Raw genomic sequence first — 117,526 nt, 5'->3', positions numbered from 1 at the left:
ATATGCATTATTAGCAAAATGGTTAATACAAACCTGCCAAATAAAAAATAAATCAATATTTAGAAATGTTTTATAAAATAATATTATCTAATATTATTACACACTACAATGGATATGAAAAACAGCTGCTGTAGGGAGCCATGTTTGTTGACGGTCCCTAGACTGCTGCTAGCTGTCCAATCAGCTGCAGGGGGAGGGGCCGGGGATTCTCCTGCTATCATTACATTTGACAGCTGCTGCAGCAGCTCACATGACCAAACAATTACCTCATACATGTAGTACTCCAACTAGAGGTGTTTCATTGCTCTCTGTCCTGTCATGGTGTGGAGATGACCCCGGTCAGCATCCTGGATCTGGTCATTGGAAAATGGACAACAAAACTACTTAAATTAAATATAAGTACATTGAATATAAATGAGACGTTCAATCAGCATTTTTCCAGTCGTAAACCCAACCACTCACAATGTGTTCGAAGCCACAAGAACACATAGAACGTCATCATATATGTCAAACGTTGTATAGGGATGTTTTTAGAGAGTATGTTCTTTTGACTCAGCTCACTATTTAGATTAATTTATTTCAATCCTCAATTCAATGAACAGCAACATAATATAATAATATAAAATACTAAATACCCATCCCATTAGTCAAGATCAAATCTCTGCATGCAAATTTCAAACTATCCACAACCAAACAGCACATTAACAAAATACCACACAACAAACCACAAATTAAAATGTGCAACACTAAACAAAAAAAGCAAAAATCAGGTAATAGTTTTGTCTTTACTGAAGACTGGCATTCAAAAATGATGTGACACAATGAAATGATGTCCATCACGTGTTCTGACACGCTAACAGAGAAAGTGTGTATAATAATGTGCATTACATCAAGAGCCTCAGCCCGACTACATTTAAGCAAGATGGTAGCATATATAGCATATATATACACAATATATAGATCATCATTTTCATAACACTTGCACTTAAGCTGTTCACAATTACGTCCATTCCAATCAACTTTTAACAGATATTTATTTTAAAGCCTTGTGGACAGTCTCTATGCTTTCTAATCAGCTGTGCTACGTATATCGTTACATGAATATGTATTAACAGTGTGCAGGTCGTCTCCATGGTGTAGCTTACAAGTGGCATGGACCTGCTGCCTACGAGTCCATTAGCGAGCTGCTGAGCTGCTGACCTTCCTGTTTCTCAAGTGAATGACATTTAAATATCAACCGTCTATTTCTGTATCAGGCTATTGGTTCGCTGCAGTATGCCTCTCGGCAAATACAACTTGAAAATAAAGACATTTCCACGTGGCACGGATGTATTATCAGCAGACTTATTGACATAATTAATGCACATCGGACATATAGAATAAAGCTATTTGCTAGTAACACCAGTCTATGACCCGTCTGCTCAGCAAGAGGTTTAGTGTTCTATTTTTAGACAGACAAACAAACGCACCCCATCATACCTCCATATCCAGTTTCAGGCACCGTTATATAAGCTGCGGCCTATAAATAACATATGTGGCTACATGCATGTTGACACAAACTTCCTACATTAATCACGGTCTGGACACGCAGACTGAGAGGATGAGGCAGCAGATAAGCAAGAGTGGAGCAGTGCAATCACAAAGAGCCCAGATGAGCTCCTAAATTAGAGTGTGCGGCCAGTCTCACCTCCCGGGGAGGGTTTCCTTGAATTACAGCTTTTATTTTTAGCAATGCTAACTTTCATCGCCTGGAACTGCAAACAGCTGAGGACCATTACTCATATTGTTTGTCTAGTCCCAGTTAGCCCAACATTGAAGCATTTGTTGATTGTAATAGTGTATTTACAATAACAGTATGGTTGTTGTAATATGGTTGAAATACCAAACACAGAAATGATAATGAAACACTGCCGATCATCAGATAATTGGGCTAATTGGGGCTAAAGCAAAGTATGTGCTGCCACGATCAGTGCATTTCATGTTGATATTTTTGCTGAAAAAATCTCAGCACCAAGGACGATTCGATACACATCTCTATGCACTGCCAGCGATACGATACTTTAACGATACATGGAATTTTCTGGGATAATCATTTAGCTCAAATCAATGCAATCCGATATGATATGGCGTAATTTCTTGTGATATGATGCAATTCAACATGATGCAAATAAGAAAAAAATGGAATTCAGGTACTACAAAAAGGGATTTGGCGTTATTCCTTTTAGACACTTGGCAGTGAATTCAACTAAAGTGCTGTTTGTCTTTTTTATACTATGCACCACTTCTTGATCATTTTTTTTGCCATCTTAAAACAGCAACAACTTATCAAAAACAACTTTCCTCCCACTTTCACACCGGCTATGCAATTACAATAGCAGTGGTTCAGTGGTGGAGTAAAACAGTTAAATAATAATTACTGGTGTAAAAAAATACAGTACAGCAACAACAAAGTTACTGTGACACTTTCAACAGTGGAATCAATGTTTGTTTATATTCCTGTCTGCTAAACATTACTGCTAATATGAATGAGCTAGCAGCAAGGCTAATACAGTAGTGGGGAACAGAAAGTGGAAAAACAACTTATACCCTTGGGGGGGACACTTGTTGCAGGGACGGACAAATAGCTCCTGGACAATTTTGAAAGCAGTTGAAGATCCACTGACCTGTTTTGTTTGTTTTTTTCCCCGGTGTCCCCTTTTTAAGGGGGTCTCCATGTTTGTAGTTCTGCCGTAGTACGGCTTCTTAACGCGGCATTCTTTGCAAATGGCGGACGTTTTGTCGAGTTTTCCGCCGTTCTTTGAGAATCCGTATTGTTTCCAAACATAGCATTTAAACGTTGCGGGGGGGTTAAAAATAGAAACTTCTTCGCTGCTTCTTGCGTGCGAACGTCCATGATGTTTTACTAGTAGTTGTATGTGCCACACGGCTTCCGTCTTTATTCAATACAAAACACCAAATAATGATGGTGCATTCACTGCGCCTTGGTAACAGCAATCACACTCACATTCACACCTATGGACAATTTGGAGTCGCCAATTAACCTAGCATGTTTTTGAAATATGGGAGAAAACCGGAAAACGTGAAGAAACCCACGCATGCGCAGGGGAGAACATGCAAACTCCACATAGACACGCTAAGTGAAACCCAACAATACAAATAGTTTTATACACAAAAATAATAAACTCAATGAGTACATTAAAGAAAAAATAGTTATATTTTTGATACAATTTATCAATGTCAAGGTTTGCATTCTTTTTCATACGTGCCAATAATCTGAAATAGTTTTCTGAAAAGAGGTCAGTAGAGCAATGCGGTCATTTGAACTTTGACCTCAGCTGTCTCTGCCATCTCGTGTCAGAGGTCATTCCAAATCGATGGAGGTCAGTCATGAGTAAAACAGTTTGTCAAAGGTTAAAGGTCGCATGGGGACTGTTACTGTGTTCTGGACTTACTTTGTCTTTGAGCGTCTTCCCAGTGTCCCGTCATTTGCACACCTGTGTATTGTCCTGATCCTTGTGTCTCCTCCAATCAGCTCCTTCCACTTGTGTTGTGTTCAGGTGTACCTGATTGTCTAATCAGTCTCTGCGTATTTAGTTTAGTCTTGTCGAGTCGGGTCTTTTTTTTTGGACACTTGCAGAGGTTACTTTGTTGATTTTGTATTTTTGATCTGTACAGAAGTACCAATTATGGGTATTGGATAAAATGCAAAAGATAACCAACATGTAGGAGGGCAAAGGGGTTTTTCAACCTTGGAGCAATGGAGTTCAACCTTCTTAGTTCCTCTCATGTGCCTTGAATTTGAAACAATAATAATACAGTGCAATAAATAATAATGTTATTATTATTATTGACTTATTATTATTGACTTTTATTATTGACTTTGACTTTACCAACTCAGGGTTGGTAAACTAATATTAATAATAATTATTATTATTGTTAATAATGATAATAATTATTATTATTGACTTTACCAACTCAGGGTTGGTAAAGTAACAATAATAATAATGATGATGATGATGATGATAATAATAAAAAAAAGGGATAAAGGGAGCCCAAACTTTTAATCTGTGGTGAACACATTAATTAATAATAACAATAATAATAATAATAATAATAATAATAAAAGCAGGGGGAGCCTGTGTGGTGTACACACAAGACAGAATTAATTATCATACTTTTCATAACTGCATTCAAGACTGGCATGATGATCAGAGAGCGACGTTCCAATCCTAAACTGTTCCTAAAGGTTCCTAAAATATTGTGACAGATCAATAACACTCAATAGGTTATTACTTAGCCCTATAAATATATATATTTTTTAATCGTGCAATAAATATTTTATAATAAAAATATTTTTTTAAATCATATTTGCAAAAATGAATCATATTTTTAATGACCTCTCATGGCCCACCTGCAGTACCACCACGGCCCACCAGGGGGCCGCGCCCCACACTTTGGGCATCACTGTACTACAGTGTTTTTCAGGAGAACAACGAGGAAGCATTGAGCTTGTTTCTTACTCACAAGCACCATCTAGTGGTCATGTGGGCTATTTTCTCCGCAAGGCTTCAAACTAGAAAAGAACAAACATATCGCATTTTAAAAATGGACAATAAAGACATTTTAAACTGATTTATTTGTAGAAAAGTGCAGAAAACCATAAATACAAGATATAAATAGAAGCCAAATGTATAAATACATTAAACAGTGTTGATACAGAATGAAAATGTCTGAGGTTGGAATTTGTATCTTCATCACATTTCTAATACTTCAGCATTTTTTCATCTCTGAAGCAATTCATAAATCACAATTTTACATTCCATTTGGGATTGTCCTCCATAGCGACTTACAAAGTCATTTTCTCCTGAACATGGCCGTCAAGTCCCCCCCCCCCCCAGCCAGTCCTCCTCCAGCTCACCCAGGATCTCCTGCAGGGACAGCTCAGGCAAGGGAGTATGTTGTGGCAGGGATGCGTAGCCGGACTCCCTGCAGCCTTCCAGAAAACTCCATGAATCCTCCAGTTGGGAGTAGCCAACCTCCATCGGGGGGCTGTTTTCAAGGCCGGCATCCCAGTATCCGGAATCTGGGGTGTCTGGGGTGGAAGAGTGGGAGCCGGAGGAGGGCATGTAGACGCGTTGCTCCGTGGCTCCTGGGTACAAGAAGGCTGCAGCTTGGTTGGAATTTGAGGTGTAGTTCCGCCCTTTAAGGGGAGAACGGCACCATAATGGAGTCATAGGGGACGTTTGGGTGCCGAGCTGGGACCAGTAGCCCCTCAGGGGCGGACTGGAGTGTTTCCCAATGGGTGTACCCTGATGCAACCCATACATGGATCCGTATTGTCCATGTTCCTCATTGGCGGGGTACATCGGAGGAGGACATTGTCCATAAAAACAGGCTTCCTCTATCTCCTCCTTCACTTGAGCAGGGTAGGACGGCGGGGGGCCCGGGGGCACCGTGGTTCCAGTCTGAGGCCCTCTGGGTACACTGTGATGAGGAGCGGAAGCGTCCTGAACCGGACTGTCTGTCAGCCACAGCGTCTTCTTGGCCCCCTTGCACTTTAGGGTACGAGCTCTTCGGTTCTGAAACCACACCTGGGCGGGAAGAAGGAAAAAGAGGTCAGATGTGACGACGGACCGATAATCAAAACGCTTTGTTAATCATTTTCCTATGGACCGAGTGGAATCGGGGAGGGGTTCAAATCAAGTTGCTCTGCTGTCTGCACCGCAAACAAAAATCCTGATAAAAAGCGCTTGTGTCATCTTTCCAGATAAAGACATGGAATGACAGGGTGATAGTGGTATCAACAACTCCATGCCATTTGAAAACACACACCTTCAACGTAAAAAAAAACCCAAAAAACGACATATGTTTTTTTTTTCAATACTCTGGAAATGGTACATTTTGTCACAATTCGGGAAAAAAAATTCTAAATATGTGATAATACTTAATAGCACTTGAATGAAGCATTTTGAAGCATTAAATAAGCATTAAAATACATAAAACTACTAAAATCCAAATGTAAGGCATCCGCAAGATTCAAAGATGGCGGGATGATACGTAGTATTCTATTCTAGGCTAGTCGCTCCGTGAGACACACAAGCACCAGATGTGATTTTTTTTTTTCCATACTCTGGAAATGGTAAATTTTGTCACAATTCAGGAAAAAAATCTAAATATGTGATAATACTTAATAGTACTTGAATTAAGCAATTTGGAGCATTAAAAGAAGCATTAAAATACATAAAACTACTAAAATCCAAATATAAGGCATCCGCAAGATTCAAAGATGGCGGGATGATACGTAGTATTCTATTCAAGGCTAGTCGCGAGGTGAGACACACAAGCACCAGACGTGATTTTTTTTTTTTTGCAAGTTTAAATGATTTCACAACAGGAACAATAACCCCTAACACGGGCTACTGTTGCTATGGTAACTCACGCCAAGCTGGAACTCAACCACTGACCCTACTTAACACACGCAAGCATGCCTATTTATGTCTTAAATGGCTTATTTTCTGTTACTATGTCCGCTGTATTGGTTAATATGAGGGTAAAGGTGACTATAGGGGTGCTATTTAATGTCTACAGGGCTCTGATAATGTTAAAAACCATATTCAACAATATTCACTTTACAAATAATAAATCCTGCTTTCTAACTACAACAATAGGGCTTAAACCTGTATTGTGTCAGGAGTAAGCAACGGCAATTGAAAAGAGAAGGGGAGGATTTTGGAGCTGAATCTAATCTAATAATGACCTCCACCAAGTACAGCGTAAGAACAATGTGCAGTTTTCTGCCAGTGATTATCAGTTTGTTTGTTTGTGTTCAAAACAACTTAGTTCTGAATGGATTTGGATGAAATTTCCAGGAATTGGTGGAAAAACGGATATGGAAGAACTGATTAATTAATGTGGATCCCCGTCTGGATTGCAGAATTTCTTAAAGGACTCTTAAACATTGCAAGACTGCAAGACAAACAAGTTTGCAACAAGCTCTACAAACAATCAAAAATGATCCAAAAGAATTGAGGATTATTATTTTCTCTAGTTACAGTCACTTTTATTGCAAATGCTGATATGAAACCGAGAAGAACATCAATGTCAAACAAGCAGGAGGGTGTAGAGGCAAGGTAGCGAGCTGTGACACTTTTGTGGACCATTTTTAAGTAAGTTTTTTAATGTGGTAAAATGCATTAAGCGGGCAGACTATATACTATAAGTATATATGAGTACTATAATAGTACACATTGGGATGGTGGGATGTTGAAAGTTGAAATAGTTGGAAAATAATAAAAAAAAAAACAACCACAGAAATGAAAAAAAAACAGTAGTAATTTTAAGAGAATAATGTCAAAATATGACAAAGTCGTATTCGAATGAGAAAAAACGCTGGAGTTTGAGAATTAGCTCATTATGTTATGAGGTAATATTAAGGAAAAATATTAATATTTTGACAAACAAAATAAAGTCAGAATTTTTGGAAAATTAGGTTGGTGAAAAAGTTGGAATACTATGAGAATAAAGTCAAAATATCATGAGAATAAAGTCATAAAAATGACTTAATGTCATAAAAAAGTCATAAAAAAATAATTAAAAATTAAAAATTAAAAAAATTAAAAAGTCATAAAATCCCAAGAAAAAATTTCTGAAGATTATTTCAGAAGAAAGAAGTTGATACTAATAATATGCTTTTGCAGCTACAGTATATCACAGAGCTGGGATGCTGTTATTGCACATCTTAGCATATAGCATCTCCATTTGTTATGTAACAAAAAGCTAAAGCGGCCTGCATCCTTTCCATCCAAAAGTCTGCATCTAACCCCACAGGCCGACTAAGTCCTTTGCCACCGTGATACGTACGTATGTTCCGACTCCATTGAAGTGATTTATTCCTTACCTGGATGCGGGACTCTGGTAGGCCGGTGGCCTGGGACAGGCTTTCTCTGAGGCTGATGCCAGGGTAGGGGTCTGTCTCGAAGGTGGCTCTAAGGAGCTCCACGTGCTCTTTGGAGAAGCTTGTCCTCTTCCTGCGGCTGGCGCTGCGAGAGGAGGCGCCGCTGGAAGCCGCAGATCTGGCATCATCTGATAAAAACAACAGGTTGTATGTCAGGAATAATAATAATAATAATAACTCTAACATTACCAACTATACCAGAACAATTTTGGAGAACAATTTTAATTACTTTGGCAATTTTTGCAGTTACATTCAAGCTAGAAAAAGTATCTTTATGACATGAAAGGAAACACTAGTAGTTCTTACCGTTACTAGACTCCTTCCACATGGCAGCTCCTAAACGTCTGAAGATCTGAACGCAAATGTATTTGTGATGGACCTCTGCTGTGGTGGTGTGTTCCTTCCTCCTTCCCTGAGAGTGTCTTGAGTGTCCCTTGCTTGTGTCAGGATACCTTATATATTGATCACCGAGGCCTCGGTGAAGCAGCAACACAATGTCGGGGTGGGGGTTATTCTTGAAGGATCCGCTGGTCAGCAGAAGAAGTGTGACCTAAACTTCGGCCAGTTATCACCTCATCTTTATCAAAGCGCTGCCAGGGGCAATCGCCATAATAGCGCATATAGCACATATAGCACATGGCACGTCATTTGAGGGATTGACGGCCTCGTCGATACCACTTAACAAAAGCCATGTTGAGTACTCATGATGCTGTTGTTTTGGTTGCTTTGTGTGGGAAAAAAAAGCTTAGAAAGTGATCAAGCAAATTTAGAGAAAAGAATGGAAATTACAAGTAAAAAGGAATTCTAAATATAATTACAATTTTAAGTCCTATGACTAAGAAGTATCATATAAAATATACTATACGTTAATGTATAATAACACCTAAAATACAGTATATTATAATAATAAAAAATACAACATAGAAATAAATACGAACGTCTACAAATAGTAGTGGCAGCTGTATTTTTAATTAAATTAAATTAAATTAAATTAAATTAAATTAAATTAAATTAAATTAAATTAAATTAAATTAAATTAAATTAAATTAAATTTTATTTTATTTTATTTTATTTTATTTTATTTTATTTTATTTTATTTTATTTTATTTTATTTTATTTTATTTTATTTTATTTTATTTTATTTTATTTTATTTTATTTTATTTTATTTTATTTTATTTTATTTATTTTTATTTATTTTATTTTTATTTATTTTTGTAATGTACTGCCAAATTCAATGAAAGTTGACTGTTTGCAATAATTACAATACTTTGCAAACCATAAATTATGGGTCACCATTCATGCACAATAAGTTATATCACAATAATAATAATTCAAGAAATATGAAAATCAATGTGGTTATGATGATGATTATTATAAATTGTGTTTATAATATAATATACTGTATGGCTTCGGCCATATGTCACACATATTGCAGTAATTGCATGCTAGTTTTGCACACATTTTGTTATATAGCAATAGCAATATAGAGCATACTGTATTTATATTTTTAGGGGTGCAACAACACATGATGCTTATTGATTTCCCACATGGTGCAGATTTCGAGTGATTGACAGGAAGTGTACATCCAGTGTTGCAATGCACCCCCACCAAAAGGCAAGTATGGCTAGTGATAGTGCCAAGGACACATTAACATTATTAGAGCCTTCTATATATGAATAACACCCCTATATTCACCTTTACACTCATATTACCCAACGTAGTCGACATAATGAGAAAAAATAAGACCTGAATTTGATTCATACGTCAATGTAAATGTGCTTCGGTGGTAGCGGAGCCGAGTGAAGGGCGGACAGGAAGTGGCATTGGGGGTTCAGAGTGGAGTTTTAGCTTGACCGTGGTTACAACCAGTAATCAGTAGCTTCGTGTTAGGCATTATTGTACCTGTTTTGAGATCAATCAAACCTGCAATAAAAGCAATGTTGTTTTAGCAATCGAGTCTGGTGCTTGTGTGTCTCACTAGTGACCAGTCTTTGAATGCGTCTTCTGAATGACTTATATTTGTATTTTAGTTCTTTTAGCCATTTTAATGCTTGAAAATACTTAATTTAAGTATGTAAAATTTGCTGAAATATGTATGTTTTGGCTAATAAAACAACATAATTCATTAATTAATATATATTAGAATATTAGAATGATCTTGTGCCGCTACACTGCTGCACTGTATGCATCCAAGCTGCCGCGACAGATCCTCTGACAGTCATGTGATTATTCTTAAGTACATACTGTATTAGTAGATTTGCGAAATGTTGAACATTAATCAACAACAACAATAAAAGCACGCTACAATCAGCAGCACGCTACTCTTTTCTTTTCACATGCAAACCGGCTGCCTTGCTATCACAAGAGGAAAGACAAAGGTGGGTCATTATTCAGTGATGAATTGGATGGTTGGCTGGTTGGATGGTTGGTTGGTGGCGCCGTGGCCCCATTACACTGCAAGCTTGTCAGGTGCTTTGACATGTCCAGGCCTCCGCCAGCTTGTATGCAGATGCTGTGACCTTTGACCACCTTGTCTCGACAAACCTGCCCAAATGTGACAAATTTTGCATTTGACATTTATTGCTGCGCTCTGTCACAGTTTATGTCAAATATCATAAAATATGTAAAATATGGCCTATGAGTCGTCAAAAGATAAACAAATGGTATATACTTTTGGTCTAATTAAAGCCTAACAATATCTAAATGATGTAAAATAGCGTTCAAAGACACTGTGGTGATATGGAATGGTCACTAGATGGCGGTAATGTTACTGTTTGGGGAGACACACAAGCACCAGAGGTGATTGCCGGAAACAGGCATGATTTTGCAACAAGCTAAAACTCACTTCCTGGCGCCACCGGAACACATTTACAGCAGCACACACAAGTACGAGTCTTATTTTCTGTCATTATGTTGGGTAAGGGTGACTATAGGGGTGTTATATAATGCCTAGAGGGCTCTAATAATACTTGAAATGAATTTTGAAGGTTGTGAACAGGCTTTTTTTTAATGCTTTAACTATGAAAATATTCCATTTATAAATAAGGAATCCTGCTTATTCACTGATCACAGTCAGGTCTTGAACCAACTAATTACATTTTCAAACCTGACTAATATTTTCTATGTACATTCACTGTTATTATGTCCATATGTTGGGTAATAGTAATGTAAGGGTGACTATAGGGGTGTTATATAATGCCTAGAGGGCTCTAATAATGCTTGAAATGAATTTTGAAGGTTGTGAACAGGCTTTTTTTTAATGCTTTAACTATGAAAATATTCCATTTATAAATAAGGAATCCTGCTTATTCACTGATCACAGTCAGGTCTTGAACCAACTAATTACTTTTTCAAACCTGACTAATATTTTCTATGTACATTCACTGTTATTATGTCCATATGTTGGGTAATAGTAGTGAAAGGGAGACTATAGGGGTGTTATATAATGCCTAGAGGGCTCTAATAATGCTTGAAATGAATTTAGAAGGTTGTGAACAGGCTTTTTTTTAATGTATTTAAGGAATCATGTTTATTCACTGATTACAGTCAGGTCTGGAACCAACTCAATACTTTTCAAACCTTGATTAATATTTTCTATGTACATTCACAGCATGATGCTGAATGAAGGGAAAATGAAGAGGGGTGGTGGAGTGGAAGACAAAGAAAAGGCACACATTGCTAAAGGGCAAAGTGCAGGGCCAAACGGGTACAGTGGTGGTATTAGAAAACAGTGCAGCGTGAAGGTCACTTAACAAACTAAAGACCCTTTCATCTTTATCTCAGCAACTATCACAATCAGTGTCTCAATGTGGAGACGGCTCCTCAAAGTCCCGACAACTCTCCCCACTCTTTATCCAAATCCTGTCAGACGTCATACACAATATTTTGCCCATTGCAGTATCGAAAAAATATTTTTATTCAATACTGTTAAATATTTATGAGTATTTTATTAAATATTTAAGAGCATTTTATTGATTTTTTTTTGCTGAAATTATGCATTTTCAAGAATAAATTTCTTGTGCTATTTCATGTCTAGAGGGCTCTAATAATGTTATAAAAAATATATTTAAAAAGTTGTAAACAGATTTTCTGTGCTCTAACTCCAAAAATATTCAATTTATTAATAAGGGATCCTATTTTATGGAAATTTACATATCACATTTCGTTCTGGAACCAATTAACAAAATTTGGGATTACTGCACACTGACTTTTGTATCAATTTTACTTCATTTTTATATGCTAAAACATATGCAAGCTAACTAGTATTATGTGGTGTAATTGCATGCAATATCAGATAAACTAAGGTTGCCGACTTAATTCCTCATCCCAACGGCACACTGTGCATCAATCAAGGCCAACATAGAATAAACAGTGGGATAATCAATAACACAGAAAGTAATATCGTAGTAAAATGGATAAAAATAATTATTTCTCTAATTCTAACTCTTTAACAATGAATGATGCATTTACTAACACTATTATAATGCGCTGTATTTGTTTTAAAATTAAAAAAGTCGAGATTTGTGCTGGTACACATCATCACTTGTAAACATTTATATTTCATAATTACAATTTAATTAAATATGTGTTTTTTCATCAAGAAGACGGAGCATTTTGTTTTTTTGTTGTTGTAATTTTCCAATATTGATGACGTTGGTATCCAACTCTGTCATACAGGCTTTTATTAAGGTACCATAAAAGGTTAATACAGCACATCAACCACAAGAGAGCGCTGTTTCCACTAGTACGTACATACATAAACAATACATCTCGTCATCTGCATTAAAAAATATCATATGTGTCACTCCATAAACAATAGATAAACAAAATTCAGCTTGGAATGCCGGTTTTCGTCTGTATGATAAATAAATACAAATATAAGCGTCAGGACCTTGCTGATACCCGTCCAGGCCCCCCTGTAGCGCTGTCGGCACTGCTGTTGTTACACGGACACATTTGACAGTCGGACCAGCGAACAACAAGCAGCGATGGCTAAAAGTGATGGAAGTGATTATTTTAAAAGAACCAGCCTTTTTTGGATCGTCTCCATACTGTTTGGTCTGGGGTATTTCACTGTAAGTAAAATTAAATGCTAAATGCTAAATTCACTGTAGTCGAAAACTGTTTCCGTTTAGCTTATTATGTTGCGTTAAAAGTCCCCCGGATCACATACAACTTCTGAAAAGAAATGTAATTTTGCATTTTGGCTGCATCTCGTATGTGGGTATATCAATTTTCTGTTAGATATTTTAGCTTCCGAGGCCATTGTCATTATTTGTTGATGGCTAACTTTTTATCTAATCGGATTCTTTGTGCCATGCTAAAAGAAAACAGATGACAGTGTTGCGTAAAGCCCAAAGTGCAAGTGAACATATCTTCCCATCTCGGCTAGTCATAGCCAATATGCTAAATTCAATTGAAAATACTATTTTGATGTTGTGCATACGTCTTTAAAAACAATACTAACCTTTATTTCTTTTGTGTTTACCACAAAAGTGACAACATTCCGCGTCTGTTGAGCATTGTTTGTTTGTCCCTGTTGCTTTGCCACGTATGCGGATGCAGATGTTAACGTTAATTACAGTCGTCTCACATGAATTTAAACGACTAGCCGAATAAAGCTCATTTAATGTAGACGACAGATGAATTGAATGAGTTCTGGACGAAGGGGCCCAACCTACAATGGCCTTTTGTACGTACTTTGAATGCAACACTATGAACTCTGACATGCCACAGGTGAACAACAGACACAGCATTACATGCACTATCGCATCTAATGCACACAAACTATGTTTTCACTATTAATATGCTTGATTTTTTTTAATTATTATTTTACCTTTTGAAATATTGATTATTGTAAATAGCTTTGTCGTTGCTCATTTTCACATGACTAAAGCCGCCAACCAGTAAGAAGCCAACTGGTACAGAGATCATTTCCCTCCGGAAGCGCATCAAATTCCTCAAACAAGGCTTCCCTTTGCACTGCGGTCCATGCCGAGGTTGCAGAGTCGGTCGATAGAACGCCATCACATGCTCTGTGGGTTTTACAGAAACTTTTTTAAAAAAGATCCCAACTTCCCATGGGGAAACTATTCATACAAGATTGAGTTGAAAATATGATTGTGTTTTAATTTGATTTTAAATACCAAAATGTCATATTAGGATTAAAATATAAATATAATTTGACAATCCTTACCAAGGACAGGGATTGCATATACGTGCACATACATATATTAATTATTTATATAATATATAAAATTATGCTCATGAAATGTTTTTGTTATGAATTTTTTTTATTTATTAACTTTATTCTAATATTTCCACTCTATTCTTGTCAAATTACTGCTATTCTTCCATGTTTTTTTTTATTGTTTTCTTTTTAATTATATTTTAAAAATGTGTTAAAGGCCAATAAAAAAAATCTCCCACGGGCCCCAAATTACCCCGGGGGCACACTTTGGACACCCCTACGTTCCACTAATAAGGATTATTAGAATTTAAAAAATATGTATATAATATATATGCAATCTATGTAATCCAATATGTGAGGTGTACACATACCGTGTACTTTTTTTCATTGCCCCTGACCAATACTGATTTTGTTTCTTTTCTTCAGTGCATTGTGTTTGCTCCGGAAAAAATCCCATACCATCACCTCGGCCCGTTTGGGACCTTCTGCAAATACCTTGTGAACAACCATGCTAGCATTATGTACAAAGGGTAAGCGCTAATCTCAAGCTTTTGTTTGCATGTCTTGTGTAAATATTTACCCACAGTGAGTAAGAGATTTTTCTGAATGAAGTGATCGTAGCCTAATTTAAACGTGCCACGTTAAATCACTAAATATATTTTAGTATTTTTATTTGAATACCAGGAGCACTGGCTGCATTGCTCTTCATTTCCACATCAAACGTCTTGAAATAAAACAGTTTCATCAGTGCTGTTTCCATAAATCACATGATAGCCCAATCTAACCCTCACGTGACGTACTAAACAGTGTGTGGAAGCAAGTTGTCATGTGATTACTGAATGGGCGGCATTTCACACCGTACCTCATGAATGGATCATGTAAATCAGGGCTGTCCATGCAGAAACATAGAAGGATGTTGGGGGTCATTTGATGCCATTGTATGTACATATTCAGCATATGTATGAATATCAATACAGCTCATTAGGGGCCTATGGTACGATCAAAAATTTTATTTATATTTATATTTATATAAATATTTATATTTAAATATTTATATTTATATAATTTTATTTTAAATTTTATTTTATTTATTTTATTCATGAAAGCTAGAAAAAACAATAATAATTTTACAAGAATAAAGTCAAAATATTCTGTACTAAAGCTGTCATAGTAGGAGAAACACACATAACTTGGAATAAAAAATAGGTTGAGGAAAATGTAATATTTCAAGAATGATGTTAAAATATTACAGCAAGAAATTTCATAAAAGAAAAGTTTAAATATATGATTTTTTTTTCAAAAGCAACAGCAAAACAGCAGAAATGTTATGATGATCAAGTCCAAATTTATATTAAATTATTTTATTGTGACCAAATTTATTATTACCAAATTATTATATTAATTTATATTTATATTATATTAATTATATTTATGCATTTATTAGGCAATTTATATTAAGTGGTATTCTAAAGACAAAACCTTATAATATTATATGGAAAAGCTATGACATTTTTGTAGCTTAGAGTAGAAATATTAAACGAAAAATACTTCATTAAAAAAATTATGTAATATTATGAGAAACAAAAAAACATACAATAAAGTAATTTTTAAAAATTACTTGGGAATAAAGTCAAACCATTACGAGAAGAAAAGTACAAAAATAAATTTGTAATATTTTGAGGAATTTTAGGTTATTTTAGGTTATTTTAGTAGCATAGAACTTTTAAAGGAAAAAATGTGTTTTTATTGAAACATGCAATAGCATGAGAAACAAGAAACACAATAAAATTGTAATTTCAGAAAAATTAGGTTTGGAAGACATAAAATTGCAAGAATAAAGTCTATAATGAGAATAGAGCCATCATTACAAGAAGAAATTGTTGTAAAATATACAAGGAAAAGTCGTAATTTCTATGAGAATAAACTAGAAAATAATGAATAATGAATAGCATTTCAGCTACAGTATATCGTAAAGCTGAAATGCATTTTTTTTCTTGGAAAAAAAATATTATGTGACTCTTTTTGGAAAAAGTTAGGACATCCCATAATTATAAAAAAACAAACAGACTCCTTAACTGCCCCGGACATCCCTAATTGAAAGCCCTTTTTGTGTTGTTTTCCCACAGGTGGTGGGCTACAGTGGCTATCCATGTTATTGAAGCCCTGGTCGCCTTAAAACTCTGCAGGTAAGGATGCAGTTGACGCTGATGTCCACTAGATGGTGCTATTGCCCACCTTTTTAAAATGGCCTAAACGTGAGTGAACTAACTGCTGACTCTAATGAGTTGTTTGGGTTTGACACCCATCCTTGCAGCAATAAAGGCATCAACATGTCTACCAGCTGCTGCTGGTTCTTGCAGACCTTTGTATTCGGCTTCGCTTCTCTCGGTCTACTGATCAAATATAACCCGGAGCGCCCCAAACTGCACTGAAGACGACGTCAAGAGCAACCGATAACAATGCGTTTAAAATAGTGCTTTTACTTTATTAATGAAGCGTTGATGCTGTGATGACTTGGAGTTTAGACTTTATCTTTACATCGTTAGATCGACTATCCTATACTGTATGATTAAATAATTAGTCATCTTTACATCAGGGAGATAAATATTGTGCTGAAAATGTTCTTCGTGTTTTCATACTTTCATAATATTTACATGCTATTTGGATGGAAGGGTCATAACACTTAAAAATAAAACTTACAGCAAGTAACGCTGAGTGTTTTTCATTCTTAATGTATTACTCTGAAACATTTTAGTACAAGGACAATGATGGATTATATATATATGTGATATATATATATATATCCCATATATATACATATGTATACATACATATATGCACTTACATACATATATACATATATCCATATATATATACATACATACATATATATAGATATATATATAGATACAAACATATATATACTTATATCCATATATATATACATATATATATATACATATATACACATACATTTATATATATATATACACATATATATATATACACAGGCAGGGCATACCAAAAACCATCTCCCTATGGTTATTCGTGTAATCCAGCCGGCATGTACACGCATGTAGTGTATGTACTGTATATGTGTGTACAGTGTGTACATCAATGCTTCTGTAGCATCAGCACTACATGACCTTTATCTACCCTCACTGGTCCACCGTGGTAGCAAACAATAATAGCAGCATAAACAATGGATACATTATGAAGAATAGTTTCTCTACAATCGTGTTGCTTTTCTCCATCCGTCGAGCGAATGTGACTTCAGTCTATGGAAAATATACAATATGTTAGATTCCTTGGCGGCCATGACATCATCGCTCCAGCCAACATAGAGATGGGTAGCGTTCGCTCAGCGTCTTCCTCAGTTGGGTGCTTTGGGTCTTGTCTCTGGTTTCCACCACACACTCCACCTGACACACACACACACACACACACACACACACACACACACACACACACACATACACACATTTAGTTACAAGCTTCAAGTCACTCAATAATGTGTCTGTCATCACTTATGTCTACTATATTGGGGTAATACAGGTGCAAAGATGACTATAGGGGTGCTATTTCATGTTTAGAGGGCTCTAATAATGTAAAAAAAAAAAAAATGTATTTAGAAAGTCGAAAACGGGTTTTCTCTAACTTCAAAAATATTCCATTTATTAATAAGGGATCCTATTTCTTGGAAATTGACATATCACATTTGCACACTGACTTTCGTATCCATTTTTTCTTATTTGTAAATTGAATATTTTCATAGTTAAAGTATATAAAACCTTTACTTCCCTCCTTCTAAACACAGTTTTTAACATTATTAGAGCCCTCTAGACATGAAATAACACCCCTATAGTCACCTTTACACTCATATTATCCAATAAAGTTGACATAATCATCCAGAAATGAACACTCAGCAGCAGTCTGGTTGGTTAATATGCATATTATCACATTATCACATTATATTTCAATGCAGAGTTCCAAAAATATATATTTATTATAGACATAAATAAGACTTACGTGTGTGTGTTCTTGTAAATGTGTTAGGGTAGCTTTTTACTCACAATGACGTTATATATTATATATAAAATAATGTATTATTAATATAATATATTATTAATATATCATATGTAATATATATATATATAATATATTCCAGTCAAGAAGCACCACTAATCAGTTTGAGGTGAAAAAGCAGTCGATCACCTTCGCATTGAAGAGGTTTGACTTGTCACTATGCCTCCGATGACTGACGTCCAACAACCTGGGAATGGCGATGGCAGAATGAGAGCCGCGTAGAAATGATACAAAACGTCCTACAATTATTGTCCGCATCGCCCGCGTCTGCCGCCTCACCTGACGTCCTCTCTGGACAAGACGTCCAGCAGCTTGGCCATGTCTCCCGGCCATTCTCCCAGCTGCACTGAGAACTTGCTGACGCGGTCATCCAGCACCAGAGCTCGGTCCACGCACTGCCTCACCAGATCCAGCTCCATGTTAGCGCTGCTCACCACCACCGCGACTCTACCAGAAACAGTAGAAACACAGTAGAAACATTTTAGCTGATGACATTCTATTCATGTGTTGTGTATAAAGTCAAGAAAAGCACAATGGAACTGAAGGAACTCGGGGTCACCCAACAAAAACATCCCGTCTCGTACATTTTAGAGGATTTTGACTTATCTTAATAGAAATAGAATATAGAAAATACCGTAAGAAAGACTAGTCTCTTGTCTTTCATCAGAAAAAAAGTAGTAATTCTCAGTAGAACATAGGTAAGTTTCAGCAACATACCAGTACCAAAAGGAGAAAAACAGCTTTTTGTGAAAAAATACATTGCAAGCATAACTTTCACTTTGACACATATACATATTTAGCCAGAATAACTATGCCATAGCATAGCATAGCATAGCATAGCATAGCATAGCATAGCATAGCATAGCATAGCATAGCATAGCATAGCATAACATAACATAACATAACATAACATAACATAACATAACATAACATAACATAACATAACATTCATTCATTCATTTTCTACCGCTTTTTCCTCACGAGGGTCGCGGGGGTTGCTGGAGCCTATCCCAGCTGTCTTCGGGCGAGAGGCGGGGTACACCCTGGACTGGTCGCCAGCCAATCACAGGGCAACAACATAACATAACATAATATAACATAACAGCATAGCATAGCATAGCATAGCATAGCATAGCATAGCATAGCATAGCATAGCATAGCATAGCATAGCATAACATAACATAACATAACATAACATAACATAACATAACATAACATAACATAACAACACAGCACAGAATAGCATAGCATAGCATAGCATAGCATAGCATAGCATAGCATAGCATAGCATAGCATAGCATAGCATAGCATAGCATAACATAACAGTATAACATAGCATAGCACAGCACAGCACAGAATAGCATAGCATAGCATAGCATAGCATAGCATAGCATAGCATAGCATAACATAACATAACATAGCATAGCATAGCATAGCATAGCATAGCATAGCATAGCATAGCATAACATAACATAACATAACAGTATAGCACAGCATAACAGCATAGCATAACATAGCATAGAATAGCATAGAATAGCATAGCATAGCATAGCATAGCATAGCATAGCATAGCATAGCATAGCATAGCATAGCATAGCATAGCATAGCATAGCATAGCATAGCATAGCATAGCATAACATAACATAACATAACATAACATAACATAAATAACACAGAAAAATGGTTGTTTTAGACCTAAACAACTATTTATTTACAAATATAACACTATGAACTATTTCCAATTTTCACATTTTCAACTAAACTGTGTGTGTGTGTACACGTGTGTGCACAGGTACATGCGTTAAAATGTCCCTTGCACGTGCTACACTCCTGCTTTTCCACTTCCTACTTCCTGTGGAGCACTTTAATGGTAATGGTAATGGTAATGGTAATGGTAATGGTAATGGTAATGGTAATGGTAATGGTAATGGTAATGGTAATGGTAATGGTTTTATTTCATTTGAACATGCATCAGATTACAATTGAGTGCATCCCATAATCAGTTCCCAGTTCCACATGTCCAAAAGGAGTAGGAAGAAGCAAAGCTTATTAAATCCTACCCCTCCATCTGGTACTTTTACAATTAGTAACTGTTACATTTGTTCACTTCCTGCTTTCCTAAAATAGTTTAATTTTTTTTATTTAAAATTATTATTATTTTTTTTCATTAAATGTAAATATTTTTTAATAAAATTTTTGTTGTGTTGTGTTGTTTATAATTGATCCCGCATCGTGACAGGAAGTATCTCCTCCAGCCCAACTATTGTGTGTCACCTGCATACAATGTTGCAAAACCATGATTGTGTTTGTATGCAAATGAGCCTTACACACACGCTGCTATAAATATATATCATAGATATATATAGATATTTTTACCAACCTTTTGCCTCTCAGTTCTGGCAGCTGTCCTGCCAGGATGGCAGCCAATCCCATCGCTCCCTCCGTGTCCACCGTGGAGCGCTCAAACTCCTGAAACCGCAACATCGCCACCAAAGAATCCTCCTCGCTGTGATGAGATAGATGGATAGATGGATGGATGGATGGGTGGGTGGGTGGGTGGATGGATGGATAAAATTAAAATATTATTAGTAATATTAATATTATTAATTAAATATTAATAATATTAATATTAATTAATATTTTATATATTAATAAATAACTACTATTAAATATGAACAATGTAATATTAATAATAATAATGTGGTGAATAGATAAATAGATTATTAATATATTATTAAATAATAATATTATATAATTAAAATATTTTTAATAATATATAATTAAAACATTGATATTATTAATATTGTTAATTAAATATTAATAATATTAATAATAATAATGTGGTGAATAAATAGATGACATAAAATATGAACAACAATGCACAGCGTAAACAGTAAATTGCACAAATAATTTCAATAATTAATAATTGTAATTGTATTCTTGTAATGTAATTGTATTGTATTGCAATAATTGTACTCAAACACACAATAAGACTAATAAGTCTATAATGACTTATTAGTCAATGTTACATCTTCGGTTAGAATTGTAAATATCATTATGAATAGCGTTTTCATTTGAGATTTGAACCGACCTTTTAGGAACCTGATTTTGGTTGAATATGTAATCTAATACACCTTTTTTATTGCAAATGTTGATCCAAAATCAGATATGTATCTCAACATCCAGTAGAGCAGTAGAGTTTAGAGGAAAGTACATACTGTATCATATGATATGTTCGCTGTGGTCTACCTGACAGAGACGACCTTATCTACCAGCTTCTTTGCCAGGTGGAAGGTGTTGATGCCGAGCGAGCGCTCCATAAGATCTGCCAACACGCAGAATAGCAACGTATGTTGCACCAAAGACGAAAACAAAAAACAGAACCAGTTATTTAAGCTTGCTTTGATAGATCTTAGCTCCGTATCTAATATGACATCCATTCGTTTGACTGTTTACCTCCATACAGTTTGCTATTGGGGTTGCTGTGCAGGTCTTTGATGGGACCATCGATCTTCAGAGATTGCCGCAGCAAAGGGAAACCTTCAGGTTCTATTCCCTGTTGAGGAAAAACCACACACTAATTATCATGTGGTTGATTTGTTAGGACCATGAATGCATACAGCACAAAATATTTGAAAAAAATTGTAGATGTTTTCCACAAAGTCTTTAATTCTTCCATCACAGAAAACACAAGTATGCATGCCTGTAATTTCAAACATTCCCCATGTGATTGAAATGCAAGGTAAAGCCAAAAAACCCCCCAACATTTCCGTCTAATGTAAACAGGCGGAAGGCTGTGAGAGTTTCGGCACATTTATCTTGTTCCGGAAAACCAAGCCGAATGAAAAACATCTTTGGATCCACACCAGAGAAATGTGGGAGGCGAGTAACTTGTCCTTGCAACAGGAAGCAAGGGTTTATGGGAAATGTAACCTCATTTAGTTGGTGCACAATCGAAGCTGCAAATGAGCCAATTGACCACATTTTAACGAGCTTTATACATTCTTACGTTCTAGTTGGCCTCTAAAGCCTCCGACTATCAACTTACTATGACAAGAATGTGTGTGTTGAGATGCTTGATGGCCGCCGCCGTGCCCGCCAGGAGTCCATACTGTCCCGCTGCAGGCACCACCACTGCATCAAGTTTGGGCACTTGCTCGTAAATCTCCATGCCCACCGTGCCCAGTCCTGCCAGGTAGATGGCACTTTCATCTCTGAACAAGACAAAACAAAATTTTAAATTTTAAAATTTTAAATTTTAAATTTGGAATTTTTAATTTTTAATTTTTAATTTTTAATTTTTAATTTTAAATTTTAAATTTTAAATTTTAAATTTTAAATTTTAAATTTTAAATTTTAAATTTTAAATTTTAAATTTTAAATTTTAAATTTAATTTTAAATTTTTAATTTTTAATTTAATGTATTTAATTTTAATTTAATTTAAAACTTGAATTAGATTAAAAAGGCAGGAAGTGAACAAATGGATAAAATTTTAAATTTTAATTTGTAATTTGTAATTTGTAATTTGTAATTTTTAATTTTTAATTTTTAATTTTTAATTTTTAATTTTTAATTTTTAATTTTTAATTTTTAATTTTTAATTTTTAATTTTTAATTTTTAATTTTTAATTTTATTTATTTAATTTTAATTTAATTTAAAACTTGAATTAAATTAAAAAGGCAGGAAGTGAACAAATGGATAAAAATTTAAAATTTAAAATTTAAAATTTAAAATTTAAAATTTAAAATTTAAAATTTAAAATTTAAAATTTAAAATTTAAAATTTAAAATTTAAAATTTAAAATTTAAAATTTAAAATTTAAAATTTAAAAAATAATAATAATAAAAAACGAATTAGATTAAAATGCAGGAAGTGAACAAATAGACAGCAGGTCAAATACTTTCCTCACCCGAATTGCAAACCAGGATTGCACTTTATTTTACTGTGATTGTTAAATAAGGCTTTGGACTTAATTATCTTCTTCACAGCAACCATCAATACACAGTAATACCTCGTTTATGGCCGCTAATGCGTTCTACAGTCGGATTCCTGATTTATAAATATAATACTTTCATAGTCGGAGCATAGAAAACCTGTTTATGACCTTCTAAATGTGTTTTTCTTAACCTTATTAGAGACCTCAAGGCATGAAATAACACCCCTATAGTATAGCAACCATTACACTCATAATAAAGTAGACATTTGTATATGTTTATATATACATAGGTATTTTTATTTGTATTGATTTTGGTTGCTTTGTTGTGCTTTGGATGTTTTTCATGTTCGAAATAAAGAAGAAAAAAAACATTACAGCATTACAGAATACATTATGTTAGACTTCATTGGACGGTTAAAGCCATATTTAAAAAAAAAAAAAGCTGATCGCAGCATTCATAGCCTTTCAGATCAGACTCCTTTCATAAATTTTGATATATGGTGAAATGATGATGAAATGTGTTTCTACTGGTGTTGTAAATATTGCAGCGTAAAGCACACAATCAATTCCTGCAAACACAGCAATTGCTAATGAAGACATCAAGAAACCCCAGTGAAAAAATAACTGTTGAAAAACCACATGATAAACCATATAAGGCTTAATTGGTACCCAATAAACTTACATAATACTCCAAGCTACCACATGTACAGTAAAGTCAAGTAAAACGTGAACTCACTCTTCTAGGTAAAGGTATCCATTGTCTTTGGCCAAATGGCGCGCGTGGTTCTGAGAATCGTGACCGGTGCTGCCGTAGGAGATGACCATGGCCCCGTAATCTCTGTAGATCCGCAGACGAGGTGAGGAACAACATGACGGCATGATGGCAAACACGGGGATCTTCAGCTCCACAGCATGGTGGGCCACGGCCATAGAGAAGTTACAGTCGGTGGCAACAATCACACCCTTTCTCTGCTGCTCCTGGAAATACATCAAGTCACCCAAGGATGACGCTTTAGCAACTCTTTGAAAAGTTTTTCGGGTCTGGAAAAGTATGGAAAGTTGAAAAAATATGGAAAAACACATGTTTCCAAGACTGTCCTTCTTCTTCTTTGTCTTTCGGTTTTCCCTTCTGGGGTCGCCACGGCAAATCAATCTCCTCCATCCTCCTCACGACATCCATAAACCTCCTCTTTGGTCTTCCTCTACGCCCCCTACCTGCTCCAAACGCAGCATCCTTCTACCAATGTATTCACTATCTCTCCTCTGGACATGTCCCAACCATCTCAGTTTGGCCTAAAGGACTTTATCTCCTGTAATGTCCCTCTGATGTACTCCTTCCTGATCCTATCCATCCTGGTCACTCCCAATGTTTGTATACATTTCCTTTCATTTTAGCTGTGATAGAAGAGTTTCAGCTAAAATGAAAGGAAAGGTATACAAAACTGTCTGATGTACTCCTTCCTGATCTTATCCATCCTGGTCACTCCCAATGAGAACCTCAGCATCCTCATCTCTACTACCTGTGGCGAGACCAGCCATGTTGTTTGGTCTAGAGACGGTGCCACCGAGGAAAAGACAGGAAGCAAAACTGGAGGTAGCAGAGAAGAGGATGCTGAGGTTCTCATTGGGAGTGACCAGGATGGATAGGATCAGGGAGGAGTACATCAGACAGTTTTGTATATCTTTCCTTTCATTTTAGCTGTTTTAGCGTGAAGAGTTTCAGCTAAAATGAAAACCAGGAGTGACCAGGATGGATAGGATCAGGAAGGAGTACATCAGAAGAGTTTCAGCTAAAATGAAATGAACTCCTGGTTCATTTCATTTTAGCTGAAACTCTTCTAGCTAAAACAGCTAAAATGAAAGGAAAGGTATACAAAACTGTGTACGCCTTCCTGATCCTATCCATCCTGGTCACTCTTGGTTTAGCTGTTTTAGCTAAACAGCTAAACCAAGAATGAATGGATGGATGGATGGATGAATGGATGGATGGATGTCTTACTTGTGTTAGGGACGAGAGCAGGTACAACGCTCCTCTTTCCTTCACCGAGCCTGTGTAGTGCAGGTGCTCCTTCTTCAGGTAGATCTCCATACCGTACTGTTTGGACAGCCGGGAGTACTGAGAAACACAAAGAAGATGATCCAGATGTTCCAAACCTGCCCCGCTATATTCCTGCCACGTGTTGTGGGTTTACCGTGCAAGGTGTCTTCTGTATCCCTGATTGGATCGTGAAAGCAGCGGCGCTGATGTCCTCAAAGCGCAGGTACTGAGCAGGCGGTCTGGGGACAATCCTGAACTCACTGACTCTTCTGGTTTTGGGTGGGTCCTTTAGCGTGACGAAGGGTGCTTCTGCCGCCACTTTGGTGTCGCGGACCTTCACGTCTCCATTGACGAGTTCCTCCTCACCAAAGTCCTTCAGCCTCTCTGGTTCAATAAGGGTCGGTCTGCGGCCCACGGCCCCATTACTGACCAGACCTACTTTGTAAGGGTTACCTGGTTCTGCTGGACCCAGACGCAGCTCCTCTCTAGGTGAGATAAGACATTACATGGTAGAATCTATCATCCTCATAGCATCAAATGACCTTATATCAAATGTTATTTGTATTCGCCTTCAGTCAAGCACCCTAATCAATCAGTCAAGCACTCTTCCCAATGTAACCGAATCTCCTAACTGACTCCAGACATTGACTCTTCCCAATGTAACCGAATCTCCTAACTGACTCCAGGCATTGACTCTTCCCAATGTAACCGAATCTCCTAACTGAATCCAGACATTGACTCTTCCCAATGTAACCAAATCTCCTAACTGACTCCAGGCATTGACTCTTCCCAATGTAACCGAATCTTCTAACTGAATCCAGACATTGACTCTTCCCAATGTAACCGAATCTTCTAACTGACTCCAGACATTGACTCTTCCCAATGGAACCAAATCTTCTAACTGACTCCAGACATTGACTCTTCCCAATGAAACCAAATCTTCTGACTCCAGACATTGACTCTTCCCAATGTAACCAAATCTCCTAACTGACTCTAGACATTGACTCTTCCCAATGGAACCAAATCTTCTAACTGACTCCAGACATTGACTTTTCCCAATGTAACCGAATCTCCTAACTGACTCCAGACATTGACTCTTCCCAATGTAACCGAATCTTCTAATTGACTCCAGACATTGACTCTTCCCAATGGAACCAAATCTTCTAACTGACTCCAGACATTGACTCTTCCCAATGGAACCAAATCTTCTAACTGACTCCAGACATTGACTCTTCCCAATGGAACCGAATCTTCTAACTGACTCCAGACATTGACTCTTCCCAATGGAACCAAATCTTTTAACTGACACCAGACATTGACTCTTCCCAATGGAACCAAATCTTTTAACTGACTCCAGACATTGACTCTTCCCAATGGAACCAAATCTTCTAACTGACTCCGGACATTGACTCTTCCCAATGGAACCGAATCTTCTAACTGACTCCAGACATTGACTCTTCCCAATGTAACCGAATCTCTTAACTGACTCCAGACATTGACTCTTCCCAAAGTAACTGAATCTTCTAACTGACCCCAGACATTGACTCTTCCCAATGGAACCAAATCTTCCAACAGAAATTGCTGATGTCACGCATATACAGTAGTATCATCAGTGCCAGTTTTAGGGGAAAAAAAGTTACTCTGAACTCATCTAATTTGAAACCAATATGGCCTCATTCTTGGCATAAAATCGTTCTTCTGTCTAAGATGAATTGATTCACCTTTCACGCCAAGCCGGTTTCCACTCTGACGGATTACATATTTTCTCTCCCACATACGGTGAAAGTGGCAATTAAGGGGCCAAAGCCGCAGAGTTTGATTGATTGCAGTTCGATAAATTGAGTTCAAATATAATCGAAGGCTCCTTTAAACGGTCCAGCTTTAAAGAAAAGCTTTTGTAGCAAACCTTAGACATGCGGCTGCTTTTGCCACTGCTTCGTTAGTCACACAGAATAAACATAATAATTGGCTTACATTCTTTGGGGATTAACCCCGTCACCTAGACACTAAAGAAGATCACATTTGGTTAACAGTAAGGTTTGAATCTTTGAGTAAGGGTGTGTCTTGGCTTTCCAGGTCGCTTTGGTGACATTACATTTAGAATCCAGCAGGCGGAACGGGCTTCGGAAACTGGCAGGCTGTAGGCTATTCAGAGCTGCTGTTATTTGAACCACAACACTCCGACCTTTCACTTTGTCATCCGGCTCCGTTATCGCCCTCTGCCCTACTTATGGGAGAATAGCACTCCATTATTCCACAGCATCCTCGTAAACAACACTGTGTGGTTAGAAGTAACATATTCTTATATAGTAAGCCAATAGTGGTAGCATAAGTAAAGCTAAAATAATCCCGAGTTTATCGCGGTTAATTGGTTCCAGAATTTGAATTTTCACAATATAGGATTCCTTATTCATGAACAAAATATTTTTATTGTTAGGTTATCGAAAATGACCTTCTAAATATAATTGGTAGCATTCTTACTATTATTGTATTATTATGTACTTCCCCACCTAGGAAGTACATAGTAAGACTAAATAAATAGCATTTCAGACATAAATAAGATTCATGTGTTTTGCTATAATGTGTTCTGATGCTGGGGGAGCTGAATGGGAGGTGGACAGGAAGTGATGTGGAGGCTTCAGAGTTGAGTTTGGGATAATTCAAACCTGCCATAAAAGTTCCCAGCTATTAAGTCTGGCTTTTGTGGGTCACAGAAACATGATTGACACCTCATGACCAGTGTAGAATACGACATATCATCACGTCTTTGATTGCGTCTCCTGATTGCCCGATATTCGTAGTTTAGTTCATTTAGCCATTTTTAAGCTTGAAATTATTAATTTAGGCAAATAATACGCACAGATTTGTGGTCGAGGGATTATTGTCAGAAATTGCAAAAAACAATCTTCTAACTGACTCCAGACATTGACTCTTCCCAATGTAACCAAATCTTCTAACTGACTCCAGATATTGACTCTTCCCGATGTAACCGAATCTTCTAACTGACTCCAGACATTGACTCTTCCCAATGTAACCGAATCTTCCAACTGACTCCAGACATTGACTCTTCCCGATGTAACCGAATCTTCTAACTGACTCCAGATATTGACTCTTCCCAACGTAACCGAATCTTCTAACTGAGTCCAGACATTGACTCTTCCCAACGTAACCGAATCTTCTAACTGACTCCAGACATTGACTCTTCCCGATGTAACCGAATCTTCTAACTGACTCCAGACATTGACTCTTCCCGATGTAACCGAATCTTCTAACTGACTCCAGACATTGACTCTTCCCAATGTAACCGAATCTTCTAACTGACTCCAGACATTGACTCTTCCCAACGTAACCGAATCTTCTGACTCCAGACATTGACTCTTCCCAACGTAACCGAATCTTCTAACTGACTCCAGACATTGACTCTTCCCAATGTAACCGAATCTTCCAACTGACTCCAGACATTGACTCTTCCCGACGTAACCGAATCTTCCAACTGACTCCAGACATTGACTCTTCCCGACGTAACCGAATCTTCTAACTGACTCCAGACATTGACTCTTCCCAACGTAACCGAATCTTCTAACTGACTCCAGACATTGACTCTTCCCAATGTAACCGAATCTTCCAACTGACTCCAGACATTGACTCTTCCCAACGTAACCAAATCTTCTAACTGACTCCAGACATTGACTCTTCCCAACGTAACCGAATCTTCTAACTGAATCCAGACATTGACTCTTCCCAATGGAACCAAATCTTCTAACTGACTCCAGACATTGACTCTTCCCAATGGAACCAAATCTTCTGCTGATGTCATCCACATACAGTAGTATCATCTGGGCATGCCTGAAACCCTGGGGACAGGTACTACAAATTGTACCAGGCAATATCTTATTAGTGTCAATAGTGAGTAAAACCGAGAAGTATACCAGACGTCATATACAGTATTCCCCTTTCTATAATTATACCAAAAAACAGAAACATATTCAAATGTCAAATATGTATTGTTAACATGATGCATTACCTGGTGACTAGAAGGAGAATAAAGTAGAGGGCAGCACGAAGGAGAATGTCTACCAAGGAATGGAGGGAAGGAAGTAATTCGTTCCTACATGAAGTGGGGACTGAGGATGATGGGAGTTTTGGGGTGGACGTTGCTGTTCGTGACTTGAATGGATGGAGAGGAGTTTTCGGGGTGTACATCTGAGGGGAAAGAAACTTTTCAGAAGGAAGTTTGGACGTTCTTGGTGTGAAAACCACAGGAGCCAAATCAGGATTTGGAAGAGAAGATGATCCTGTTTTGCCATGAGGGGGGTTTCTTCGAGGGGGTTGTAAAAGCGGAGGAGAAACAGGAAGAGGGACCGAAGACGCCAATGAGCTTGGGAGTCTTCGGTCCTGGGAGTCACTGGGAGTCTTTCCTTTGTTTTGAAGTGAGGATTGGTTTTGGTCCCAAAGATGGGGTATCACTACTGGGTTGGTCTGGGTAGAGGAGAGCTCTGATGGGTCTGGGTCACTACTGGTTTCCCACCTCTGCCAGAAGGGGTCGTTCTCCTCGCTGTTTTTAAGCGCCGGCTTCGGTGAAAACAATCGTTCCAATCGCTCGCTCAGGTAGCTCGAGTAAAATAACTGGGCGGCAAAATTCATCCTGGTGGAATCGGGTTCCTCTTAGAATCCAAACTTCTTAGTATTTGAGTGTGACTCCTCCTCAGATCTTTGTGGTGTCGGATACTCCAAAGTGCTGCTCCCACGGTCTAATGTCCACAGACCAAGTCCAACCCCGACTCTTTCCTAGCTCAGAAGCTATTTAAGAAGGGATTATCCCGGGACACATGCACGGTGACTCTGGAGCGTCTCTCCGGTGGCTTGGCCCCTCCCAGGACTCTATTCCTGGCCCAGACCAGGATTACTTCCCCTTTTTGTGACGTAGAGCAAATCAGACGGTCTAAGGGGATAGATGCAGACTTAGGGTTTATCTAAGGAGCAGTGATCCACAGACTCAACCCAACAGGGGGGACAATTGTGAACTGGCGTGGATCAGAAATGAAGATCTACGTGGAAAGGGAAAGCAGAAGGTGAACCATCTGTAATACTTATACGTTTACTTCCCAAGCCTATAACGAAGGTAAAAGCTGCTCAGGATCATCTGTACACCGTGATTTATTCGGATCCACGCTTTGAAACGTCGGCGCTGGCGTCTGTACAACACTGAAACAGGATGTTGCTTAAGAACCGTTAAGCTTCCAAGTCTCAGCAAAGGTATCGACAACACGAGCCGATGTGCACAACCAGGGTGGGGCAACACACTCGGGTGGAGAAATTAACAAAAGTTGATTGGATTCTTCCAACTGTAACAATGCTAAGTTGCGATCGTAGGAAAGAACCAATTTTTTTCTTATGGAAATATTCGATTGCAGGAATATTCTGCCATTCTTTTATTCAGGACTTCCTTTCTGTACTAGTCTTGAAAGGAACAAGGACTGAAATGCTAGCCAATGACAGTCCAGGAAGGCTTGGTCTTAAAGGGGAACTGAATCAAAAAATTCAGTTCATCGATATCGGTATTGGTATCGGTACCCTGTTGTAAACTAAAATAGTGAATCTAAAGATGGAATCAACAATATTCATTCATTCATTTTCTACCGTTTATCCCCATGAGGGTCGCGGTTGTGCTGGAGCCTATCCCAGCTGTCTTCGGGGAATTGGTCGCCAGCCAATCCCAGGGCACATTTAGACAAACAACCATTCACACTCACAATCATACCTATGGACAATTTGGAGTCGCCAATTAACCTAGCATGTTTTTGGAATCTGAGAAAACCGGAGTGCCCGGAGAAAACCGGGTGGACCGGTAACTCAGGTCTCCTAGCTGTGTGGCCTGCGCGATAACCACTCAACCGCCGTGCAACCATGTAGGAAAACATTCATTCATTCATTTTCTACCGCTTATCCTCACGAGGGTCGTGGGGGGGGGGGTGCTGGAGCCTATCCCAGCTGTCTTCGGACGAGAGGCGATGTACACCCTGAACTGGTGGCCAGCCAATCCCAGGGCACATATAGACAAACAACCATTCACACTCACATTCATACCTATGGACAATTTGGAGTGGCTAATTAACCTAGCATGTTTTTGGAATGTGGGAGGAAACCGGAGTACCCGGGGAAAACCCACACAGAAATGTGGAGCCCGAGCATGGAATTGAACCCTAGTCTTTTTGCTGTGTGGCCTGCGCAGTAACCACTCATGCAGCCCTGAATTAAATCTAGTCACATTTATTGCAAATGTTGCTCTGAAATTTGAGGAGAATGTCAACATCAAAAGAGCAGCAGAGTTGTCTTTGGGGCGAGAGGCGGGGTCCACCCTGGACTGGTGGGCAGCCAATCACAGGGCACATATAGACAAACAACCATTCACACTCACATTCATACCTATGGACAATTTGGAGTCGCTAATTAACCTAGCATGTTTTTGGAATGTGGGAGGAAACCGGAGTAAAACCGGAGAAAACCGAGGGAGAACATGCAAACTCCACACAGAGATAGCCGAGGGTGGAATCAAACTCAGGTCTTCTACCTGTGTGGCTGGTGTGCTAACCACACGACCACCGTGCAGCCATGTAGGAAAACCATGTCAATAAAATGAAAGCTCAAATCTCCTATTTCCTGTTTTTAGCTTTCATATTTATTGATAAGTGCGCTCCGTGTACACATAAAGGAATTGAACCCACTCACAGTTGTCATGAGGAGGTTGTCCTACCTTAAACCCTAAATTAAACTTAACATGACCCCTAGTACGACCTACACCTACTGGTAATCCTTATCTTAATCCAACCCCAAACACAAACCTTGAACTGTCACCGTCTGTCCTTACTTGTTGGTATATTTGATATGGTGCCATGGTGACACACACAAGACACCGAACAGACCCTACAGGGCCAAGAAAGTGGACATTAATAGGCGGAGAAAGAGAAGGTGACCTTGCCTGGAGCAGTTTGTCACATGACACATCCGTGTGACCGGGTGCCAACATCTTCTCACTTTGGATTCATACGAGGGTCTTTGCACACGTAGCATAGATGTTAGCATCATTTCCTGACCTGTCATTGGTCAGGACGCCTGTCACGTCCACGGATGGAGACCATTGTCCCGACCCGTCTCACATGTCTCTCTCTCTATCTCTCTCGCTTCTGCCGCTTAACCCGTAGATCTGCTTAGCCGGCCAGACGAGGGAACAAAACATGAGGCAGGAAGACGGTCTGGCTTCAGGACGATAACCGTGCTTCCTGCGTGGGTGCGAGTCAGACGCAAAAAAGTCAATTCGGAGGGAATAAAAGGAACCAATCAATGCCACCACAGAGGGCATTCTTTGCTGCCCGATTGATTTCATTTCACAGACTTCCTGCTGGACACACGCAGATTTCCCTCAGCAGCAGACTTTTTCATTCTTTTGATTTTACCGACTAAAATGAACAAAAATGAATAAATTTTAATGTCAACTTTATTAAATGGCGCCTCTTGGTCATGGTTAGCTACATGGGGACGTTATAGCCATGGAAATTGCATTTTGTGCAGACCTGCCAACATGTACACGTTTTGTGTACTCAACATTGAGTTTGACTCTTTCTGAATATAATAATATAATAATAGCTGCTTCGCTAAAAACTTTTAAAATAACTTATCTGGAAATTATATATAATAATAATATAATAATATAATAATAGCTGCTTGGCTAAATTTTTTTTAAATAATTACTCTGGAAATTAAATATAATAATAGTAATCTAATAATATAATAATAGCTGCTTCAGTAAAAACTTTAAAAATAATTTCTCCGGAAATGTTATATAATAATGTAATAATGTAATAATGTAATAATGTAATAATGTAATAATGTAATAATATAATAATATAATAATATTATAATATTGTAATATTATAATATAATCATATAATAATATAATTATATAACAACATAATAATATAATAATATAATAATATAATAATATAATAATATAATAATATAATAATATAATAATATAATAATATAATAATATAATAATATAATAATATGATAATAGCTGCTTTGCTAAAAACGTTTAAAATAATTTCACTGGAAATTATATATAATAATAGTAATATAATAATATAATATAATATATATATATATTTCTATAATTTTCTATAATTTTCTATAATTTTCTATAGTAATATAATAATATAATAATTGCTGCTTTGCTAAAAACTTTTAAAATAATTTATCTGGAAATTACATGTAATATAATAATATAATAATATAATAATATAATAATATAATAATATAATAATATAATAATATAATAATATAATAATATAATAATATAATAATATAATAATATAATAATATAATAATATAATAATATAATAATATAATAACAGTCTCTGGAAGCACGGCAATACACGCCTCTGGATGACGTATAGGTCGGACGTATGCGACTTGACCGTTCATACTGCATTTGCATTGCATACATATTGGATTTATATCCACAAAAATCGGACTAATTAGCCGCCGCCTGACCAACGATCACATTGCGAGTCAGAAAAACAGACGCTGAACGGGTAGACCAAGGAAAACATGACGACAGAAACATTGTGAAGGTATCACTATCTACTCTACATAGAAAACTTCCCATCAGACGTACAATGGCGCCAATAGAAGATGTAAACAACTCATTACCAAAAATAATAAGAAGGCCGTAAAAAAAAAGTACAGAGATGAGCTTTAAAAAAAAGTCTGACAGAAAAGTACAAACTTTGGAGGGAACTCCATGTACGGCAGTAAAGCAAACAGGTCTAAGGAGACCAAGATTGGAGTCCCCTCCTCGGTATGAACCTCCCACCCCTTCCCAGAATCTGAGCTTGCTGCTCCGCATTTCATGTTTTCATTAGGAATTCTGGCCGCAACCACGTCGGGGGGGGGGACAGCTCGCAAAGCAAAGTCGGAGAAAGGAAGGATTTTTCACCGAATACCATGACCCGCCCTTCTACCGCCGCTGTCGGACTGCTCATCCTCTTGATTGGCTACACTGTGGCAGGTAAGGGATGCCATCGGATGGGGGGGGGGGGCTCAATCATTTAGGGTACATGTGTCGGAGGGTGTACAGCAGAACATATGGTCCACATTCATGGCAGCTCTAGTTACAGTTCATCTCATTTACTGCTAGCAGAAAACTTTCTTTCCTCTACTGTCTTCATTCCGAGCAGATGTTGTAGTTTTATGATACTTCACAATACTCCGTGTTGCAAAATGGTGACTACATACTGCAAGAAATGTCAGCTGAATAAATCATAACAAAACAAATCTTCTGGACAATGAAGAAGGCAAATAGACGGTGTAGACATTGAAAGGGTGAACAAAAATACATTTCTGGGTATCACAATCGATGAAAATATGAGCTGGAAACCTCATATTACAAATATACAACATAAGGTGGCCAGAAATATTTCAGTATTTAACAAAGCAAAATTTCACTCCACACTCTTTATTGCTCTCTGGTTCTACCATATCTTACTTATTGTGTGGAAATATGGGTTAATAACTATAAAAGCAATCTTCACTCGCTAAATGTACTGCAAAAAAGGCCAGTAAGGATAATTCATAATGCCGCCTACAGAGAACATACTAACTCCTTATTTCTAAAATCACAAATACTTCAACTTGCTGATATAGTTCATCTTCAAACAGCTAAAATAATGCATAAGGCTAAAAATAACCAATTAGCTAAAAATGTCATCTAATACTTCTCTACAAGAGAGGAGAAATATGATCTCAGGGAAGAAGTACATTTGAAACACTTCTATGCTAGGACTACGTTAAAAAGCCATAGCATTTCAGTATGTGGAATCAAACTATGGAACTATGGTGCATTATTAAAAAAAACAAAAAACACGAAAAAAAACCTTAAACTGTATTGTGGAAAGCAGGAAGTGAACAAATGTAACAGTTACTGATTGTAAAAGTACCAGATGGAGGGGTATAGTCATTTGGTATGTGACAAAAATGAAAATAAAAATAATATGACAAAAAAATAATAATTTAAAAATAATTTCAAAATAATTTAAAAATAATTTGAAAATAATTTAAAAATAATTTAACATTAATTTAAAAATAATTTAAAAATAATTAAAACATATTTTAAAAATAATTAAAAATTAAAAAAAAAAAAAACTATATTAGGAAAGCAGGAAGTGAACAAATGTAACACTTACTGATTGTAAAAGTACCAGATGGAGGGGTAGGATTTAATAAGCTTTGCTTCTTCCTACTCCTTTTGGACATGTGGAACTGGGAACTGATTATGGGATGCACTCAATTGTAATCTGATGCATGTTCAAATGAAATAAAACCATTACCATTACCATTACCATTACCATTACCATTACCATTACCATTACCATTACCATTACCATTACCATAACCATAACCATTACCATTACCATTACGTTTTAGGTCTGCAAGCATAGACAGAAGCCGGGTGGGGTACAGTACTTAAGTACATACAGTATGTACCTGTACATTATGATATGCGTGTACTCCATGCAGGGAAAACTAGCTGGCTGCAGATGACAGATTGACAGCCAGTTGTAAATGTCGTAGAAGTTGTGTTGCATAATTAAAACCGATGATGCATGTACAAAAAGTATCTGAAGTTGAAAGAGTGAATAAGTATCTATCAAGATTGGTATCGTTCATGATAACGAGGCAGCGACTAATTATATATCTCTGGAGACCAAATTGGATCCTCCAGAAGAAATGAAATCATATCTCAAGCCATCGTTCAAAGAATATCCTTCTATTTCTTTGTCTTATTCAAAGAGAAAAGTAGAGCGAGAATAAGAATGAAGAACTACAAATTGCACTTTCTTGGAATTTGCTCGTTTTACTTTTTCATTTCCATGTATAATAAAGTATTACTTTGTATTAGAGCTACTTCATATTCCTGATATACTACATATGTACATGCTGTAACATGTAATAGTTGCAGTAACTGGTTGTATTTTGATGATTTACCAGTGCTGATGAGTGGTTAGCGTGCAGGCCACACAGCTAAGAGACACAAGTTCGATTCCACCCTCAGCCATCTTTTTTTTTGCATGTTCTCCCCGTGCATGCGTGGGTTTTCTCCGGGTACTCCGGTTTCCTCCCACATTCCAAAAACATGCTAGGTTAATTGGTGACTCCAAATTGAGTGTGAATGGTTGTTTGTCTATATGTGCCCTGTGATTGGCTGGCGACCGTGAGGATAAGAAAGTAGAGAGTAGAAAATGAATGAATGAAAACACTACCAAAATGTATTTGATATTGATACAAATGCTTATGCTAGATTCCGCAATAACAACAACAACAACAGCAACACTTAGAATGTCCACTTTCCTTGGGATGGCTGTATCTTCCAGCAAACGACGTGTGCACCAGAAAAACGAAAAAATGCAAACGAGCATCTTGTTGAGTCTTTATAGCGAAATGGAGCGCTAACGATCCGATATTCCTATTAGCGATGTGTCACGTTGGTCTGCAAGATAAAAATAGTTTTTCATGTTAGGTGTAATAATAATAATAATACAGCTATAGCTTAGATAATATACAACTCAGATACAACTCAAATGCCCGTGGGCCACAAGTTTGAGTCCCCTGGTTGTGGTAAGATCAGGAAACCTCCCCATCTCTCATTGAGCGTTCTGGACATTCTTTACTTGGGACATAATCCAAGGCTAATATCGAAATATTCCTTATTAAACACATTTAAATGACAACTGTCTTAAGCTAATGATTCTGCAGTCAAGAAAACGTTTTTCCCGTCAGAAAAAAATTTACTCTTTTGAGAACAAATAAATACAAAAACAATGTATTTTTCTTCAATGAAACAGTGGAGCTTCAGTTTGTGCAGGGGCGTCAAACGGCAGATGACTGTGATGATTTTATATATATGACTATTTTATACTGTACATGTACACGAGTTGTCCAAACATTTTCCCTGCCGAGGGAAATAATTTGGGTTGAACGTTTGGGTGGTCGTCACATACACAAACATGCTAGCTTAGCAGCCATGTTACATCCACAGTCGCGCTCATTCACCTTTGTCCTCTGGTGGAGCCACAGAATTAGATCATCACGTCTCAGTTTGTTTTTCCCGTGGCTGCTAGCCTGGAAGTGTTGTGTTTGGGTCTCGGAAGAGCGCTGACGGCAAAAAAAAACAAATCTTCATCCTGCCGTGATGCAAGCAACAGGCAACATAAACAAGAATAAATGCACCCTCCCTGAGTGGAGACCCAGCCGGCTGAGGATGGAACAGCTATTGTACAACGACTGAGTACTCATAAGTACATTTTACTTTTCGCTCGGAATACTCAGTTGGTGAGAAGTTGATGGTGAATATCAGCATGTCGCCGTCTGGCCTTTTCATTCCATGTGTGCAGGGAAGCCGCAGACATGCGGATGTTGTGGTTTGGGGGGGCTTGGGGTAGCTTGGAGGCTCCCGCTACGAGCTAATTCGCCCATACGTAGGTTAGGGTAGAAATATTCATGGACTGGTCAATTCTGAGCTCTGAATTTGGGTTCAATTCCCACATCACAATAGTGGACCGATGCAGCATCCGCATCACTGTACACATGCCAGCAATCCGGAATGGAGATATCCCAGATAGCCTTAAGAGGAAACTCATTTTGGCCACTTGTGATCTTGTCCTCTCCATGACGACCGATGACTACAGTTGAGGGTCGGAAATCTTGGATTTTAAGACTATTCTATTTTTTGAGGAAAAACCTTGAGTCATTCCCTTCACAGTCTTCTCTCCAGCAATCTGGAATAGACTTTTCCAGGGATGTGGTTCCCCAATTGGTGGGACACACCCTTCTTGATAAGGGGAACAAAATGCTGAGGTTCTCAGGTTCTCGACTTCCTTGCAATGTTGGAGATACGCGTCAATCAAGTCAGTCCCTCGGCATCCATGAAGTAGGAATCTTTGGAAAATTCAGAGCTCTGCCTTTGGGTTCAGCCCTTGTCCTCTCCATGACGACCGATGACTACAGTTGAGGGTCGGAAATCTTGGATTTTAAGACTATTCTATTTTTTGAGGAAAAACCTTCAGTCATTCCCTTCACAGTCTTCTCTTCAGTAATCTGGAATAGACTTTTCCAAGGATGTGATTCCCCAATTGGTGGGACACACCCTTCTTGATAAGGGGAACAAAATGCTGAGGTTCTCAGGTTCCCGACTTCCTTGCAATGTTGGAGATACGCGTCAATCAAGTCAGTCCCTCGGCATCCATGAAGTAGGAATCTTTGGAAAATTCAGAGCTCTGCCTTTGGGTTCAGCCCTTGTCCTCTCCATGACGACCGATGACTACAGTTGAGGGTCGGAAATCTTGGATTTTAAGACTATTCTATTTTTTGAGGAAAAACCTTCAGTCATTCCCTTCACAGTCTTCTCTTCAGTAATCTGGAATAGACTTTTCCAAGGATGTGATTCCCCAATTGGTGGGACACACCCTTCTTGATAAGGGGAACAAAATGCTGAGGTTCTCAGGTTCCCGACTTCCTTGCAATGTTGGAGATACGCGTCAATCAAGTCAGTCCCTCGGCATCCATGAAGTAGGAATCTTTGGAAAATTCACAGCTCTGCCTTTGGGTTCAGCCCTTGTCCTCTCCATGAAGACCGATGACCATAGGTGAGGGTCGGAAATCTTGGATTTTAAGACTATTCTATTTTTTGAGGAAAAACCTTCAGTCATTCCCTTCACAGTCTTCTCTCCAGTAATCTGGAATAGACTTTTCCAGGGATGTGATTCCCCAATTGGTGGGACACACCTTTCTTGATAAGGGGAACAAAATGCTGAGGTTCTCAGGTTCTCGACTTCCTTGCAATGTTGGAGATACGCGTCAATCAAGTCAGTCCCTCGGCATCCATAAAGTAGGAATCTTTGGAAAATTCAGACCTCTGCCTTTGGGTTCAGCTACCACATAACCATGGTGGACCGATGCCAGCAATCCGCTCCATGTGGAGGAGCAGCGGTATTCCCAGTTCCTCTCAGGGAACAGAGATATCCCAGACAGCCTTGGGAGGAAACTCTTTTTGGCCACTTGTGATCTTGTCCTTCCCAAGATGACCGATGACCATAGGTGAGGGTCGGAAATCTTGGATTTTAAGACTATTCTATTTTTAGAGGAAAAACCAGTCATTCCCTTCACATGCTTCTCTCCAGTAATCTGGAATAGACTTTTCCAGGGATGTTGACGATGTGGTTCCCCAATTGGTGGTACACACCCTTCTTGATAAGGGGGACAAATGCTGAAGTTCTCAAGTTCCTGACTTCCTGGCAATGTTGGAGATATGCGTCAACCAAGTCCGTCCCTCGGAATCCATAAAGTAGGAATCTTTGGAACTTCCAGGGACATTGTAGGGTTGACCGGTTTGGAGTAAAGTTTCCATGGTGGAAAAACGCCTCGACTGTTTCCATCCACTCATATGTCCACTTTTTGTTAACCTTTCAGAATCCGAGCGGACACCTCGTTCGGTTTCTTCAAGTGCATGTCAGGAACATGCGAGTCTTCACAGTCGCCTGGATGTGGTGGAAAAGGTGGAGTAACAATTCCGTTGTTTAAGATGTCGTATAAAGCGTCTCTATTCTTCTTCAGAATCCAGTTTCCATACTTAGGTCACTAATTGGTGCCAGTGGGCTAAAATAAAAATATTCTTATACGTCATATGACCTTCCCTTACAAAATGCTTTGGGCAAGTCTATTATTCATACGGTAAAAAGATTGTATTATTCATGACTGATGACTCCATTATTCATACTGGAGCTTATTAATGTATTATTTAGTTCCTAAGTACACAAACATAGTCTCTGTATTTTGCAGGAAGTGGAGGACACTGTTGGCAAATTGGAAGCTGAGCTGGATGCGCTCCTGAAGGACATCCAAGACCCAAAGTGGCGCCCTCTGCTGGACAAGACAGGAACTCCCGTAGACATCCTGGAGGACCCAGCTAGTGTCCGGTCTTAAATCTTAAATAAAAATTCAGAAGCTTTTGACCTTAGAAGAGTTAAAAGTTTCACGCTTGTATACTCATCTGGCATTAAGGAGTTAAACGACTCAAACAACTTCAAGACTGAGTTTTATTCCTGTATGAAAGCATAAAAGCAGCATGTTTTGAACACACAAGCAGTTCCATAAAGTCTACAGTACGATGCTTTTCACTAAACCCTTCACGGTGGGATGGTATGGAAGAAAGGAGTCACGTGACTTGCATGTCTTCACCTCCATTTTAACAGGACAAAAACGACACTTTTGCATACTCGAAGGAAAGGGAATCGACCCGGAATAGAAGGCATGCTTTTGCTGGTCAAATACGAGCACACGGCCTTGGAGAAACACTTTAGAGCATCCCATACATGAACACATCAAATGGACAAGGTCAACAAGGTCATCAAGGTCAGCAAGCAATGTCAAATGAAGAGTTATCAAATAATAGCAAGCTACAAATTCAAATCTAAATCAGTTATTAGTTAGGCGTACGGTATACTGGTGCGCATGAACGTGGGCAATACTTTATTCCAGTAAGTCAATGAGCCTTGATACTTCAATAAAACAACAATATGTACTACGTATACTATAGTTAAATTACCATAACAGTGTTTCTCTAATAGCCAACATTAAGGCCATTATAATATCAGTGGAATATTTATGTTATTTATGTTGAAAAAGTTATATTAAGGCAGTGCTTCTCAAAAGGCAGGGAGTACTTTCAATGTTACAGCAGCCCTGCCAACGTGTACACATTTATTGTACTCGACATTGAGAACCCCCTCATTAAGGTCCAAAAATTACTGGAATAAAAGCATAATTTGTTACGAGAAGAAAATGAAAATGAAATGAAAGAAACAGCAGCAGTTTTATGAAAATAAAGTCAAAATATTAATAGAAAAAAATCATATTCTAACACAAAAATGTGAGTAATGTCATAATTTTATGTGGAAAAATAAATGTTTTAATTTTATATTTTAATTTTAATTTACATTTAAGTAGCATGAAGTTAAAATGTTAAAAAATATGTTTTTTAAAACTTGCAATATGAACAAAATAAAGTTTTATTTTTGGAAAAATTTGGTTGGGGAAAATATTGTGGGAATAAAGTCATAATGTTATGACAATTTACAAAATGGAAAAAATAAACAAGTCATATTCAAATGAGAAAACAGTTGCAATTTTGTGAGAACAATGTTTAAGTTGTAATATTATGAGAAACAAAATAAAATTGTGTTAGCACTAGCATCAATGTTAACATCGCAGCTTGGGCGACCTATATACTATGCTAATTTCTGGCAACCCGATTAGCAGTGTAACAACTTTTCAATGTTAGAGCAGCCCTGCCAACGTGTACACATTTATTGTACTCAACATTGAGAACCCCTGCATTAAGGAAGTAAGGTCCAAATATTACTGGAATAAAAGCATAATATATTACTAGAAGAAAATTGAAATGAAATGAAAGAAACAGCTACAGTTTTATGAGAATAAAGTCAAAATATTAATAGAAAAAAAGTCAAATTCTAACACGAAAATGTGAGTAATGTCATAATTTTATGTGAAAAAATAATATCATTTACGCAGCATAAAGTTAAAATAAAGTTAAAATATAAAATATATATATAAAATAGTTTTTTTTAACTAATATGAACAAAAGTTTTATTTTTGGAAAAATTAGGCTGGGTTGGGTTATGAGAAACAAATGAAAAAAATAAAATAAAAATTGTATTAGCACTAGCATTGATGTTAACATTGCAGCTTGGGCGACCTAATATGCTAATTTCTGGCACTTTTCCGGGAAACACTATTACCCGATTAGCATTATAACAACTTTTATAGGTCAGAAAAGTGTAAAAAGCATAATAGGTCTCCTTTATACTTAAATACTCGGTCATGTTTATACCAAAATATTATGCTATAATGTAGTTACATCTTCCTCCCTGGGCTCGTAGTGGGAGCCCCGCAGCAAACTATGCAAATATGAATGCTATATTAACATTAGAATGATCATAAACCACCTACAGGATGCCCGAAGGTAATTCATTTCATACAACAATATCATGCCGTTTACGTAATACCAGATTTATATAACGTTCATAGAGAATCCCACACTGCATGAACAGTGAAATATGATATCATCGGCAGCTTGTTCATGCACCAATCAAGCTTATACTGGAAATGTTACACATGCAAACAAAGAAGATGATTGAAACATGAAATGAAAGTGATTTGGAAGATGCTACCTTTTCAGGAATTCTTTCCATCCAAACATGTTAAATACATAATTCAACATTCCGGATAACATAACAACAGTTTATCGTATCTTTCAGTACGATAATTTGATTTGTTTTGCTGCAAGTTAAGGTTGACAAAAAACAAATAAAAGTACAGTGGTAAAAAAACATAAGTAAATACGTGTTTAACAATATTAGAGCCCTCCAGACATGAAATAACACCCCTATAGTCACTTTTACACTTGTATTACCCAATATAGTAGATATAAGAGAAAAAAAAGCCATTTAAGACACAAGTAAGACTTGTGCCTACACATGCTGTAAATGTGTTCCGGTGTTTGTAAACAGGAAGTGACGTTTGACGGTTCAGAGTGGACTTTTCGCTTGGTGTGGGTTACAGCCTCAACAGTAGGGTTAATCGTAGGGATTATTGTGGTCTGTTGTGAGATCAATCAAACCTGCAATAAAATCCTGTTGTTCCGGCAATCAATTCTGGTGCTTGTGTGTCTCACCCAACATTACAGTCACATTACTGACACCTAGTGACCAGTGTAGAACGTTACATGTCGTTACATTGTCTTTGAATGCGGATGTATTGAATTTGAATACGTTTGACTTATATTTACGCTTGAAAATGCTTCATTTAAGCAAAACAGGCAAATACATATTTCTTAAAAATAGGGCCATTCATATTTCGTTAAAATTATTTTCTTAGCTAAACACATTTTTGAAAAAACAAGGTCGAGGGGAGCCACAAAATCTGACGCGCAAAGTGGTATGTTTAGTAACTAAGGCGGTTAATGTTTACATAATTTTGAAAAAAAACCCTCATAATTTTGGTCCATAAACACAACACTTCCCCCTGGAACTATTTACTCTGTGCCCCTGGCAGGAGAATACACACACATACAGTACAAGAGTACTACATACAGTATGTGCCTGCACAGAGGAAGAATAACGGCATTGATTCGCTAACGTTAACTTCATCCGGTGAACCAAAGAAAAAGTCATCACCATGGTAACCAAGTGGAAATGAACATCTCAAAAAAACTCGAGAAACACCGCCACCAAGATCGGGCACTCTTTTGGTCCGGACTGTTCATCTGTTGCAACCGTAATAAAAATGATGGAGGGGTCATGGATTCGGTGCGCTGTTACAAAGAGATGTTAGAGGAGAAGACGGCTAGCCTGGGATAATATTTTAAGAAAGGCTTGCAAGACGACCACAGGGATAAAAGACAGGGATTCGTTTTCACGTTGTCGAATCTCTTCGGTTTCCACGTATCGGCAATCGTATTTAGACTATTGAATCTATGAGATACACAGAAGAAAATATACATTCACACTTAGAAATGGTTATGCAAATGGTAGAAAAGCTTTGGCATATTTTGCCTACAAGTTGTGCCTGCACACTTGGAGCGAAGAGCAGAATGAAGCCAAACCGAGGACTGACTTCAACTTCACACGCCTCCTCTTTTTTTTTTTTAATTTTTATTTTTTTTTTAGTTTAATGTCTAGTTTGCAGTCCCACATAAAACTGTGGTGAAGTTACGTTACTACAATGTATGCTATTTACATGGTTTTAATACTACCCTAGATATGATGGTGGACCTTTGCTACATGTTTAAAGTGGTACGTTCCACTATCACTAGGCAGGACTAACTCATAAAGACGCTTGAATTACCAACCCAGGAATGAACTCAACGGAATGATCTTGTAGAAGCACAATTATTCCTTCTGGGATTCTTCATGCATCTTAAAGGAAACAAATAGGCCATCTTCCACACTCCTTAAGTAAGACGTGGAGATGTCTTTTTTTCTGTGCATTCTAAAGATATAAAAGCAGATAAAAAAGGAATGTGACCTGCATAATAACCAATAACCAAGCACCCCGGAAAGAAGTTCTGGTGTGCGTAAAATGACCAAAATATGACAAAATACTGTAAGTATTATATTCAGCTGGAGCCTATCCCAGTTGTCATTCATACCTATGGACAATTTGGAGTCGCTAATTAACCTAGCATGTTTTTGGAATGTGGGAGGAAACCGGAGAACCCGGAGAAAACCCACGCATGCACGGGGAGAACATGCAAACTCCACACAGAGATGGCCGAGGGTGGAATTGAACTCGGGTCTCCTAGCTGTGAGGTCTGTGCGCTAACCAAACCACTCGTCCGCCGTGCAGCCCGTAAGTACTACATGGTTGCAGCATGGATCCAAAACCATAAAACCCATTACATGCATTAATGAGTTATCTGTTTTTATCCTTTTTATATCTTTAAAATGCACTGAAAAGAGAAAGAATTATGGATGACGGGCAAAAGTCCAAAAAAAAACTGCAGTTTTCCGAGGAGATACTGCATCTTGATCATTTTACACATACAATGACAGGCCCGGCTAATCTACATCTATTCAGAAACACATAGTGGGCTGGTCTAGTAGACCCGCTAACAAGCTAACAGGTCTTCCAATCAAACGCTTCCTTCACTCGTAGTGCAAACGAAAATAACACAAGTAAGATGAGGAACACACAAAGTAACCGCACTGCAGTGACTATGCAGGAATAGAAATACATGCAAAACAATACTACAGTAATCCCTCGTTTATCATGATCGTTTTACCAACCACGATAAGTAAATTCATGCAAAGTAAGAATCCTTACGTATGAATAGAATTTGTATCCTGGGTTGGGTTCGGGTTGTTGATGCGGGTTAGGACCGCAATAGTGATTATAACAATATTCATTATAACATCATGAATGTGTCTTCTGAAAGCCTTTTTGTTTTATTTTAGTTTTATTTAATTCATTTGTATGCTTGAAAATGCTCAATTTAATTTAGGGGAAAAATACATAACATGAGCTTAAATACGCATACATGTTCATAATAATAAGCTATATTCAACCACAAAACAACATGATTTAATCATTAATATATTGTTGCTAATATATATATTTATGTATATAAACAACAATATAATATTAATTAATATATTTATTTATTAATTAATATATTGTTGTTAATATATATATTAACAACAATATACTAATTAATAAATATATATATTAGCAACAATATATTAATTAATAATAATAATAAATAAAAATTTATTAATTATAATAATTATATTAATTAACAATTAACATATATTAATATATGAATATTAATAATTAATATATATATATATAAACAATATGTTAATTAATAATATTAATTAATAATATATTAATTAATTAATCATATATATTAACAACAATATATTAATAAATATATACAAATATTAATTAATAAATCATGTTGTTTTGTGGTTGAATATACCTTATTATTATGTATATATAGATATATATTAACAACAATATATTAATTAATAAATCATGTGTTTTTGTGGTTGAATATAGATTATTATATACATATATAATATATACATACATATATACATATATATACATATATACATATATACACACATATATATACATATATACATATATATATACAACAATATATTAATTAATAAATCATGTGTTTTGTGGTTGAATATAGATTATTATATACATATATAATATATACATACATATATACATGTATATACATATATACATATATATACACACATATATATACATATATATATATATACAACAATATATTAATTAATAAATCATGTTTTTGTGGTTGAATATAGCTTATTATTATGAACATGTACGCGTATTTAAGCTCATGTTATGTTTTTTTTTAATGAATATATTGTTATATAATATATGTAACATTCCCGCAAGGTATGCCGGGTAACATGCTGTGGAAGTGTGTGGTGGGCTTCCCAGCATGTCTTGCATGCCTTATATATACTGTATCCAGGCGACATGCGTAGTCAGAGTGGTGCAGGTACATCGTGTGTTCCAAATGTTGCGCATCGAGTGAGGCGGGAATTTGTGTTGATAAGATGTTGGTTTGTGATGCGTGAGTAAATATTAAATATGTAAATATTAACTGATTGCATGTAAAAAGCACATCCTAAAGCAAGCTAAAGTTAGCTTCCGAGTGCTTTATATGAAAGTCAAGCGTTTCCACTTTAGGGCAAATCAGATGTTTTTGGTTTTTTTTAGAGATACGGCCTAATTATGGCGATTATAAGCACAAAATGAATGTTAAATTGCAAATATGTAGTCGGAGTTGGTGTTGAGCTAATCATCAGTAAATACAACTTCCGCCATGTTTGCCGCTGTTGCATAAACAAAGACTTTTGTAAAGACGTTGCATTCGAGCACACACACGATTCCCCTGAATTGGGACGCATGACATAAGAGCGGCTGAGAAGGAGAGGGAAGTCGAGACGGGCAAAACCGTAAAACTGCCTGCGTGTGCTGAATAATTCAGTCATCCCAGGATGATTTTGAAGCGGAGGACTTAAGAAGCATTCTCCGCTAAAACCACCAAAGACCCCAAAATATCGTGAACGTTGCTCGGGATGTCATCATCCTGTGGCGGAGCATTCCACTTAACCTCAGAGCGGGTGATGCTTGCTTTGTCATGCTGGGATGCAAATTTGCATAGAAGTTAGAGCGTCATGAAGGGCGGACAAGGAGGTGGAGAATCCGCTTCATTTACGCCGGACCGGGAATGGTGCTACTCGAAGAAAACCCCCAAAACTAATTGGGTCCTGCGGTGCGTCAATCCCCCCCCGCTTTTGGCTACTGTCTACTGTCAGCTATGGCTACTAAGTACAGAGGGGAGAACGTGTCCACGGGCGAGGCAGATCGAGACCTTCGCCGTGCATCATGACCTGATGCGGCGCTAGCAGCTGCCCGGGGAGGAACACACCGAGCCGCACATGCTCAGTTTGGAAGAAGACTCGGGCTCGGGCGCCATCCCAGGCTCGGGGTCGGGTTCAGGCTCGGGCGCGTCGTCGTCCGTGCCTGTGGCCTCCGCGTCGCCGTCTCCGCTGGCATCATCACCCCCAGTCTCACAATGACCCTCCTCTTGGCGCTTTTTCAATCTGGGAACGGGGAAAAAACCCAAAGGGCATGCCTCAATGCGTTTGGGACTTATTCAGTGCTTTTCTGCTGCCATATTGTGTAGCTCAGTATAAATAGAACTAAACAATTACAGCATTAAGTCATTTCTGTGAAAGAAGCATTTCAGTAAAAAATGGTTGATAATAAATGAGGTAATCATTTAAAGAAGTACAGAGAGAGCGGGAACATAATCAATAATTAATGAACCTCAAAATCTGCATAACTGACTATACATATATCAATACAGCAGATCCCCGCTATTGGTGGGGTTGCATTCAGACCACCCCTGAAAGGTGAAAAACACAAAAACCGTATTTTCTGGACTATAAGTCACTCCGGAGTATACATCTAGCGCACAAGGCCAAAAATGCATAATTAGGTAAAAAAAAAAACATAGATAAGTCGCATTGGAGTATAAGTCGCATTTTTTGCCGTGTTTATTTACCGTATTTTCTGGACTATAAGTCGCTCCGGAGTATATGTCTAGCGCACAAGGCCAAAAATGCATATTAGGTAGAAAAAAACATACATAAGTCGCACTGGAGTATAAGTCGCATTTTTTGCGAGTTTATTTACTGTATTTTCTGTACTATAAGTCGCTCTGGAATATAAGTTGCACAAGGCCAAAAATGCATAATTAGGTAAAAAAAAACATACATAAGTCGCACTGGAGTATAAGTCGCATTTTTTGCGAGTTTATTTACCGTATTTTCTGGGCTATAAGTCGCTCCGCAATATAAGTTGCACAAGGCCAAAAATGCATAATTAGGTAAAAAAAAACATACATAAGTCGCACTGAAGTATAAGTCGCATTTTTTGCGAGTTTATTTACCGTATTTTCTGGACTATAAGTCGCTCCGGCGTATAAGTCGCACAAGGCCAAAAATTCATAATTAGGTAGAAAAAAAACATACATAAGTCGTACTGAAGTATAAGTCGCATTTTTTGCGAGTTTATTTACCGTATTTTCTGGACTATAAGTCGCTCCGGCGTATAAGTCGCACAAGGCCAAAAATTCATAATTAGGTAGAAAAAAACATACATAAGTCGCACTGGAGTATAAGTCGCATTTTTTGCGAGTTTATTTACCGTATTTTCTGTACTATAAGTCGCTCTGGAATATAAGTTGCACAAGGCCAAAAATGCATAATTAGGTAGAAAAAAAACCATACATAAGTCGCACTGAAGTATAAGTCGCATTTTTTGCGAGTTTATTTACCGTATTTTCTGTACTATAAGTCGCTCTGGAATATAAGTTGCACAAGGCCAAAAATGCATAATTAGGTAGAAAATAACATACATAAGTCGCACTGGAGTGTAAGTCGCATTTTTTGCGAGTTTATTTACCGTATTTTCTGGACTACAAGTCGCTCCGGAATATAACTTGCACAAGGCTAAAAATGCATATTTAGGTAGAAAAAAAACAGATACATAGAAATAATTAATTACAGCATTAAGTCATTTCTGTGAAAAATATCTGTAACTGAAAACAGCTGTGCGACCCACTTTTGGGTTGCGACCCACCAGTTGAGAATCCCCTGAATGAAACGTAACTCTTGGTGAAAGCATGGACTTACTTCTCACGGTTGAAGATCATGAACTCTTGCTGCACCGCTTCAAGGCACTCCTGTAGATAGTCGTTCTCCTGGAAGCAAACAACGTTTTTAAAAATGGCACGTCTTCATCATCTCACATGTCAACACCATCATCATCCTCATTAGCGTCAACATGAATCAAAAACCGCGCTCTCTGAGGTCGGGCTCATGAAATCACATCATGAATTGTTTGTGAGTCTTCCCCAAATTGGATGTTTTAGCCAAGACCAAAATAGAAGCTCGTAGGCTCTTGAGGCCATGACAACGGCACAGAAGGCTTTATGATTTAATAACCTTTGTAATAACACAGCGTGAGAACACACACAGACTCCATGTCTCATAACCCTGCTTGATGGTGGTAGAAACTCTAGGCCCACACTGGTGACATGAGACACACAGACAGGGCTGACGTTCATATCACTGATGCCATGACGACAGCCTGATGGGAAGAGAGGGTAGCTCAAAACACAAAGAGGCGGAATCTGTGATGACGAGCAGGATGACAAATGAGGAAAAGCAAAATGTCCTTAAAATAAAGACAGAGGAAATGAGGAAAGCATATCTTATTCTGGACAAGAATTACGATTAGGCAGAATAAATGTACACCCTTAGGATCCTGGGGATCCTAAGGATCCCAATGAGCCTGGGAGTATGGGGTCGAGTCACAGGAGCAGAGATCCTGGGATCCTTGGGATCCTGGGGATCCTTGGGATCCTGGGGATCCTTGGGATCCTGGGGATCCTTGGGATCCTTGGGATCCTGGGGATCCTTAGGATCCTGGGGATCCTTGGGATCCTTAGGATCCTGGGGATCCCAATGATCCAATGATCCCCAGGATCCTAAGGATCCCAATGATCCCCAGGATCCTAAGGATCCCAATGAGTCTGGGAGCCTGGGGTCGGGTCACAGGAGCAGAGATCCTGGGATATTTGGGATCATTGGGATCCTTGGGATTCTGGGGATCCTGGGGATCCTTAGGATCCTTGGGATCCTTAGGATCCTGGGGATCATTGGGATCCTTAGGATCCTTAGGATCCCAATGATCCCCAGGATTGGGATTGGGATCCTTAGGATCCTGGGGATCATTGGGATCCTAAGGATCCCAATGAGTCTGGGGTCGGGTCACAGGAGCAGAGATCCTGGGATCTTTGGGATCATTGGGATCCTGGGGATCCTTAGGATCCTTGGGATCCTTAGGATCTTTAGGATCCTGGGGATCATTGGGATCCTGGGGATCCTTAGGATCCTGGGGATCCTTAGGATCCTGGGGATCCCAATGATCCAATGATCCCCAGGATCCTAAGGATCCCAATGATCCCCAGGATCCTAAGGATCCCAATGAGTCTGGGAGCCTGGGGTCGGGTCACAGGAGCAGAGATCCTGGGATATTTGGGATCATTGGGATCCTTGGGATTCTGGGGATCCTGGGGATCCTTAGGATCCTTGGGATCCTTAGGATCCTGGGGATCATTGGGATCCTTAGGATCCTTAGGATCCCAATGATCCCCAGGATTGGGATTGGGATCCTTAGGATCCTGGGGATCATTGGGATCCTAAGGATCCCAATGAGTCTGGGGTCGGGTCACAGGAGCAGGATCCTTAGGATCCTTGGGATCCCGAGGATCCTAAGGATCCCCAGGATCCCAGGATCTCTGCTCCTGTGACCCGACCCCAGATAAGTGAAAGAGGATGGATAGAACGAAAGAGGAAGTGAGGTGAGACCTAACATATAAATAATAACTCAAATGTAATCTAAAACAAATGGTTGGCAGTTAAATAATACCTAACACAAATATGTATTTATCGATTAGGGGTTTTATTTTCAAAGACGCCATTGATCATGGAACCAATCGCACAATTCCAATGAACTGTTAAAACTGTTCAAATATAGTCAACCGTAACGTTACTCACAGACTGCGAATCCTTGCTGTTGTCCCGAGACCGGTTCTTGGCCAATCTTTTCTTCTTCTTGTGAAGGGGACGTGATTCCAGAATCATCTCCTCCAGCTCAAAGGTGGGGTCGCAGTGGAGGCGACCTTTCTACAGGAGGAGAGGTCCACAAGGAGATCATTTGATAGAAATCAGCCCACTCCTGCATGCCGGGCGTGTGATAAAGACCTCAACCAGCCATGAACGTGTGCAACACCAGCAAAAGGAGGCAATTAGTAATTCTTTACATTATTTATCTACTCCACTCCTGACATCTCCTAGTGCGCACTTTTAATTGTTTTTATGTGTTTGTATCCGACTGTTTGACACTCACATTCGGAACAAAGCCGGCGTCCATCTTCTTTTCGTAAACGGCGTCCCAGTTGATGTCAGCGAGGTAGGGCGAAGTCTGCATGTCAGACAGGCTGGAGAAACGATGCTCTGGGTTGACGGTTAGTAGCTAGTGGGCAGAAAACACAAACAAACACATAGTTCACGTTTTTATACCCAAAGTGCTGGTCCCTAATAAAGATGCCAAGAGTAATTATTATTATTATTATTATACAAGAGTACTTATTTGGATGTTGCAGACCCACAAATATCTTGTTATATTATTCTTCCCCACACGGCTAGGAGACCCTGGTTCAATTCCCCGCTCGGGCATTCCTGTGTGGAGTTTATTTGGCGACTCCAAATTTAATATGAGTGTGGATGGCGGCCATCTTGAGGATAAGCGGTACAGAAAACGGATGGATATTATTCTTCCTTTGAGTGTCAAATTTAAATCTCTTCATTTGATTTGGCTTGAGCAGACCCTGGACCACTGACCAATGGCAACCAAGGAGGTGTGGTCGGGGGAGCAGGATGCAGAATCTAGGGGTGTCGGCCAAGAGGAGAAAAATGCCAATTGGATTTAAGGAGTTGGATGGATGGATAGATGGATGGATGGATGGACGGACGGACTTCTTTTATTGTCATTGCACAATAACACAGCAGTGAAATGAAATGTTGTCTGGCTCCCATATAATAAATAATAATAATAATAACAACAACAACAACAACAACAATAATAATAATAATAATAATAATGCTAATGATAATAATCATAATAAAATAACAATAACAATAACAATAACAATAACAATAACAACAATAATAATAACAACAATAATAATAATAATAATAATAATAATGTGGAGAATAAAAGAAATTGACTATGGTACCCAAATGGGTTTCATTTATTTTTTAGTATTTTTTAACAATTATTTTCATTCATTTATTTGTATTTATTTATTATTTAAAAGCCCCTGAAATGAGCAGAATTGGGCGCCTTCCAGGGTGGTTACAGTATAATTTAACATACTAATATCCAAAGGAATCCAATGGATGACAGCAACTCCACATTTAAGAGCCAAGAATTTGGACATTTTGTGTTGATTTACACAATGAACGTTGTGTAGCCTGGAGCATAACTGGACTTTTACCATACCTCAAATAACATTAATTATAGTGTGTATTTATAACCCCATATTTCTGCACACACCAACAGAGGGCAGTGTTAAACTAATTATCCATTCATTTACTTGGAATTGAAACGTTGGGTGACCTTCTTGAAGATCCCGTTCACCATGTGACTAGAGGGGTAAAACACAGGGAACGATAGTGATGTGTCGCTTGGGCCGCCATTCTAATACTCCTTCTCTGCTTTTTAACCTCTTGTTTATTTCAGTACAGTGGAGTTGACTCCTGCAGGGCCACCAGATAGGTCTGTCTCGCCTGAGTCCAGACATGGAAATCAATCAGCAGCAGAGCGGAAGAGACCCCGACACTCCATCCGCAACATCCGCCCAGACACAGTGTGCACACACAAAACACCAAATGGCTGAATAATATCAGTAAGTATAACTCAAACAAGTAAGCATTGAAAATAATAAATTCCATTTGAGAAAAACTGGCAGCTTTTCACTTGTAAGCACATTTGGGGCTTCGTTAAGAAATTGAATGGCTGCTTTTGATCCAAATAATCAGCAACACACACACACACTGCGGAGTTTTATATGAAAGATTCCAGCCTGCTGTGTTTCCTCTTTTGCCCCGAGGGTCTCCACTCGTCCTTCCTTCAGCTGTAGCCTACCCCCCACCGTTCCTCCACTCCCACCCAACCCGCATCCCTATTTCTTCCATGTTTTTTCACCGCCATATGACCTCTGATGTGACCTTTTTTATTCATGCTGTTCTTCTGCTGAGCCTTTCGGTGTTGCCGTGACTCAACGTTTGGCTTTTACCAAACTCATTGAAGACTGTAAGGCTGCATACTAATTCAATTGGAACTGGGGCTAAAAAAACATTACAAGTTGAAATCAGATTAATCGAGATCACTGTGGATTAATTTAGATTAATCACGATTAGTACACAGTCATTGTTTATGGTGCTTGTAAAGCTGTGACCTCGATATCAATTAGTACGTGTCAGTTTGTTGATGTGGTACTTTAAGTTGGATGTGGTTTGGTGGAATGAAAACTGAATCAAGACCACTTGCCGACCGATGGTTCTGTCTGTCGTACGTCTGGATACAGTTGCTTCAGATCGGAATGGGATACGGGATTGAAGATTCATAGATTAACCAGTTAATCGACAATTGTTTTGGTATTTGATTCACGGCTTTTGGATTAAAAGTCGAATGTCAGCCTCCCATTTGTGAATTTTTGAATTTCCTTCATCATCCATGAAAGCAGACCTGTTATGTTTAAGTTTTAGGCAAAACAAAATATTCACACACATCAGGTTCATTGGTTAATCGAAACAAGATGCAGATTAATTAAGTCATTACCAGACACATTTGACCCAATTGAGTATAAAACCAGATAAAATTCTATTAAGGATCTACAGTTTGGATCAAGATCCTGAGGTCATGGATTGGGTCATGGGTTTGGATTTAACTGGGGAAGGGTGAACGGTGGGTTCAGTTTCCAACGCCCATATCTTAGGCACTGCTTCAGGAATTGAACATGGGAAAGGTCTCCAACTTACCTTCCTCAATAGAGAAACCAGATCTTTCGGCCAGGCTGGGCTGTACTGGACACTAACAGTACTAAAGAGCTGGATTAAAGACTCCAGTGAGTTACTGGCATGGATGTCATACGGCCTCTGGAGAGATTCAAAAAATGAAAGAAAAAAATAGTATGAAAGAAGCATCGATGAGGAAGAATTCAGCCTTTAAAAAAAAAAAGGACTTACCCATCCACGCAGAACTTCGAAGACCGTCACCCCTAATGACCACCAGTCTACCTCAAAGGCGTAGCCCATCCCTCCATTCATGAAGGACTGAAAGATCTCTGGAGCTGAGCGAGAACACAAAGAGATTCCATAAAACTCAGTCTTTCATGAATACTAGTCTCTGAGGAAATGATGAAATCTGACTGAGTATTTTAATACGTTGTTCATAGTTTATGTTTTTTAGGATTGTGACCCAAGATTTTTGTCCATTCGCTCAGAATCTTTAGACAACATGGTCTCCATTTTCAAGAGGTGTCTGATTGGGCTCTGTGTGGGTTGGTCCAGTTCTTCCTCCCTCGTTTTTTTTTTTTTTAACCTTTTGTACACGGAGTCATGCCAAAATAGAAAAGGTCATCTCCCAAATGATTCCATAAAGTTGGAAGCACATCAGCTCACCCATGTATGGCTTGGTTCCAGCCAAGGCTGTCGCTCGTTCTCCATCTTTTATTATTGTCGCGATGTTGAAGTCTGTCAGATGAGCGTGACCTGAGGGAAGGCAACAATCCGCATTCCGATTTGCAACAATTCCAAGAAAGGAAAACAAACCAGAGCACAGCAAAACTGCTAAATCTTTCATGTGTGATCCTGACTCCGTCGACTTTGTTACGGTTGGAACTCGTGAAGAGTCAGTAGGTTGGGGGTCCGACTCCTGCCTAAAATATCCAACAATATCTGAGGTCCTCCTGTGGCAACGTTTGTACTGCTGTGATAGAGCCGTGCAGACAAATGCCCAGTGGAATATTTGAAACGGGCCGCTTTGATATTTTTTGAAGCAATGCCAAGAAGTTATACACATTTCTTCAATATACTTTAGGTGACATGTAGGTGAAAAAGTGTACTATTGGTATAAACTTCTTTTTTTTTTCAACCTTCTTGAATTTTTGTACATTTGGAAATGTACAAAAATATTTGAATATTTTGACTTTATCCCCATAATATCAATAATATTACAACTTTTGACACATTTAGGCATGGTGTAATATGTGTATTTTTAGTAATTACTTTTGTTTTGTTTCTTTAACATTTCAACTCTATTCGACTAAAATGTCATTTTTCCACTTCTGATGAAATTTTTTTTTTTAATTTTTCAACTGTGTTCTTGTAAATTCTCTTTTTGCAATTATGATTTTATTGCCATGGTAATTTGGCTTTATTTTTATTGCATTATAATTTTTCATTTTACAAAAATAACCACTTCATTCATTGTTTTGTCTGTTTAATCATGAAAATGATTAAAGATGTCATCGGGCGAGAGGCGGGGTAAACCCTGTACACCCTGAGTGTGAATAGTACACCATTCACACTCATTCACACGCATGCACGGGAGAGAACATGCAAACTCCAAGCAGAGATGCCTGAGGGTGGAATTGAATTCGGGTCTCCTAGCTGTGTGGCATGCACGCTAACCACTTATATACCGTGCAGCCCCAAAGATTTTTTTACTTTCATAAAATTACGACTTTTTCCTCATTAGATTAAACTAATTACTAATTAATTAATTAGTATAGAACATGCAAACTCCACACAGAGATGCCTGAGGGTGGAATTGAAGTCAGGTCTCCTAGCTGCGTGGCATGCACGCTAACCACTTAAATACCGTGCAGCCCGAAAGATTTTTATACTGTCATAAAATTATGACTTTTTCTTGTTAGATTAAAACATTTTTCTATTAGTAATATTACTTTGTAAAATTACTGCTGATTTTTCAATTTTTGCTGGTGCTTGTGTTTATTATTTTTCTTGGTAAATAATATATATTTTTAAAAACACCTGTTGCACCCCTGTTTTAGATGGGAAATCCAACTTTCTGGTCTTGTTTGAAACATTCCCATGCACTTTTATTATTTTTTTTTTACAAAACGGGTATGGTCACTGCAACATACAGTACATATCCTACTAGAAGAATTTATGAAGATCACAAGAAATAGAGGCCTGCATTTACTGACACTGTTCATTATGAAAGCAAAAGTTGGTATCCTTACCTTGCTCATCCAAAAGAATATTGTCCGGCTTGACGTCTCTACAACAGACAAATACCAAATACTTTACAAAATATTCATACAGTAAACAATGTAAGTTCAATACCATGTTGGAAAGTAGAAACTATTGTAATAACGCACTGTTCTAAACATTGGAAATAGTCTTCTGGAGGGTATAAGGAAGCCAGAGATTAGATGTATAAAGCATTGCGTACACTTGAGGTTTGAAATTTTCTCAACTCTCCAGCAGGTCGAGGTTATACACACGGATCCACCATATGCAGTACTTACACCCACACGACTACTTTTCCTCAACGAGTCTCACCTCCAGGCGCTTTTTGGAGCCATCAACAAGTGGCCAGATGTTTGACCACTGGGTAGAACTTGCAGTTGGTTGGTTATAAATTCCCGGTACGGATCAGTCTTTCAGGCATAGGCCACAAACGTTCAATGCGGTTGAGGTCAGGGTTCTAGTAGCTTAATGCAAATCTGTTTTAACCATTCCAGATCCGGTTTTAATGTGGTTTTGGGATCTCTGTCCGTTTCAGCCGCCTATCGAATGATTTGTGGTTCACGTTGAAGAATTGTGGATACCCATAGCCTGTCCATCAATGGTCCATGTGCCCAAGAGTTGTGGTTATGTTTAAAATGACCAAAATACCGATACATATTTCATGTTATCATGAATGTGACTGTTATTACATGGTTACAACATGTGTATAAAACAATGTTTTAGGTTTTTCGATTTTTCTTTAGGGGGCTTCATAGGTGAATCCCAATTATCCAATACAATACAATCCACTTTATTTATAGCACATTTTATAAACAGAGTTTCCAAAGTGCTGCACAGACTAGTAAAATAAAAAGTAAGAATAAAATACAATAAATAAAAGGTACAAATTGAATTTAATCCAAAACTAAAAGATCATTTAAGAAATAAAATAGTAAAATAGATATTAAAATATTAAAAACAAGAAGCAAAGCAATAAAAGTATAAAAAAATAAAACCAATTAAAATAAAAAAGAAAGAACTAAAAGACACAGGACCGTACGACTCACTCCGAGTTAAAAGCCAGAGAATAAAAGTGGCTTTTAAGACGAGACTTAAAGCTTTCAATGTTGGGGGCCTTTTTTTTACTTGGGAGGGGAGAAAGTCCCATAGTTTGGGGGCCAACCACAGAAAAGGCTCGATCCCCCCTGGTCTTAAGTCTTGTCTTGGGCACAACAAGTTGGAGCTGGCCCTCGGACCTCAGTGACCGCGCTGGAGAGTAAATTTGGATGAGGTCCGAGATGTATTTGGGGGCCAGTCCATTCAGCGCCTTAAAAACAAACAATAAAATCTTAAAATCAATCGGACAGAAAAAAGAAAGATGTGTGTTCTTGGCTTAAAAACACGGATTAGGGTTGGGGAAAACCCAAAAAAGGGCACTTTTTCATCAAGCATGAATAATTATGACCTTGTGTAAATTATAGAAAATACTACATTCTAAATTGTGTACCCTCTAAATAACCGAAAAATGATTGAGGATGTAACGTGCATAATCATTCCATCTTGGAAAAGAATGCACCCAAATTACTTTCAAGCCCATAATGAGTGTATATAAACTTCTGACTATGTGCAAATAAAGAAAAACCCTGACGTGGGTGTTTGAAGGCCTATGCAGCGTATATGAACAAAATGTTGCTGCAATACGTTAATAAATGTGACCGTGAAAAATGTTCCATAGGAATGTCTCATTCCACTCAACTGAAAGAATCCCACGATGCACGAGACCATCCCCTGTAGGTTTACCACATGCTTAGTACAGTAAAGTCTTGTTATATCGATATCGGTTAAAACGAATTACTACTTATTACGATACTATTTTCATTTCCCGGCAAATTTCTAGTCTTTTATGATATAATTAGCTCCGTTAGTACGATATTCGGTTATTATGATAATCCGGTTACTACGATGCCCTTTTCATCTCCCGCCAGCCAATTTGGTCTGCTTATATCGATACAATAGCAGCTTAAATCAATCTTTGCTTAAGGATTTCAATACCAAAAAAGAACACGGCGAACGGCTGCTTCCAGTCAACTTTATTTTTCACACTTCCACCACCAGAGTGCAGCACACACAGCGGAAAACACCCGTCCCTTGCGCCTACCCCTCCGGGTGGCAACCCCTTCCCTATCGATAGTTCCGGGGTGAATTATGTCCCGGTAACCGGTAATCACTACAGCGTAAGTTTATTTTTATTTACTGTAGTACAAAATGTATTGTAGTACAAAAGCATGCTAGATACGCAATCCATGAACTCAAGGAGAAAATTACATGCCATATCAAAGATCCGCCCACTTTTAATGCAGTTCGGCGCAGGATCGGATATATGGATAGTCCGGTTATATCGGTATTTTTTCTGACTCCCGAGAATATCGATATAACGAGACTTTACTGTACTTCATCACGGGTTCACATTTTTAAGCTCACACAGCACCGAAAAACCAAACACAGGTGATTAACAGAAATGACGATGCAAGGCTAAGCTAATATTTTCTAGTCTGTCACTAGAAAAGAAAGGAGAGGGGCTGCAATGAGGCGAAGGAGGAAAAAAAACGGTTCCATTCATGTATGCTTTTTGCTTCATGAACAGAATCCCGTCAACGTTTCACATCGTTTGCAGTATTTTAACTTGGGCTAAGACAAGACGTCGATGTCGAAACAATTGCACAAAAGGACTCAGCCTTTTTTCTTCCCTCGCTAATAGAACTAATTTTACCTCCTTGGGCATAGTGGCGGCAGCTGACTGTTGCTAGGAGACCGGAGACCTTCAGCGAGTGCAACAAAATCATTGTATGGTTTTCCCCTGTCAAAAACTTGCAGGGTGGAACAGAATCGTGGCACGGAGGGCGGCCGTGGTTTGGATTATGGCTCCGAGAGGAGGCAGAACTGTGACAAAAACAGGGAAGACCAAGCCAAAGGAAAGTAAAGTGCTTTTTATTGCTTTTCTATTGGCAGGGTACGCACGGTCTTTGCCAGCTACATCCATCATAAGAGCCTCCAGTACGGCGCGGAATCAAGTAACAAAAGCGTATATCATACACTAAAATGGAAGGTGCTTCTTAAAGTAAACACTTCCCTTACAGGCACGCGGACGCATTTAGACATCATTTGGCTGCACGCTGATATTTGAAGGAAGAACTGTAGCCCAATTGAGTGTTTTGGATAAGGTTCAAACTCTTTTTCTGCCTCCTGTGGTTCTAAATCTGTGGTCTGCAGGGACCCGGCTCTTTCACTGGCTGGCAATTAATGGTGAGCTCAGCACATTCGAACAAAGGCTGCAGGCTGCGTTCCCGCCGTGGATGGAGATGACAAATGGTTAACCGTTAGAGGAACACATATGAGGCCCATCCGTGGGTATTTGGAGGAACACAAATACCGTACCAGTATTAGATAAGCATTACGCCATCGTATTGCAGTAATCTGTGCACAATACTAATGTCATTTAACTGTTTTTTTTAATCTAATTCATCAGTTTTCACGTGAATTAATCGGAATTAATCACTATTTGTCACTTTGTGTGAAATATACCAATTTTTGCTGTGTTTTATGCACAGAAAAATAAATGACCGAACACAATTATCGTATTTTCAGGACTATAAGACGCACTTTTTTTTAATTATGCATTTTTGGCCTTGTGCGACTTATACTCCGGAGCGACTTATAGTCTAGAGAATACATATTTTCTGGACTATAAGTCACACTTTTTTTCATAGGTTGGCTGTTCCTGCAACTTATACTCCAGAGTGACTTGTAGCGACTTGTATATACCATATTTTCTGGACTATAAGTGGCACTTTTTTTCATAGGTTGGCTGTTCCTGCGACTTATACTCCAGAGCTTATAAATGAAAAAAAGTGTTAATGTTCCATAAACACTGGACACCTTTTCTGTTCATGTTTATTTTTTGTGTAGCTGAGTAAGCATTGTGTTAGCATATCCTACACCTATTCAGCCTGTTCTCTATTCTTTTATTGTTGTGTTTTTTGTATGTTTTTTCTACCTAATTATGCATTTTTGGCCTTGTGCAACTTATACTCCGGAGCAACTTATAGTAAATACCGTATTTTCCAGACTATAAGTCGCACTTTTTTTCATTGGTTGGCTGTTCCTGCAACTTATACTCCAGAGTGACTTGTAGCGACTTGTAAATACCATATTTTCTGGACTATAAGTGGCACTTTTTGTCATAGGTTGGCTGTTCCTGCGACTTATACTCCAGAGTGACTTATAAATGAAAAAAGTGTTTATGTTACATAAACACTAGACACCTTTTCTGTTCATGTTTATTTTTTGTGTAGCTGAATAAGCATTAGCATTAGTGCTAGCATATCTTACACCTATTCAGCCTGTTCTCTATTCTTTTATTGTTATGTTTTTGTTTTTTCTACCTAATTATGCATTTTTGGCCTTGTGTGACTTATATTCCGGAGCGACTTATAGTCCAGAAAATACGGTATATACCGTATTTTCTGGACTATAAGTCACACTTTTTTTCATAGGTTGGCTGTTCCTGCGACTTATACTCCAGAGTGACTTATAAATGAAAAAAGTGTTTTCACCTTTTCTGTTTATGTTTATTTTTTGTGTAGCTGAATAAGCATTGTGTTAGCATATCTTACACCTATTCAGCCTGTTCTCTATTATTAACTGAACAATTAATCCATGATTAATCAATTGTCCAATGAATTGACCACAATTTTATTATTCAGTTAATCTTTAAAGTCAATAATCTCTGATTTCACACTCTAAAATGTGAATATTTGTTAAATATCCTTAGCATACTATATGAAGAACAAACACTTGAAGAACTACGGTGAGTGAGAACATCGGACAACACGATGTGTGTGACAGAAGGCTAAGCTAAGAACAAAAAAAATTAACTCATCGGACTCGATCAGGGATTCTCAAGTGGTGGCTTATTACCCAAAAGTGGGTTGCGAAGCTGTTTTCGGTGGGTAGTGGGTCTTTACCTGTGGAAAAAAATGTAATACCGTATTTTCCGGACTCATAATTCATCGGTTTTTGAATTAATCGTAATTAATCACCATTTGTCACTATGTGTGAAATATACCCATTTTTGCTGTGTTTTATGCACAGAAAGATAAATGACAGAACACAATTACCATATTTTCCGGACTATAAGTTGCACTTTTTTTCATAGGTTGGCTGTTCCTGCGACTTATACTCCAGAGCGACTTATAAATGAAAAAAGTGTTTATGTTCCATAAACACTGGACACCTTTTCTGTTCATGTTTCTGCAGTAAGAGTTATGTTATTGATCGATATAACAGTCGACATATTAGTATCCGATGCAAAAATCTACTGATATACAAAAATGTGTAATACAAAAATACTACTGATACAAAACTTCCTCAAATAACTTTAACCCTGACAATATTAAGATAACAAATATACATGTAGAAATGCATTAGTGCCTCCCTGGTGGCGTTATCGCTTGACAGTTCAGCTTAGGTTACCGAGATAGCGCGCTTATAAATGTCCCATTTTACTCATCTGTCCGTCACTTCTGTTCTCCACCTCCATTGGTAGCTCGAAGCCGGGATTTACTTGAACCCCGTGCCTGCCCGCCCCGCCGCATCCTCGGCAGTTATTTTGAGTGTTATCGCTCTTTTCATTCCGCTGACATTCCGTGCGCTCCCGTCGACACATTGTTCCTGGCTGCTATCTGCGGGGATGCAGCTTTGGCGTTGAGCTAGCTCATGAACAAAGAGCGGAGTCATGATTACGCTGAATATCGAGCTTACGCCGTGTTCCGATGGTCCCCAAAGAGTCCAAAAATCTAGTCCTTGTGGATGTAATGTAAGAATGTGCAAAGAACATGAAAATAAAGTTAAATGTTTACCTATGGATGATGTGCTGGCTCTGCAGGTAGTCCAACGCCAGCGTCATCTCACAGACGTAAAGTTTGACCGCATCCTCGCTGAACTGGACGCTCTGCTGCAGGTGGTAGCGAAGGTCTCCTCCAAGCAGGAGATCCACCACCATGAACATGTCCTCCTCGTCCTGGAACGAGTACCTGCCGGGTATTGGGTTGCAAATTTGCGGTAAGGACACGGACGGGTTTTCAGAAGAAACACACACAAGCAGTAAAGACGTACATCATGCATTTAAATGGTAGAAACCATGCATTACTGTGTGCAGAACCCACAAGCACCTTTCCATGAACCCACAACACAAAACATTCAATACAAAGCGTATTAAAACATGTAAGAATATGACAACATTTGTGGCATGCATACCACTTCAGAAAAGTAGATTAACATTCAGATTCATTATTGTGGTAAAAACACGACTGACGGTATTTCAGTAAATGCAAAAAAAAAAAAATGTTGTGGTCGTGAAATGAAAGCCGGAATGCAGCCTTTCCTTGCTTTGAAAGCTGCTTTTGGTCTGCAGTTGACACTTTTGTCAATCAGGCTTACTTAACCGTACACATTCAATTAAAACACAGGCTCTCAGTGGGGATTTAAAACGCCTCGTTTCACTATTTCTGCTCCATAAACTGACCGATCCACGCAGCATATGGGAAGAAACTGTATGCCAGGGGTCTCAAACACGCGGCCCGCGGGCCAAATGTGGCCCGCAGGAGACTAGTTTGAGGCCCCCGCCTTGATATGAAAGTTTAATGTTTTGATACGGATGCTGTATGGTATCATGTACCCAGAAAAAATTATTACGTTTGATTAATGTTCATGTTAAAGGTTAAATAACTGTTAATAGTTACCCTCCCTATCCGTGTGGAAGTGGTAAGTTTTTGGCTATTTAAGTTTAAAGGAAATAACTTGAAGGCTACCGTTTAGGTCGCTAGCTCTCTAGTTTGCGAGTTAGCATGTGTCTCAAGACCCTGCAGTTGCGCAATATGTTGTAAATAAAAAGAGTATAAATGTGACTATAGTCGTGTTTTGTCATGTCTACAGGGCTCTAATAATGCTTTGTTCATTTTAATCTGAAAAAAATCATTTGTCTACCCACCAACTATATGTGGTTTTTATTATTTGCCGTTTTATTATTATTATTATTATTATATTTATTTATTACTGATTGATTGATTTTCTTTATTCTTGATTTATTTATTTATTTTTCATCTTATTTTGTGTAGAAAAATAAAAATTAAGATATTTCAGAACAGTGGAATGTTTTATCAGAGCTTTTCTTGTAGAAAATTGGAACCAAAGCAAAGTTTATTCATTTTTCTATTTTTAATAAATGCGTTTTTTGGGGTTTTTTTTTTTTTGAAAACCTAATCCTAGCTCCAGTGGCCCCCGGGTAAATTGAGTTTGAGACCACTGCTGTATGCTATGCACTGTATATACACACACATTAACTGTGATTAATTAATTAATCTTATTTAGAATGTTATATTTTTCATCAAATTTTTAATCTCCAAATTTATACTTCCTGTATGCAAGAATGAGAATGTGTTTGTCCAGAAAGGAAAACTGCTATCAAATCACTAATGCAATTTTATGTATAATTTGACGCTTAAATAATGGGCGGCACGGTGGACGAGTGGTTAGCGCACAGACCTCACAGCTAGGAGGACCAGGGTTCAATTCCCACCCTCGGCCATCTCTGTGTGGAGTTTGCATGTTCTCCCCGTGCATGCGTGGGTTTTCTCCGGGTACTCCGGTTTCCTCCCACATTCCAAAAAAACATGCTAGGTTAATTAGCCACTCCAAATTGTCCATAGGTATGAATGTGAGTGTGAATGGTTGTTTGTCTATATGTGCCCTGTGATTGGCTGGTGCCTCTCGCCCAAAGACAGCTGGGATAGGCTCCAGCGACCCTCGTGAGGAAAAGCGGTAGAAAATGAATGAATGAATATGACAGTAGCCACGTTTACATGAGGAGTTTTTCTCTTTCCGAATGACCTTTCCGAAAACAATGGTATACATGGAAAGGAATATTCCAATGGCGTGTCTACATGTGCCGCTATAATCAACCAAATGGAATTGGAATATTTGGGTCCATGTATACGTGGTTACTTAAAAGCAAGGATAAGAGGGACGGAATGCCTGACAGTGGCTTGTTGTCTTCAAAAAAAAAAGCCAATTTGAAAGGTCAGAGCAGGACAGGGTTGCTCCAGTCCCAGCAACAACGAGAGGAAGGTTATCAGGAAGGAGTACAAGGAACACGCTGAAATAATCGGGCCACGGTGACAAATGAGCACGGGGAGGCAGCGAGGACGGAAAGTAGGAGACCAGTTTTGAAGAATTTGCAATCCTGTTGGCTGTGTTACGTCTGCAAAGTTTTTGGTGGCCTATATAAAGTTGGTGATTGGCTATCTGGAAGTGGCTGCATCTTGCAGGTACCTGAGAGAATTTCTCCGGCAACTGCGTGATGGAGCACCGTCCCTGCTGCCGGTGCCTGAAGACATGTCACCAACCTTCAATGTCCTGCTTTTACAAGGACTATGCTCTGTCCTACAAATGGTTCTTTAAAAGGAGCAGGCACAGTTTCATTTAAGTCAAGGGTGTCCAAAGTCCAAGAGCCACGTTGCATGAAGTCTATGAGACACTCGTCACCTTTGAGGCAAATGATTTAAGACTAACACGGGGCTTGTTATGAATGCTGAGTTGAGAGAGTCGAGGCTAATTTGTTCCACAATCTCCAAAGGCCGCGTTTCACCCAAGCCTGAAATCAATATTCCTAATGGAGGCTGAGCAGGACGCGGCACATCCAAACCCCTCCGCTCTTCTCTTCAATTCCATTCCGATGAAAGGATGAACAACAAGAGGGGATCAAACGAGAAAACATCCTCGGCTTCTTTACACGTTTCAGTTAAAAATGATCTTCCGGGACTTCCGCTAACGCTTTTTACCCTTGTTGCTCCATGAATGTTTTAACAAAGCAAAGGCTGCATCCATTTGCCGGCGATTCCACGGGGAGAACCGGTGATTGAATGATCTGCTCTCATGCTAATGGCAAAAGCTTGTATTCATAATGAGCAATCGTACGCTGAAGATCACAAACAAACTGCTTGTTCTCTGAAGCTGAAGAAGAAAAGGTGACCCTCGAACATGGAGGTTTGAAACACGAGTTAAAGCCTCCACATAAGTCCCGAGTCCTTGAACGGATTGGATGTGTGCAGTGCATCACATTCATCGTATTTACCCCTTCAGGGTAATAATCCCTTCAATGTTACCTCGACTCCTACACATCATCGGGATGTCGTGAGGGAATGGCCACGATAATTAAGTCAGTGTTGCAAACTTGAATTGGCTTAAGGCAGCCTCTACCGAGCTGACAGCGTGCACGCCGCCGCCTCGCTAGCAATTTGTGCTGCGGCTACAGATGGACCAATCAAAAGCCCCGCAGATTTCAAGATGTCTCAAGTAAAGTCGGTCTGATCTGGACTGGATGTGTTTGGCGGAAGCATGGACAAAAACCTGACAAATCCTATGTGGTTTGGATTAGACCTGCAACAACTGAACGATTAATCCATGATTAATCAATTGTCCAATTAATTGACAATGATTTTGTCATTCAGTTAATCTTTAAAAATGTCAATAATCTCTGATTTCACGCTCTAAAATGTGAATATTTGTTAAATATCCTTAACATAAATATTACCTTTGTGTTCACACACATGAGCGTTGACTACTGCGCAGGTGTGTGGCTCCCAACTAAAAAATGCCATTTGAGCCAGTGATGTAACGTTTGCATCCGACAGCATGGTAGCTTTGATTTAATATGGCATTTGAAGAACAAACACTTGAAGAACTACGGTGAGTTTTCAAGGCTCACGACGGCAGATAAACATCGGACAACACTATGTGTGTGACAGAAGGCTAAGCTAAGAACGCAAAAAGATTAACTCATCGGACTCGATCAGGGATTCTCAAGTGGTGGGTTATTACCCAAAAGTGGGTCGCAAAGCTGTTTTCAGTGGGTAGTGGGTCTTTACCTGTGGGAAAAAATTATTTTTTTAAATAATTCATCAGTTTTCACATGAATTAATCGTAATTAATCACCATTTGTCACTATGTGTGAAATTTTTGCTGTGTTTTATGCACAGAAAGATAAATGACAGAACACAATTACCGTATTTTCCGGACTATAAGTCGCACTTTTTTTCATAGGTTGGCTGTTCCTGCTACTTATACTCCAGAGTAACTTATAAACGAAAAAAAAACTTTATGTTCCATAAACACTGGACACCTTTTCTGTTCATGTTTATTTTTTGTGTAGCTGAATAAGCATTGTGTTAGCATATCTTACACCTATTCAGCCTGTTCTCTATTCTTTTATTATTATTTTTATTTGCCTTCCAAGATACGTAATGTCTGTTTTGGTTAAGTAGTTTGTAAAATAAATTACCCGCAAAAAATGTGACTTGTGTATGTTTTTTTCTACGTAATTGTGCATTTTTTGCCTTGTGCGACTTATACTCCGGAGCGACTTATAGTCCAGAAAATACGGTAATAATGTAATGACCGGATGTCTGTGCTTGAGCAGGAGGGGATAGACAATAATTAAAATAAATAAATAAATATTATTAAAAATTATTTATAAAATATTAAAAATTATTAAAAATTATTAAAAAATATTAAGAAATTATTAAGAAATTATTAAAAAAATATTACAAATTATTGAAAATTATTAAAAATAAAATAAAATAAAATAATAAAATGTGTTATGGAAAGCAGGAAGTGAACAAATGTAACAGTTACTGATTGTAAAAGTACCAGATGGAGGGGTAGGATTTAATAAGCTTTGCTTCTTCCTACTCCTTTCGGACATGTGGAACTGTGAACCGATGCACTCAATTGTAATCTGACGCATGTTCAAATGAAATAAAACCATTACCATTGCCAACCATTACCGGATCTAAAATATTTCCCGAGGACTGTCTTTAATAACCACCCTCTCTCCACTTCTCCCTTGCTACCGTCTAAATTATTCCTTCCAGTGACAGCTGTTTGGTGTGTTCCTGTCTTCATGTGACTACAGCTGACTGTGTCTTTGGATCCCTCCTGGCACGGTATCAAGAAAAGCACTTCAATGAAGGTTTATCAAAGCTGGTGATTCTCACGTATGTGCTTATGAGAACAGAAGAGATTCCCAATTCCCCGGCGGCTCCATTGCAGGCCCATTAACGATTACCGGCCGGCCCAACTGCCAAGCAACAGAAATGACAACACTTAAGGGATAAAAAAGAAGAAATGTGGAAAGTGTCAGATGTGTACGGCTTTCTTATTCACGCTTGGTGAATTCATGAAGTTTCCATCCATGATAACATAAAAGAGACGGCGGCCTCCTGTCTTATTACCGAACCTGCACGTGTGTGACGCTGCCAAGTCGTAACGACCTGAAGCAGAAATTAGAAACAACGCAGACTTGACAGCTTCGTCGTTCATAAAGCCTCCTAATAAAGTCTGGTAAATCTTACAAATAAAACGGTAATTTAATAGTTCGGAGTCGTTCATTAAAATGGAGTAACAGCTGTTTCGATTCCGACACACATCTGGATTTTGTCCCCGGCATTGACGCTCCTGTCCACTGCATCTCTTACTAAGATGCTTTGTTCGCCATGAACATTTGACGGCTCCCAGATGAGCAACGACGGTGGTTCGTGTTTGTTCAAGGTGCTATCCTTTTTTTCGCCGCCAACTTTTTGTTCACCCAAAAAAAACAGTAACGCTTCAGGAACAGATTGCACAAAAAATACGTAGCAAACCATCGTGCCTGATGTGTGAGAGACAAAATATTCCGACTGTGGGCTGCCTGAAAAAGATGTCCGCATGCAATATCATGCTACCAATTACAGGAGAGTTAAGTGCTTTGTGCAATACGCCATGAATGGCGTGCCAGGTCCCCAATTACATTTAGAAATGTGTCCTACTCCGAGATGAGCGTTGAATAATGAAAGCAGCCTCCACTCACCGACATATTCGACTCGTGGGAGAAGTGAGGTCATTATAGAGCACAGTAATTATCCAATAAGTATGCACGTTTCATGAGTCTAAATTAATATCCCAAAATATCTTGTGTAAATTATTTTCTATTTTAACACGTTGAACTTGCTAGCGTAAAACTTTTCAGTCCTCTCCGTGCCAAATGAAGTAGCGGGTGCATCATATCCACAAACAGCGTATCTATTTTAGGATTTTTTTTATATTTACATATATATATACAAAATAATAATACGAAATAACACAAAAATAATTGTAAATAATACAAAAATAATAATATACATATTAAAAATATTTTATTGATTTGTATTATATTATATATATAATATTTTATTTTATTATAAATATATAAAAATTATATATACATATATAAATAAATATATATATATATTTATATATAGGATTTATATTATTCTATTTTTATGGAACATGCATCCCTTGACCGTCTCATATATAAATATATATATATATAATAAATATTTTATTAATTTGTATTATATTATATATATATATTTATATTTGATTATAAATATAAAAAATGCATATATATATATATAGGATTTATATTATTCTATTTTTTATGGAACATGTATCCCTTGACAGTCTCATATATATATATAATATTATAAATATTTTATTATTTTTGTGTTATATATATTATACGTATATATAGAATTTATATTATTCTATTTTTATGGAACATGCATCCCTTGACCATCTCATATAATATAATAATAAATATTTTATTATTTTGTATTATATTATATATATATTATATTTATATTTTATTATAAATGTATAAATAAAAAATGTATATATATATATATATACATATATATATATATATATAGGATTTATATTATTCTATTTTTATGGAACATGCATCCCTTGAGAGTCTCATATATATATAATATTATAAATATTTTATTATTTTTGTGTTATATTATATTATATATATATATATATATATATATATATAATTGATATTATTGTATTTTTATGGAACATGCATCCCTTGAGAGTCTCATATATATATAATATTATAAATATTTTATTATTTTTGTGTTATATTATATATATATATATATATATATATATATATATATATATATATATATATATATATATATATATATATATATATATATATATATATATATATATATATATATATATATATATATATATAAAATTGATATTATTGTATTTTTATGGAACATGCATCCCTTGACAGCCTCGTATGTTTGGACGTACATGCAGACAAGAGACAAAGTATCGCATGCTACATTGAAAGTGGAAAAAAAAACAGAAGATAGTCACCAGAGGTTTACTAAAAAAACATGTTCAATTTCCTGTAGGATCTCAAGCTCTCTAAAGACGTTTCGGACCTCATCTCTCTCGATACATTGTTGTTTGTTCATGTACTTCATGGCGTACATCTTCTCCGTGTCCCTCTTTTGCACAATGCATACCTGCAGGAGAAAGAATGGGGAGGGAGACAGACAGAGTGATGGAGGATTAAGAAAAATCCTTGGTAAGTACAAAGAACAAAGAAAACAATCAACTTGGGCCCAAAAGCATAACAGATCAAATCAGGGTCTTTTAGCATGACCTCCAAGATTTGTGGTCTTAACGGCATCCTTACAGAAGGCGACATACGTCGTTGCAGGTCTACACTAGTGAGTTAATATGAGGCATTATAGAAATACGTCACTTAGAACTTAATATATTGCACTTAGAGCCTGAAGGTATTTGCTAATTTTTTAGCTAAAGATAAAAGCAAACACAAAAGAAAAGCAGAATGTCTTGATGCCCCTGCGAACCAACGAAAGGAGAAACACCATGAAAGCGGTTCAAGCAAGGGCAGTGGCGAAAGCTGATTGGTTCAGGATTCCAGCCCGAGGACTCCAGTCTTGAGTGTATAAAAGGCCGGGCAGGGAAAGGAAGAGTGCTTTTTTTTGCAGCTGCGCTGTAATAAGATCCGCTTACTTGTAGGCATACAGGGACAGCAGATAAGCCCGGACGTCTGTATTAGGTATTGTTGTCAGGAATAAACAATCTGGTTCTCATTCTATAATTTGGTTCTTTATCCTCTATTCGAAACCCACGTAGAGTCACGCTTACTTGTAGGCATACAGGGACTGCAGATAAACCCGGACGTCTGTATTAGGTATTGTTGTCAGGAATAAACAATCTGGTTCTCATTCTATGATTTGGTTCTTTATCCTCTATTCGAAACCCACGTAGAGTCACGCTTACTTGTAGGCATACAGGGACTGCAGATAAACCCGGACGTCTGTATTAGGTATTGTTGTCAGGAATAAACAATCTGGTTCTCATTCTATGATTTGGTTCTTTATCCTCTATTCGAAACCCACGTAGAGTCACGCTTACTTGTAGGCATACAGGGACCGCAGATAAGCCCGGACGTCTGTATTAGGTATTGTTGTCAGGAATAAACAATCTGGTTCTCATTCTATAATTTGGTTCTTTATCCTCTATTCGAAACCCACGTAGAGTCACGCTTACTTGTAGGCATACAGGGACTGCAGATAAACCCGGACGTCTGTATTAGGTATTGTTGTCAGGAATAAACAATCTGGTTCTCATTCTATGATTTGGTTCTTTATCCTCTATTCGAAACCCACGTAGAGTCACGCTTACTTGTAGGCATACAGGGACTGCAGATAAACCCGGACGTCTGTATTAGGTATTGTTGTCAGGAATAAACAATCTGGTTCTCATTCTATGATTTGGTTCTTTATCCTCTATTCGAAACCCACGTAGAGTCACGCTTACTTGTAGGCATACAGGGACCGCAGATAAACCCGGACGTCTGTATTAGGTATTGTTGTCAGGAATAAACAATCTGGTTCTCATTCTATGATTTGGTTCTTTATCCTTTATTCAAAACCCACGTAAAGTCCCGCTTACTTGTAGGCATACAGGGACCGCAGATAAACCCGGATGTCTGTATTAGGTATTGTTGTCAGGAATAAACAATCTGGTTCTCATTCTATAATTTGGTTCTTTATCCTCTATTCGAAACCCACGTAGAGTCCCGCTTACTTGTAGGCATACAGGGACTGCAGATAAACCCGGACGTCTGTATTAGGTATTGTTGTCAGGAATAAACAATCTGGTTCTCATTCTATGATTTGGTTCTTTATCCTCTATTCGAAACCCACGTAGAGTCCCGCTTACTTGTAGGCATACAGGGACTGCAGATAAACCCGGACGTCTGTATTAGGTATTGTTGTCAGGAATAAACAATCTGGTTCTCATTCTATAATTTGGTTCTTTATCCTCTATTCGAAACCCACGTAGAGTCCTCAGGGGGAGGATTTCTACAAGCCTTAATATTGCACGTGGAGCTTGATCAGATATTGCACAGTGAATGGAGTCCGGAGTAACTGTACTGAATATAAAAAAATAATAATTTCTGCTTTATAATGGTTCTATAAAAACTAAAAAAAAAATAAAAATAAAAAACTCCAGTACATTTCATAATCCTTGTCATGTTTAGACCTTTGTCATTTTCCCAACGCCAACTTCGACTCCCAAGCTCTCCCTGATTCCCTGCACTCATCAAAGACCCAGTTTTTCTTCGCTGTAAGCAAGGCCATCTGCAACGTGCTGGAGGGAAGTCTAAATAAACCCAACGGAATCCTGAAAACAACATTTGAAGGGTCCTTCCTCCTTCCCTGGCTGGGAAAATACAACCTCTTAACAAGACATACGTACACTGTAACACTTTTCATGTTAAAACCATTTCCCATGTCAGTGTTATGCACTTAATTGAACAGGATACAGGGTATTTTTTTAGGGACACTATGGCATTTCACTTCCACAGGACATATTTTACACATTTTCTTGAAAGCACTGGGGCTAAAGCAATAACCTTTCAGGCAAAGATTATATAACTACTATGAAAGCTATCCCTGCAGCGCATTTCTTTTTATAACCCTCTTTGCAGTGAAAGAGCTACACACGCGAAGCTAGAATATTTGAAACAATATATACAATGGCATAAATATAACATATACGTGTATCATATCAAAAACAACACATGACCTCACTGTTGAATTTATAAGGTCATGTGACTCGTAAATTATACACAACTGATGCTTATCAGTCTCTTTGTTCTCCTTTTTTCCCCCCAAGTGAAAATCAATAACAGAATTGACCAAGAACCAAATTGTTCAGCAGAGTCAAATTCCCGTCATTAATTGCAACTCAGCATCTTTGCAAACCATCTTCATCCGTTCATTCCTCGATAAAAACCACATGACGGCAAAAGTACACGTTGTGTGGGCTGCATAGAACTACAAGGTCTGGCAAGAGATTGAACAACAACTAACTCCAACCACTTGGACAAAGACGACAGCTCACTGCAGCCGGATTCATCGTCTCCAAGACCTTGAAAGAATTTCAAAACAAATACTGTTTCATGCCCGCCCCCTGTCCTTGTTTTAGGAGTTCTCTACTTCCAGCTGTTATGGAAATATGAGTGCAGCGTTTTGACTGAGATTGCACCGGGCATTGGATTTCGTCATTGTTCTTTACATAAATCGGGTATTGGGTAAAACTGCAGTTTAAATGGTCCTGATTTCTTCATCATGCGTCTTTGTGTGTGGCTGCACGGCGGATAAGTGGTTAGCACGCAGACCTCACAACTAGGAGACCCATGCATGCACTGAGATGACCCAATGGAGTTTCAGACAATATTAATTAATTAATATTATTATTACAATATTATTTCAGGGGTGTCCAATCTTTTTCCACCAAGGGAAAAATTTATATTTTGTGAAGCAAGACATGTAAATATGCTAAGAAGTTTGATACTGGATATTTCATAAAAATAAATTGGTAAAAAAAAACATTTTTGGGTGAACTTTGGTCTTTTCTTTAAATTAATAATAAATTAAAATTATGTTTGGAACAACAACAGCTTCATGTTGACAGTCAATGACATCATAATAAATATAAAGATACATAATAAAACAAAATAAAGCAATATTTACATTTTCTTCTTCAATTATATTTCTTCATTTACTTTTTGTGATATTATGACTTTATTCCCACGACATTTTAACTTCCCATTAAATAACAATATTTTTCCCAAAGCCAATTTTCCAAATTTTTTCTCATAATATTACAACTTCAAAAATGAAAAAATAAATTAATAAAAATAAATTTCTATAATATTTCAATTGTTATTGTTATTATTTTTCCTCATAACATTTCATTAACATAACATCATAACATTCAATAACATTTTGACAAATTTTGTCAAATTATAATATAGTTTTCCACAACCTCATTTTAAAATTTTCATTCACTGTCATTCATAGTATGTCATAATATTCCAACATTCAATAATATCATAATCATATTTCAACACTATTCTAGAAAAATCCTAAAGCCAATTTTCTAAATATTACACATTTTTTTCTCATAATATTACAACCTCAAAAATAAAAAAATTAAATGTTTTTAATATTTCAATTGTGTGCTACTAAAATGACATTATTTTTCGTCATAACATTTCCAGCTTATTTTTTTCTCATAATGTTTTCACCTAATTATCTTAAAATTTAATTTCTGCTGTTGTTGTTTTTGTTCTTCCCAACTATTTTATTGTGACTTTATTCCTATTTTATTTTAAAATTGATTTTCTCAAATTATAATGTTTTCCACAAACTCATTTTTAAATTTTCATTGACCGTCATTAATAGTACGTCATAATATTCCAACATTCAATAATATCATAATCATATGTCAACACTAGCCTAGAAAACCATATAATTTCCCCACTATATAATCACAATGTTATTCTCTGCTGCTTGATCCTGTTGTTCTGTTATAAGTTCCTATATTCTATTTTTAGATGTGCTGCAGATTGATAAAAAAATAAAAAAAAACAAAAAACACGGGTCCCTTACACTTTGCCCCCGGGCCGCACTTTGGCCACCCGGGTATTATTTAAGCACGATACATGACAGCACATTCAATGACATAGAATATTATATGTTTAAACAGAGTTAGTGTTATGCAAAGCATAAACCCAACCATCACTGCCATGTTTCAGCTGCTCTGCTTCATCTAGAATCCTTAAGATCCGGTCAGCGGAGTGAAATGATAAAGAGTTCAAAAGGATTTATTCATGTATTCATACAGAATATCGCAAATTGAGTGCGTTAGACGGGCTTTACAGTGGAGAAGGAAAAAGCAAGAAGTGTGAAGTAGAATTTCTCCAATGTCTTTCAAGCATATTTGCATATAAATTGAGACGCTCACCTAAACTGAAATCTGTACAGATGCAAAATTGAAGTCTCTGTGAAGTGCTGGTTTTAGGCTGAAGAACCACCAGAGACCAATAACGGTCAATGCAGTACCCGTAATACATTCAGGAAATATTACATACCCTCAACACAACACGAGTCCAATAGCTGCTACGCTGCCAGATAGCAATTTAGGAACAGATGCTTTTCAGACGGATAAATATTTGTTTTAGAGAAAAAAAATGGTAGGAAGGTAGAAGCTACCATCTGCTACCTCTAGAGAAAAAAAAATACAAATACAAACTCTGCCGAGCATGCTTGGCATTTTCAAATGAACACAAAACTGAGCTACTTTTGATGATCCTGCCATTGGAACTTATGGTGTGACTTTATGTTATCACTTTAACCTTCATTTCCATACCGGAGGACGTGTCGGAGGGAGAAGACTGGGAATGGCTCCGGAGCAGCTGTATTCACATCCTGTATCTGACTGGAAGTTACGGTCCAGGTCACAAGGAATTCAGCAACAGCAGCTGTCGCAGGAGTCACATTGAAGTGGGAATTTGATTAGCGCCGCTGTTACTGAAGCGGGTGTTTATACAGGCGAAGCCGACGGGTTCTATTTATCTCCATGGGTTTTTGATGAATACGGAGCTGGCTCGCTGTTTGACCACTTTTTAGAGGACACAAAATGTAGTCTCTGTCTCATCGGTATCCTCAAAGGCACCCAAATATACCCAATTTCCAATCACAACTACATTTGAAACACTTCTATGCTAGGACTACGTTATGCTAGCCATAGCATTTCAGTATGTGGAATCAAACTATGGAATGGATTGAGTAAGGAAATCAAACAATGCACAACGATGAGCCAATTCAAGAAACAATACAAGCAGTTGATGTTTGCTAAATACAAGGATGAAGAGTCTTGAACCAGTCATGATGTGCTATATATATCACTATATTGACACTTACTATGGTACCCATTATGGCATTGGATGCTCATATCATCTCGTACTTTGGGACAAAAATGTGACAAAATAAATTTAAAATTTAAAATTTAAAATTTAAAATTTAAAATTTAAAATTTAAAATTTAAAATTTAAAATTGTAAATTGTAAATTGTAAATTGTAAATTGTAAATTGTAAATTGTAAATTTTAAATTTTAAATTTTAAATTTTAAATTTTAAATTTTAAATTTTAAATTCATTCATTTTCTACCGCTTTTAAATTGAAATTTAAAAACTTAAACTATATTAGGAAAGCAGGAAGTGAACAAATGTAAGTTACTGTTACAGTAAAAAAAATAAAAAAATTAAAAATTAAAAATTAAAATTTTTTAAATTTTTTAAAAATTTTAAATTTTAAATTTTAAATGTTAAATTTTTAATTTTTAATTTTTAATTTTTAATTTTTAATTTTTAATTTTTAATTTTTAATTTTTAATTTTTAATTTTTAATTTTTAATTTTTAATTTTTAATTCATTTTCTACCGCTTTTAAATTGAAATTTAAAAACTTAAACTATATTAGGAAAGCAGGAAGTGAACAAATGTAAGTTACTGTTGCAGTTATAAATTTGAAAAAATTTGTACACCGCGTACTTTAGTACGTGACAATAGATAGATAGATAGATAGATAGATAGATAGATAGATAGATAGATAGATAGATAGATAGATAGATAGATAGATAGATAGATAGATAGATAGATAAATAAATAAGGAAAGCAGGAAGTGAACAAATGAACTAAACTGTGTGTGCACAGTTTAAAATGTCCCTCTAATGCTAACCTTCTGCACGCTACACTCTTCCATGCTTTTCCACTTCCTCCTTGCCTCCTTGCTGTACCTAGTGGCCATTACCGTGAGGAAGCAATGTTTCAACCATGACGTGGCAAGGGATGACTGTATAGGTATATCACAAGGCAGAGATGCAGTTTTACTTCAAATATGAGCATATCTATACAGTATATGTGTTGTTTTACCAATGATCAATGTGGCCCTTGCATTCCTTTCATTGTTCGGTATGTGGCCCTTAGTGGAAAAACTCTAGACACAACTGCTATAAATAAAAAGCAACATTTTAGCATCTTAATGACAGCAATGTAGCCTCAATCTATACATTTCAACAATTAAATTGGCCTCAAGAGTACGTATATGTATATATGACACGATACACTGTGACCTGTAGCCACTCACACATTTTTGGGATCTGTCGAGTCCCAATCCTCGTGTGTAACCAGGTGAATCTAAAAATAAGATAACAGAAATTCTATTTTCGTGGCTTTAAATCTTTAATTATCTCAGTCTGTGTCCCCAACTTCTTGTGTTTCTGCATCTACCCTGACCTGGGATGTAGTGTTATGCACGTTTTCCGATCCAAAATGAAGTCCTTTACGTCCTGCCTCAAAAGGCCTGAACGACACCGATCAGTCAGTCCTTGGACATTAGGACTTAGAGAGGAAAGAAACCATGAAGGCAGTCAGGAAGCAGTAGAGTCTATGTTTTCTAGGTCAGGTACGTTGGAGTCGTTAAGAGGGAAAAGATACTGAGCAGACAATACTAGCGGGGGAAGAAACCCAGCCTTCTCTTGACTTCCAGTCAACAAAAATATGAGCGATGACGTCCACCATTCTCAGATTAGGTTTGTGCTCCATGTTGGCACAATTGGTTTAGCACACAATGGCAATGTGCAGTGATTGGAAAAGACCGTGTAGGTAGGTAGGGAACTGCCTGTTGAAATTGAATTGTGGCAGATTAAACACTGGCTTGCTCAGGCTCACCCCCCACCACCCGCGTATGAACTCGCGACCACATGCACACACGCTCACCCAATGATCACAAATTTGGGCAAAAGGGCTTTGAGGGAGGCGTGGCAAACACCCATTTAGGGTTTGTTGACATTGCATCAGAGGCTATAGTAATATAGTATGGCTTTGTTTAGGGTTGCAACTAACCATTATTGTCTTAGTCCATTCATCTAAAGCAGGGGTCTCAAACATGTGGCCCGTAGGACTCGAGTTTGAGGCCCCCGTTTAATGTCAGTGCGGCCCGCGCAAGTTTGATACGGATGCTGTATGGTATCATGTACCCAGAAAAAATGATTACGTTTGATTCATGTTCATGTTAAAGGTTAAATAACCTTTAATAGTTATCCTCCCTATCCGTGTGGAAGTGGTAAGTTTTTGGCGATTTAAGTTTAAAGGAAATAACTTGAAGGCTACCGTTTAGGTCGCTAGCTCTCCAGTTTGCGAGTTAGCATGTGTCTCAAGACCCTGCAGTTGCGCAATATGTTGTAAATAAAAAGAGTATAAATGTGACTATAGTGGTGTTTTGTCATGTCTACAGGGCTCTAATAATGCTTTGTTCATTTTAATCTGAAAAAAATCATTTGTCTACCCACCAACTATATGTGGTTTATTAAGTTTTTATTATTTGCCGTTTTATTATTATTATATTTATTTATTACTGATTGATTGATTTTCTTTATTCTTGATTTGTTTATTTATTTTTCATCTTATTTTGTGTAGAAAAATAAAAAGTAAGATATTTGAGAACAGTGGAATGTTTTATCAGAGCTTTTATTGTAGAAAATCGGAACCAAAGCAAAGTTTATTAATTTTTCTGTTTTTAATAAATGCGTTTTTTGTTTTTTTTTTGTGGAAAAACTGACGACCCCTGATCTAAAGCTTGTTGTCTTACCATATGTGGATGAGATAGTTTATACTTGCATAATTCTTTTCTCACATATTCATAATTTTTTTTTAATTAATTCAATATTTTTTTTTTAAAATAGGGCTGTCAAATGATTAAAAATTTTGATCAAATTAATCAATCATAGTTTTCAAATTAATTCATCATGAAAAATCACTATTTGCCACTATGAGTGAAATATTTTCATTTAATGGCTGTATTTTTTTTCCCCACGCCATTAACGTGCGCACCTCCTGTTTGACCCTCGCCCCACCCCGTAGTTTGATTGAAGTGATATTGATGTGAAATGAAGAAAGAAAAGAGTATTTTGATTGGTAAAGTTAGCTTTTAGTAATGTATTTATTTATTTTTATTCTGTTTGTCATTTCATTAATGTCGCTACTGTGGTTTTAGTGTATTCTTGCTAAGTACTGAACTTTCTAATGTGCTTAAGAAAGGTAATAAAAACTCTTACAATGGACTGTCATTTTCAACCTCGATATACATTCAGAAAAAAAACTACCAATTTAATAAATAAATACCAATTTGAGATGCACATTTACCGCCTACACTACATGATGCTTCGCATAAAACATAGAGAAGCACCATCTATTTCAGAAGTCTGCTGGGAAAAGTAAAAGCAATTTAAAGTACTTTGCTTCGAGTGGGCGCCGACCTTCAATTTACATCAAACAAAGTGGCAATTTGAAGAAATTTATGTATGTATAAAAAAGAAATATATAGTAATCCCTTGTTTATTATGGTTAATTCTTTCCACACCCGGCCGTGATAAGTGAACTTAGGATTTATAAATTGAATAATTTGTAACTACAGCATAGAAAACTTATTTACACTCTGAACATGATTAAGAGCTCTCTAGACATGAAGTAGCACCCCTATAGTCGCCTTTAGACGTTTAACACTGCCAGCATCATCTGGAATAAATATGGTATCTTTGAACATGTGAAAGGGCTGCACGGTGGTCGAGTGGTTAGCGCGCAGACCTCACAGCTAGGAGACCCGAGTTCAATCCCACCCTCGGCCATCGCTGTGTGGAGTTTGCATGTTTTCCCCGTGCATGTGTGGGTTTTCTCCAGTTTCCTCCCACATTCCAAAAACATGCTAGGTTAATTAGCGACTCCAAATTGTCCATAGGTATGAATGTGAGTGTGAATGGTTGTTTGTCTATATGCGCACTGTGATTGGCTGGCGCCTCTCGCCTGAAGACAGCTGGGATAGCCTCCAGCACCCCCGCGACCCTCGTGACGATAAGCGGTAGAAAATGAATGAATGTTCCACATCATGGCCATGCTATATGATTAGAGCCCTCCGGACATGAAATAACACCCCTATAGTCACGTTTACACTTCTGTTACCCAATGTAGTAGACAAAACAGTAATAAAACATAATCAATCACATCGTGGCACCCCTAACTAATTTATCATTTCAGAGCTAACATTTCAACCTCCAGGCCACTGGTTAAGAGCTGGGATAGGCTCCAGCATGCACTGCGACCCCGGTGAGGATAAGCGGTAGAAAATGAATGAATGAATGAACATGCGAAAAGGATCTGCGTCTATGAAATGGACAGGGATAACTAAACTTCCAATTTACTGAAAAAAAAAAAAAACTCATGGCAAAACAGGAAGGTGGTGTTTGTGTGTAATTGGTGTATGTTTGTGGAGCATCATTTCTTTTCTTTTGTTTTCTTCTTTTACTTGCAGATAAACTGCCAAAGTCCCGCCAGGAGCCCCGCATGGCCACAAGACGAAAAAAAAAAAAAAAAAGCCAACAAAGGCTTAATCATCTTCTGACCTTTCCAAAGGAGCGAGTGTCTCCTGAAATGACGAGGCGGTGCAGCCTCTCCCTCGCTCTGTCTCCATCCAGGTCTCCTCTGCTCTTTCCTCAACCCCTTACTTTATATATTTATATTTATATTTCATTCTGGGTCCTAATGAGCACTTTCTGCAACTGGTGAGCGAGTGTTTGTGTGAGGGTGGAAGAGAGAAGGTTCGGAAATTTCCACCAGCTGAGCTCCTTTTCCTACTTCTGACCTACCTTGTCCTTGTCCATCAACCTCACAGTGTGTTGTTCTGCTGTGTAGATGTTTATTTTTCATCCGACTGTTGGTATTACGGAGGTGTAACTAAACTCCTGTCAGTGTCAATGACTGTCACGTCGACGAGAGTTTCTACCCCCCCCCCCCCCCCCCTACTGAGCTCTCCATTTGAAGGTCTTAATGAGCCCTGCGGTGGAAAAAGCTATCTCCTACACACCCGAGGACCGAGTACGAAGGGGGGGCTTCGACACAGAAGATGGCGGGGGCAGGCAATTATCCTTTCTGATGCACCGTGTGGCCATCCAGCCCTGCAGCAGCCATGTTACAAATGAGCTGCCATATTGGCGCCCGTCCTGTGGAGGTACAGTAACCACTCCAGCCTAGCATCGCTCCTCGGCTCGCTCCACAGAGAAAAGATGATCCAAAACATCGGGATGAGGACAGGGATTTGGAAAAAAAAAAAAAAAAAACGTTGTCTCCAGACAGAAGTTGGTTGTTTTATGTTTTTGTATTAACGTTAAAATAAGCTAACCTTCCACAATGTAAGACATTTTGGCCATTTCGTCATCATCGTACATTAAACCAGGGGTCTCAAACTCAATTTACTTGGGGGCCACTGGAGCTAGGGTCTGGTTTTCAAAAAAAAAATTAAAAAAAACACATTTATTAAAAACAGAAAAATTAATAAACTTTGCTTTGGTTCCGATTTTCTACAATAAAAGCTCTGATAAAACATTCCACTGTTCTCAAATATCTTAATTTTTATTTTTCTACACAAAATAAAATGAAAAATAAATAAAAAATCAAGAATAAAGAAAATCAATCAATCAGTAATAAATAAATAAATATAATAATAATAATAATAAAACAGCAAATAATAAAAACTTAAGAAACCACATATAGTTGGTGGGTAGACAAATGATTTTTTCAGATTAAAATGAACAAAGCATTATTAGAGCCCTGTAGACATGACAAAACACGACTATAGTCACATTTATACTCTTTTTATTTACAACATATTGCGCAACTGCAGGGTCTTGAGACACATGCTAACTCGCAAACTAGAGAGCTAGCGACCTAAACGGTAGCCTCCAAGTTATTTCCTTTCAACTTAAATAGCCAAAAACTTACCACTTCCACACGGATAGGGAGGATAACTATTAACAGTTATTTAACCTTTAACATGAACATGAATCAAACGTAATCATTTTTTCTGGGTACATGATACCATACAGCATCCATATCAAACTTGCGCTAACATTAAACTTTCATATCAAGGTGGGGGCCTCAAACTAGTGTCCTGCGGGCCGCATTTGGAATCCATGCAACCGTTGCAGTACCTGCACTGGCCCCAGCCCCACAGCATGATGGAACCACCACTAAATGTTACTGTGGGTCTCGGAATGCTGTGTTCTTCTTCTGCCATGACACATGTTATGTCCAAATAACACAATTTGAATGAAGCTGGCTCATGTTGTAGGTCTTTGGAACTGGTCTGTGGGTTGAGTTTGACTCTTCTCACCATCCTTGGCCTCTGCTTATAAGATTTTTCTTGGTCTACCACTCCGGGTCTTAACTAGAACTGAGTCTGTGGTCTTCCATTTCCTCACTATGTTCATCAGAGTGGAACCTGACAACTGAAATTTGTATCCTTCCCCTACACCATGATGTTGAACAATCTTTGCTTTCAGGTCAAATAACAGTTGTTTTGAGGCTACCATGTAGCTACTCATCAGAGAGTAGTAATTACCATTTCTCGTGATAGGCTTCACTTGTGTATGCAGGTCAAGGGTCAATGCGCCCAAATTTAGGCACCTGCCTACTTTTCTTTAAATAATTATTGCACACTTTCTGTAAATACTATAAACATAATTTTACTTTTCATACATCAGTGTGTTTGTCTACTATCTGATATATTTCAATGTAATTACTAATCCGAACAACAAGTTATTTATAATGGAAAATCTTTTAAATTACCAGAGGTGGCCAAACCACTGTACAGTATGTTTTCTTTTATTTGTTTTTTTTTAGGTAGAGCAGATTGTCCAAAAACCCGTCCCAGAATGTTTTGTAGGTCTGAACTGGCAGCCACGTTTCTTCCAGTCTACCCTTGAGCAGCTGAGGCTCCAGATGTAGATAACCACCAGTGTGTGAATGAATAATGGCTTCCGCTGTGAAGCACTTTCCAAAGGCGCTGTACGGTATAAATCCAATCCATTATTATTATTAAATGACAATAGCATTAGATTATGACACTGGATTACTGTAAAATCTACCAGTGAATGCCCTCTGATGTCGTAGAAGATCTCATTCTTAGAATTTTAGCTCACCGAAGTGTAAAATAGTACAAACAACATTTCGAACAAATATGCATATTCTCTCACTATCACATGAAAATAAAAATTATCTTGGCTTTACAGTCTGTGGAGACTTTGGGATAGTGGGCAAATGGGTGAAAAATGCCACTACAAGAGAAATAATTTTCATGTTAAAAGAACGTAAGAATAGGAGAAGAACAGTAAAAAAAAAAAAAAAAAAAAAAAAAAAGATGTCGGCAATGCCGAAGAAGAGAAAGAATACCCTCAGGACACCTCTCGGCTCCAACCTATTAAAAAACTATTTATTACAAGAATAAATGAATTTATTTTTTTTACATGACTAACTCATCGATCTGCCATCTCCATTGAGACATTCACGTGAAATGGTTACTGAATTCTCCATAAAGTTGAATTCTTTTTTATGAAGAAACCACACGTGGCATCACTTTGGGCAAAGTCTAATATGACCTCTATCAAGGACAAACTCAGGATGTTTCAGTGAGCATCTGTCTCACAGTGTGAGTGAATTTTGCCCATTGCGTGCACACGTGTCACCATTAAAGCTTGTTGTGCAGCATCTATGACGGATATGCCAAAAGGTGCCTGCTCCCAGATAAGAAATACACCCATTTCTCCGCCCTCGTGGGGGAATTGATTGTCAAAGGCGACCAGGCAGAACAATGCCAATGTAGACTGCAAATAAGTTGAGACTGAAGCAACAGTCCTTGTGCAGGATACAGCCAAGTAGCGCACGTAGAATTCTGAACGATAAATTATTCATTATGAAAAGTAAACAAAAGTAAACTTGCAACAGGTTCAACGCTACTGAATTCAAGAAATAATTCACAGAAAAACAATAAAAACATGTTATGTGAGAGTATTTGAGACTTGGCAAAGAACTGCAGATGAAGCTGACTTCGGCTTCAATGTATCAATCAAGCTAATAGGATGCTAACAAGAATGTTTTGTGGCCAAACTACATTAAAAACACAATTGGATTAGCGTATTAATAACAGAACATGACGTCTGCCATATTGTACGCTAACCAAAAAAATGTACGCAAACCAAGGCAAAGTTTTAACTCCAATGTATTTGTATCAACAGTATTTCTATTATGAAAATTGGATCAGTCAGTAATAACTGACTATCAGTAATAACTTGCAGGCGGCATTTAAGTCGCAAGTCACATCAAGAACATTTTCTTAGTCGATTAATCTGAAGTTTGTTGTTTCGATTAATCAAGTCATTGGTTCGGATCTACTATATGTACAAAATCATCTCTGTGGGGAGTTTGTATGTTTTCTCAGTATGCGCTTCCTCCCACATTCAAGAAACATGTACAGTATGCTAGGTTAATTAGCAAACATAAATTGTCCATAGGTATGAATTTGAGTGTGAATGGTTGTTTGTCTATATGTGCCCTGTGATTGGATGGGGGTGCACAACCAATTGGATGGGGGGAGCCTATCCCAGCTGCCTTCGGGCGAGCCAGCCAATCACAGGGCACATATAGACAAACAACCATTCACACTCACATTCATACTTATGGACAATTTGGAGTTGCTAATTAACCTAGCATGTTTTTGGAATGTGGGAGGAAACCGGCGTACCCGGAGAAAACCCACACATGCACGAGGAGAACATGCAAACTCCACACAGAGATGGCCGAGAGTGAAATTGAACCCTGGTCTCCTAGCTGTGAGGTCTGCGCGCTAACCACTCGACCACCGTGCAGCCCAGTATAGAACATGGATGGAATAAAATAATGACTTTTTCCAAACAGTGAGTATAATACGACTAGTTAAACAGTAACCTACCAAAAAAAAATATTTGTCAATTTCCTTAACCTCCTCCTGGGAATTAAAAGCCAATCCCCTCAGCCGGTCTCTCGCCTTCTAATGATATAGCCGCCGGCATCACAAATCAGCCCCTGAGCCCAAGCTGTCCTCCCCAGCATTCAGCAGTCCAGTCCCCCAAAACCCACCGGCGACACTGAATCTGCCGACACCGATTTGCCCCGATTTACCCAACCATTGGACCACATAAAAGACCCTGTATATGTGGTAAAACCATCTGTGAGTCTCTACACGGTTTATTCCCGTCTGCATCATAGGGAAAATGACAGCAGCTTGCTGCAACAAAGAAATATCACATTAACATAACTTCTCATGGTAATGTATTCCACATTGGGAATGACTTTCCACAACAGAGGGAGATATTTGTGAGAAGAAAAAAAAACGCGTGTTTAGAGACCTAGCAAAACGAAATACATTTGCAAGGATGTGGAAAGATCAAAAGGTCCAACAAATATTTACTGCAATATTACAGATTTACAACCAAGATAAACTACTCCAATCTCTCGAGCCCGATTGTGTCTCACACTCGCTAAATAAACACGTGGTGGTAAATACTGGATGGTACATTCATCCAAAACGTCTTTTCATTGACAGCGAAAAGCACAACAGATACTGGTATCAACAAGGATGGAGCAATTCCTTTAGATTCAATTCCGATTCATCTAAGACACATGGGAGCTAAGTTGCGCTATTCGGCAATTCTAGCCAGCATTGTGTTTATTAATTAGACTTTTTCCAAATCAGAAATCTATATATTTTAAGACCCATCCTGTTGTAGGAAATCCAATAACATTTATTCAATGATTAATTGACTATCCAATTAATCTACAACTATATTGGTATTCCATTAATTGATCAATTAATTAATGATAGTTACTTGCAGCCCTACATAAAACCAAATAAAGAAGAGTCCACACACATACTGTTCAACTAAAAAGCTTGAGGGTACGTTACCTTTCCAAAGCTCCCCTTCCCGATGGCTCGCAGTATTTGAAAGTGGTCAAAGTTTACTGGAAAAAAAAACACACAAAAAAACAATCGGTCATGACATATGTCAAGTTTCACAGTACACAGCATTAAACAAATACAGTAAACCTCAAATATATCGGATTCAATTGTTCCCACTGGTTTTGTCCGATATAAGCGAAATCCGTTATATGCGTATACCGGAAAATGTCCGTTTTACGCATATATCGGATTTACGTATATCCGGTATATGCGTAAATCGGATTTTATCCGTTATGAAAAGGCACTTCCTTGACTATGTTTCCAATGTACCTGGACTGGGCAATGAAAAGAGACGTAAAGAGACTCACTTTTATATTTGTCCTAAATCTGGACACGATGCGGCCATCCGATATATGCGAGGGAAATTGGAACGGGACTGGAGATTTTGTCCGAAATAGGCGAAATCCGTTATAAAAAATCCGATATATGCAATGAATTTTTATTGGAAATGCATTACAGAAAAATTGGTTCTTTTTTATCTGTCCGTTGTGAGCGAATTTCCGATATATCCGAGGTTTACTGTAATATCGCAGTGACATATATGCACATTTAACTTCATGAATAATAACTGATTAGGTACCGGTACAGAAAGTTTTTCCACACTGTGAGTACTTTCTAACAAAAAGGGGGATGGCAACTTTCCCACTAGTCTCTTGGAAACACTGGCAACGTGCATTCCCAAACCAATCTTTGAGGTGATTAACAAGAATGAGGCAGCTACTCGTTACGGAGTCTTTTTTAAATTTTAAATCTATTTTCGGGTTGTTTTTTTTTTAGCTATGGTCTTACATGTTTGACCGGCTGATGGACAGCCAAATTCAGTTTAATGGTTGTTGGCAATAAACTGCTCACTCAATATTGAACTCGAATAAAAATCTTGTTAAGAAGCGACAGTGCAAAATGTAGGCATTCAGAAGACGCATTCAAAGACATAGTGATGCTTCTTCACTTATCACCAGGTATCAGTAAGATTACAGTCGTGTTCAGTGAGACACACAAGCACCAGACACGGTTGCCGAGACAACAGGCTATTATTGAAGGTTGGAATAATCTCACAACAGTCATACTAATCCCTAATAAAAAAAACAGGCTATTATTATCCCACGCCGAGCTAAAACTCACCCGACGTCACTTCATGTTTGGCCCCACTCAGCTCCCTTTAGCAAACACGTTGACTGGATTTTGACAATTGGCCATCTTACATTTTCAAAAATGGCTTTTCTAATGCAACCGCTGAGTGTCATCAGATTCACAGCGTGAGCTTTCCGAGTTTTTTTTTTTTTTTTTTGCGAAAGGGTTACGGAGCCACATGATGAAAGGACAGAGGGCATCCATTCAGAAAAGACAAAGTCAACAAACACGGAGAATCCCAGATGGAACGTCAAACGCCGAGGCTTCAATTACCTTCCACGGCTCCCTTCAAAGTGTTTGTGGAAATTACCTTCCGTCAACAGAGCACCGCTAATGGCGGTTGCAATTTGTGTCACTCAACGGTGAACCGGTAATCAAGCGAAGAAAACGAGCTGACGGGCGAGCGAGGCTGCAAACGCAAAAACAGTTACAATAGACGGTGTGCGGTCCCCTTGGGAAGCCATCCCAAATAAGTCGAAGAAAATACAACATGGCCTTTGACTGCAGAGTGCAGACACGGTATTCCTCTTGGATTGGGTATTATTCCAGTCATTAAACGTCAGCGTAAGCTGGTGGAAGGGAACATGAACTAATTGAATAAATGCGTTGGATTCATGGATCATGTTCCGAAGGAGCCGGGACAATAATCTCTAAGCAAGAACTTGGACAGACAACATGAAAACATGAGGTGCTGAAAAGAAAACAAAACAGAACCTTGTGTTGCAAAGTCACTTTCCATAAACTACAATAGAAATTTAGAGAGAAAGTCATTAGCTGTTGTCAGGTTTTTATGTACGCTTCAGAAAAGATTATGACGACGAGACCCCGCAGCCGACAGCGTAAGAGGATTTTTCATCCATCAAAGAGAACGTGAAGGAATAACATCTTCCCCTGTTGGGTTAGGAAGCTGCTGACACACCATGGTTAGATGCTGAGTGGGCTCCACGGGCTTCCACAGTGGGTGATTGGCTCCTGTGAAGGAGTTGATATTGGCACGAAGCCCGTGTCATGGGTTACGTAGGGCTATTCTTTAATGTGTGGAGTGGACCTTCGTGTACTTGGAAAAAACTCAAAACTGGGCCTACATTAATAAATAACCGAAGAAATTAATGTTATTTATTTTCATACAATTAAAATAAATTGGTAGCTCACAGGAAAACAGCAACATTAATTTATTTGGAGTTGTTTCAATAGCTACGTTTACATGAGAAGTTTTTCTCTTTCCGAATGGAATCTTTCCGAAAGCAATGGTATACATGGAAAGGAATATTCCAATGGCGTGTTTACATATGCCGCTATAATCAATCAGAATAGTCAATGGGGCATGCCCAGTAAAAGGTAAACACCAACATCACGTGATACCGACTTCCTCGAGTTTTTCTTCCACTTGTTGGAATAACTCCGTATTGCTAGTTTTTCCTTCGTCCAGTCTTAGTTTGAATCAAAAACAAACTTTCCGCAGCAGTCCAGTGCCGATTTCTCACCTCCATTTTTTTAATTCGAACTAATTCCCTACCAGAGACTTATTTACGTTTTTTTCAACCCGACCGTTCTCTCCAACAGACGTATTTAAGTTTGTTATTTTGTCCGCTAGAGGCAAAAAGAGGTGATGATGCCTCCATAATAGAAGAGAGAACATTTTGTGCAGTTTTAAGATGGAAAAAAACGGCCGCAATTTGGCATTCTAGTACATTCTATAAGAACTCGGCCTGCAAAAGCTGGGATTGAACGAGTCAATCATTTAATAGATGCTTGGTGCTTCCGAGCTGTGAATGAGTATTTCTGCAGCCGAGCTCGCTCATGGGACCATTTGAAGGTACAGTAAAATCCCTCATTTATCGCGGTTAGTTGGTTCCAGACACGACTGTTATAAGTGAATTTCTGTGAAGTTGGATTCCTTAGTCATAAATGGAATATTTTTTTTCCATTAGAGCGTAGAAAACCTGTTCCATCAACTATATGTGGTTTCTTAAGTTTTTATTATTTGCTGTTTTATTATTATTATTATTATATTTATTTATTACTGATTGATTGATTTTCTTTATTCTTGATTTGTTTATTTATTTTTCATCTTATTTTGTGCAGAAAAATAAAAATTAAGATATTTGAGAACAGTGGAATCAGAGCTTTTATTGTAGAAAATTGGAACCAAAGCGAAGTTTTTTTAAATTTTTTGTTTTTAATAAATGCGTTTTTTTTTTTTTTTTTGGGAAAACCTGATGCGGCCCAGCCTCACCCAGACCCTAGCTCCAGTGGCCCCCAGGTAAATTGAGTTTGAGACCCCTGGTCTAAGCGATTACTGGATTCATCGGAACAACAGTGTTTTTAGAAAAAGCATAAGAAATATTTTGAATACATGTAAAAGTGGCTGACAAAACCGAGCTCGCTCATGGGACCATTTGAAGGTACAGTAAAATCCCTCATTTATCGCGGTTAGTTGGTTCCAGACACGACTGTAATAAGTGAATTTCTGTGAAGTTGGATTCCTTATTAATAAATTGAATATTTTTTTCCCATTAGAGCGTAGAAAACCTGTTTTTGACATTATTAGAGCCCTCTAGACATGAAATAACACCCCTATAATGACCTTTACACTCGTATTACCCAATAGACGTGATAATAAAAAATAATCCATTTAAGACATGCTTGTGTGTGTTGCTGTTAAGTTGTTCGAGCGCTTAGGGGGGGTGTGTGAGGGGCAGATAGGAAGTGATGTCGGGAGTTCAAAATTGAGGTTCAGCTTGCCGGGGGGCCACAAGAGTAGCCCATGTTTTAATTAAGGATTTTTCTCAAGGATTATTGTGCCTAGTGTGAGATAACTCAAGTCTCATAAAGTCATAAAATGCAATCCAATGAAAGGCCGAAACTGTAATGTAATGTCGGGATGCTCATGTGTATAATTTCACCGAAACTTGCTTGGATTTACTTCAAAAAAAGATGTCCGTCGTAGAAATGTAGTGCATATTGAGAACTGTAAATTAAATTTGCTACCCACAACATCACATTGTCCGTTATGTGCCCCGCCCCAGTTTCATCCCAAAGAGACAACCGCTAAAAGAGAATCCATACATGATCAATAAAACGGACGAGAGATACAGTTGCACTGTCGGCTGGAATTGATGATTCCAGCTGAGCTCCGATGCCATCAAGGACTGTGAAGCAAGCATAGCACCATCCTAATGGGGGACACCTGATACCTTGGATCAGAGTAGAGCTTCAAATATCCTGGTTTTATGATGTATCCTTAACACATCATTCATATCTGACAGTGTTTTGCAGAGACAAGGACGTCTTAATTCTTTCTGCAAAATGCGATCATAAAAAATACCAATCAATATGCTACCGCGCGTGGTTTAGCTAACCAAACAAAGTTGTATGAAGAGTCAAGTACATGTAATACAATTAAGCTCCGCGGTGGACAAGCTGCTCCTAGCTTGCCAGAATCTTAGCCAAACTCAATATGTAGCTGGCAATATGAGTGTTTGCTGGGCAAAAACATTTTTCATAAGCCGGGTTTAACTAATTGTAGTGATTAGCACTACAAATATTTCGGGGACAATCAGAGATGAGTGTATGAGATCATTAATTTTAAAAATGCAACCTTGGAACCTTGGTTAGTGTCATTTACAGCTGCAACAATTAATCAATGACAATCAACTAATCCAATTAATCACCAACTATTTTGTTATTTATATTTTAAAAAATTAATGTAATAAAAAAATGGCATGGCTCAGGTGGTAGATTGTTTATTTCCTAACCTGAAGGTTAAGGGTTCGATCCTGTGATCTCCTGTGATCACATCGACGTATCCTTGAGCAAGACACCAAACCCCTCCAACGGTGTCAAAACGCCTTGGAGGTGGAAAACCGCTACACAAGTGGAAGGCCATTTAACATTTAAACATCCTCTTTAGGATTGGCGATATACTGCAGTTCTTAGCCTGTATGAGGGTATTTTTGGGATGTATCACAATATGACGAAATAATTAAATTCAGTGGAGTTTTGTATAAAAAGCTACAAACCTTAACCCGCGAAATTAAATACGCTTGTCTGAAATTGTCTCCAATGTCCCTCTGATGTACTCGTTCCTGATCCTATCCATCCTGGTCACTCCCAATGTGAACCTCAGTATCCTCATCTCTGCCACCTCTTGTTCTGCTTCCTGTCTTTTCCTCAGTGGCACAGTCTCTAGACCAGGGGTCTCAAACACGCGGCCCGCGGGCCAAATGTGGCCCGCAGGACACAAGTTTGAGGCCACCGCCTTGATATGAAAGTTTAATGTTAGTGCAGGCCCGCGCAAGTTTGATATGGATGCTGTATGGTATCATGTACCCGGAAAAAATTATTACGTTTGATTAATGTTCATGTTAAAGGTTAAATAACTGTTAATAGTTATCCTCCCTATCCGTGTGGAAGTGGTAAGTTTTTGGCTATTTAAGTTGAAAGGAAATAACTTGAAGGCTACCGTTTAGGTCGCTAGCTCTCTAGTTTGCGAGTTAGCATGTGTCTCAAGACGCTGCAGTTGCGCAATATGTTGTAAATAAAAAGAGTATAATTGTGATTATAGTCGTGTTTTGTCATGTCTACAGGGCTCTAATAATGCTTTGTTCATTTTAATCTGAAAAAAATCATTTGTCTACCCACCAACTATATGTGGTTTCTTAAGTTTTTATTATTTGCTGTTTTATTATTATTATTATTATTTATTTATTTTTCATCTTATTTTGCGTAGAAAAATAAAAATTAAGATATTTGAGAACAGTGGAATGTTTTATCAGAGCTTTTCATGTAGAAAATCGGAACCAAAGCGAAGTTTTTTTTAATTTTTTGTTTTTAATAAATGTGTTTTTTTTTTTTTTTGAAAACCTGATGCAGCCCAGCCTCACCCAGACCCTAGCTCCAGTGGCCCCTAGGTAAATTGAGTTTGAGACCCCTGGTCTAAGCGATTACTGGATTCATCGAAACAACAGTGTTCTTAAAAAAGCATAAGAAATATTTTGAATACATGTAAAAGAGGCTAACAAAACTTCAACTGTGAGCTGCTGTGCATCGTGAGTAAGCCATCTTGTCACTGAGATACAAACTGTACGGACAATCCCTGAGGACTGTGATCAAAATCCCTTCTGGCTTCGATCCCTTCCTTCCTCCCTTGTCTGCCTTCCGAGAATACTCCTGCTACGCCGATGCGCTATGCCGCCTTCCTCGACACTATCTTATCTGCCTGCATATGATGCACTTCTTAAATGCTGTTGACAGCTCTTCCATTTGCATACACCGGGCGTACACGAGTACACTATGCAGCAACCTTGGCAGCAATGCCAGCAGAAAAATACAGCTGTAGAAGAATTAAGCAACCCGGCAAGTTTTCAATGTATTTTGGAATAAAAAAAAAAAACCCATAATGGAGAGTGAGCATCAAGAACAAGGCAAAATAAGAGTTAGTGAATAAGACTGAATATTGTATTGCATACATTTACTTGTTCATTGTAGTCAATTGAGCTGGATGCATCTATCATTGTATCATTTAGCAATTCACGGGCATCTAGATTAACATTAAACAAATCAAGAATAAAGAAAATCAATCCATCAGTAATAAATAAATATAATAATAATAATAATAAAACGGCAAATAATAAAAACTTAAGAAACCACATATAGTTGGTGGGTAGACAAATTATTTTTTTTCAGATTAAAATGAGCAAAGCATTATTAGAGCCCTGTAGACATGACAAAACACGACTATAGTCACATTTATACTCTTTTTATTTACAACATATTGCGCAACTGCAGGGTCTTGAGACACATGCTAACTCGCAAACTAGAGAGCTAGCGACCTAAACTTAAATAGCCAAAAACTTACCACTTCCACACAGATAGGGAGGATAACTATTAACAGTTATTTAACCTTTAACATGAACATTAATCAAACGTAATATTTTTTTCTGGCTACATGATACCATACAGCATCCGTATCACTAACATTAAACTTTCATATCAAGGCGGGGGCCTCAAACTAGTGTCCAGCGGGCCACATTTGGCCCGCGGGCCGCGTGTTTGAGACCCCTGGTCTAGATCATGCATTCTCTACCGCTTTTTCCTAACGAGGGTCGCGGGGGTGCTGGAGCGAGAGGCGGGGTACACCCTGGACTGGTGGCCAATCACCGGGCACATATAGACAAACAACCATTCACACTCACATTCATACCTATGGACAATTTGGAGCATGTTTTTGGAGTACGGGGAGAACATGAGATGGCCGAGGGTGGAATTGAACCCTGGTCTCCTAGCTGTGAGGTCTGCGCGCTAACCACTAGACCACCGTGCCGCCTTTAGATTAATCTAATGAAGAAAATAATTGTTAGTTTCAGCTGTACATTTAACATCAAGTGAAATTCTAACACACTTCCCTGTGACACAAGCGTCATTAAGCGCTTATCGAGTAGATGTTTGTATGAGATTTACTCTTACGCCATCAACTTAAGTGGAACGTGTCTGCCGACATTGAAAACTACCTTTGATGATTCCATTGACTTAAATCACTATCATGACTGAGCAGCCATCATCCTCATCCACTCACATTCTCATCCACACTCCAACGGTGCTTCGGGGCGCTCTAAACAGAGCCTATAAATATTCATCGGCACTACACAGCTCATTATGGTGAGGGGCGCAACAGTTTCAACAATGGTTCTCAAGTGATAATGAACGAGGAGGTGCACTTCAGGGGTGTATCGCAGAAACACTGCACTCGTTTCTAGTGGGAAGTCAACCAACCTCTAATGGCAGTTAGACAATTAGACATTTTTAACAATAAAAAGCAAACTACCTTTCTAAAAAAAAGCTAGCTATCAATATTTTCTGAACGTTTGCCAATCAATAATATGTACAGTAGATCCCCACTTTTCCTGGGAGTTACAGTCTGCGGCCACAAGCGACCTGTAAAAAATGCCAGTAATTCATATGCCCATAAAAGTATGAATAAACATCCTGAATCTGCACTCTAAGCATCATGGGAACTAGGAATCTACGTATTTTACATGCGGCTTTAGTAGGGATGTCCTGATCCACATCCGGCACTTCCCATAGCAGGAGTCAAGCGTCAACTAGCTTTGAGGCGAATTACGCCACCTACCACATTGGTGCATAGCCCTTTGTTATAAACGTGATATGGCAACTGGATCCGCCCGATCTCGTGACGGAAGCCGATATTATCCCATTCATTCATTCATTTTCTACCGCTTTTTTGTCGCGTCTTCGGGCAAGAGGCGGGGTACACCCTGGACTGATCGCCAGCCAATCACAGGGCACATATAGACAAACAACCATTCACACTCACATTCATACCTATGGACAATTTGGAGTCGCCAATTAACCTAGCATGTTTTTGGAATGGGGGAGGAGTACCGGAGTACCCGGAGAAAACCCACGCGTGCACGGGGAGAACATGCAAACTCCACACAGAGATGCCAGAGGGTGGAATTGAACCCTGGTCTCCTAGCTGTGACATCTGCGCACTAACCACTAGACCGCCGTGCCACCCGATATTATACATCGTATTGGCCGCCGACATCCCGAGTCTTTACATAACTGCACTCCAACATAAATAATAAGAAGTAGCCATAAATTTGCCGCATTAAGCCGCGAGCTTTGTGCCGGTGAAAAAAATACAAATGTAAGACATTCACAAGACTACGTTATGCTAGCCATAGCATTTCAGTATGTGGAATCAAACTATGGAATGGATTGAGTAAGGAAATCAAACAATGCACAACGATGAGCCAACTCAAGAAACAATACAAGCAGTTGATGTTTGCTAAATACAAGGATGAAGAGTCTTGAACCAGTCATGATGTGCTATATATATCACCATATCACCTCCTTCGGTATAGGACAAAAAAATTACAAAATTTAAAAAAAAAAAAAAAATGAAAAAAAACCTTCACCTGTATTATGGAAAGCAGGAAGTGAACAAATGTAACAGTTACTGATTGTAAAAGTACCAGATGGAGTGGTAGGATTTAATAAGCTTTGCTTCTTCCTACTCCTTTTGGACATGTGGAACTGGGAACTGATTATGGGATGCACTCAATTGGAATCTGATGCATGTTGAAATGAAATAAAAACCATTACCATTACCAAGACTCATTCAAAGACGCTGGTATGATATGTAGTCTTCTACTCTGGTCACACCAGACATCGCTGGAACAACAGGTTTTTATTGCAGGTTTCTCACATCACGCACAACAGTCCCCAACCTGGGCTACCATTGCATCTGGAACCGATGGTAAGCTAAAACTCGACTCTGAACCGTGCCACCAGCAGCATATATAAATAAGGAATCCTACTTATTAGAAATGAATTTATCACCGTAGGGTCTGGAACCAACTTAAAGCAATAAACACAGGATTACTAGACAGTACATAATGTCAAGTAGTGAGCTTGAGCAGTACTTGTGAGTAACAGGATTCTAATTGTGTTGAGAGCACTGCAAGCAGGAGGCCAGGACTCTGAGAATGAAATTGAACATCTTCACTCAGACGTCACCGCAAGGGGTCTGTATTACGCTTTGTGAGAAGACAAAGAGGAAATAAAGTGAGCACACTTCAGAGAAAAATGCTGAACCGTAGGAAGAGATGCTACTTTGGTGTAGCACGCAAGTCACAAAGACATCATCTGGACCGTGTGAGAACACCAAACCATGGCAATGTGTTCAGTGTTTCTTACTGTGCGTGTTAAGATGCAGCTCGGTCACACTCTCACCCAGTTCCTACATTTTGTTGCAGAGATTCATAGACCGTGTGAACACCAAGACATTGTGGATTCACTGTGGTTTAGCTCATACTTTTATAAAGGGGAAGTATTCCGCAGGCCTGGAGATAAAACTGCTTATATGTACTATTATTATACCCGAGCTGAGACAGATGGTTTGCAATGTCAATGTCAGGGTAGGTTACTCCTGCAGTATGACATCTAATTACGAAGATGCTAAGCCATACAGTAAAGACTCCACAGAGGTCATCTTTCCCAACTTATCAAACAGCCATGGTGAACACATCGTCACCGCATCAGCTGATGCTGAGGAAATGAACATTTTCGAACATTCCTCCCACACACATTCTACATTGACAAAACTTTTTCCCATCGGCGGCCACACACACACAAAAAAAAAGTGCATCAAATGCAATGATGGCAGCAAAACTGCTTCCACCAGCATTCTTGGCTTTGGTTTGACCATCAAACTTGCGTCCGGAATACATCCAGCTTGTCCATGTGGGCATCTGCCAATTTTTTGTTGGGCATTTCACAAACAGGGGCATCTTTCTTGTTCGGCAACTACTCAATTTCTCCATAATAATGTAAAATTAGCTTCACCCTGGACACTGAAACTGGTGTTCCTACTGTTTACTGTTGACTCTTAGTGGTTCCTCGGTTGTTGCTGAACACCCTAACCATTTTCCTTTCGTCTGAGAATGACACTGTGGTCCTTCTTCTAGACCTTAGCAAAGTGGTAAAACGTGCAAATAATTTGTAGTTGCATACAATTGTTTGAACCGATGATCTTCTAATCTAATCCAAAAGACTTTCCTAATCTGTCAAAATATACGATTCTTCTTGGATCTTCACTCAGGTCCTACTGTTCTAGTATTGGAGTATTGGATGATCCAATGAATTCAGCACTACTGAAGTTAGTAGGGCTTGGTCTTGTCAAATTAGAACAGGGGTCTCAAAATTGAGGCCCGCGGGCCAAATGCGGCCCGCAGGATGCTTGTTTGAGGCCCCCACCTTAATAGTTTGATATGGATGTCGTATGGTTTCATGAACCCAGAAATAACAGCTTAAAGCTGCGTGCACACCGGACACAATTGACGCGATTTTTTTTCATGACTGAGATCAAAACACTGAAAAAGTGATTTTTTTTTCTTTGAAAACCTGATGCAGCCCAGCCTCACCCAGACCCTAGCTCCAGTGGCCCCCAAGTAAATTGACTTTGAGATCCCTGAATTAGAACATTGAGCTATACATCTGTATGAGAAAATACATAAATGCATTCAAAAGTGTGCAACCAGTTCTTGGACACGGTCCATACAGCAACTGAATCTGTACTATTATCTTTGTCTTCGTTAAAAAGTCATTGCAATGTGTCTTCTGCCCAAAAAGCGACCAAGGTCCATTGTTAAAATAGCGTGATCTGTTGCCTATTCACAGAGAGATACATTAAGGATCTATTTAGAGTATGGTGGGAGGAGGTGGGAGGAGGTGGGAGGAAATGCAGTAGAATGCAATTGTGAGGAATTGCCACAGAGATCTTTGAAGAGGAAAGCAAAGGACTATTCTTAAAATAATAGAATGTTATGCATACCAAAGTGAACTATTTTTGGAAAAGGTGTACGGTGTGTTTCTGGGCTGAACCGTTCAATTTCCGACTTCAGACATCATGGTAACACCTGTGGAGCAGAGTTCAGGCCGGTGACACAATGACTAAATAATAACAACTTCTTACCTCTATTTGAGGAAATATTTATCAAGAAAACAATGGTTGCATGTATTGTGTGTAAAAGCTAAGGGAACCAATACCATTAAACCATTAAAAAACTTGTTAATTTTATTTTTAGTTTTTCTCTTTCCTGTTTCCCACTGATATACGTTGGACTTAGTCGACAAATACATCACGTCTGCCACTACAGACCTTTCTTACGGACATTCACACGCATCGGGTTTGACTTTGGTAAACACTAGCCAGGAGTTTTTCTCTTTCCGAATTGAATCATGGTATACATGGAAAGGAATATTCCAATCGCGTGTCTACATGCACCGCTATAATCAACCAGAATAGTCAATGGGGCATGCCCAGTAAAGCATAAACAACAACATCACATGATACCGACTTCCTCGACTTTTTCTTTCACTTGTTGGAATAACTCCGTATTGCCAGTTTTTCCTTCGTCCAGTCTTGGAATTTAGTTTTTTAGCACTTTTCTTTCGGAATGAGGTGTATACAAAGGTTACAAATAACCCGAATGGAATTGGAATATTTGGGTCCATGTAAACGTGACACTGGAGAAGAGATGGGAAGTGATGTTTCATATCGAAACCTCCCTTCGGGAACTATCCGTGGACTACATTGTTTCTGTATTGTTGCGGCACATTTTTGGTTATTTTCTGTTATTTTTTTTTCATGTTGTGTGCCAAGTAAGTATGGGACTGTGAATGTAAGATAACATCGGGCCAAAATATCACGGTTTCAAGGTAGTACAATACCAAATGTGTACCTGTGACTTGTGTAATCCTACCCTCACCCACGGTCATGACCTTTAGGCAGGGACTGAAAGGACACGATCACGGTTCCAAGTGACCTAAATTAGTTTTCTCCGTATGGTGTCTGGGTCTCTACCTTAGAGTCATCCGGACAAGACTCTGAGTAGAACTGCTGCTCTTCTGTTTTGAGAGAACCCAGATGAGGTCTTGGGCATCTGTCTCAGCTGCCTATGGGATGTCTGACCGGGCGAGAGAGAGGGTGTTCAGGCCACATAGGCCAAACCAAGAGTAGAAGACCTCTGGAAAGACCCAGGAAATGCTGGAGAAACTGTGTCTTTCATATGGGAGAGCCAGACCAAAGAAAAAACAACCAGTGGAACCCGCACAGATGAAATTCAGCAAAAAAGTTCAAAAAGATCACAGTACGTGAATGCACATTTTTCCAGTTGTTATAGTCTACGAATCATAAAATAACGGGTTTTCATGCCAAATTTCAAGGCTACCTCAACAGTGACTGCTGCAGTCCTCACCAGTCTTGTATCAGTAGCAATCACAAGATACGTGTTGTGGCCAATTTTTGTGTGTTTTCATAATCAACACAACACAAAATGTTATTATTGTTGTGCATCCATGGGCTGTGTTTTCATGAGTCTGGTTGTCGAGCCTCCTCGATGTGACATCACAGTCCAGAAAATGTTATTTGTTGTTGGATGACAGCAGTATGACAAAAATAAGTGAGTACTTTTTAGTTATTGTTTTGTTTTTTTTTAATCATGAGCACTTTAAAAACAGCTGTATAAACAACCTATTAGCGTCAAGTATGACTGCAACGAGGTGGCCTTCTTCTGATCCCACACAGTCTCTGGATCCAAGCACAGGTACAGTACAATGTGGTCTGGCCCAGATACATATAACACGTGTTAGTCCTCACAGGTATTGGGGACAAGCACCAAAAATACATGCTCAAGCTCCAAATTCTATTTGATTTCCCCCTATTTCAACATGTTTTTAATCAGGATTTGAATTCACAATTTATGGTATGTTTGTTTGCATAAAAGCACTCTCAGAATGATCCAATCCTTTTGTTTTTAAGTCGCATTTTGCTGTTCTGAATTATGTTAAGAGTGAGCTGTACACTTGACACGGAGGACGGAATCATTCGTATGACGGAATAGGGAAGTACTTCAAAAGACAGGTAACTTTAAACCGAAAACTGCGTTAAATTAAAGATTTTTACTTGTGCATCCTTGTTCCTAATTTGACTCCATGGGATACCAAAATACGGTTAGGATAGAGACAGATGTGATTCGTGACTTACAGCACGCAAACATGGGTCTTGCAGCAAGCGTGTTATTGCATTTTGTGTAGAAGTGCCCTCTAATTTCCTTTCTTAACCCAATTTTACTCAATAATCTTGTTTCTGCACGCATGTAAACTCATTGACCAAAACCAACCCTTGGGCAAGGTCAACACAAGTGAGCTGAAATGTAAAGAACAAAGACGGTGGAATCGGCGTCTCTGTCTTGTCATTGGACAGCCATGATCAAACGGCATGATGAAATATTATTACTCGTGAAGAGGTTTTCATATTTTCATACCAGTGATTCTTAACTGATGGGTTGTGAACCAAAAGTGGGTTTGCGAGCTTTTTGCCACTTTGAAGTCTTTATAAATAATAATGGCGTGAACCGTTGTCCACAAATGCACTTGCCACGGGGTACGTGCCACGTCTGTGTCGCTTTGTCATCAAGCGGGGGACTTGCCGTGCTATCTGTCTGACACACAGTTGCAGATATCCGCTAGAGAAGTATGCATTATAAAGAGAGAAACGCCGTCTCGCTGCCGGAGCTCATGTTGTATTGCAAAACAATTGATTTAAATATAAAATATTTGAGAAGTTCACTGAGGTTTGATGGTGGCTCCGGAAACCGAACCAGTTGAGAACCACTGCTTTGTACAGCCTTTTTAGCCTATATTTAATTATCAGCGATTAAATACAGTGTGTGACTAATCTGCTCCAATGTACTGTAAACAGATTATTTTGCAATTATTTACTGAATAATCGATTAATCATCAAGTCAATTACTTACTGTTGCAGGTCTTATTATATATAAGGATACAGAAACTCTACACAAACGTAACTGGATTGAAAGTAGCTATCTGTGCCTTCGTTTGGTGCTGAATTAACGCAGATTATTAGTCCAAAAAAATGATTGAAGTCAGACAAGTCATATTCTGGTTGCTCGGCATCACAAATGGCACAAACCAATGATGAGCCAATGCATCACATTACCGATGTAATAGAGTGGGAAAAATTATCTTCCCATTCCCTGTGGAAGTGGTACATTTTTGGCTTTTTACTTTGTCCTGCCCAAGTCTGTTTGAAACCCTTTCTTTAGTTTAGATAAAATGTAATCACGAGCATGCTATGCTTAAAGCCGTGGCGGTGTCATGTCCCTGAAGTGATTCAGTAGCCTTTGCATTAGCAATGTGGTGTAAAAAAAAAAAAAAGAAAAAAACAATAGGAGCATTTGTTTCATGTCTACAGGGCTCTAATAATTGTTAAAAATGTATTTAGAAATCCTGAATTCAGTAATTGTGGTGGGGTCTAGAACCAACTAAGGGACGACTGTAAAGCAGCATGCGGCCCCTGGGCCTTAGTTTGCACACCCCTGATTTAGCCGGTACAAAAAGCCAGTAAGGCTGGGATTATCCTCAGCTAACTGAGCGAGCTGTGAAAAGACAAACAACGCAGCGAACCCGACTACGTATAAAGAATAATTGGTTTCTGAGGGCAATGCTGTTAAATTGAATGTTAGAGGTTGTCTCACTTTAATACACAGAAGCCGACACACACACACACATGTACACACTCACACACAAACATGATTGCGTATCCATAAGTACACACACTATAATATGAATAGCATTACTGGCTCAATTTAGTAATTGTAGTGTATTTGCATCCTCATTCCAGTACAAATGTACTTATAGGTTGCCCTTTCGGAATAAGCAAGAATGGCCTTTGGTTTCTGTTTCACATGAATCTAGTGCTGTAATTGCAGCTTTGGGACTGGGTTTGAGGATAGCCTGGAGGAAGTCGTATATCTCTGGAAAAGAAAAAAGTCCCCTCAGCAGCCCGGTGGACAGGTATCAATTGTGTACTGCAATGGCCGACGTTTGTTCTCGTTAGTGGGCAGGTGAAAAATGAAAGCTAGCAGATAGAAGAGAATCCATAAGGGCATTTTACTGACCAACCCTTCTCGATTTATGAGCCTTTGAAACTGATAATACTGATATCTACCTAGTCATAAACCACTTTAAATAAAAGGTGTATATATATATATACAGTAAAGTCTTGTTATATCGATATCGGTTATAACGAATTACTGCTTATTACGATACTATTTTCATTTCCTGGCAAATTTCTAGTCTTTTATGATATAATTAGTTCCGTTAGTACGATACCCGGTTATTATGATAATCCGGTTACTACGATGCCCTTTTCATCTCCCGCCAGCCAATTTGGTCTGCTTATATCGATACAAAAGCAGCTTAAATCAATCTTTGCTTAAGGATTTCAATACCAAAAAAGAACACGGCCAACGGCTGCTTCCAGTCAACTTTATTTTTCACACTTCCACCACCAGAGCGCAGCACACACACCGATTCCCGCACTTCCTGGTTCACAGGTCATGCTCAACCCGCCCCACATAGCTGGCCAAACACATGCCTGCAACAGAAGAACCAGCTGACATAGCTTTTTTGGTATTGAAATCCTTAAGCAAAGATTGATTTAAGCTGCTCGACATTGTTCTATAGAATAGAACAATGCATTAATACAGTTCGGCGCAGGATCGGATATATCGACAGTCCGGTTATATCGATATTTTTTCAGACTCCCGACAATATCGATATAACGAGACTTTACTGTGTATATATTTTTTTTTCTCGATTTTTACAAACTAACAATATCGATATAACACAGGATATGCTATGGATATGCTACTGCAGTATTTTTCACATATCGCAGTACATTTGCAATGGCCAATTATGATGGACTCGACTCCGGCGAGAGGCCAGTAGCTGCAGGCATCAATGGAGTGGACTGGAATAAAACCACCGAGAGAAACTGGGAGTTGGTAACCAAGATGAAAGCAAGTGGGTGTCTCAGTATTCAGTGCAAGTAATCAGCCATTCCTCCGCAGCTATCTTTATCCTCAACCAAATCTGCTTTCATTGCCTCATACACTTATCCTTGACGGGAAGTGCAGTCACGCACACACTCAGACATTCAGGCAGACCCACACACACACACACACACACACACACACATACAGTGCATACAACAAGAATGGAAGACAATAGTCCACATACAGTAAATGGAAATATACTGTATGTCTTTAGCATGAACACGGATAATTAAAGCGATACAACAAAATAGTGGCATCCTGGTCTGATATTCAGCCTGTATGGAAAATCTCCCATATTGGCACTCCGATACAAGCTCTTCCAACACTTTTTTTATTCAGCATGCAGATCCCACGTGATCACAGTGTTTTTCATTAAAGTCCAGAAAAGGATGTTGCAGCCGAATCCAACACTTGTCATACATGGGTTTCCCATGGTGGCACAGAACCAGGGAAGTCTAACACGACCAAGCTCATAAGATAAGATGTGTCTTTATTAGTCCCACACATGAGGAAAAAAAGGACACTATAGAACACTATAACTTCCTGAAACATCTACTGCTGTTTGGCACTTTTGCAAAGAGTGAGAAACTTCCACGGTACTGAAAAAAGTGGTGGTGAGTTAAAGACCTCATTGAGCAAGTCCAGCCTTGCTACATTGTGGATAAAACTAGATGCATCAAAAACTAAATGGGGTCAGTTTTTGAGTATTTTTTTCTTTTTCCACTTAATCCCACCTTTTCTCCCATTCCACACCACTAAAGAAGTAATACAGTGTCCTGAAAACACAAGAGTCAGGAAGGTCCAAAACTGTTTGTCTTTGGTCCATATCGATTTGGTTCATATTGGGCTTAACCGATTATTCGATTAATCAAAACAACAAGTTTGACATTTTTCATTCATTTTCTACCGCTTATCCTCACGAAGGTCACGGGCGTGCTGGAGCCTATCCCAGCTGTCTTCGGGCGAGAGGCGGTTGTGCACCCCCAGCCAATCACAGGGCACATATACATAGACAAACAACCATTCACACTCACATTCATACCTATGGACAATTTGGAGTCGCTAATTAACCTAGCATGTTTTTGGAATGTGGGAGGAAACCGGAGTACCCGGAGAAAACCCGGGGGAGAACATGCAAAAACAAGGGTGGAATCAAACCCGGGTCTCCTACCTGCTTGGCCTGCACCCTAACCACTTGTGCAGCTCCAGTTTCATGTTCATCAAGTCAAAATATAATTGTCAGTCGCAGCCCTACTGTGGACATTTATGTATTTTTACCTTTGCATTGACTTGCAGGCAAAGGAAACAGAATAATAACAGAAGAACATTTAGACCGCCAAAGATGCTCATGTCCCACTATGACCACCCCACTGTTCTGACCCTTGTCCATACCACTAGTTTGCGATTATGTCACAGCTACCATTTAACTAATTCCCCAAATTCTAATGAACCCAACTCCATAAATGATTATGCCTACAGTTGAACAGAATAAAACCAGCAAGAATAAGCCTTTTCCCCCAATTGACTCGAACTTTAACATCGCTGCTTGATTACGCTTACTACCTGAGATACTGAGATTTCTGACAGACCCAAAAGGCAGCCAGACTCAAAGATGGCACCTCCAACATGCTGCACCTCCCAGTTATCAGTGCAACGGGTGAAACCTGATGAAAGAGAAAGCGGCTGCGTTGCAGAATCCTTATTTGTAGACTTTACAAGGTGAACAGACGGGCATGAATAGTAAAAGTTGTTCAATGGCAATATGCCCCGTGCTCAATTATTCTTAATTAACAACAGCATGAATTACCAAGAGCACTCACAGAGAACACAGCTCTGCCAAGGGCAAATTGTTGGCCAGGAAACTGCACATAAACAAACAAAAAAAAGTCTACAACGGGCGAATACGAGACCAAGATGAGCAGGCTGGTAACTCCATCTACATCTTTTTAATCACATTAAAAACCAAAACATGCTCTTGCTCATAAAAGATTACATAAAAGCATGAAAAGTGCTGCTGAAACTAAATCTGACATGCAGTTGTCTTTAGATTATTATCTTCTTAGTCAATTAATCTGAATCTTGTAGTCTGGATTAATGGAGTGATCAGTTGGGCCGTACACAGACTAAATCAATATGAACCCAAAACAAAGTGGTTTGGTCCACCACATCGCAAAAAAGAGGCAAAAGTGTTTACATGGACCCAAATATTCCAATTCCATTCGGGTTAGTATTTGCTCAAACGGAAAGATTGTAACCTTTGTATACACCTCATTCCGAAAGAAAAGTGCCATTCCGAATGAATATATAATGGGATTCCCAGGGGTGGAATATTCCTTTCCCCAATCCGATTGAGGTATTTTGTACCCGCTCAATCGGAAAGTTGTCAGACTGCGTTCTTCTTCTTCTTCTGTTGTTTATTGGCGGTTGGCAAGCAGCTTTGGTGTGCATTAGCGCCATCTGTGGAACAGAATCTAAACCCTTCTATACGCCATTCACAAGTCCAGTTTTATTAAAAAAGAAAATACATATCTATATAAAACATATTGTATGTGTTTCACGAGTATAGTAGGTGTTTGGGTTTTTTATTTATTTTTTATTTTTGGGGGTTTTTTTGGGTGTTTGGGTTTATAAAAATATATAAATACATCTTTCGTATTGAATGAGTTGGAGTCATGTAGTGTATTAATCACACGACAAGATGCACACCGTATTTTATGCTAGCTGTTAATGTACGCAAACATAGGCAAAATGTTGGGTGTATATTTTTTTACATTAACCAAAAAAAAACTCATCTAAATCTAAACCCGACCAGGGTTCAATTCCACCCTCGGGCATCTCTGTGTGGAGTTTGCATGTTCTCCCCGTGCACGTGTGGGTTTTCTCCGGGTACTCCGGTTTCCTCCCACATTCCAAAAACATGCTAGGTTAATTAGCGACTCCAAATTGTCCATAGGTATGAATGTGAGTGTGAATGGTTGTTTGTCTATATGTGCCCTGTGATTGGCTGGCGATCAGTCCAGGGTGTACCCCGCCTCTCGCCCGAAGACAGCTGGGATAGGCTCCAGCACCCCCCGCGACCCTCGTGAGGAAAAGCGGTAGAAAATGAATGAATGAATGAACTTTATCTTTTCCTGTTCCCGGGTTGCGTTCTTTCAGCGAATGCTGAGATATGACGTAACACGCAGATCCAGATGTTCTTCAATTTTAAAAAAATGGAGGCGAGCAATCAGCACTGGACTGCTGCGGAAAGTTTGTTTTTTATTCAAACTAAATTCCAAGACTGGACTAAGGAAAAACTGGCAATACGGAGTTATTCCAACAAGTGAAAGAAAAATTTGAGGAAGTCGGTATCACGTGATGTTGGTGTTTACGCTTTACTGCGCATGCCCCATTGACTATTCTGGTTGATTATAGCGGCGCATGTAGACACGCCATTGGAATATTCCTTTCCATGTACACCATGATTCAATTCGGAAAGAGAAAAACTCCTGGCTAGTGTTTACCAAAGTCAAACCCGATGTGTGTGAATGTCCGTAAGAAAGGTCTGTCGTGGCAGACGTGATGTGTTTGTCGACTAAGTCCAACGTATATCAGTGGGAAACAATGGCAACACCTCCGCAACCCAGAAAGCAGACCTCGGGATGTGCATCAACACATCATAATGACACAGAAAGAGAGTGTCAGCGTAGCTTAAAGGGTGATGAAGCAGCACAAGATCTGGACTGATTAGATTTGATAAACTTCCCACAGCGCCTGATCGGTCACACGTAAATGGCACTTGTCTCATACTGATGATAATAGGTGATGGATGGTGCCTCCCGTTAGATCATTAACACCAAAAGGCTCCTCGTTTCTCCCTTCGCCACAGACAAAAGAGACAAAATCCATAAAAGCAGAACTGTTATCTTTGTGTTTTAGGCAAAACAAGATCTTCACAAACATCAGCTTTGACTTTGGAAAACAGTGACAGACATTTTTGCCTCTTTACTGATATGCTAAAATAGTCTCTTATTTTCAAACTTGCTCCACAGGTTAACAAGACTGTGCACTATGAATTTTCAACACATCAGCAAAACAAAAATCTAAACCTTGGAATACCTTTGGATTTTACAAGGACAGAAAATTTGACAAAAAGCAGCACCATTTCTGAGCTATTTTTTGTTTTGTAACTTGTTTACATTGAAATTTTACACCTAGCTAGCTTGTGCTCAGGTTGAAATGCTGCACACTTACTATTGTTATGACATTTTGAGTAACGATTGTTTACTTCTCCAAGCTAACACAATACAGCAAAGTCTTGTTATATCGATATCGGTTAAAACGAATGACTACTTATTACGATACTATTTTCATTTCCCGGTAAATTTCTAGTCTTTTATGATATAATTAGCTCCGTTAGTACGATACACGGTTATTATGATAATCCGGTTACTAGGATGCCCTTTTCATCTCCCGCCAGCCAATTTGGTCTGCTTATATCGATACAAAAGCAGCTTAAATCAATCTTTGCTTAAGGATTTCAATACCAAAAAAGAACACGGCGAACGGCTGCTTCCAGTCAACTTTATTTTTCACACTTCCACCACCAGAGTGCAGCACACACAGCGGAAAACACCCGTCCCTCGCGCCTACCCCTCCGGGTGGCAACACCTTCCCTATCGATAGTTCCGGGGTGAATTATGTCCCGGTAACCGGTAATCACTACAGCGTAAGTTTATTTTTATTTACTGTAGTACAAAATGTATTGTAGTACAAAAACATGCTAGATACGCAATCCATGAACTCAAGGAGAAAATTACATGCCATATCAAAGATCCGCCCACTTTTAATGCAGTTCGGCGCAGGATCGGATATATGGATAGTCCGGTTATATCGGTATTTTTTCAGACTCCCGAGAATATCGATATAACGAGACTTTACTGTATTTTCATTGCACCCATGTAGCAAATGTTCACCACTTTTGAAAGCATTTGTCGTTATCTGAAGCATGTATTTATTTCGTATTACATATTATGTTCGGCAGTGGCTCAGCAGGTCAAGCAAATTGTCCCCAAATCTGAAGCTCAACCCAATCACTGCTGTTGTGTCCCTTGGCAAGGCACTTCACCCACCTTGCCTCCAGTGCCGCCCACACTGGTGTGTGACGGTTGGTGTGGTTTGGTGGCGCTCCGAGAGGCCGCCGGCGTGACTTGGCAACCACGTTTCCGTCAGGCTACCTCAGGGCAGCTGTGACTACAGATGTGGATACCGCCACCGGTGTGTGACTGGGGAGTGAATGAGTAATGGGTTCATTTCATTGTCAAGCATTTTGGGTGCCTTGAAAAGCGCTATAAAATCGAATATATTAATATTATTATTGAATGGATAGTGAGATTTTTTATTGGGATATATTATATTGATCCTATCAAACAAAACAATATTCATTCAGCAAGTCTTTTTTTGGCCCATTGAACAAATAAATACATCTGATTTGTAGCGGACTGGGAGAAGGATGCTGGTTTAAATGGGTTATCCATGCATGCAGTGGTGAATGCTACACACACACACACACACACACACACAGGGAGAGAGAGGCAATATGACCATATCCCTGTAGTGAAATGACCTCATTTACTCAAGTTGTCCCTTTAACAGTGGCGCTCCTTAGTTTATCATCAAGATTCAGCACTGGACTTCCTTGCGAGGCTTATTTACCCGCACACTGGCAAGCCATTATGAATTAACATTACTTCCATGCATGACACTAATCTTGCCTTAATTATACTATTAACCCTCTGTTTTCCATGTGTTCCTCTTTCTCAGGGACCATTCAGGCACCAGGAAAATATTTTGCTCACCACGCATGCCGCATTGTTAAATCTGGATGGTAGCGCACACTGATGAGGGAGGATGAAGGAGGGTGTGATGAATACAGTATATGCTGTATACTCAGGCGCCGCAAAATTAGGAACACCTATACTTTTTTTTTTTTGACAAAAAAATATAAATTAACATTTCATTCAACGGTGATAGAAATGTAATACTTTAGTAATTGAGGTTAGTAATTATAATGACAAATTTCATAATAAAAAAACATATTTTTTCTTTAAGGGTTCAATTCTATAAAAATATAATTACTGACAATTTTACAAATGTATTCACGTAAAAATGTGTCACTTTTTTCAATGTTTTTTGTTTAATATTTTGACTTTATTCTCAAAAAAATTACATCTGTTTTGTTTAAATGCGACAACTTTTCAGCTTACATTTTGTAAATTTTCTTGTCACAACTTTATTTCTATAATATTTTTACTTTATTCTGTTATTTTATTTTTATTATTACAACTTCCACAACCCACTTTTCCAAAAATTACAACCTTATTGTTGTTTTGTTTGTTTCTAATTATTTTACAACTTTTAAAAATATAAAATGTGTCTTATTCTTTAATATTTCAGCTTTAACCCATTAAAATGGTGTTATTTTTCCTTGTAATACTATGACATTATTCTCGTAAAATCACAACTTTTTAGTTAAATTAAAACTTTTTTCTCCTAATATTTTGACTTTATTCTTGCAAAATGACAGCTGATGTTTCATTAAATTGATTGTTAAATCATATTTTTAAAATGTGCTGTGAGCCAATGAAAAATACAGATGCAGGCTGCAAATGGCCCCCGGGCCACACATTGGACACCGCAGTCATCAGTTCATACATTTTGCTCTTATGTAGTAAATAATAATAAAGTAAAATAAACATAAATAAAGCGTAAAGTAAATATTGTGTGGTATTGTTCGATATTATTCCACATTAATGTAAACTCCACCTACAAAATAACAACAACTAATATTATTATGATTATTATGTGACAATGCTAATTCAAAAGGAGTGTTTTTTTCTTGAGGAAACTTGGACGACGTGGCAAAATCCGAAGCTAATGCTAATTGATGACAACAACGGAGCTTATGTAAAGCCAATATTGACAATTATGCATCATCAGCAAAAACTCAAAAAGGGAGTGTTCGCACTTTGCCATCACTTACCATCTTCCTTTTCATCGAAAACTGGTCTCTTTGACGAACTATTGGCTCCCATCCTCTTCTTCCACTTTCCCCAGTGAAACATTGATGCTCAGATAGCATTCCTCGCCTCTTGAAGAGAAACTACACCTCAGAGCGGAAGACTCAATAACAAGTGAGCGCACATTTCGATCCAACAGTTCGTTACTGTATTTACCGCTCACCGTATTATTCGGTCTTCTTGCCGGAAATACGGGCGCAGCGAGTTGAAGTCTTTTTTTCCCCAGAAGACAGCAACGACGGCTACGCGCCTTAAAGCAAGTTCCACCGGCAGGTTAAGATTGTCTCCCGGTATCGTTGGTGTTCTCGGTTATCTTCCGTAGTGTGTGTCCGTGTGACGCAAACCCCAAAGACTTGTGCTACTCCGGATCAGAGTGCGAGCTGCATCCAGCTCCATATGGTTAGATGTAACACACCGGAAGTTAAGAGAGATAGCTTTAAAAATAAAAGCCTGCAAGTACGGGTACAACTGCCTTTATAACATACACTGTAGTAGACCGATTGTGACTAAATCACAGTGTGATTTAAATGTTTATACAATACACCATTGATGGTGTAAATTCCGAAAAACACCTATCATTATTACCACAATGACTTGGATGGACGTTGCTAGATACGGGCTGTGTGTTGAAAGTTGAAACCGGAAATTGTTGTGTGGTACACTTGCAAATTGAAGTTGCTTGACAGTAGCTGACCAGTAAATAGTTGTTTTGGGGCGATTTTGGTCATTTAATGGTTTTTGTGGGTTTGCTTTTAATTACCTCCGCCAAGGAAGTATTGTTTTGTGGCGTTTAACTGGGGGGGAAATCCAGAACAAGTTTCCCACAGAGATATGGAATAATTCTGGCTATTATGATCGAGAATATGAAAAAATAAGGGAACAAATGAAGCTCGAAATGCAACAAATACAATTATATATATGTATATAGCCAAAAAACTGTGGAATTTGGAGTTGTCAAACGATTTGTTGCGATGGATGCAGAAGAAAAAGGCCATTACAGAAAATAACGTTTTTGTGACTAGCTACTGAACTATTATTGACATTGCTATGAATCATATTTCTATCTGTATGTTTTTATGGTCAAGAAATCGAAATACTTTAGATCAAGTAAATGTAGGACTAATATTTATGGTGTAAATCACAATATGGGAGAATTATGGTGGCTTGAGCAAAATAAGTCTTACGCTTCTGCCCGCTAAATCAATTTTCTCTCAGGTTTGGACTTCGGCACTTGCCGTAGTAGATGTGGTTGCCACGGTTACCACGCCCAAACATTCGCGGCACTGCTAGCTATACCTAGCTATACCTAGCTATACCATGTTAGCCTTTTTTTCGACTTCGCCGCTTATCAATTCAAAAAAGGTGAGTCAGTTAAAACAAAACTCACAATAGTTTTATATACCATGACATAATATTACTAATTTCACATTTTATTCCAGTCATAGATTATTTGTCAGTGCGAACTTGAGCAAGGACTGCAGGCCGGGGAAGTGAATGAAAGCACACAATGTCTTCCTTTGAGGAGACGGACAGAGCTGGCAACAACCATCACACTGTGACTGAGGATGCTGAGCACACTGATTGTCATTCACTGTTGACCCTCTGTTGGAGCAGAACTGGACTGGACCATGTTTCAGAAGGGGTTTTGAAACACAAGCAGCTGAAGGTCTGCTATCGTCTGGACAACCATTGCCAAATCACTTTTATTCCCGTGGACCTTATGCTTTTATGTATTAGTGATGAATTCTGACTCTCATGCTGGTATTTTTTTCCTCCTCAGTATTTATACCTGGAAGGGAATCAGATACACAGTCTCCCAAATTCCATGTTCTCCGATCTCCCCAAGCTGCTGTGGCTGGACCTCAGGAATAACCAAGTTGCATCACTCCCTGCTGAGATTGGCTTCCACAAGTATGTTACTTTTGCTCTTCGCTGCAAACATTTGTTGTTTGTAATTGTATTCATTTTTGTTTTTTTGGTAGAATATGAGACATAAAATATTGTGAGTTAATACACACATAGCTGCACGGTGGACCAGAGGTTGGCGCACAGGCCTCACAGCTTGGAAACCCGAGTTCAATTCCACCCTCAGCCATCACGGTGTGGAGTTTGCATGTTCTCCCCGTGCATGCGTGGGTTTTCTCCCACATTCCAAAAACATGCTAGGTTAATTGTCCATAGGTATGAACGTGAGTGTGAATGGTTGTTTGTCTATACGTGCCCTGTGATTGGCTGGCCACCAGTCCAGGGTGTACCCCGTGAATACAGTTAATCAAGACTTAACAACGGAAGCACCGTATTTGTGTTTGTCAGACCAACTTGATACCAAGAGTAGTATCAGTATTGGCTAGATACTAGCATGATGAGATTGATATTTTTCAGTTTTCTACTAGGTGAGGGCGAGATTAACTTTGTCGATTAATCTGAAGCTTGTTCTTTTGATTCATGCAGTCATCTGGACAAATCAATATGATGTGGTTTTGATCCGCGACATATCAAAAAAGAGGCAAAAATATCAATCAGCGTTATTGAGGAATTGATTTAAAAACGATTAACACCATTAATCAATGAATCATTGATACATTGATTAATTGTTGCCACTGTAGTTCATATTGTTACATTGTTGCTATTGTTGTTGTTACATTGGTGGTTGGACACAGGAGGGGATAATACCTGTAAACACTAACAACAAAAGTGAGTAAACCTTCTGTGTGTTTGTGTACAGGATTACATACAACAAGCCAGTAAAGTTCCAATCCGATGTGTATTTTTCTTGATCCAGATTCCTGCAAACATTACTACTAGAGGCCAATCCCATTTCAGAGCTTCCATCAGAGCTTGGTGAGTTGAGTCTGCTCTCTTACGTCTCTTTGTAAACTATGTTTTTAAGTTAATCTTACTTAATATAGCCATAATTCAATTTAATCAAAACATATTAGTTAAAAGTACTCAAAATTGAACAACATGTTAAATGGACTTGACATAATTAAGTTATTAGAACTTTTTAAAGAACTTTTAGTACATTTGAACATTCAGGTTTACAGTGTGCACAAAATTGAGATTGAGAAGTTTATTGGGTTTCCTCATGTCTGATCTAGATCAAATCTAGATCCTGGCAAACGTTACTAAATGCTTCACTATTTGTCATTTTTCCCAGGAAATCTGCTTAGCCTGAAAGGACTGAACTTGAGGAAGTGCCCCATCACTTTCCCTCCTCCTGACATCGTGCACGAGGGCCTCCAGTCCATCCTCCATTATCTGAGGAGCGCTACGGTTAAGCATCCAGAGAGCGGGGCCCCTCCAGGTGAGTGAGTCAAAGGCACCTTAACTTCGGGCAAAGACGGCGTTCGCCATACGAGTACATCCTTGCCATCTGCTCCCTCTTCAAAGAGACAGCGCTTGTCCACTAAAATAGCTCCCAGGCCCGCTTCACTGGCGTCACCTGTGTTCCCTTGGAGACGCCTTGCCCCACACAGCTGAGTCCTCCTTGTTCCGGAGCAGTCATATTTTTAGTCAGATGAAAAAGATCAATAACCTGCAGGTCGAAGATGTTTGTCTTGGAGCTAATCACCGTGAGAAGGCAGAGACAGCCCCCCACAGGAGGTGCTGCTGCTGCACAGCCAGCGGAGTCACACTGCTTATCTCATGACTTGCAAAGTGATTAGCAAAGACAGGCCTGTGGGGGGCGGGGGGGGGGGGGTCCGTTGGCTTATGGTAATTATCTTTGACAATACAGTAAATTGATTTGATGTACACTTCATTTACATGACGTCTTATCATCACACTCTTCTCAGCTGAGAAAAGAACATTGGAACCTTTCTAATGGAAATCCGGTTCCCATACACTGGATACGGTGTCTTGGCAACACCATAATGACCAGTTGTCCATCTTTTATATCCCCCTATTGACTACCGGAGAGCTTTTAATATACTTTTTATAGACAAGCCTAAATGATTCATATTCTGGTGAGATAAAGTGATTTTTGGGGGGGAGATTCTGACTGGAAATGATGCATGCAAGTGGCAAAAAATATTGAGTTTGAGGTAATGAAAGGTAATGAAAAGTGTTTGTATTCGCATCATTCTGCTCATCAAATGTCTTTTATTTTGGAATTAGTGTGCTGTAGTCGGGTCGTAGCCACGGTTATATTTGTCATTTATCGAATTTGTAATGGTAATGGTAATGGTTTTATTTCATTTGAACATGCATCAGATTACAATTGAGTGACAATAGGAGTAGGAAGAAGCAAAGCTTATTAAATCCTACCCCTCCGCCTGGTACTACAATCAGTAACTGTTACATTTGTTCACTTCCTGCTTTCCTAATATATTTTGTATTTTGTATTTTGTATTTTGTATTTTGTATTTTTTATTTTTTATTTTTTATTTTTTATTTTTTATTTTTTATTTTTTTCACGTACCGAAGTACAAGGTGATATGACCATACAGTGACAAAATGGGTACCATAGTAACTGTCAAGACAGCTGGGATAGGCTCCAGCATACCCGTGACTCTTGTGAGGATAAGCGGCATAGAAAATTGATGGACGGAAGTCACAAATGTCACATGGATCTCCACACAGAGATGGCCGAGGGTGGGTGGAATTGAACTACGGTCTCCTAACTGTGAGGCTTGCATGCTAACCACTCCATCTCTGTGCAGCCACATTGAGGACTAAATAAGTTAAATATTATAAAAACTATCAGTATGATGCACCACTGAACACTACAGCCATGGTAATAAATTATTATTTTAAATTTAGACTGTCTAGGAAATGTGCCACAACTTGTTTGATTCCCACCATGATGTGTCTTCCTCAGTAGTACTACCAAAGGTGGAGAAGCTCCAGCTGTCAGACCTTGTGGATTCTAGTATGGAGGAGCAAAATGGGTCAGTGGAGGCGGATCAGACACTACAATCCAAGCAACACAGACATGAGGATTTCCACTCGGACAAAGCAGATCTGTCCTCGTCGGTACCGGGAAACCCAAATCTGCATCCGTTTCTTTTTAGTAAGAGGTGAGTCATGTAAAGTCACTGAACTGAAAGTGTTTTATATGATGTTATTTCACTTATTTACCAGAAAAAAGATGACCAGCGTAAATCGGGAGTCCGTCCCGTTTCATAATCAGATCAAGAAAACACCAAATGAGAGGAGACATCCAGCAATGAGAGCTCTGGAAGACAAACCACGGAAAAAGTATGTTCATGTATGTATCTTTAAAGCAGCCCTAGACTACTTTTCCAACTTTTGTGTACATGTTCCAAATGTAGAACTGATGTGTACGTGCCAGATGATGAAGTCGGTGGGTTTATCAAAAGATGACCCTCCAGGGTGGAAAGGAAATCATTTTAAAAGCTCCTGAAATAAGGATCATCAGCATAGCATCTATAACAGCTTTGTGACAAATATGCATGTTGTCATCTTCAGGGCCATAAACTGACAAACGACATTCACATCCTCCATAACATGACAGTTATGCTCTTATAATAATGTATGCGTCTCTCCCACAGAATAACTTTAACGTGGTGCAGGCAGGAGGTCAGCCAATCGGGGCAAGCAAAACAAACAAAGGTAAAACAAACTGCAGTTGACAACATTTTCACCACAAGGGGGCAGAAGAGGACCATATCTGCTAAATGACACATAAACAATGAACATGAGGATGAGCCAGACCAGTACATGTTAATCAATGAATTCATCATGCAGTATATTAATTGCTGTGTTTACAACTTCATACATGCTTGAATTAGTTTGGTGTGAAAGTTCAAGCCTTTGGGCAATGAAGAAATGATCCAACACCAGTCACTTGTGACATCACTAATGTTCATCTGGATGAACGGACAAAAAAAAAAGCAGTAGAAAATGAATGAATGAATGAATGAATAACTTTAAGGCCGACCTGTTCACAGCGTTCCTGTATTGTTTAACTGGTTATAATGTTTATCATTGCACATGACTGCTTTCCAATACATACAGCTTGAAAGTTGGACAGGTAATACAACAAAACATTTATGATGAGGCTATCTACAGAATATGTGTACTCTTTTGTTTGTTTGGTGCTGCAGGAAAAATGCTTTTGCAAAATAATTACAAAAATACTTTTTTTTATTGCAGGAGGTAAAAGCCGCCATGGATGACAAGGGCGGTCGACCTCGGAGTAAAATGTCTGACTCCTCCATCAAAGGGCCTGAGGACCATAGGTATCGCATTTGTAGCTAAAATGGAGGCTTACTTTCACAACAATGTGGAACCACAAATGCAGACATGACATGATTGATAGTGTAATAATTCTTTGGAATAATCAATTCCAAATGCATCTATTGTGTACCTCACAGTATTTTTCCAGCCCGGAATGAAAGTACACAAAGTCTATCTAGCATTTGCTGTTCCCCTCAACATAGTGAAAATTAAGTTTGTGTAGAAGTGAAAGTTAAACTTGTGTGAGTCCGAACAATGCATCTAATGTGTACCTCACAGTAGTTTTCCAGCCCGGAATGAAAGTACACAAAGTCTATCTAGCATTTGCTGTTCCCCTCAACATAGTGAAAATTAAGTTTGTGTAGAAGTGAAAGTTAAACTTGTGTGAGTCCGAACAATGCATCTAATGTGTACCTCACAGTAGTTTTCCAGTTCGGAATGAAAGTACACAAGTCTGTCTAGCCTTTTCTGTTTCCTTCTACATATTGAAACTTAAGTTTGTGTGGAAGTGAAAGTTAAGCTTGTGTGAGTCCGAACAATGCATCTATTGTGTACCTCACAGTATTTTTCCCGCCCGGAATGAAAGTACACAAAGTCTATCTAGCATTTGCTGTTCCCCTCTACATAGTCAAACTTAAGTTTGTGTAGAAGTGAAAGTTAAGCTTGTGCGAGTCCGAACAATGCATCTAATGTGTATGTGGTGAGAAAAGATTTTTTAACATTGTGTAAGACATTTCGCTGTTCTTTCATGGACAAAATGTTGGCAATGGACAAATCACATCACATAAATGCAATCTTGTGGCATTTTTCATATACATAACATATACTGTAAATTACCTTTTTTTGGCCTTGTAGCCCAGCTGAGAAACATCTGGAATGGCAGGTCAGTGCCTATGCTGATGAAAAAAAGATGCTGAGAGGCGTTCTACAGAAAGACGCAGCTGCTATGCGGGTTACATCAGCGCATCAAGGTGGCGAAGAGGTTTGGCCTGTCATTTATTCACACAAACATCCATACTCACGTCATTTACTGACATTGCTGTTTGTTGACTCTCTTTTCTCTGTCAATGCCAGATGAAAAAGTTACCAAGTCGGGAAGGACACAACGGAAATTGTTTGGCAATGTTCACAGAAGACATGTGGCCGTTTATACTGGACAAATGACCGTGATGAACACATTCCCAGTCAAAATGACTGGGATTACCACACTAATCACACTAATAAGTGACTTAGGGACATCAAAGTTTACAGTAAATATGTCCGTTACAGTCGATCCCCGCTTTTTGCAGGGGTTTACATTGTGGAACCACCAGCCAATGGTGACAAGCCGTGAGTAATTGAGATTCCCATATTGACACATGGTTCTCCTCCCACGCCCAAATGCTCCTGCTAGCTTGACGTTGATGTGAATCTGCAAGTCTCCTACAACTTTTCTTTGTCAGCCATTACAAGATGCACTTCTAGCTAACTGATATAGCTAATTAGCTATTTTATCACATAGACACTGAGCATTGAATGAAAGATGACTGCTCTATGTGACATAAGTGCTATCCCATTTGTGTGCTAAAATTATTTTTTGTTTCTATGTGTCATAACTAATTAAAAGAGAATGTGAGAAAATGTTATTTTGTCATGCATTTATTTTGTAATGAAAGAACTGCTCACGAAAGGCTTGCCGCCAGAACCCACCTTCTCGACTCTGTGTGTGTGCACCACTGTGGAAGCCTGCATCCAGCCTTTGCTTATAGTGTGGGTCATTTAGTGATAGTGCTAGGAAACCCCAGCATGGACATACTCAGTGATGTCCAAATGCCCACAGGGCATTTGTGTACATTTTTTTTAAGCATGTGAAACAAAATATGAAATAAAACTGGGAAAATAAAACTAAAAATCATGAAATAACTAAAAGAGAGTTGATACTAAAAGCTAATAGGTCACATAGCAGACTCATAGATACATTTCTGTGAAGTATGATTCTTTATTTATAAAAGGAATATTTTCATTGTTAGCACACATAAAACCCATTTACGACCTTCTAAGTACAGTTTTTAACATTATTAGAGACCTCTAGACATACTAGAGTTTCATCTTGGCTACAGTTAGGGATTATTGTGCCTGTTGTCAGATAAGTCAAACCTGCAATAAAAGCCTGTTTTTCCGGTAATCATGACTGGTGCTTGTGTGTCTCACC

General features: G+C 38.4%; 5 protein-coding genes and 1 long non-coding RNA gene across 7 annotated transcripts; 3 read left to right on the top strand and 3 right to left on the bottom strand.

Moving 5' to 3' along the window:
* Positions 1-4,711: 4,711 nt before the first annotated feature.
* LOC131107587 (uncharacterized) lies at positions 4,712-8,228 on the bottom strand. Its single transcript, XM_078794319.1, has 2 exons — positions 7,787-8,228; positions 4,712-5,591 (listed from the first exon to the last, which is right to left on the bottom strand). The coding sequence occupies exons 1-2, from the start codon at positions 8,138-8,140 to the stop codon at positions 4,878-4,880; spliced, it is 1,068 nt and encodes a 355-aa protein (XP_078650445.1). The 5' UTR covers positions 8,141-8,228; the 3' UTR covers positions 4,712-4,877.
* Positions 8,229-12,884: 4,656 nt separating this feature from the next.
* Positions 12,885-16,865, top strand: tmem254 (transmembrane protein 254). The gene is made up of 4 exons (XM_058057781.2): positions 12,885-13,030; positions 14,572-14,675; positions 16,272-16,331; positions 16,460-16,865. Exons 1-4 carry the CDS (start codon positions 12,944-12,946, stop codon positions 16,575-16,577), a joined length of 369 nt encoding a protein of 122 aa, XP_057913764.2. The 5' UTR covers positions 12,885-12,943; the 3' UTR covers positions 16,578-16,865.
* A 524-nt stretch (positions 16,866-17,389) lies between these two features.
* Positions 17,390-30,019, bottom strand: LOC131107580 (L-threonine ammonia-lyase). The gene is made up of 11 exons (XM_058057757.2): positions 29,736-30,019; positions 25,362-25,692; positions 25,169-25,285; positions 23,906-24,147; positions 22,280-22,445; positions 21,688-21,787; positions 21,481-21,556; positions 20,612-20,737; positions 18,511-18,678; positions 18,361-18,418; positions 17,390-17,567 (listed from the first exon to the last, which is right to left on the bottom strand). Exons 1-11 carry the CDS (start codon positions 29,849-29,851, stop codon positions 17,469-17,471), a joined length of 1,599 nt encoding a protein of 532 aa, XP_057913740.2. The 5' UTR covers positions 29,852-30,019; the 3' UTR covers positions 17,390-17,468.
* Positions 30,020-33,984: 3,965 nt separating this feature from the next.
* LOC131107602 (uncharacterized) lies at positions 33,985-40,921 on the top strand. Its single transcript, XR_013629220.1, has 3 exons — positions 33,985-34,274; positions 39,731-39,816; positions 40,100-40,921. It is a non-coding gene; the product is annotated as an uncharacterized LOC131107602 (long non-coding RNA).
* Positions 40,922-47,195: 6,274 nt separating this feature from the next.
* On the bottom strand, positions 47,196-109,502 carry stk32c (serine/threonine kinase 32C). The gene is made up of 13 exons (XM_078793822.1): positions 109,298-109,502; positions 109,098-109,205; positions 85,443-85,498; positions 69,598-69,749; positions 62,205-62,378; positions 56,298-56,335; positions 54,712-54,801; positions 54,277-54,380; positions 54,070-54,186; positions 51,374-51,499; positions 51,022-51,150; positions 49,093-49,160; positions 47,196-47,496 (listed from the first exon to the last, which is right to left on the bottom strand). Exons 2-13 carry the CDS (start codon positions 109,177-109,179, stop codon positions 47,295-47,297), a joined length of 1,338 nt encoding a protein of 445 aa, XP_078649948.1. The 5' UTR covers positions 109,180-109,205; positions 109,298-109,502; the 3' UTR covers positions 47,196-47,294.
* Positions 109,503-109,810: 308 nt separating this feature from the next.
* LOC131103452 (uncharacterized) lies at positions 109,811-116,948 on the top strand. Of its 2 annotated transcripts, none has more exons than XM_058049763.2 (11): positions 109,811-110,496; positions 110,574-110,800; positions 110,915-111,045; positions 111,917-111,975; positions 112,292-112,438; positions 113,957-114,152; positions 114,217-114,333; positions 114,648-114,708; positions 115,252-115,337; positions 116,191-116,317; positions 116,410-116,948. In XM_058049763.2, the coding sequence occupies exons 2-11, from the start codon at positions 110,642-110,644 to the stop codon at positions 116,497-116,499; spliced, it is 1,173 nt and encodes a 390-aa protein (XP_057905746.2). In that variant the 5' UTR covers positions 109,811-110,496; positions 110,574-110,641; the 3' UTR covers positions 116,500-116,948. The 2 variants fall into 2 exon arrangements, with proteins under 2 accessions (XP_057905746.2, XP_057905732.2); XM_058049749.2 differs by having other exon boundaries at positions 109,812-110,496; positions 113,954-114,152.
* Positions 116,949-117,526: the final 578 nt, after the last annotated feature.

The sequence above is a fragment of the Doryrhamphus excisus genome, linkage group LG10, assembly GCF_037039965.1.
Source record: "Doryrhamphus excisus strain RoL-2023G ecotype Guam linkage group LG10, RoL_Dexc_Guam_v1.1, whole genome shotgun sequence".
Taxonomy (NCBI): Eukaryota; Metazoa; Chordata; class Actinopteri; order Syngnathiformes; family Syngnathidae; genus Doryrhamphus; species Doryrhamphus excisus.
Note: the sequence above shows the minus strand (reverse complement) of the source record. Positions and strands in the feature narration are given on the sequence as shown.

Excerpts from the sequence above, each read along its gene's own strand:
- LOC131107587 (XM_078794319.1), bottom strand. The coding sequence starts at position 8,140 with ATGTTAGAGTTATTATTATTATTATTATTCCTGACATACAACCTGTTG. Across the intron at positions 5,592-7,786 it reads TTTGGATGGAAAGGATGCAG|GTGTGGTTTCAGAACCGAAG; the intron begins GCCGCTTTAGCT and ends CTTCCCGCCCAG.
- tmem254 (XM_058057781.2), top strand. The coding sequence starts at position 12,944 with ATGGCTAAAAGTGATGGAAGTGATTATTTTAAAAGAACCAGCCTTTTT. Across the intron at positions 14,676-16,271 it reads GCTAGCATTATGTACAAAGG|GTGGTGGGCTACAGTGGCTA; the intron begins GTAAGCGCTAAT and ends GTTTTCCCACAG. Across the intron at positions 16,332-16,459 it reads GTCGCCTTAAAACTCTGCAG|CAATAAAGGCATCAACATGT; the intron begins GTAAGGATGCAG and ends CCATCCTTGCAG.
- LOC131107580 (XM_058057757.2), bottom strand. The coding sequence starts at position 29,851 with ATGAATTTTGCCGCCCAGTTATTTTACTCGAGCTACCTGAGCGAGCGA. Across the intron at positions 21,788-22,279 it reads ACACACACATTCTTGTCATA|GGAATAGAACCTGAAGGTTT; the intron begins GTAAGTTGATAG and ends TTTCCTCAACAG. Across the intron at positions 20,738-21,480 it reads GATAAGGTCGTCTCTGTCAG|CGAGGAGGATTCTTTGGTGG; the intron begins GTAGACCACAGC and ends ATCTCATCACAG.
- stk32c (XM_078793822.1), bottom strand. The coding sequence starts at position 109,179 with ATGTTTCACTGGGGAAAGTGGAAGAAGAGGATGGGAGCCAATAGTTCG. Across the intron at positions 69,750-85,442 it reads GGAAGGGGAGCTTTGGAAAG|GTATGCATTGTGCAAAAGAG; the intron begins GTAACGTACCCT and ends TTTCTCCTGCAG. Across the intron at positions 54,802-56,297 it reads TATTCTTTTGGATGAGCAAG|GTCACGCTCATCTGACAGAC; the intron begins GTAAGGATACCA and ends GCCTTCCCTCAG.
- LOC131103452 (XM_058049749.2), top strand. The coding sequence starts at position 110,642 with ATGTCTTCCTTTGAGGAGACGGACAGAGCTGGCAACAACCATCACACT. Across the intron at positions 114,709-115,251 it reads GGCAAGCAAAACAAACAAAG|GAGGTAAAAGCCGCCATGGA; the intron begins GTAAAACAAACT and ends TTTTTATTGCAG. Across the intron at positions 116,318-116,409 it reads CGCATCAAGGTGGCGAAGAG|ATGAAAAAGTTACCAAGTCG; the intron begins GTTTGGCCTGTC and ends TGTCAATGCCAG.